Source organism: Magnolia sinica, chromosome 3 (assembly GCF_029962835.1).
Source record: "Magnolia sinica isolate HGM2019 chromosome 3, MsV1, whole genome shotgun sequence".
Taxonomy (NCBI): Eukaryota; Viridiplantae; Streptophyta; class Magnoliopsida; order Magnoliales; family Magnoliaceae; genus Magnolia; species Magnolia sinica.
Genome location: NC_080575.1, coordinates 90,135,286 through 90,259,691, shown reverse-complemented (window position 1 = coordinate 90,259,691; position 124,406 = coordinate 90,135,286). Strand labels below are relative to the sequence as shown.

The window sequence follows — 124,406 nt, the reverse complement described above, 5'->3', positions numbered from 1 at the left end:
ATCCATCTTCCGCTAAACTGCTAACTCTGAGAAAAGAAAAGAAAAAAATAAATATACATGGAATTTGGTTATCTTTAAAGATTAACACTTAGGTTTTTGGAAAATGAGTCATATACTCGGGTTTAAAAAATCGGGGCGTTATACCTTAACAACCTTATACAGTTATTTCAATTTTTACGGGCTATCACAATCAAACCCACTTTGTGATTTTACGGGATCACCACAAACAAGCCCGCTTTGTGATTTTACGGGGTCACCACAAATAAACCCATTGAGATTTTCGGGCTATCTCAGAAAAACCCAAAACTGAAGTAATTAAAATAAACAGTACTTATCTTCGATTTGGCGAGTCAAAGTCGTAGCTGTAGCTTGAGTGCAGCAATCTTCTTCTTGGGATATTGATGAAGTTAATGTATGAGTTCAACCCAAAAAGATGCAAAGGGATCTAATAGATTTTTTAATGAAATGAATGAAACCCTATTGCTAAAGATTCGATTCTCCTTTTTCTCAAAGTAGAGTATGAATTACTCTTATCAAAACAATTAAAACTAACTTTGAAAAAGAGAATAGAATAAGCTAATAATAAAATATGAATTATAATACAAATAGCTTTAAAAGGCTTGAAGGATCTTTCTCTACAACACAATAAAAGAATATGAATTTTCATGATTTAGAATATCAGAGAAAGCCTCTATTTATAGCTAAGGATCTATGTAGTTCGACTGACCTAACTTCAAATATTACGTTCCAATCAGAATTTAGAAATCGCGGGATAAAATCTTTCAAAACTTCGGCTGGCCTAAGCTTAAGTTCGGTTGGCCTAAATAGTTTGGATTCTGAAATCGTTCCATTGTTAGAAACTTGACCGAACTTCCTTGGGCTGGCTGAACCATACCTTGGGTTGGCCGAACCTACCACAAAAGAAGATCTTATGTGATCTGAATTTTGTTCGAATTTTGCATGGTTGGTCCAAGTAATTAGGCTGGCCGAATCGAACATCGGGCTAGCCTAACTTGAGTGTATTTAATATATAATGTGATTCAAGATATGCATGAGTAAAATACACCTAACCTACGATCAAATTAAGTTTATACCACCTGTAGGTTGACTCATATGAAATGTTCTGAACTTCGAACCACTGCTTGCTTTGAGATGTTGAATCTTCTTTTCGGGTGCTTGATCGAGTTAATAGCTTGTCTTCGGTCGAGCTTGCGATCGTAACCGGGCTACGAAATTTGACAAACTAATATGTGCTTTAAGTATAAGCACTTACAATCTCCCCCTTTGTCAATTTCGTGACAAAACTCATTTAGATAACAATATAACTCAACATAACATATTACAACATCTCAAACAATACAAATCTTTTGAGTCGACACTATTAATCTTGTTACTCCCCCTGAGATCATGCAACTGTATCACTCGCCCTGAGCACTTAGTCCTAGCTGCAAAAATATAGTTCATAGAGTGCATGCAAATATGTGTGTGCTCATATTTGTAAAAGAAATGATGATCTCATACCCATATCACAAAAATAGACAATATTTCTCCCCCTTTTTGTCAGAAGTTGACAAAGGAATAAACAATCCATGAAACACAATGGATATAAGGAGTAAATAACATGAGAATTTAGTAGCATAAAATAGCATAGCATAGTGTCATATACAGGTGTATGTCAATAAAAGTAAAAATATATCATGTTAGAGTTTAAGAAAATCAGTCAGAACTGGAGGAGGATGGAGCCGGCATGTTAGGATCATTAATCCCCAGACTCCTATTGAAGCGATAAAAGAACCTTTTCATGTACTTCATCTGTTGTTTCTGAGTCTGAATTAATGTTTCTTAAGAAACATGTAGGTCATCCAACTTCTTCTTTAAACTCACCAACCTCTCTGAGAACTTTAAGGGCTGGAAATCAGAGTCATCGGTATCATCGGTTTCTTCCAGATATGCAAAGATATCATCCATGTTCACATCTTCTTCAAGAACACCTTCTTGATGTCCTCGCTACTCAGGTCTTTGTTCAAGTTGCATCATGCTGATATTAGCATTACTAAATGGGAGTGAGACTCCAGTGCTTCAGTTGCAGGAATTTGAACATTATAGTGCAATGCAATACAAGTCATGAGATATGCAAAAGGAATATAGCCATGACGAGGATGAAGACGGTAATCAATAATCTGATAAGTGATCAAAGATGGAAGACAGATATGGATACTAGAAACGACTGAATGAAGAATACGCATCATATAGGGAGTAAGATCAGTCTTATTCCCACCATGAGGATAAACATTCGACGTAAAAATACAATGCAAGACACAATATTTTGGAAGAAGATTGAAGGTGGGAGAGAGTTATGGTTACGCCAGGTTGCATTAAAACCGCATAACTCCCTAGTGAGAGATTCTCTTTCCATTTGGTACATATCTTCAAAGATCGATGAAATAGAGATTCCCTCTTCCGTCATATCAATACCTAAGATTGATGATATAATGGAAGGGTTAATGGTAACTGTCTTCCACAAACTGAATGGAAAATAATAATTGATCTAAAGACGCAGTATTTATAGATGCATACAACCCTCCGGCGATAGACCGATATGTCGCACCACCCCACGCAAAATTTTTATCCCATCTTACCGCGGATAGAATATCTACAAGACCGAATCAGGCAATATAATTTGTATTAACGGTGCGCTCAATGACAATGTTACAGGTACGAAAATCCCGCATATTTTCTCGATCATTTTCAGGTAAACGGATAGAGCACACAACCCGATTAGTAGATCGAGATGAAGAACTAGTTTTAAGGCCTCATACAGTACGCTTAGAACGAGATGCCATGATAGAAAATAACTAGATTTGCAAAAGAAATATCAACAATTGGAATGAAAAGATCTAGATCATATTTCTATAAAAAAAATCCAACAAAATAAACTTCTAGATTCAAGAAATGTGATGAAATCTACAATAATGCATAACAAGGAACTTAAATTTAGGAGGAAATTCAAAGATAATCACTTACTAGGACACTAGAGTAATGGGTTGGCCGAAGGAATACATGGGTTGACCGAAGAAGATGAGAATGGAATGAGAGTTTTGAAAAAAATACCCAATATAACCCATTCACGCATGGTTCGGCTAACCCGAGCACGTCTTCGGCTGGCCGAACCAAGCGGTCAGCTCAGGGTTGGCTGAAAATATTAAAAAAATACTTTATATAAAAATTTTTAAAAATTGACATGAATGCACATTATTATATTAAAGCAATAACATAAACCAACAAATTGCAATATAAAATAATTCATTAAGAAACACTGCATAAACCAATATCATTTTTTAAATTCAAAAAACTGACACTATCAAGAGGTTTTGTCAGAATATCTGCAAGCTGTTTTTCAGTATTAATATATTCAAGTATAACGGACTTGCTTTCAACTAATTCTTTGATATAGTGAAAATGAATATCAATGTGCTTAGTGCAAGAATGTTGAATAAGATTTTTGGATATATTTATTGCACTGATATTATCACAGTATAAATGCATTGTTTCTTGATCAATACCATAGTCCACTAACATCCTTTTCATCCACATTAATTGCGTGCATGCATTTCCTGCCGCAATATATTCAGCATCAACAGTAGATAAAGATACTGAGTTTTTCTTCTTACTCATCTAAGAAACAAGACAATTTCTGATGTAAAAACATCTACCACTTATGAATTTTCTATCGTCCACATTACCTACCCAATCAGCATCAATATATTCGGCAACTTGTAAAGATGTATTATGAGGATACCATAAACCTAAATTAACCGTACTGACAATATATCTAATTATTCTTTTACTACAACCAGATGAGATTCTTTAGGGTTATATTGATATTTGTGGCACATACGCCTACGCTGAAAGAGATATCAGGCTTGCTAGCTGTTAAATATAAGAGACTACCAATCATACTACGGTAAAGATGAAGATCAATGCTTTTACCTGTGTCATCTTTAGATAATTTGAGTGTTGTAGCCATGAGAGTAGCAAAGTAACCATTCTCAAACCCAAATTTCTTAACTAAGTTTATAGCATACTTGGTTTGAGATATGAAAATTTCATCTTCAAGTTGTTTCACTTGAAGTACAAGAAAATAGTTCAGTTCTCCCACCATGCCCATCTTAAATTCTGATTTCATAGATTCTGCAAACTTAGAAGAAAGGTTAGCATTTGTTGATTCATAAATAATATCATCTACATATATTTGAACAAGTAACAGTTCTTCATTAATTCTTTTGATGAATAGAGTTTTATCAACACTACCCATTTTAAAATTTTGACTGAGAAGAAATTTTGTTAATTTTTCATACCACGCTCTAGGAGCTTGTTTTAATCCATACAGGGCCTTTTCAAGATGGTATACATTGTTAGGAAGTTTAGGATCTTCGAATCCTTTAGGTTGTTCTATAAAAACTTCTTCATTTAGATCACCGTTTAAGAAAATACTTTTAGCATCCATTTGATGAATTTTAAAGTTTTTATGACATGGAGATAAATAGTCTGATGGATTCAAGATGAGAGATTGGAGCAAAAGTTTCATCATAGTCAACTCCTTCAATTTGGGTGTACCCTTATACAATTAATCTCGCTTTATTTCTTAAGATAATCCCAAATTCATCAGATTTACTTTTAAATATCCATTAAGTTCCAATCACATGTTTGTTAGATGGTATAGGTACTAGATACCAAACATCATTCCTGACAAATTGATTTAATTCATCTTGCATAGCTAAAATTCAATTTCCATCAACTGAGGCTTCATTTACATTTGATGGTTCTATCTGGGAAGTGAAGCATACATGATTACAAATGTTTTCAACTTGTCTTTTGGTTTGAACGCCAATGTGAGGGTTACTAAGAATTTGATTAGTTGGATGGTCTTTAACTAGTCTATTCTCAGTTGTATCTGATTTTGATGAAGGTGCTGATTGATTGAATATAATAACCTCATCATCATGTTTATCAGCTGGAGTGATAATTTGATCATCAATTACAACATTTATGGATTCTTGTATCACTCCGGTCCTTTTCTTTAGGACACAATATGCTTTACTGTTCAGAGCATACCCTAGAAAAATACCTTCATCACTTTTTACTTCAAATTTTTTCAAATGTTCCGAATCTCGTAAAACGAAACATTAGCTTCCGAAAGTACGAAAATATTTTACTGATGGTTTTTTATTAGACCAAAGTTCATAAGCCATTTTATTTAAACATGCTCTTACATATACTCGATAAATAATATAACAAGCAGTGTTAACAGCTTTAGCTCATAATTTTTTTGCTATTAAGCATAACAGTACTCATTTCTTGTACAACTCTGTTTTTCCTTTTAGCTATACCATTTTGTTGAGGGGTTTTAGGAGCAGAAAATTCATGTAATATTCCATGGTCATCACAAAACTTCTCAAAATTGCTATTTTGAAATTCTGTTTCATGATCACTTCTTATCTTTTTCACAGGCAGTTCTTTTTCTGTCTGGATGCGTTTAAATAACTTTTTGACTTTATCAAAAGCATTTGACTTTTCTCTTAAGAAGGCTACCCACGAATATCTAGTGTAGTCATCAACTACAACTAGAAAGTATTTTTTACCTCCTCTAATCTCTGTTCGGGTTGGTCCAACAAGGTCTATATGGAGTAATTCGAGGGGTCTAGATGTGGCTAAGGAGTTCACCTTTTTGTGACTACTAATTTGTTTGCCTATTTGATAGGCACCACATACTTTCTTTTCCAACTTTATCAACTTGGGTAAGCCTCGAAGATTATCTTTCTTGCTAAGTTTGAATAGATCTCTAAAGTTCACATGTTTAAGATGTTGATGCCACAATTCAGTTTCGTCTGTTTGGACTATATAGTAAGAGTGACTTGTGGAACATGATACATCAATAATATAGCAAATTTCAGAGGTTCTTGGACCATTTAATATTATATGACCTTGATTATTAAGTATTTCACATCCGTGATAATAAAAAAAGAAATTTAACACTATAATTATTATCACAGATTTGAGATATACTTAGCAGATTGTGTTTCAAACCTTCAACATATAAAACATCTTTAAAAACAGGAAGATTGAGAGGTTTTACATTACCTCTTTTGTTGATTTTGCAATTGTTGTCAGCTCCAAATGTTACTGAGCCTCGATCAATGTGATTGATGTCTGAAAGTATCGCCTTATCACTTGTCATATGTTCAGAGCATCCACTGTCCAGGTACCATCTTAAATGGCTACTAGCTTTAAAAACTGTGTGGATAACAAGACATTTATTTTTTGGAACTCATTTCAATATGGTTTAGGGTTTAGGAGGATCTCTGATCATATGATTTGTTTGAGAGTAATAATTTTTCTTATTCTTACTTACTCTCATAGTTCTAGAGTTGGATTTCAAAAGCTCCTTGAGTAAGTCCACTATCTTATCGGCAAGAGAATGATTATAATTTTTCTTTTGATAATTGGACTTAGTTTTAGGATAAAAAGATTTTTGACAAGGTTTTTTCTTTATTTCCTTTGTAGTTTCTTCTTTGGATTTTGAAGATTCACCTTTAACAAATATAGGAGCAATATTTTTAGATTTTTTTAAACGACTCTTAATATAACCCAAACCAGATTTGTTGTTACTTCGTCGAGACGCAGATAATAGCTTTTCAAGTCTCGGGTCACCTTGGGTATATATCCAAGTCTCATTAGAATTTTTTAGAGATGTAATTTCTAATCGCAAGTTTTTATTTTCAGTTTTGAGATCTTCAATTTTAGAATTTTTTAGATTAAGTTGGAGGTATAGTTTGACATCCAAGTTAGAGGTATTTTATCGGATTATCTTTAATTGTGTGACGTGTGCTCGGCTTTTCCCCGCTGCCGCCTTCGATAACTTAACAGCTTCTTCATTTCGGGCTCTCCTTGCTAAGATGTATGATGTGACCAATATTTAGGCCTGGACTTGTTTATGCACCAAACAGTGGGTTCAGGAGTGTTCGGACTAGGTGGTTGTCCTAACCTTGGCTCAAACTTATCATTTTACTAGGCTTGTTTACTCTAAAGAGTTACTCAGACTCACTGTTTATTTTAAACAACTAGTCCATTCTTATTTATTCCAGGTAGTTGTCCAGATTTATGATTGTGTTGGGCAGCTCAGCCTTGGTTGAGCTGAATAGTTCATCCAGACTCGTTTGTTTATATTGGACATATGGTTTATTTTTATTTTCCGGATAGTTGTCTAGACTTATGATTGTGTTGGGCAGTTGGCCTAGCCTTGGTTGAAATAGATAGTTAATCTAGACTAGTTTGTACCAGATGGTTATTCTAATGGCTCACATCACTGAAGTTGCAGAAGTGCTTGTTTGCCTGAAGTTATTGGTCACCTCATCACCTCCATTTCTCATTTGCTCGCTCGCCTCTTGTCTCAGCCAACACTACTCATTTCCATAGCCACACTACTTTTTTTTTCTTTTTTTTTTTTTGCTTTCAAGAAATCTTTTGTGACTCTCCGAACTTAAGTTTCTCTTTTCAAAGCACCTTGAGTTTGAGAGGAATGTTAGAGAAGAATTTCTTTCTTTCTTTAAGTTTAATTATGTTAGCCCCTATTCCAAGTTGAACTTCATTAGGATGCTCTAGCTCGTTGTTGTCAAATGCGATCGCACATTTCAAGTATATCCCAAGCTTGTTTTGTTGTATTACATGAGATGATTCTTTTGAACTCGTCTGGTGATAGAGCACAAGTGATAGCATTAAGTGCTTTGGCATTAGCACTACTTTCACTTTTCTGAACTGGAGCCCAAAGATTATAAACTTATATTTTCAAGGACTTGGTTCCATCTGCACCCACTACTTCCAACATTGGAGGGACCCATTGGGTCATGGTAGCTTGCCACACACTTTCATCAATAGATTTGAGGAAGATCCTCATTCTAGCTTTCCAGTAGGAATAGTTCGAGCTATCAAAGGGCGGTGGCCTGGAAATGGATAGACTATCAAAATTCGACATTCCAATAGCTCTGGATCTAGCTCTAGGAAATTAATCCTAAAAAGAGCAACCTCGCTCTGATACCACTTGAAAGGACGAGGTATAGATGTCCTAGAGGGGGGTGAATAGGACAATGCCAAATGATTCGATACAATGTGAAATAATAAATCAATTAAATATAATATTGCAAAGTATTGAATCCTTGATACCAAATAATTCGTAGGACAACCTTACACCTAAAAGATTTAGGTAGGACAATTTTATTTCACGATGTCTTTGAAATCAAAGTATCAAACTAATTGCAATGAATAAATAAAACACAATAACACAAATAATCAAATCCAATCACCACAATGCATAAAAGAATTATAGTCGTTTAGTGCCTCAATGCAACCTACTCCACTCCTAAAATTACTACCCTCGCAATTTTGGTTTTCACTATTTCAAGGTTTTCCAGGATCACCTTAACAACCTTATACAGTTATTGCGATTTTCACGGGCTATCACAATTAAACCCACTTTATGATTTACAGGGTCAATAAAAACAAACCCGCTGAGATTTTTGGGCTATCTAAGAAAAACTCAAAACTGAAGTAATTAAAATAAATAATACTTATCTTCGATTTGGCGAGTCGAAGTCGTAGCTGTAGCTTGAGTGCAGTGATCTTCTTCTTGAGATATTGATGAAGTCGATGTATGAGTTCAACTCAAAAAGATGCAAAAGGATCTAATAGATTTTTCAATGAAATGAATGAAACCATATTGCTACAGATTCGATTCTCCCTCTTCTCAAAGTAGAGTATGGATTACTCTTATCAAAACAATTAAAACTAAGTTTGAAAAGGAGAATAGAATAAGCTAATAATAAAATATGAATTACAATACAAATAGCTTAAAGAGGCTTGAAAGATCTTTCTCTACAACACAATAAAAGAATATGAATTTTCATGATTTGGAATGTAAGAGAAAGCCTCTATTTATAGCCAAGGATCTGTGTAGTTCGACTAGCCGAACTTTAAAGATTACGTTCCAATCAGAATCTGAAAATTGCGGGATAAAATCTTTCAAAACTTCGGTTGGCCTAAGCCCAGGTTCGACTGAACGAACACCCAGTTTGACTGGCCTAAGTACTCTAGATTTCGAAATCGTTCCATTGCTGGAAACTTTACCGAACTTCCTTGGGCTGGCCGAAGTTAGGTTTGGTTGGCCAAACTTACCGCAAAAGAAGATCTTATGTGATCTAATTTTTTTTCAAATTTTGCATGGTTGGTCCAAGTAGTTAGGCTAGCTGAACCAGACGTTAGGCTGGCCTAACTTGAGTGTATTTAACATAAAATGTTATTCAAGATATGCATGAGTAAAATATACCTAACCTATGGTCAAACTAGGTTTATACCACCTATAGGTTGACTCATACGAAATGTTCTAAACTTCGAACTATTGCTTAGATCTTGCTTTGAGATATTGAATCTTCTTTCTAGGTGCTTGATCGAGTTGATAGCTTGTCTTCGGTCGAGCTTGTGATCGTAACCAGACTACAAAATTTGACAAACTAATATGTGCTTTAAGTATAAGCACTTACAACCTTCATAACATTTGTATCCCTTAACTCCTGTATGCAGTAACTTTTGAATTGAACCTATCAGGAAGTGATCGCAGTATTTTTGTGCAAACTTTGCTTTCAAGGATTCTATCTACAAGACCCCACATGGAATTTACTATGTCATTCAGTTTTGTATAAAAGTCCATAAAAGACTCATTTTCTTCCATATGAATCTCCTCAAATTTGGTTTTGAGGATTTGAATTTTAAATTTGTTGACTATAGTAGTTTTCCATGTGTCATTTCGAGAATATTCCATGCTTGTTTAAGCTATATCGCAAGAAATAATTTTTTTAAATTCATCAGGTGATAAAGCACAAGTTATAACATTTAAGGCTTTTGCATTAGCACTACTTTTATTTTTCTCAACCGTGGTCCAAAAAGTAAATACAGTTTCTTTCATTGATTTGGTTCCATCATCAGCAGTTACTTCTATCATAAGAGGGATCCATTTAGTCAAAGTGGCTTCCCACACATTTTTATCTAAGGATTTGAGAAAAATCCACATTCTAGCTTTCCAATATGAATAGTTATAGCCATCAAAAGGAGGTGGCCCGGTAATGGACAAGCTGTCGAAATTTGACATAATAAAGCTCTAGATCTAGCTCAAGGAGGTGAATCCAAAAAAAATAGAGCAACCTTCTCTGATACCACTTGAAAATGACAACTTAAGATGTCCTAGAGGGGGAGTGAATAGGACTATGCCAAATAATTGAAATAAGTGTTGAATATGTAAATAAATCAGATATCTCAATTGCCTAAGTATTAAAACGTTGATTTCAAATAATTCGTAAGACAACTTTCACCTTAAGTTTTAGGCAGGACAACCTTATTTCATGAATTTCATTAAAATCAAAACCTCAAACTTGCAAGAGTAAATAAAAATAAAATATTACAGCATTCACTACTCAATTTGAAATTAAATACAACCATTCACCACATAAAAAAATAAAGGCATTCACCATATAACACAGAGTATTATAATGGTTTGGTGCTTTAAAAACAGCTGCACCTACTCCACTCTCAAAATTACTTCCCTCGTAATTTGGGCTTTCACTATGAAAAAGTTTTTCCAAGTTCACCTTAACAACCTTGTACAATTCTTGTGATTTTCACGGGCTATCACAATCAAACCTACACTGAGATTTTCAGGCTATCTTAGACAAAACCTAAACTGAGATTTTAACTGGCTATCTCAGAACAACCAAACAGAATTTAGAAGGTATACTTATCTTCACCGTAGAAGATGTATCAGAAGCTTGTAGCCGAAGAATCACTTTCTTGAATATAGATTATTCCATGTTCAGTCATATAGAAAGGGTCCAGGGTTCTATTGATTTTAATTAAGTTCAAACCAATGGCTACTTGAATCAAATCTCTTAAATCTCAAAAGAAGAGTATAATTTACTCTTTTTAGAATCAAACTAGAAATATCTGAGATTAAGGGAATTGAACAAAAGCTATATAAATTAAATTATAAATACCATTCAAATAGCTTACTAATAACTTGAGCTTCTCTCTCTCTTGCAGAAGGACTTTGATGATTAGCTTGTGTAATTTAGAATGAGAGAGAAACTCAATTTATAGGCAAAGAAGTTGAATCTTCAGCTAGCCCGAGCAAACTGGATTCAGTTCAACAGACTTTGAATCACGCGGGATAAGATTTATCCAAAATTCGACTGGTCCGAGGTCATCTTCGGCTGGCTAAACACCCCATGTTCCGAATTTGCCCTCCGGCTGGCCGAATTCATCCGAATTCTGAAAGATGTAGTTGATGGAATTTGACCCAAAATTTCTCTTGCTTGCCGAATTTGTAACAAAAAATTAGTTTTGCTTCGGGCTTGAACTTGGGCTGGCCGAGAAAACTTATGCTAGCCGAACTAAAAGTTGGGCTGGCCAAATTCCAAGTAAAATAAGTAGAAAAACCTAATTTTAAACATTTTTGAAAACACCTAGTCCTAAGGTCTTTCTAGGGTTTTATACTACCTGAGATATATCAAATATATGTTCTTCTTTGACTTGAACTAAGTCTCGGAGTTCATTTTGACTTTTGAGCTTGATTTTTTCTTAAACTTGAGCTTGATCTTCTCTTGATCTTAAACTTGATCTTCTCTTGATCTTGAAGATCTACTATCAGGTTGTTTTGGTTATAAGAAATTTGAAAACTAAAGTGTGCTAAAAACCAATTTAGCACTTATAGTTGTTTATGGCATTTGATTGCTCATTCAATATATCTTAAAAAGCAGGGATTGTTGGGCAATTTTCAATTGTTTGTATGTTACATGCACAAATACCACAAACAACTTCTGCAACCTCTTTGGGTTTTGCCTTCTTAAGTTCCATGGCCTTGACTTTTCTTGTGAGATTGGCCACTCTTGCATTTATATTATCTTCCTCTTTTAAAACATAAATTCCTCCCCTTTCCTTTGATTGAATAGACTTAGAAGTGGTGGTTCTGGAGGAGGTATCCCATGATTGCGCGTTTTCAGCGAGTTTATCAAAATAATCCCACACATCATTAGCTTCCTTGTTCATGAATTTTCCATTACACATCATCTCTACAAATTGGCATATGGATGAGGTCAATCCTTCATAGAAAAAGCTCGTTATTCGCCATGTTTCGTAGCCATGTTGTGGACATGAATTTATGAGATCCTTAAATCGCTCCTAACATTGGAAGAAGGTCTCATCCTCTTTTTGCGCAAAATTCATTATTGTTTTCCTTAAGGTATTCGCTTTATGATATGGGAAAAACTTTTTAAGGAACTCCCTTGTCTTCTCGGCCCATGTGCCATTGGACCGTGTTCTTAAGGAATGCAATCACAACTTAGCCTTTTCTTTCAAAGAGAAAGGAAACAATTTCAGTCTTACTGTATCCTTAGAAATGTTTGGGAAGTGTAGTGTAGATATTATCTCATCGAACTCTTTCATATGCAAGTATGGACTTTCAGATTCTAGTCCTTAAAACTTAGGAAGGAGTTGAATCACCCCTGGTTTAACATCCACATTTACTTCATTCAATGGGAATATCATGTAGGAAGTTGTACTCACCCCCGCCAATTGTAAATAATATCGTAAAGTACGAGGCGAGGGCGCATGATGCACCTCATTCTCATCCTATGCCTCATCAACTGGGTGTTGAGGTTGATGTGTAGCCATTACTTCTACTAACTTAGAGGATCTTAAGTGGTGTCTAATCCGGTGATGGATAGGCAACCCTTCAACTAATCCTCCCTCACTTAAGAGACGGAGTGTTATCACGAACCTACTTGGGCATGAAACACTCATAGCCTTCAAACAACTAAACAAAATTAAACCTAAGAAAAAGAAAACTTAAATATAAGTAAATAAGAAATCTAGAAAAGATAAGAGAGAGTTGGAGAGAAGTTACCCGATTAGGATTACTATGTTAGGGTCCTACAAAATAGAAAATAAAGTTAGTTTTTAAAAACAATTTCAGAAAAAAAAATCCTAAACAAAGCAAAAAGTTAACCTTAATCTTAACCTAATTCTAATACCAATTAATTCCAGAAAAATATAGTCGTAGTCCCCGACAACAGCAGCAAAAACTTGTTCACAACCCCAAGTGTAGGTTCGCGATGTAGTAATAACTCGGTGAGACCGAGGTCGAATCCACAGGGACTAAACTTGTATGTATTCTGAAAGTAATTAGAACTAGAACTAGAAGAAAATCTAAATTGAAATCTGGAATAGTTGAGAGTAATTGTGAATAAAGTATCAATGATCAAAAGGAAACTAGAGTGTCAAGGATCCACTTGTAGCTATCAAGATACTACTTTACTTGATTCAAGAAACACAATTGGAATTAGAGTCATATCCTATTCAATTGGAAGATGAAGTAATTAAACCAAATCTGAACTTTTCATTGACCTAGTCACACATGAAGGAGTATTATGATGATTGGAAGGGATTCCATTATCCTACCATGCCCAGGAGACGATGGTGAATAACAGGATTTACCAATCTCATAATCTCAAAATAGCAAAAGAAGATCTTCAAAGCCATCACAGCATCTATTGTAATTTGAGTCACAAGAAATCATAGAAACTGAAAATATTCCTTAAAATCAAAGTAGAAATCAATGAGATTCAAGAAAAACAAGAATCAAAGCAAGAAAATCATCCCAACACGCTACAAGCTTCACCTCTTAGCTCTAACTAAAAGGTTCAACCAACTATAGGCATGATTGAAACTAAATCTCCTAAAGAAAACATTAAAATTAAATAAGGAAGAAAAACTCTTGGGAGGCTGCTCCACCCTTTGGCTCTGCTTTTGAAAACCTAATTCATGTTTAGAACTCCTTAAATAACCTATATTCATAGCCTTTATCTGACCGTCTTTGAAAACCATCTCAAATTTACGCACTCTGCATGACACCTTCAATGTCATCGAACGTAACTTAAATCCGGAAGTCATGCCTTTTTGTACTGCATTATGCCTTTCGCACTGCATAACTCTTCATGTTATCGAACATACCTTTGATGTCATCGAATAGTCCTTCAATGTCATTGAAGGGTGTTCAAGTAATCGAGAATGTGTCCTGAGTGTTCCAACGAGTTGCTTTTGAAATCCGTAAAAATCTTGATGTCATTGATAAGGTCTTTGAGCAATCAAACAAGGCTTCGATGTCATCGAGAATTGCATCCAATTTGTCCAGCAACCAAACTTGATTTTCATGTAATTCTTCGATGTCATCGACTGGCAATCGATGTCATCGAATACTGGCTTCGATGTTATCAACCAGTGGTCGATGACATAGACAGTGAAGTTCATATTCACTAAATTTCTGCGCTTTTCACTTTTGACTTCTTTCCTTCTCCACTTGGTTTCCTCGAATCTTGGGGTCTTGAAATCTTCAATATTGGTCTCCTAAGATCTATCCCTAGCCTTGGTGATTCTTGAGCATCAAATTCATACTTTTAACATTCTTTTTAATCCAAGCTCTTCAACTCACCTCGCAATATAAACATGTATAAAATATACCCATTAAGCGTTATCATGTTCATAAAACCATGATATAAACAGGGGGAAATATGCAATATTTAACACTCAACAACAGTCTTGCCTCTGGAAATCATGGTACCTTCAATGCAAGTTTCCCATTAATCTCAGTTAAGCCCACCCGAGTTTATAGAAGCAATGTTGGCCGAGGTTGAAGGTTGGATGAGACTTACATCAAAGCATTGAATTCTATTGTGGCCAACAAAGTGGCCGTGGCCCGAGCATATAACAAAAGAATTAAAGGAAAAGCCTTTAAGGAGACACAAATTGGGAAATGGTCATTCTTATTAGTCAGAAAGACCGAGCATTAGAAAAATGGTCACACACATGTAAACAGCAGATTTATGATGCAATACTTCCCTCCGTTATGGGATATCATTAGAAATCGAGCCGAATCAGTTTAGTAAAAAGAATAGAATTGCAATTAAATAAAAGCCCTAAATGAGGGGCCTAGTTAATCCAGTGAAATAAAGGCCCGAAGAACATGAGTTTTACTCGCACTGGGATAGGAAATGTCTTAATTAGAGAGAGAGAAAGAGAGAGAGAGAGAGAGAGAGAGAGAGAGAGAGGAGGGTCACATGGCTAAGTCACCCCCTATCTCACTTGCATGAGCAAAGGCTCGGGCAGCAACAAGCCTTGCATCTCTCGTCCGATTCTTCCTTTCATTCCAGGACGCTTGTTGACTCATGAGCTCAACCAAGGAGTGCTTCATGTAGTCCAGGCAACTGTCCAAGGCCACTTTCTCCATCTTGGCCGATCTTTCTTCAGCTTCACTGATAGTGGCACGACCTCGATAGAGTTCCAGTTGAGCCTCCACAAAAGTGACAAGCTCAGTGCTTTCTAGCCGATCATGATCGGGATGTAGCTGATTAGTCTCGGCCAAGTTGTGAAGTATGCGGTCGTGAGAACGAGTCAGTACCCGTAACATTTTTTGGTTGAATTCGTGCTCACGAGTCCAATGCAGTTGTTTCTTCCAATTCACCTCATAACGAGCTAGCAAAGTACGACATTCTCTGACGAGAGCCGATAAGCGTCCTAAGGCGTTCATGCAACGATCAAGTTCAGCGTATGGTTTAACAAATACATGTCCAAGACGCTACAATTTTAAGAAGATATTAAAAACTTCTCGGGAAGGCCACTCCTGCTCAGGAACTTCACTGATGTCCCAGAGAAATAAAAATCATTCATCAGTAGAGGAAGAATGCAAGAAAGTCTCTATACCCACATCGACAATGTCGTCCAAAAACTTAAAATAATCCATTGAAGATATAATCTCTCTTACAAAGGCATCGATTAAGGTTAGTCTATTTGATGCTTAAGTCTTTCTTTTATAGACCTAGTTTAAAAGCGGTAGTTGATGTGTACAATTAATCGAGTGACGATTGGGGTCTTGGTAATAAAGGAGTGATTCCCGGAGTTGTGGAAGGTAGTTGAATAGGTGGACCCTTATTCAAAAATAATGGCTCAAGTTCTGAAATATTTTAGTGTTATACTAGTACCAAACAAATAGGGCAACACCGACGGCTAAAAACCGTCGGCATAAAAGCCGTCGGACAAACCGTTGGGAAAGGGGGCGTCGGCGTTGCTCGGCATGCTCGACGGTCAAAGCCGTTGATATTTTCGACGGATTAAAGCCGTCAGTGTTTCTCATTTACCTATGATGAAAATGGATTGCCTATTCAATGCATACATCCAAAACTAGCTTAACAACCATTTCTCCGTGGCCCCAAACCATCCAACCTATTTGAAAAGGTAAGCCTATACAAACGAAAGGAAGAAATCAAAATCAAATCTACCTTCTAAATCTCAAATATATAAAATTTGTATTTCAATAAAAGTTGACGGTATATATGATACCCAATCCCATGTTGCCACCTGGCCATGACAGATCATGAGAACTACATCTAAAAGCAATCTTGAGAAGAACGTTGTTACAATAATTAAATCTATGCCAACATAATATATATATATATATATATATATATATATATATATATATATATATATATATATATATATATATATATTTAAATATATCTCAATTCTCACGAATCATGAGGTAAATCTTTAAAATTATAAGCTAATTCTCACTTCTTAGTAAAGATAATGATTACATTCAGAGTAACGTATAAACCAAAGTTTGGATTAAACTGCCTAAAATGATTACTGTAGTTAAATCCCAAGCTTTAAAATCAGCCAGTAAACCTCCGCTCTGCGTTCTCAATGAATTACCTGGAATAAGATTTGGATTTAATCTCCAAAACAATATCAATGACGAGTTGAGAGGAAAGAAAAAATCAAATACAACAAATAAAGCACTTAATATGCAGGCACACGGAAAGTTTTGGCCATATATCAAAACTATAGGTCCCACCTAATACACACGTTGAAAGTCCACATTTCTTGGCAGGTCTGTCTGTCTGCAAAGGTGCATGGGAACCAGCAAATCTCCTTGTTAAACGCTGATTTTTTTATGGCTGAAAATAAAAAGATGAAAATTTTGATTTGCTTAGCAAGTTAGACCTATGACGTCCCAAAGCATCAAACAACTACCATTCCTCAAAAGACAAGGCATACTATAGCTTCGCATGTAAGATGAATGCTATGATGGTTTAAGCAATAAGAGATTGAATGAGTAACTGTACACATGCCGACTTGGCACATTGGTGCAAGATCCAAGCCATTCATCAGATGAGGCCCATGACAAACATACTGCAGCTCTGAAATCAAACCGTGCCCTTATCATCAAGAGGACTGCGCTTGTTCGGGAAATTGGACAGTTCAAAGAAATTATGAATCATCTTATTACATCTAACCCACCTGATGAGTTGACCAACCAGATATGGCATGTTCAAAGCTCGCTTGGTGAATGGCCAAGAGATGAAGCTCGCTTGGTGAATGGCCAAGATCTCATCTCTTCAATCTATCTGCAAATCATCTTGGCATCTCTAGTCCAAATGTCTCTATATATGTTACAAAGAACTACCAATAAACCGTATCCACAGCCACGTGGTAAGAAAACTGGATCCATTTCAACTCAGGGGTTGAGCAGCTACTCATGCTTTGAAAATGTGAAACACTAATACAACAAATTCCAAAGCTTTGAAGATGAACATTTCTTTGAAAGAGTCATGAACAGAAAAGTTGCAATGACAGCCAATGGAACATGAAACAGAAAAGGTTGCACATGTTCTTGTACAAAATACAATAGGATGATTCAAGTAAATGCATGGTATATCAACAAGAATCCCTTCAAACAATGCCTACAAGAACAGATAAAAAGAAATGAAGGTCAATAACAAAGAGCATTTAGAAAAAAGTTGAGATTATGCACACCAACACTTTTGAGGACATTCTGAAATAATGACAAAAGATAGAAATGATCAATTAAGAGCACCATGTGAACTGTGAAGGCCAGCAGCAAGGATGGGATTTCAGATCTTACTCGACCCAAACGTGTTAATGGCACCCACCATGTACCTTGGCCAAAAAATCAGGCTACTCTGGCTATCAGGCAGAACTTCACCAACATCCTCCACAAACATTAAATCTTTATTATGAAGTTTCAGAAGAGTTGCAATATTGTAAAAGCCAAATAACACATGTTTATCTCATGCATCTCATGCATCCATATTTTTCTGCCTCGCCGTCAAAATCAAAGTGAGAATCAATTCTAGGAAACAATGCTTTTTGAAAGGGAAAGTGAGTTCCTGGTAATATTTGATGATAATGCTCCTATGCTCTAGTATAGCGACATATACCTGCATCTGTACAAGAAGTTTTGTTTTGATCCATCGAGAAGTTTCACTCTCATTGCCTTCTCCACGCTGGTGGCTGATGGCCTCACTGGTTGTCTTCCAGAGCTAACCGTCATTTGCGCCAGCTTCTCGGCTACATTAGCAAAACAATATCAAGCCAAAGTAAACAAATATGGTTGATGATGTAAGAAAGAGAAGTTGGGTACCAATCAGAATTTATAAAGATGATAGCAATAGCTTTTTTCTACAGAATTTATAAAGATGATGAGATGAACCTGAATTTCTGCAACAAGTAGTTCAACTAGCTTCTAGAACTGAGGAAAATATCATAAAGGAACATTAAGAACTTGTTCTCATTTTAGCACTTGGGCAGGTTCTCCTATACTCCTATCAACGTTTTGCACGTGCCAGACCAACCCATAAACCATAACCAGTACAAATATACTCCTATCAAAGTAACCTCAACTTTCTTCAGTTGCTACTCCAGTTCAGAAAGCTTCTCCTTTTGCTCTGCCATTGAACACAAGCTTAGGCATTAAGAGAGAGAGAGAGAGAGAGAGAGAGAGAGAGAGAGAGAGAGAGAGAGGAATGCTTTCCTGCCAAAAGAATATTTTGCTAATCTCAAACCCTCCAAAAGAGTTACTCCAGCTCAAACCAGTGAAGTTTCTTCTTCTTTGAAAACTATGGAAGAAAAGCTACACAACAACACCAATCATGGAATACTTCTTTCCAATTGTTGTCCCACCAAAACAAAAATAAGAACAACATCAATTGAATAAAATTCCTACCAATGCAATGCAGCTAAAACATGAAGAGGAATTCTACTACAAAGTGAACACTTCATTAATTTCCATGAAGTGACAACACCAAATGATCTCCACCGTCCATGCTTATACAAATAAAGACAATTTGGCAGGCCATTTCTAGATCCAATTTGGCAAAACTAACAAAACTAACAAACCTTATGATACTATGATGCTAGCTAATCATACTCACTCATATCTAAACCATTCCAATGCATGTTTCCACAGAAAGCAATAAAGCATAACACATCTAAATTTCAATAAAATTCGAAAGTAATAAACCAAATCATGAATATATGTTGAAACAAGTAAATTCAAGCAAACATCACATCCAAGCTCAAATGTCTACAGCTATAATATGAGCTATTAAGTGGACCTCACAGTAGGATAAAAAACCAACAGTCGAAAACTTCTTTGGGGGGCCACAAAAGTTATGGTCCTTCTTCCATGTCTATGTAACCTTATGAACAGGTTGGATAGCAATCAACCATCACAATGGGTCGTAGGAAGGTTTCAACGTGATTGTCATTATGAATTTTGTTGTAGTGTTTACCATGTACAATGGCAGTCAGAACAACGTGAAATTTAAGGGCTGTAGATCTGTTTTATGAATTTTGAGGGTTACTGTACACAAGTACTAGATACCTATAATATGACCATGTCAAGACCCTGTTTGGTTGCCACCTAAAAATGGGTTAATCTCATTTAACCCAAATTATTTTCTAGAGATGTTAACAAGGATTGAAAATAATCTCAATAACCCATAATCCATAAAACTATGTTCTCTAGTACATAATAACTACTGTTAGCAAAACTTAGATGAAATCAATTTTATCTGGCAAGATGAATTAGCCCTTTGATTGCACCCTTTTTTTCTTTAGTTTATACTGTCACAAGTGAATCAAGTATCAATTTTGTGCCATAATCTTGGAAGTTTAATCATAGTGAATCAAGTATCAATTTTTGTGGCATAATCTTGGAAGTTTAAACATCAAACTGATAATTATATTCTCTTTTTTTAAAGCTAACCTAAATTGGTTGAAAGAAAGGAGAGTAAAAAGACATTCTCGTAGTTTAACTCTAATTGTTCCACATCAATATGCCTTTTGAGATGTCATAGAGAGGCTTAGGTTGGTTTTGGGCAAGATCTTGAACTAACCGTGCTGGCCATGTTCAAAAGTTTAATTTCTCTTGGCGTTAGACTAACCATCAGAAAAGTTGAGGGTTTAAAGAATTATCCTATCTACCAATACAATTGAAAAATGCAGAAAATATCTAGGAAAGTTAAGGGGTTTGAAGAATTGTCCTATCTATTATCATCTATTAAGTACAAGATCTCATACGAGATTGAAAGTATTTATAGGGCATGAGGTAATTGTTTACTCATCTCTTTCACCTAAAGAAACTGGGTGAAGATACCTCGTTTCAACACTGAGGTCTTGGTATCGATTCCCTAGTGGGGGTGGCTAACAGTGGAGTGTGTACTGACAGTAGGTGTGTACTAACAAGCTAACAAAAAAAAATAATCTAAGAGTTAACACCCATGACATAAGGATTACAGAGTATTATTTCAGCTTTCAGTTTGTACAAATGGGCCCATTGTTCATACTAGGAAGTAAAAATGGCTATGATTAGTAAGACAAAAAAAAAAAGAAAAAAAGAGAGGCAATGGCCACTTGAACTTGTTTGAACAGATCCATACTTGATGGACCCCCAAAACCTGTGAAGTATCAAAACGTAGAACTGTCAGCTCAGTTGGACCTAACCAATTAAAGGATAGTAAATTGACAATATTGGAATGTAGACTAAAAGAACATACCACATTGGCATTAGCTATAGACTGCCCATGTCCCACATGCTGCAAACTTAGTTATGATGTCATTTATCAATGGAAAAGAAGAAGATGTCAGGTGATTAAAATGCCAGATTACTGCAATGGGAGCATGATGCATCTGCATATGAAACCTCTACAGTTTTTAGTCCTAATATACTACTAAAAATTGATTTAGATCCAACTACATACTTGCATTTAACATTTTAAAACAAGATAGTCAAATTTTTCAAGACCTAAAGGTTCATACTCAATCAATGTGTAAAACTGTCAATGATGGGTCTGATGAAGTTGTCCAGGCTTATTTGCAGTTATGTTATATTGCCACATGAGCTTCTGTATAAATGGGCAAGTTGTACAATCCATGTGGGCTGAACATATCTCAGCATATACATCACAGATTGTCCAAGTATTCCCCACAGTAGGAAGCATCAAAATGTACTACCAGGAAAATGTCATAACAATTTGGTGGTGATGTGTACCAACCATTGGACAGGTCCCACCATGAATGGTCTACATCCAACCACTTGTCCCATCAGTGAACATTTTCCCAATCAATTGACCGCGGCCAATAACCGACTGAATGTTTAAGATTATTTGTTCATGACATTTTCCTACCATGGCCAATTCAAAGTGGACCCCACCAGACATTTCAGATCACAACTATTGAGCATTGCCATGATCCATCAATTCAAACTAAGAACCATCACAGATCGCAACAACTCACCGCCTCCAAGCTTTCAAAACATTCCCCAACCAAACCCTAGTTAGAAAATCACATCGAGACAATGCAAAACCGAGGAATAGTAATCCCAAATACTCCATTTTCAAAACCGTGTCAGATCTGAAGCATTCACGCAACAGCCACATGAGAAATGCCCCTCAGCCTGAAAATCTACTGGCACACCTGCACGTCCCTAAAAGAAAATCGCAACCAACGACCCACACTCAACATGCACACATCATTCACATGATGAACGGTCCATCCCAATTTACACACCACAGGACCACTCAATCGGCATCCTAGATCACTCATACGTGTGCCAAGGCAGCATTTGCAGCACAGCCTGGAATAATCCAAAGAGGATCGAGGGTTATAGATGGAATTACCGTATATAAGAATCATTGTTGCCCGCTGTGAAACTTCTGTTGTGGGTAGAAATGGAGGTGGCGTAGAGGCATTCGCTGCCTCCATGGACGACGAAAGTGTTGCACTGCTCATGAATCTTAGGCCCGAGGAGTGTGTATGAAGGCATCAGTGGGAATGAGAGAGAAGGACAGAGCGAGAGAATGAAGGGAATGGAATGGATCTTCCATGCCATTTTCTCCCTCTTTTCATTGCAAGAAGAGAGAGAGAGAGAGAGAGAGAGAGAGAGAGAGAGAGAGAAGAGGGGGACTTGGGGGTTAGGGTTTCCTTCTGAACAGAGGTACGAGAATTGGGGTTGTTTTTTTGGCACGGGGATTTGTACTTTTTTCCTGCGCGTGACGGAACTAGAGATGGACTGTCCAGTCGTGCGCTCCATGGGGCCCATCGTGATGCATGTGGTTTATCCGCAACGTCCATTCATCTTGAAATGTAATTTTACAGCATAACCCCGAAGAGAAGGCAGATCGAAGGTCCAAGTGGACCACACCATAAATTAACAGTAGGCACTTAATCTCCGATGTTTCCTACAATGTGGTCCATTTAATCCTTCGACCTCCCTAAAATGAGTTGCCAAAATGGATGGATAGCGTACATAAAACACATATATTGCAGTGGGTCCTAGGAAGTTTTTAATGGTAATCATTCAATCCCCACTATTTCTTAGTGTGGTCCACCTAAGATTTGGATCTGCCTAATTTTTTTAGTTCACATTCTAAAATGGGGTGGAAAAAAATATAGACGGCTTAGATATATATCAAGTCATCAAGGTGGGCCCAAGGTAAGGGTAACACCTAAAATATGTGTGAATTGGTTTATTGTGATTCGCCGACGGCTAAAAGCCGTCGGGGAAGCTAGCCTATGACCGTCAACTTTAGTTGGTTTTTTTGGTGGTGCACCCACGACTTGAATTACCAAATGTGCGTGTTGCGAAGTGGGTGGTTGTGTAATTTTTTAATTAAAAATAGATACATCTATCATAGCAGTGGCCAATTTTTTATTAATCCGGCTAAGATAAGATTATCAGGCATAGCCATTCCATTCTCATGGCTGCAAGGCAAACACATAAAAGAGAGGTTTTCGACCGGTCGGGATCGTTTTATTTCATTACTATGCTGGTTTTAAACTGCATAATTACATGATCACAACCCCAAGTGTAGGGCTGCACTATAGTAATAACTCAATAAGACCGAGGTTGAATCCACAAAGACTTGTACATAATCTAAAATAAACTAGAATAAGAATGTAAGCTAAAATCTGGAATAAGAGAAATTAATTATGAATAAACTATCAATAAGAAAAGGAACACTAGAGCGCCAAGGATCCACTTGTAGCCATTAAGATGCTACCTTAATCTAACAAACATAACTGGAATTGAAGTCTTATCCTATCTAGTTGGATGATAGAGCAGTTAAATCAAATCTAAACTATTCATTGAATTAGTTCCCAAATGAAGCACCAATGTGATGATAGTAGGGAATTCAACCATCGACCATGCCCAAGAGATAATGGTGGATTACGAATTTTACAGATTTCACAATTACGAAACAAGATAAGAATATATCAAAAGCTTTCCAAGCATTTACTGTAATTAAAGTCACAATAAACTACGGAAAACTAAAAATATTCCTTCATTCAAACCATAAATCAATAGAAGTTCAATATAAATGTGAATCAAACTAAGATAATCATCTAAACAAACTACAAGCTTCACCTCTTAGCTCTAGCTAAGAGATTAACCAATATAATTAAAGACATTATTAAAACCAAAACTCTTAGAGAAAAGATAAAAACTAATTAGAAGAAGAAGATTGGGGAAAAAGGAAGGACTCCTTGAAGTTCTTCAACACTTTGCTCCACTCTTCCAAACCTAATTCGTGCTTAGAAACAATTAAGAGACCTATATTTATAGAATTTGCTTAGACTGACTTTGAAACCGCCTCAAATTTGTGTAAAAAGTTACGCTTCAGTCGTACTAAAGTTGGGTTCGGTTTGACCGAAATCAAGGCTTAAAATCGCACTTTTTCACTAGACAATTCTATGCGATTTCGGTTGGACCGAAGTTGGCTTCGATCGGATTAAATTAAGACTGAAAATTCTGCTTATCGCTAGATTGTTTTGTGCAATTTCGGTCAGACCGAAGGTGTGTTTTAGGACTTTTTTTTTTTCAGACTCAGAATTTTAGAATATGTTTTTTTAGGCCAATTTTCGGGATTCCTTTTCTTCACCTTAAATATTCGATTCTCTTCGTACCTCACTTAGTTTTCTTAGATCTTTGGCATGTGAATTCTTTATTAATGACCTTCAAATCTTTAAATCTTCATTTAGTAATCTTTTAAGCATAAATCTTCCTTTTGTCATCAATTTCACCTTAAGCTTTTGAAATCACCTCACACATGAAATCATGCATAATTAGATCGATTAAGCACTATCATGTTTATGAAATCAAGGCATAAATAGGGAGAAATGTGCAATATTTCACACTCAACACATCCCCCAACCAAAATTTTGCTAGTCCCGAACAAAATATGCATGAAGAAATCCTCAATTCTTAATTTTTAAATCACTTTCAAAAAATAATCTTTTATGCAATCAAGTATGAATGAGTAGAAATCAAAGAAGAGAGTGAAAATTTGAAAACCTAGAGTCGAATCTCATGTGTAATCAATTAAATCAAGTCTTCATAATTCAATTAACTGAGAGTATAAGTTCAAATATCAAGTTTCTAATGTGCTCAATGAATCCCAACTCATTTTCTATAGAAATAACTATTGTTTCATAATGTTTGCTATGCTCATCACTTCGAGGCGAATGAATAAACACGAACTGATTCCAAAGTTGTCCCCCTTTCTTCTTTTTCCATCTTTAGATTTTGTATCGACGACCTTTTTCACATTATTTTCAGTATTTTCCTTCTTTTCCAGTGAAATTCCCTTGGATGCATTGCCTTTTAGTCGATTTAACTATTTTTTAGCTCGTTCTTTTCATGTCTTAAGGTGGATAGAGTTCTCTAAACTTAGTTCTCAATACCCATAAGTGATGTACATACTATAATCAGAAACTCTAGTATTTCACATAAAATAAGTTAAGTGTGAACTGTGATTTAGATTAAAGTGATATTCGAACTTCCTCTTAACCAATTAATTTGAAGAACTTTAGAAATATACTACTCAGTTGATCAAACTCCAACAATTCAAAATATTCAACTTTCTATCATATCATAATATGTAAAACATTCTTAACTACACAAACTTTCACTTTCCAAACGAGTTTTGAAATTGAAATTTTTGAATTTCAAAAAATTTGCTCAAAGACTAAGAAAACACTGATTAGTTTACCTAGTCCAAACCCCCAACCTAAAATCTACATTACCCTCAATATAAAAGATATAAGCATGTAATGCATGCGAGACAACGAAAAGAAATGGTAAGTGAAGGTTAGATAGTACCTAAAGAAGGAGAATTGAAGTTTTTCCAAAGTTTCTCAACATGTAAATCGGTTGGCATGAAAACTAAACAAATTGAAATCAAACTATCATAATTCTAAATCTTATGAAAACAATAAGCCTAACTGCACCTCCATCAGACTAGGAGGTCAATCCTGATACATAGGATCAATCAGAGGCATGGACATATCCTTTGAATCAAACTTCTCAATGAATGACTTGAGACGATGACCGTTCACTTTAAAAATGTTGTCATTTATTGGATTCTTTATCTCAACGGCCCCATGAGGATAAACAGTAGTAATAATAAAAGGGTCGGTCCAACGAGATTAAAACTTACCCGGAAAAATGTGTAATTGAGAATTATATAAAAAGACTTTTTGACTTGAAGTGAATGATTTCCGAAAATGTTCAGGTCATGGAACACCATTTTGTCCTTATAAATTCTCGAATTCTCATAAGCGTCATTTCGGATTTCTTCGAATTCATTCAATTAAAGCTTGCACAGTGAGCCAGCGTTGTCTAGATTAAAGTTCAGATTTTTAATTGCCCAGTAGGCCTTATGTTCCAACTCTAAAGGCAAGTGGCAAGTCTTCTCATACACAAGTCTAAAGTGAGACATTCCAATGGGGGTCTTATAAGATGTACGGTAAGCCCATAAAGCATCAGACAATCTGATTGACCAATCTTTATGATCAGGGTTAACCATTTTTTCCAGAATTTATTTGATTTTCCTATTGAAAATTTCAGCTTGACCGCTTGTATGAGGGTGATAGGGGTACTGACTTTATGAGAGATGCATATTTCTTCATTAAGTTCTCAAATGACCTATTGCAAAAGTGTAAACCTCTATCACTTATGATGGCTCGAGGTGTTCCGAACCAAGAAATGATGTTTTTTTTAAAGAATAGAATGACCGTTTGATAATCACTGTTCCGACACGGGATCGCCTCGACCCATTTAGTAACAGAATCTACTGCTAACAAGATGTAAATGTTTCCAAAGGATTGGGGGAATGGTCTCATGAAATCAATGCCCCAGCAATCGAATGGTTCAATAATTAGAATGGGGTTTAATTGCATCATATTTCGACATGACAATCCTCCCAATTTTTTACAACACTCACAAGCTTTGTAAAACTCATGAGTATCTTTGAACATAGTAGGCTAATAAAAACCGCACTGCAGAATTTTGGTCATGGTCTTTTTAGCCGAAAAGTGACCACCATAGGCCTGAGAATGACAAAAGGAGATTATGCTTTGATGTTCATTATGGGCACACATCTCCTTAAAATATGATATGTGCAATATTTAAACAAGTAGGGGTCATCCCAGATAAATTTGTACACCTCAGTGTAGAATTTTTTCTTATCTTGCGCAGTCCAATGGATTAACGTGAAACCTGTGGCAAGATAATTCGTGATATCAGTGAACCAAGATAATTAAGAAATTTTAACTAATTGTTCGTTAAGGAACATACCGTTTATTAGTGTCATCTCAAGGGAATCGGATAGGTCAAGTCTAGAGAGATGGTCAACCACTGCATTCTCTACTCCCTTCTTATCGTGTATTTCAATGTCAAACTCTTAGAGTAGAAGGATCCATCTTATCAAGCGGGGCTTAGCATCCTTCTTAGAGAGAAGGTACTTCAGTGCCGCATGATCGGTGTAGATAATGATCTTAGATCCGATCAAGTAGGACCTAAATTTGTCCAAGGTGAACACTACGGCTAAGAGTTCCTTCTCCATAATAAAGTATTTCACTTGGGCAAAATTTAGAGTTCTACTCACATAATGAATTAGGTAGGGCTTCTTCTCATTTATCTGGCCCAACACTACCCTAATAGCATCATAATAGCATTATAGATCTCTTCAACACACATTTAAGATTTTCAAGGCATTCACTGAAGGATGGATCGAAAATAAAGAAATCGTCCATGAAGACCTCTAGATATTGCTCCACCATGTCAGAAAATATGTTCAACATGCATCACTGAAAAGTAGCAGGGGCATTACACGGTCCGAATGACATGATTCGGTAAGCAAAGGTGCCAAAGGGACATGTGAACGTCGTTTTTTCTTGATCTTCAAGGGCTATCTCTATCTAATTGTAGCCCGAATACTTGTCCAAGAAACAGTAGTAAGAATGACCAGCTAGCCTTTCTAAAATTTGATCAATGAAAGGTTAGGGAAAGTGGTTCTTACTTGTGATGGTATTCAACTTTCGATAGTCAATGCACATCCTCCAATAAGAAATAACTCTACTTGGCATGAGTTCATTATCGACATTGGCTACGATAGTGACTCCGAACTTCTTAGGAACCACCTATGTTGGACTCACCCATTGGTTGTCGGGTATAGGGTATATGATACCCTCATCCAACAATTTAAGTACCTCAACCTTAACCATTTCTTTCGTGTTAGGATTTAAATGGTGTTGTGGTTGTCAGGAGGTTTTCGTATTTTCTTATAAGTGAATGCAGTAAGTACGAATCAAAGGGTTAATTCCCTTGAGGTCTGCAATCATCCATTCAAGGGTTCCCTTATGTTCCCTGAGAGTAGAAATGAGCATAATCTCTTATTTTTCATCAAGGTGGGTAAAAATTACCACCGGGTATGTCTCGTCTTGACCTAAATATACATATTTAAGATCGACGGGCAAAGGTTTTAGGTCAAGCTTCGATACCTTGAGACTAGATGGTAGAGGCACTATATCGGTTTTGGGGTAAAGTCTTAAATTGTGGCCTCCACTGGTTAATTTCAAGTGTCGGTGTAGCATCAAGTAAGGCATCTATCTCCCTAATCATGTCATCATCTAAATTAAGGGAGTGGTCCAAGCACTTCTCCAAAATGTAGTGTGTTCACATAGAGCAAGTGACGACAGATCCAAAGCAACAGGAAAGTTGTGTGCTACTCTTAATTGACTAGCTCACTGAGGTTATGATAGGCCTGCATGAAGTGAGTATACGCCTTGATAGCCTTGTTCGAGAAGCACTTGACATCTTTATGTGCAAAACTTGGATAAACGGTTTCACTGAAGGGGAGAAGTTGGGTTAAAGCAGTAATGTCAAAAATAGTTGAACTCATAGGGCGCAATTGAAGAAAAAGGAATTGGTCGATGAACTCTAAAAGGTCGAAGTTGCGAGGAAAAGAGATGGATCTGATGGATAAGCATAGACGGAGAGCTTAACACATTCGTAAATTCCCGATGCTTTCCATGTTGTCTCGTGTTGAGATGAGACACACGTGATCCAAGCATCCCATTTCGGAAGGGACTTTGGCCAGGATTGATGATTCTTCAAGGCATTGACGGAATTAGGAATATACTTGAATTAGATCAGCAAAGTGTAACGCCCTGAAATTCGAGGGTCGAGCAAAGCTCAACTCCCGAGTTCCAACGCATCACTTATGCAACATGGATAATGATGTTTAGATGTAGTACATTAGCAATGCAGTAAATATGAGTAAGATTATACTAAAACAGCATATCATACTCCAGAGTTAATGTGATTTGGCAAGCGAAAGACTGAAATATATGCATTTAATTATGAAAACATTTCACAAATTTCAGAGTATGAGTATGAAACCAGGCTAAATGTATACATGTGTTGTTTCTAACCATATAAATGCGGAAAGTAAATGTGTTCAACTAAACAAGTATCCTAGTAGTCCCTGCGCATCGGTATGAGATCTACATAGATCCGCCCGATAGTTGAACATAGGAGAACTCTTCCTCCTCGCCTACAAAGTCCAACTCTATCGTATAAACCTCGCCATCACCTGCATATAATTTAGAGTCTGGGTGGTGTTTAAAACACCGTCCTAGGTGAGAATGAGTAGCTAATTCAGTGGAACTATAAAGTAAAGGTTAACATGTTATCAATTCAGTCAAACAGTAATGATAAAGCAATACAATAATCATGTCCTAAGTACTCTTGTTAATGCAAGGATGATATGCTATAATGATGCATGCCTTCGCCTATACTCCCTCAGCGACATCATCTCACTGTCGCACATGCAACACTCCCACTGTGCTCAACTCCAACGCCAAAGGCATATGCAATGTGGTGCATGTGCGTGTTAGCCAAGTTCTTAATTAGACCTATTCATACAACAGGTTTGGGAAGCTAAGGTACCTCCTTTTATAGCATTTACCCAAACAGTGATCCATCTAGGGTCGTCAATCCTAGTTAATCACATACGATAGGTAAATTCGAGAGTTTACACTCTAAGTCACTACGAGATGCTCGTCATCATCAGCGTAGGCCTATTCTGTACTCGAGGTCACACCACCAACGCCCTACCAACTGGCAGTCTATTTTCAAAGGCTCGTCACCAACCCGACTGGGGACCACAGCCAGGCTGCAACGGGGTAGGCCGATAGCTCGAATACAGTGTCCCATACCACCGTATTCGGATCATGAGTTTTGAGTTGCTTACTGGTCACTACGGGGAGGCTCGTCACTCCAGCGTAAGCCGACAGCTTGACCACAGTGTCCCATACCACCATGCCTGGTTCATGAGTCTTAGTGGATCATGGTACCATGGTTGAAACGGGCTTTTACATTAGTAAGTGGTACCTTAGATTCAAGCAGTAGCGTTCATACATGGTAAACACACAATAGGCCCATCAGTTTATTAGACAAGTTCGACTGGTACGAGTGTACGCTAAATTAATCAACATGGTACCACTGTCTACAATCATCGTACGTCTCGGATTTACCGAACGCATCAAATGTGGCGAGACTAATTCGGCCACTCAAACAGGAATTGTTACCGATTCCCTGGACTACGTAGTAGTCCCAATCATACTCAAATGCAGCATGTGGAGACGTGATAATCATATAGACATTTAACAAATAATCCAAGTACAACACTCATTTAAGCATTTTATCGTTATATTGAACATGCTACCGAACATTTCAATTCATCCATAAATTGCATAGTTGAAATTAAGATTACGTGAAGGAAATTATACATATAGATAAGGTAATTGAAAATTCTATCTCAACACCCTTATTAAATACAATTCATCAAACAATATCTCATTCAGGCATTTTATCAAACACTTAGCCTACACATTACCAAATACATGAACTAGATTAGTTATGTCGTGAACTATAACAATTTCCTACACAACATAGGCTATAACACATATAACAAACATGGACCTTAGGTTTAAAATCATGACAAGCACAATTCACCATTTCAAGTTCAGTCAAGCATTTTAACAAACACATGGAATGCATTTTGTATTATACATAAACTAAATTAGTTACGGCATACATTATGGCAAGTCTTGTCATAAGGGGATTGTCATACATACAACAAACATGACTCCTAGGTTAATAGTCATGGCAAGCTCAAATCGTGATTTCATATTCATTCAAACATTTCAACAAACACATGGAATGCATTTTGTATACAACCTAGTTTACATATATATGATATATTGAAAACGTCGTAACTAAGATCATATGGCAGTAATCAAGTTAGACATAAATCATTAGCTGACATTGAAAGCCTTGAAAACTATAACCTAAACGTTTATAGTCCGCACCTTTCGCCAATTACGAACTCGGTTAGAACCCTACGTCTTTGTCTATGGCACAACGGCTATCTAAATCACGAAAGAGGTTAGCTATTTTGTTGATTCTTCTACTTGGATTCCTAAAACGAGATTAGGGTTAGGATTCCTTACCCAAATCGAAGTTGGAGACGATCGTGAAGCGATGTGGAAGGGTGAATCGAGGCGTGGAGTTGTGGGAGAATCCCAGCAACAATCTCCCACTCTTTCTCTTCTCTCTTCACACTTTTCTCCTCTTTTCTCTCTTCTCTCTCCTAGGGTTTGGAGCAAATTCGTATGTGAGAGAGAAGGGGTAGGTTAAGGGTCTTATATAAGCCCAGAACTGGTTCAAATGGCCTCAGGGCCTTGGTATACTTAGGTTATAGCCAAAGGGAGTCTGTTTCTGATAAACGGGGCCCATCTGAAGGTCCATTACTCACCTACGGCGTAGGGTAGGTTCCCTGGCAATGGATCTAGGCCAAGTTAAGATTTTGGTCCGATCGGATTTGTGGATCGACTGTGGAGGACCAGTTTCAGTTCAACGGCTATCGTCGCTTGATTAGGGCCACAAGTACACTGACCTGTGTAGAGAAATTTTCCTGATCCACGGGTGTAGTTGGGTCAGAATCTGACGGTCTCAAACCTTAAATTTGGCCCGCAAGTGAACGACCCAAATCACTCAAATCTGAGTTCATTTTCTAAAGATATTTGCGTTTCCCACACACTTCGCTCTGGGCTCAAGTTGTGCGTTTCTAGATACTATTTAGATTCGATTCTGGCGATGGTTGTCAAGCCTAGTAAGATAGTCATAACCTTATAGTTTCGCGATCATCGGACTTTTAACACGCGGTCCAGGTCCAATACAAAGTTCTAATGTGCTCCTATGAGCAACTGGGTTTTGAGATTGCTCATAGGTTTTTAAGTAATGCTGAGTTAGTGATTTAATGGTTTTGAGTCATGTAGTTTATATAGAAAGTGGTTCAAGCCAAATCCATCAATTGTTTAGTTTAGTACTTAATTATGTGTTGCCCAATTAAGACAGACTAGGTTGCTCTATCAAAATTACCTATTTATTTTTGTCAGATTCCATAAGACTAATGACCCAAAATCCATTTTTATTTATATATTTACTATTATAGTACATTTAAGTTTAAGTATTGTTCTCCATCATTTAAATGTTAGGATTAGCGTCTACTATGAAAGTACTTAGAAAAATGTGAAGAATAAGGTAGTGAAAGGTGAGATTTGTGAAGGAAATGGGTTGAAAAAAGGATTTTAAACTTTGAGATTGAGTTCCGAAAAGTCAATAAGGTGTTATTATCGACCCATTGCCTACGGACGTCTAACTCCAGGTTGGCAGAAATCCGGGACGTTACACAAAGTTTCGCAAGGACAAATGGGAAACAAAGGATCCATCATGTTCACTTCTTCAACTCCTGTTGTCGGAGTGAATGTTAGACCCAAGCAATAGTAATTGCCAATGGGCGATTGAAAAATTGTCTTATCGATGCACTTATTAGTAAGAGGATCCATCACTATAACTAGATCGTTTTGCTAAAACGATGGGGTGGAAGATGAGGAGGTAGCCATTGCTCGAGAGAAAGTTAAAATTCGAAGTTGCTTATAGAAGAATAAGGAATGAAAGCGTAGAATGAAAAGGATTCGAAACGACTCTTATATCGGCCAATAGCAGAGAGCATTTATTAGAGCATCATAGTGATTGTGTGGGAAACGATGTAAGAATACGCGTCAACATGGGCTTTGACTCTTACTTCGATAAAGTGCAATCGTCGTTGACATGTTACGCTAAATCGATCGAAGACGGTTATCGGCTCACTGACTCATGTAAGTAATAAATGCCACATTAATGAGGAGTCACATGTCACTTTCACCTTTTTCTAAAGGATGAAGTGATGTGGGGGGCAATGTTAATCCCCATTATTATCATTCCTCTTAGGAGCTAATCAGAGTAAATTACGTGTGGTTATATAAAATCTGCATGGTGTATTCGGAGATTTGAATAGAATGCTTAGCAAACAACAACTGAAATGTATTAGACGGTGCCATGTTAATATCTAAGCGGCCAATGAAGAAGTAAATGTGAAGAAACGGTTACATGACATGTGTCAAAGAGAAACAAATGAATTAAAGTAGTGACGAACGGTTATGGCAACCATCGGAACATAAAAAGGATCCAGATGGCTGGATCAAAACTATAAATAGAAAATGAATGCAAAAAGAAAAATCGTCTCATACTAACCCAATCAAACCAAATCTATCTTTCAATTATCAAGTCAATATTACATTTCATGGTGTAATCATTTACTATTCCTGTCAAGCAAATTATATTTCTTAGTGTAATCTTTTACTTTTTAGCATGTTGTTTACATTCCTAATGTAATCCATAGTGTTAACTAAGTAATTGGTAAACTTTAGCTGTAATTCGAGCCTATGCTCACATGCTGGATTCAGTTCTTTACTCGGAAAGATGTTCCGTACTTGTTTTTTGACCAACTGTAAGACTCTCTTTTCTCATTTACATTTATTTATATTGAAAAGTTTTTTCGCATGGAAGGCAAAAGTACAACCCATCATCAGAGGATGAACTTCACCCTCTGAATATTGCATGATTTTGTTTATATATTAAGCGAGTGATTGAATATGCAATTAGTCTCATCGGATCTTAATTATACACTATGTTTTCCGATATTAACACTGAGGGTTATAGTTGTTCGTTTGAATTGAAGTCACAATTTCAACAATGTCATGCCCACACAGCCAAAAACAAAACCACTCAAAACTTTCAATCCTCGTCCTTTTTAGGAAGGTACCTTCGTTGTTATATTTCGTCAAATCAAGCATGACACAGGATCCAACGGTTATATTTCAAACATTTTGGATAATTTCAATGAAGGATATGTAATAACTATATACTCATTTGTGTTTTTTTTTTTTTGGTGAATGTCTATTTTACATGTCTTAGGATATTTATATACTATACCACATGCATAAGATTCTGTTTTGGGTGATACTAAACTGCCATTTATATGCTTTCATATTATGAATTGTATAAGATGCTTTTTTTAGTATCTCGGTTATGTTTATGTGAATGCAGATGAGTTCAAGTAAATAATACGTCGAATTCAATGATCATCGACCTGAGATATATATGTCTTGGGATGAGGCACGGTTGCATGTAGAAGGATATAATGGTGCCAGACATCGATCCTTCAAATCATTCCAAGATGCGACTGCATGATGGAATTCTAACCATGCAAGTACGAATAGTGGGTTAATGTTTTGTGGTGAGGTTGATTCACCTACCTATGCCACCAATTCGATCCAAGAAATTTCGAGATCTATGGTGTGCAAGAGTACCCAAACAAATGATACTCCCACAAATGACGGGGAAACGGTGGCTGCAATAGTAATTGCCATCTTGGTTACATTCTTCATATTATATATAATCATTAAGTTCTAGTTTCAGTGTTCCAGTACTTATTCTCACACTGATTTTGGTAGACATCAGATATTTGAATCCCGTACCCTTTTTCAATGGCACGTATAACTGTAGGATACGAATATGTTTTAATTATCTCTAAATCTGTATGTATTTAATTGTATCTGATCTATTTCAGGTGAATGTTAATGTAACATGTGTTTTAATTTCCTACATGCATTCCATTCTTTTAACAATCGTCCCATATTCTCCATGAGAATGGAGTTCACGACATTCCGTCCAGGTACCTGAACACAAGTTCCCAAGAGCCAGGTATGATATGTTGAAATCATGATCAGATTAATGTACAAGTATATAAATTATGTGAATGCATGTGTAGGCAAGAGTTGTTTGCATGGAGGGTAACTTTCGGATCAACGGAGGATCGTGTGTTAAATTGGTATGAAAATCCATTTCCTTTTTACATTATAAGTCATCACATACTGACATCACCCGTATTTCGAATAGGTAGTACTCAGACCTGGTAGAAGAATATGCATTACATTTGTTTGGGTTGATGTTGTATACTTTTCATCCATCACCAAATTTCTCCTTCTTGAGGTATGATATGCGTTCCTGCAAATTTCTCCTTCTTGAGGTGTGATATGCATTCCAACAAATTTCTTTTATTCGTAGTCGGGTCATTATTGATTTACTAAACAGTTTATCCATGAATGCCCTTCTTCTCAACCTCCTCCTATAGTAAGGTCATGCACCAAACAATCGCACAGGCCAGACTCCAACTTTGGGACTTGATTCTCTCGACTTGTGTAAGTTCTAGAGAATAGCCCGGAACATCTCATTCAATTTTTTTGCAGAGTTTTTACAGGGTGCATAAAAATGAGATAAAATTTCAATTTTAATTTCATATAACTTTTGTAGACAATAATTCATGTCCCTGGTTCACGATCCGTGAGGTGGCTCCATCTTTCTGATCTATCACACAACAAACATTATGGTTGTCTTGTAGGAGAGATAGGAGCAACGTGACAGAAGTGACAGAATTTTATGTGATGTTTATTCTGAATTGATATGATTGTTGCATGTAACTTAATCCTTGAGTGTGGCTTATGTCTGATGTGGTAGCGTCAATTGCTTTTAATGTAGCATATCAGCTAATTTTAGACAGATGTTAACCTCCATTTCCGGGCTGTAATCCACTCAATGTACCCAATAGCTACTGGTCGGTGCTCTGGACCCTACCATGATGTATAGCTTCCATCTATGCCGTCCATCTATTTTTCTACATCTTTTCATGGTATGAGACCAAAATACGAAAATATCAAAATCTCAAGTGGACCATGTTACAGGAAACCGTGTTCAATAAGCGTCAGTGGTTAAAACTCTTTTGTAAGCCATGAAAGCTTTTGATCTTTCTGTAGTTGATTTTTATGAATCTTTGCCTTTTTTACCTAATCAACATGTTGTATAACAAATAAAAGGAGGCAGACATGGATTTTAATATGTGATATCCATGCGCGATGGTTTTTCCTGTATTGGGTTCCACAGTGCATAGACCACCAGCCACCCAGCTGATGGCATTGGGACCCCACCGATCCATTTCCGTAATTACAGAATTGTACGGTGTGGGGCCCACCTTGATGTACCACTCTCCACGTTCTTCTCAACGTTATACGAACAGTAGGTGAGGTCGCAGGGTGTGACGTTGTTTTCGATGTTCAGTTGAATCCAAACAACCCCACTCAGATGGCCCATGGATGGTTGCAATCCCACAACCGACAATCCACTGCAAGTTATAAATGATGGGATGTCCATCATTCCATCCCATCCCGTGTAATCCACTTCAATTCACGTGGCCAAACATGTCCCACCAGTAGGTCCGGATGTACTGAAGCAAGCCTCCACGGTCGAAACCCGATTGACGCAGACAGCCGAACTACTTTCCTTGCAATGATGCTGAGCGGCCGACTAATCTCTTGAGCAGGGATCCAGGAGACGATGTGCTGCATGCTCACCAACTGGCCCAGGTGTGCATGATCCAGCCCACTCATTACGTGGTCCACCGCCAGAAACCAGTCCCGCTCACTCATCATCGATGCCAAACAAGTCTGTCAAAGTTAGACAGTTAATCCAGTTTTGCTAACCATCCATTTCCTCACGCACACGTGTCCCACTTTAGATGACCGGCCCGACATTTACGCCAGCCCATTTTAACTTTGACGATTGGTCCAATTGACACGGGTGCCATGTTCGCACGTGTGCCACTTCAATCCGTCCGTCCACTTCACACAGTAACAGTAGAAACCGACTAGAAAAAACGCATTGTATTCGTCGAGTTCGGTGGTGATATTTATTACGGCCAAAAGAGTGTTGAAGATAACAACGCCGCGTGTTCCTCCGAACCTGACACCTGTTGTCTGTAAGCTACTGGATAAAGTTTTGATACTCTGGTAGAATGGGGTAGTTGATACACAGGCACTAAACTATTGTAGACATGAGATGAAGTACCTCAAATTAACTAGTCCAAATGGTGATTCCCACTCCTGGATGGATCATAGACTGAAAGTTAAAACTAATTTGGTCACCTAACTAGTCAATTGGTGGACATTTATTGGACGGTCGAGATGAAAATAGGCAAGCCCAATGTGGAGTCAGAGGCTAAGATTCTTCAGCCAATCAGATTTGGGACAATGATGTATCTACACTGGGTCCCACAATCTGAACAGTTCAATTGCAGGGATGTCTATACAAAAAGTGCATGCATATCAACCATTTCGCTGTGTCAGGGTATGCAGTAACTCCCCCATCCCGAATTCCCAATTGCTCTTTCTACAGCCAAACCGCGCTTTAATAGAGTGTCAGTTATTAAAAAAGCGATTTGAAAAGTAGAGAGATCTCAACTGCAAGCAAACGCTCCAAAATTCCCTACTCCCAGAGCGCGCTCTCTCTCTCTCTCTCTCTCTCTGTGTATAAAATCTCTCCTCTTCGGGCGCGGATTAGATATTGACAAGGTGACGTCACCAAGCCCCGTGGACTCCACCATGATGCATGTGTTGTATCCATACCGTCCATCCATTGGGAGAGATCATTTTATGTCAGGAGAAAAAGAACAAGATAGATTTAAAATTTAAGTGTACCCCACCATAGAAAACAGTGGAGACAGTGACATCCACCGTTCAAAGCTCCTTAGGGGCCACGGAAGGTCTCGATCAAGCTTATATTTTTGTTTTCACTTCATCTATCTCTATGTTAACTTATTAATAAGTTGGATCTAAAAAATACATCATGGTGGGCCCTATAAATGTTTCAACAGTGAGTGTGACTGAACTCACGGTTTCCTGTGATAGGTCCACTTGAACTTTAGATGCATCTCTTTCTTTTTCTACTGCCATGAATTTATCTATACAAATGGTTGGATTGGATACAACACATGTATCATGGTGGGTCCACGTAGCGGTGATGTCACTTGAGTAGCAATTTGGCTACTCGGCGGATTAGATACTGCCAAGTTCAGTAACAAAATTGCTACAGAAGTAATGTCACCAAGCTCTATGGACCCCACTATGATGCATGGGTTGTATCCATGCCGTCCAACCATTTGTAGAGATCATTTTATAGTAAGAGAAAACGAATGAGTTCTAAAGTTCAAGTGGACCCACCATAGAAAACCGTGAGATCAGTCACACCTATTGTTAAAACATTTATGAGGCCCACCATGATTTATTTTTTAAATCCTACCTATTCATAAGTTAACACGGAGATAGGGATGAATAGAGTGAAAACAAAGATATAATCTTTATTGAAAACTTGTGGCTCCTGTGAAGTTTTGAACGGAGAAGTCACTGTCCCCACTGTTTTCTATGGTGGAGTCCAATCGAACTTTAGATCTATCTCATTATTTTTCTCCGACAAAAAACGATCTCTCCAAATGGATGGACGGTATGGATACAACACATGCATCCTGGTGGGGTCCACAGAGCTTGGTGATAGCGATTTGGCTACTGACCTTGTCGCTAGCTAATCCGCGCCCCATCCGCGCCCCACAAAATCCATCACGTTCTTGTCTCCTACATTCTTGTCTCCTACCATGGAAAACCCACCGCCACAAGAATCCAATGGCTCAGATGAGTCCATCCTCCTCCACGGCGATCTCGACGTTGGGATTATTGAGGCCCGGCGCCTTCCCAACATGGACATGTTCTCCGAGCGCCTACGCCGCGTCTTCATCCCCTGCCGTGCCGCCATCGACACTGCGTTCCGCTCCAAGGAGCCAAAGCAGCAGCAGCACCACCACCGCAAGATCATCACCAGCGATCCCTACGTCAAGGTCTGCCTCGCCGGGGCTACCGTGGCCTGCACCCGTGTCCGCTCTAACTCCCAGGACCCCATCTGGAACGAGCACTTCGATATCGCCGTGGCCCACCCTGTCAGCTGCATCGAGTTCCACGTGAAGGACAATGACACCTTTGGCGCGCAGCTGATCGGCATCGTTTCGATCTCCGCTAAGCGGGTCCGGACAGGGGAGAGGATTGAGGGCTGGTTCGACATCATTGGTCCAAGTGGAAGCGTACCCAAACCTGGCTCAGCTCTGAACCTCTCTATGCAATTCAAGCCATTCGATGAAAATCCCCTGTACAAACGGGGCATCGCGGCGGACCCTGAACGGAAGGGGGTCCCAGGTACGTACTCCCCACTGCGGAAGGGAGGGAAGGTGACGCTCTATCAGGACGCGCATGTCCCAGAGGAAGATAAGCTTCCGACCATTGAATTGGAGAACGGGAAGGTGTTTCAGCATGAGAAGTGTTGGGAGGATATCTGCGATGCGATATTGGGAGCACACCATCTGATTTACATTGTGGGGTGGTCCATCTATCACAAGGTGAGGCTGGTTAGAGAGTCGAAGAGGGAATGGCGGACGGGTGAGAATTGTGGGAATCTCACGCTTGGGGAATTGCTAAAGTACAAGTCACAGGAGGGAGTTCGGGTGTGCTTGTTGGTTTGGGATGACAAAACTTCCCACAGCAAGTTCTTTGTCAATACGGTAAGAAGTTAAGGGTGTACTTGGATGTCTGCCTCAATTTGATTTGGATGGATCAGTGCTTTTTTCCAACTAGAATTTGGAAAGAAAATTTGTATTTTTGACTAACCCCAAATCATGAGAACTTGAAAAGGAAAAGAAAAAAAAGAAGAAGAAGTTTTGGGTGGCCCACATTTCTGTAATTTGAAACTGGAAAAAAGGCCCATTTTCTATGGGAAGAAAGTGTTAGTTATGCCCCTCAGTTTGAGTCCATAAAAAATGGGTGTGAAAGAATATTCTTGCATTTTGAATTATAATTGTGCAGGTAAGTGTAGATAATTGCGATGGACTATCTTATTGAGTTAAACAAAATTTGAATTCAATTCTTCCCTGGATTTGAATTTATTAAGGCGGGATTTGGGTGTACTCCAAACTGCATGCAAAAGATATATTCTGGTGTAACAGGTGGTTATCTGTTCTACCGTGTTTTTGCTGTAGCGAGGCAAAAAATGAAGCTGCATTGTATAGGAACGGTTTATCGTGTTTTTTTTTTTTTTTTTAAACACAAATCAAGATCCATTGCGTTTCATCTAGGACCTGAAATGTAATGGACATTGATTCGTGTCGGGAAAAAATCTTTCTGCTCCATCTAACATTCAAATGTATGCTTATGTAGAAAGGTATTGAGTAGGGGGTGGCAATAGGTGGGCCGGATTTGAGTTGGGCCTGAATTTTGAACTGCTGAGAAGCCTAAGAAAAACTTTGCCTTTGTTGCCAGCCCTAATGTCAAATGGGTGATTTTATAGAGACATTTTGTATCTGAAATGGGTTTACATGAATTTCTTTCAGTTTGTCTGGGCCTTTGGTCCTGTCTATTCCCATCCTCTGCTAATGGGTTTTCTTTGATGCTAGAAGAGTAGAGCTAATGTGACATGGTACTGGATGCAGGGAGGAATGATGCAAACCCATGATGAAGAAACGCGGAAGTTTTTCAAGCATTCATCAGTTATGTGTGTATTAACCCCTCGTTATGGCAGCCGTAAGCTTAGCATCGTCAAGCAATCGGTAGGTGTTCATGCCTGAAGTTTTTTCTTTTATATTTCCCTAGTGCCCTTGTTATTGTACATTCATGGGGTCTGCTTAATCATAGTTCCAAAACTCACTGACTCGACTCGAAACACAGCTGAGTCAACTCAACTTGGTGAGGTTTCCACCAAACCTCACCGAGCCTCTCGCAAGTCGCAACTCAGTTCTGGGTCTGATTTGATCACAACTCAGGAAGACTCGAGTCAACTTGAAACAACTCATTGAGTTCAGTGTTATTATTAATAAAAAGATTACGGAGAGGGTGGGAATCAAACCCACAACCTCAGCCACAGGAAGTAAAGCTCTAAACCAGAGCACAACCAACAATTTGATGACATCATGCCTATTTTATATTACTCATACACAGTTTTAACTATTTTTGAGATCTATTTGTACACCTTGTATTTTGAATTGTAATTTTTGAATATTGAGTAGAGTCTTCGAGTAGAACGATCTGGCTAAACATTGAATTGAGACGATTTTTTGGGTTTTCAAATTATGTGCTTAATACAGTAGATATGCAGTCTGTATTATATGAAAGTTGTTTGAAGTAATATCTTGCATCTAAAATGGTTCTGTTTGTTACTTCACTAGACTTGGGGACAAATGAGTATCTAATAGATGCGATTAATAAAACTACCTTTGATTTCTTAGCTTATTTAGATCCTTTTTTTTTCTTTTTTTTTTCCTCACTTTCTTCCTGCAAATTTATTTAATTGGAAAAGAAAGCTTATTTGATAGGTGTTTGAGTCTCATTGAGATTTTTGGTATCATGTTCTAATGGACAAAGGTCACAAATCCCTTTCAGATTTTTGGTTTCATGTTCTACTGATGAACGGTGTCACACACTTGTTGATATACCATGAAAATATGACCTAATGTAGTGCATAGTGAGTTCTAAATGTCTTAGACTAAGCTAGGAAGCTGATGCAAATATACAATGCCAACCATGTTGTCAGATCATCGCACTCGGTTGTATGAATATCATGCAACAGTTGTCTATCAATATTTTTTGAGCAGACCCATGTTTTTGATAAGTTATTTTCATCAAATTTGACGGTTCATGGCTTTCAAGCTTCAAAATTTTTCTGGAGTTCAGTTTTAGTAGTGAAATTGGGATTTTAGGTATTTTCCTTTTTATGGTTAGTTTGTGTGTAAGTTGTAGAGATTCTGGGTGTTGAAACTAGTGTTAGGGATTGATATAGGTATGTATGTCGATTCTTGGTGGCTGATTATTATATCTTGTTGGAGAATTGAGCTGTGCTCGTTTCAATATATCTGGAACCTAGAAATGCTTGAGAACCTGTACTCAATTGTTCATGGTGTTTTTGGGCTATTTTAATTTCTGTGCTGTTTTTTTTTTTTAAATTGTGGTACTGCAATTCGGTGACTAATACAATGTTTTTGTTTTCATTATTTTGGAAACTTAGAAATGCTTGAGAACCTATACTCTATGTTCATTGTGGTTGTGGCCTAGTTTGATTTCTGTGCCAATTTTTTATTGTGTTGCTGCAATTGGTGAATGGTACAATGGTTTATTATCATTATTTATTCTACACGGATAAGAAATGAACCATGCAATCAGCATGGCTTAATATGCAGATAAATCTTACATTTAAATAAATCCACATGGATGTCATGATCATGAATAAACGCATGGATATAAATAGAGATATTGTGCAATGTTCAGAACGAATATTTGTACAGTACTATTTGGGCATTCCATATGTTCACATGAGGCCCATGGTTGGTCTTTCAAACTGTTGATAGGATAGACCTCACCATGGACAGCTCAAGAACCAAAAAAAGTCCCCCATATTGGAGAAGTTGTAAGTCTCTTCAATAACCTGCCAAGAAATAGATGGTTAAGAAAGAAAAGAAAAGGAAAAAAAAAAAAAAACCAGCAGTGGTTCACACTCAGTCAAGAAAGGGCTAAATGTTCCATTGCTAGAATCTTTCAGTCTGCGAAGTTTGATGCATCTGCCATCTGCTGTGATATCCACCATACAAACCATTTGGGTCACTGAATGATGGGTCCTGCTTTTACAAACTGAAAGCCTCTAACTTACTGTACAAACCTTCTGCCCCATCAATGTGTAATCTCATATAAATAACCCTCCCCCATATTACAGTGCCTACAACGCTTCACAATAGCCAAATGTCTTACACTTGGCCTAGAAGTAAATCATGCACCACTCTTTCCCATGATCTGGCTAACATATCATTGCAAGTTTTTTGTAGTACCCACAGTAATGCAGGGGCATTTTCACACCGGGCTCGAGTGGGGTTGCCTGTGGGATGCAAGGGCACACTCGGGGTGGGTGGCCTGTGTAAGGCGGGCCCCACCCATATGAGGCAGGTGGCTCGTGTGAGGCAGTATCCATGTGATTTGGGGCCTACGAGGGGGGTTCGGCCGAGGTCCTAACCCATGAGATGTGGGGCCTGGGCTATGAGATAAAGGGATTAATTCGCTATGCTCTATCAGTTCAAGCTTTTAGAGCAAGTGGTTAATTGTTCTGCATCACACAGCTTAATCAATTTAATCCTATCTTGCATTGCAGTTAATAATTTGTTTAGAGACCAGTATGAAAAAATGCTTCTTTGGTCGTAGCTTAAGCTGTATATGGGAATTTTTTCCTTGCTAAATATCTTTTAAAATATAAAGCTTACCTGATGATATTGTTTTTGTTAATCACTGCATTCAGGTTGTAGGAACACTCTTTACCCACCATCAAAAATGTGTACTTGTTGATACACAAGCTTCTGGAAATAACCGAAAGATTACTGCTTTTATTGGAGGTCTTGATCTTTGTGATGGGCGCTACGATACTCCTGAGCATAGACTATATCGCGATCTTGATACTGTATTTGGGGATGATTACCACAATCCTACATTTCCAGTGAGTATTTTGTTCCTAGTGTTTTGTCCTTCAACTTTTTGTTGTCCTCTTTTTTTTTTTTTTTTTCCTAAATATACGTCCACGACTTATGTTTGTGTCAGAGACTCTATCAGACGATATGGGCCCATGTTTGATGAAACTTTTTTCACCTAATTTTTTTTGAAAAATTATTGCTAAAGTAGGAAAAAAATGCAAAGCAATAGAATTTGTCTTTTTCTTTTCTGTGTGTATGTGTTTTTTTTTTTTTTTTTATAAACATGAATTCAATGGTGCATTAGACCATTCATTGGTATGAATGTTGTATACTTGTATGTCGGCTTGAATTTCTTTGTCAATCAAATAGGCCCCAATCGATCACAAAATCAATCATGATTTGGTGTATCAGGCCCATTGCATCGAAATTTGAAATGCAATAAAAACAAGAAAAAAAAGAAGAGAAAAGTGATGGTTTACCTCCTCTTTCAAAATTTCTCAAAATGGTCCGTTACACTTTGTTTCATCAAATCCCATTCAAATCTTGTGTTTTAATCCCCAAAATAGGGTTGGATCTAGTCTAAAATGAGTTTTTATGTTTGTTTCATGGTTGAAATGAAGAAGTGGAAAAATGAGAAAAAAATTAAAAAAATAAAAGATAAAGAAAAAAGGAAGGGGGCCTTTAATGACCATATCTGCCTTTTTTGGCTCCATGATGACATTGATATGGTCCATATTGGCAATATTGGCCGATACTACCCATATCGTTTAGAAGACTAATTTATCCCTGTTCATGTAATATGGGTGGCCAATACGGTTGTGAGTTACAATACGACCGATGTAGTCATTTTGTAACAATATTTTAATACCATGTTTATGAGGTCATTTCCCATAATAACAATTATTGCACCCAACAATCTTAGCCCTACATTGCCTTCATTGTGCCACATTGCCACTTCAATTGCATTGACCGTAGTTTTGAAAACAGGACTAGGCTCATGAGTCGCTTAGACACTACTTAAGTCAACTTGGCGAGTCCGAGTCAACTAAGCAAGTCAAGATTTTTTTTTTTTCATAAAAAATTAATTTTAGGAGCCTCCATTTCTAAAAGGTTTTTGGTTGTCGACGGTGAGACCCATCTCAAGATTTTGGATTACGATCCTCTAATCTAGAAGGTATTTCAGTCATCCATCATCCACGGTGAGACCCATCATCTTCAGAGCCGCCGTTGTCGCCACCTCCTCTTCCTTCTTCTTCTTCTTCTCTAAAATTACCGAAATGCACTCCCAACTTGATTCACTTGTTGAAACCAAGCTAAGTGAACCAAGTACCTAGTTGACCCTAAAACTGTTGTTTTTGATGTCTTAAGTTAATTAAAAATAGGGCCCGTCGATGCCATCGAACAACTGCTTGATCCCATAGAGAATTTCAAAATTTCTTCAATTGGTTACTGGACTATTTGGGTACCTGTTCGATGCCATTGAGCTCAGTTTCGATGCCATCGAGACCCATCGAAGTGCAATTGAGAAAATCTGATTTTTTATGTTTTGTCTTTGGACTATTTTGGTGTTATTTCGATGCCATCAAAGTGGGTTTGATGCCATCGATGGTCTGTTAATGACATCGAAGTCCCATCGAAGGTATCATCGAACGTATCGCAGAGTTGCGTATCTGCGGGATTTGTTTCCGATTTCGATTGTGATTCTTCCTAAGGCTATATATAGGGGTGTAATCGGGATTGGGGCATATCTTAGAGCTTTCCAAATCGTTCCTAGGGTTTCAAGGGTGTAGCTTGAGGTGAGTCGAGGTTGTTCGGATCGGGTATTCTCTAAACTCTTGTAATTTTTTGCTTTCATAGTGATTATCTGTCGCTTTGTGACGTGGTTTTTTTTTCCTGAAAGGGGTTTTCCTCGTAAAAATCGAAGTGTTTGTGTTTGTGCTTGATTGGTGTGATTGGAATACTTCACTTGATTCATCTCTATGTGCTTTCGTGGTCCCCAACAAGTGGTATCAGAGTTAATGTTGGGGTGCAGGCTTGAATCTGAAAGTGAGTATCAATGGCTGCCAATCCTAACCATGATGTTGAGAAGTACTTCAGCAAAAATAATTTTGAATTATGAAAGGTCAAGATGATTGGCCTATTAGTTCAGCAAAGGATTGGACGAGGTAATAAAATTCATCCTCCAAAAGTAGGGTTTTCATTTTAACAACAACAACAACCCCCCCCACAAACACACACACACAAAAAAAAAAGAAACATAGTCGTTTGCTTCATTCTCCCAATCCACTCAACCATTTGGGAAAAAATATTGGGAATTTTACAAAGTACTACCTCATTAATTTGGTATTTATAACTCGGTACCTTAATAAGCTGCCCCATTAATTCAAGTAATTATCATATGAGTACCTTCCGTTAGATTTTCTTAATGGAAGTTGGAGTTCGGCAGAGCTAGCGAGGGGTGGGTGGCTTGGGTGAGCACCACCATGATATTTATATGAGATCCACTCCAACCACCATGTGTGTCACCCCATGTTAGGCCCAGGGTTCAAAAAGCTCCATTCGTGATCCAGGTGGACCACAAGATTGGAAATAGTATACAAGACAATGTTCACCCTCAACACTATTTCCCTTGGTGTAGCTCATCTGAATCACGGATAGGTCTGATTTTTGGGCCATAGGCCTAAATTTTGGTTTGGAATCTAATGGTTGGAGTGGATTTCATATAATCGTTACGGTAGGCCCTATCAAAATCAAAGTTGAATGTCTTTCTCTCAAATGATTCCTTTGTTGTGCCACCTGAATCAAATGTTAGCCTAATTTTTATCCTTGAAGGAATTACACGTCTAATTGTCAACATGGATCTCTCGTGCACATGTAGGTGGCCCCATCGAAAAGCAAGGGTTAGCCTTCGTAAATGGTTTTTTTTTTTAAGGGAATGTGTCAAGTTTGTTGGACCAAGAGTTATGGTCCACCCATTGGATAACTTCCAACCTATCAATAGAATCAACATCCCTCCCTTTCAATAGGTTGGCTCCACAATAAGGATCACCTAATGAAAAATCAGCCCCATCTAATCATCTGGTTGGCCAGATCATGGAAAACAATTTTAACCATTGATAAATAGCAAAATACAAGCGAGGTCCAGTAAATGAGTAGATGTGACTGATTTTTGCATCAAAAAAATCATGGTGATTCCAACCTATTAGACGGGTTGCATGTTGCACACATATGAAAGGGTGGAAGGTATCTTTTGGATGGACTGTAATTTGTGGTTGAACTAGCTAGATGTATGACCTTCTCTTTTTCCAACCTACCATGGAAATTTAGGAACCATTGACAAATGTCTCTCACCATTGACATTTGAAGGGGCCCACCATGATGTATATGGGAAATCCACTCCGACCATTAGATGTATAATCCCACTTTAGGCTTAGGATAAAAATAAAATAAAATCAGGTTGACCTATGATTTCAGGTGGGACACACCAGAAGAGATAGCTGGGAGAGAGAGACTTCCACCCTTGATTTTCACAGGGCCTGCCGTGACAATTATATGAAATCCACCCCAACCATTAGATTTCAAACCAAAATTTAGGCCTTAGGCTAAAAAATCGGACCTATTCGTGATTTAGGTGGGCTACATAAAGGGAAACAGTGTGAAGGGTGAGCTTTGTCTTGTACAGTTTTTACAATTGTGTGGTCCACTTGAATCATGCATGGGGCTTATTTTTAAGCCCTGGGCCTAACATGATGTGACACACTTGGTGATCATATGGATTTCATATAAACATCACGGTGGGGCCCACCCAAGCTGTTGACCCCTTGCTCGCATGACCAAACCCAATGCCCATTAAGAAATATAAGTACTGGGATGATAGTAAACTGAATTAATGGGGTAGCTTATTAAAACCTTTTTGAAATAGATGTAGGGATGTAAATACCTAATTAATGAGGTAGTAATTTGTAAAATTCCCAAAAAGAATTCAAGGGTTTGATCAAACCTGCGAGAGGATTGCCTGGCTAGAATTTCACTGGTAGTGGACCCCAAACAAAGGAGAAATAGGAATTCTCTCATTTCATGTCCGTACTTTTGTGGAGCTTGAGATTTTTTTTATTTTTTCTTGATTTCGAAGAGAAATAAAGGTACATTTCTAACTCTTAACCCCAATCAGTGTTTTTAGTAGCGTTGTAGCGTAGCGTAAGCTACAGGGTATGTAGCGTAAGCTACTGTGCATGTAGCGTATGCTACATGTAGCATAGCGTAGTGTGTAGGGTGGATAGCGTAAGCTTCCTAAAATCTCATTTTTAAGTGTTTTTTCTATGTTAGTTTAACACCTATTTTAAAATGGTGATGGCTTATACCTATGACTACATTAAATTAATTCGGACCATCCAAATTGTGGTCCACTGCATAGATAGAGCACTTAGATCAATCCGGACCATCCAAATTGTGGTCCATATAATGAATGTGATGTTTCAATAATAATAAAAAGTCATACTGAGAGAGAGAGAGAGAGAGAGAGAGAGAGAGAGAGAGAGAGAGATTTTGCATGGAAATAAGTGGTTGATGATCCAGATTCGTGCCAAATGCCACGCTATATGCTACACGCTATTTAAAACACCGACCTCAATTAATCATTTTATTTTATTTTGATTAATTAAATGATTGATTTAGATATATTTTGTCAGTTATTTTCTCTTTGGGATGCCATTTTGTTTTTGTTTTTGTTTTTGTTTCTTTTTCATTTTTTCCCTCTTTAGAATGTTGGTTCTATGTTTTGTTGTAGTATAAGCTTGTTTCACAAGCATTTGTTATGTGTAGCCTACTTTATTGTGTGTGTGACATGGCATCCAAATTGTGTGGCCCAGCTATTGACCTTTGTATGCAGCCTATTTTCTTTCTTTCCTTCTTTTTTTTTTCTTTTCTTTTCTTTTCTTTTTGCTATATATATTGATTATTTATCATTTTTTTTATATCATTTTAATTAAAAATTGGAATTTTTACAAAATAGTACCTCATTATATGGTATTTACATCTCAGTACCTTTTTAAATTAAGTTTTCATTAAGCTGCCTCATTAATCAAGTTATTGTCAAAGGGGTATCTTCCGTTAGTTTTTCATGAGGGGTTGTTTATTTACCTCTTAATGTGTCACTGAAATCTTAAAAACAGATTTCAACCACTTGATATGTTATTTTGGGTGTTTGTTTAACACACTTAAAAATAGTCCTTAATTAAAATTAATCACAGAATTAATTCAGGGGTGGTGTATGTGCCGAAAGTGGTAAGTGATGCGGCTGGAATGCGGCAAGTGGCTTTGGGTTATTTTTTTTTTCTAAAAATGACAACCTTGCCCCTTCTATATGTGATTTGATTCTGGAACTGACTCCATGTTGACATGGCGAAGTCCTATGGGCTCCACTATGATGTATTTGTTATATCCACATCATCCATCTAATTTTCCAAATCATCTTAGGGCATGACCCGAAAAATGAGGCAGATCCAAAACTCAAGTGGACCACACCACAGAAAGCAATGGGGGCGTAGATATACAACACATACATCAAGGTGGGCCCCACGATCAAGGTAATATCCACTAACATGTTAACAGGGTAACACCCCATCAACCACCAGTCTTGACGGACTTGGATGGGGGTAGCGTAGAACACAGCACCAAGGTAGGTGCCATGTTGACGTGGCAAAGTTAAGTGGGCCCTACCATGATGTGTGTTAAATCCACATGCTCCATCCATTTTGTCATATCATTTAGGGCATGAGCCCAAAAATGAGACAAATCCAAAGCTTAAGTGGACCACACCACAAAAAATAGTGGGGATTGAACACCACGATTGGAAACTTCTTTGGGGCCATAAAAGTTTTAGATCAAGTTGATATTTGTGTTTTCCCTTCATTGAGATCTCACCTAATCCCATCTAAGCCCACGTACCAAATAGGCCCTTAACGAGGTGTTATTGTAAAAACAAATAAAATAAAATAAAATCTAAAATTGGAAAAAAATCAAGAGTTTTCTTTGACGGAGATTGCATAAGGACGTGGCTATCAGTCATTCCTATGTGGGCTCCACCATGATGTTGTGTTTTATCCTCGTCGTCCATCTAATTCTCCATATCATTTTAGGGCATGAGCCCAAAAATGAAGCAGATCCAAATCTCAAGTGGACCACATCATAGGAGACAACGGTGATTGAATACCCACTATTAAAAACTTTTTAGTGCCCACCGTAATGACCATCATAATGTTTATTTTCCATCCAACCTGTTGATTAGATCACAGAGACCTAGATGAAGGGAAAACACAAATATCAGCTTCATCTAAGGCATTCAAACACTACTGTTTCTTATGGTGTGGTCTATCTGAGATTTGGATTTACCTCATTTTTGGGCTCATGCCATAAGATGATCCAGAAAAATTGATGGGCGACGTGGATAAAACACACACATCATGGTGGGGCCCACTGCACTGTATGCAATCCTCATTAAGGTTAAAGGCTTTGCTTTGGTGAGTTAAAAGGCTTTCCGGATTAGGCGTGCCTTAGCCTCACCCAACATGGTGTGGCCCTAATTGTGGGGCCCACGTTGATACATGTATTATATATCTACGCCGTCCATCTGTTTTGCCGGTTCATTTTAGGGTACGGTCCAAAAAACGAAGCAGATCCAAATCTGAAGTGGACTACACTAGAAACGATGCTGATTGAATGCTCACCAGTAAAAACTTCCTCGGGCCCACCATGATGTTTATTTACCATCCAACCCGTTGAGAAGGACACATACCTAGATGAAGGGAAAAAAGCAAATATCTGCTTGATCCAATACATTTGTATCCCATGAGAAGCTTTTAACGATGGACATTCAATCACCACTGTTTCCTGCGGTGTGGTCTACTTGACATTTGGATCTACCTAAATTTTGGGTCCATGCCCTAAAACGAGCCAGAGAAATGGATGTATGGCACAGATTAAGTATATACATCATGGTGGGGCCTACAGAGCATTGACTAGTAGCGACTCGCTGAAGGCAGGGTCAGTAGCCAATCCACATCCGTTTTCTCTTTTCCGCCTCTCTGTCTCTCTCAACCGACTAGTCGTCTTGCTATTGGTCGGTGATTTGTGAGCCCAACCATGATGCATGTGTTTAATCCACAACATCCATTTGTTTCTCCAACTCCTGTTAGGGCATGATGCAGGACATGAAATTTAAGTATGAGATGCAAGAATTTAGGCTTAAATCATACCAATTCAGAAATAGTTACAAAAATTCCACATCCCACATGACAATCCAAATCATTCAATTAAAAGGGGAATCTATGCGGGTCCAAGCCTACACAGGTTAAGACTGGACCAATAAAAATTATAAACCAAACGATGCTCAAAGGAAAATAGAAATCAACCACACATGCATAGCAAACAGTCTCTAATCCAAGGGATTCTCCTATCTCAATTCAAGGAATCCTAGGGTGAAAAAAGGAGCAAATAAATTAGGGCTAATGCAAACTAAGGCTAGGGTTTATGAAATAGGAATGAAAAGAGGAAAACCAGAAGAAAACCTGACCTGGAGAAACCTCCTGCGTGCAAATGGTGGCCTGGGGCTGACGCACGTGCCCGGGTGGGCTGGCCGCACGTGTGATGGAAGCCCGCCTCCCCAAAGTGATACCTAGGCCTTGGTTGGCCAGGAGAGACCTCCAATCCTTCCAAGTTTGACGACGATCCGACGTAAGGTCGAGGCGTAGTGCTCCGCCAAAGTTTCAACCTTCTTACAGGTCCAGATTTTGAAAACTGGCTGTAGGGGGATGAAAAGCTGCAAAAGCTGAGAAATTCAAAGCAATAATGATGATAGAAGATGAGAGATATGGATGGAAGAGGGTAGGGCGGATGGGGATAGATGTGGCTTCGCATCACGGTAGTTGGCCCTTCGAAAAAGGAGGGCTTCGCAACCACTTTTGAATTCTTCCACAACTCACTAAGAGAGCAGAAAAATAAAGTAGGAATTTTTATTAAGTTTCAATGAATGAAAAGAACTACAAGGGGTGCCTATTTATAGGGAAAATCCTATACCCAAAAACTCGCACTATGTGCGCAACTTATTACTTGGTGTTGAAGTAAACTAAAATAAAAGCCAAACAAAGAAATCTAAATAATAACAATAAGTAAAACCTAAAATATGAAATCAATCCGACAAGTGGGCCACGATCATGAGATCCCATGATGGGCTTTTCTTGACTATCGGGCCCACCCTTTTGAAACAAAACTTCATCTTCTAGCAGGAGGCCCTCCCTGGATTTCGTCATCGAGCCAAATCAACGGTAGGACCCTTCTTCTGCGTATGTACGTGCGTAGGGGGGTGGTGTGCGTGTGCGTGTGCGCATGATGTCCCCATCAATTCTCCCCGGCTGCGAAGATTTCGCAACTGGCGAAATAAAACTCCTGAACCGATTCAGGATGTCAGGATCAAGTCTTTGAAGTTCCTCCTCAGTGAGCCACGTGCTGTCTGAAGCTGAGCGTGACTTCCATTTAACCATGTACTTCTGAAACCCGCCTCCGACATGGATATTATCTGATGGTTCAAAATATCCTCTATTTCCTTTGTAGGTGTGGGAAGGGTAGATATGTGAGGTAGAGGCTGAGAAAATGGGTCGGGAAGGGTATGTATGAGACATAGTAGCTGGGAAGATGGGTCAGGACAGGTAGGTATGAGAGGTAGAGGCTGGAAAAATGGGTCGGGACGGGTAGGTATGAGAGGTAGAGGTTGGAAAAATGAGTCGGGAGGGGTAGGTATGGGACGTATTAGCTGGGAAGATGGGTCGGGACGGATAGGTATGGGAGGTAGAGGCTAGAAAAATGGGTTGGGAGGGGGCCATAGATCAATGGAAAGGTCTGATGAATCAGGATGGTTAGGCGAAAGGCATCAATGGTCCCTTGAAATGCAACTAGATCCTCCACATTGAATGTGGAACTAATTCTCATGAAGGGTGGAAGATTTGCCACATATGCATTGAGATCGTTTCGTTTTATAATTTTGACGGGTCTAGCGCTATGCGCGTGTAACTTACAAACGACCCTCGGAGGATACCGCTTGGGCCTGATGCGGACCATCACAGAGTCCCTTACATTGAATTCTTTGAAACGTTTATGCTGGTCTGTAGAAAATTTGTAATGTTCATTACTAGTAGTGATCTTCTGCCTGATTTCTTGATGCCATGAATGAATGTGATGCACAAAAGACTTTGTAGGCTCTGATGGCCTATGGGACAGTGACATAGGGACAAGATCAATAGGTTTCTCAGGTTTATAACCAGTAACGACTTCATAAGGACGGAGACCTGTGGACCTATCGACAGAACTATTAAACGCAAACTTGGCTGTAGGTATTACGGTGTCCCATGTTCTGGTGTGTTCTATATCCCTCTTAGGGGGAGACTCATCCGATAGATCATCAGGAAAGACATTATGAAACTCATCCACTACTGGAATGGCCTCAGTAGGTAACTCTACACTAGCCTCTGGTGCACTCTCTCTAGCCACGAGGCCGCACATATTGTACTCCTCAAAATAATGATCTTGATGTCCCTCATGGGGTGGGGGTACGGGTGCATGCCCATTACTGATTCCTTGACCACCTCCATTCATTGGTCTATCCTCCTGGCCACCTGCCTGAGATTGGCCATCTTCCCTAATGGTGGGGTTTGTCCTGAGGGAAGCCTCTATTTGGTCAAGGCGTTGATCTATGTCTTGTTCCAAGCGCTTACCCCAAGACTCGATCTGTTGGGACAACTTGTTTAGTGACTATAACAGTTGCTCCATATTTAGTGTAGGGTGCTAGCCAAAACCATAACTCGTACGTGTAGGCGTACAACTTGCAACTCCACCTAAGGACTTTCTACGACAACTATATGGGACTAAACGATCCTATGAGACTCTATATGAGGGAAACTATGCAGTGCTACTAAAATCCAGCAATATAGTTATCAAAATAAAGGAATAACAGAAAGTTACAGCAATGTAAATTGCTAACTTCCTGCTAACAGAAATTTCAGCAACTAATATCAGGGACTATGGACTCCTAAAAGCTACATATGATGAACTGAATGCATGATGGACTCAAACAAACCCTAAACATGTTATGTATTTCCCCATAAGAACCCTAAGCTCTGATACCAAATTTGATGCAGGACATGAAATTTAAGTATGAGATGTAAGAATTCAGGCTTAGATCATATCAATTCAGAAACAGTTACACAAATTCCACATCCCACATGACAATCCAAATCATTCAATTAAAAGGGGAATCTATGCGGGTCTAGGCCTACACAGGCTAAGACTGGACCAATAAAAATTATAAACCAAACAATGCTCAAAGGGAAATAGAAATCAACCACACATGCATAGCAAACAGTCACTAATCCAAGGGATTCCTCAATCTCAATTTAAGGAACCCTAGGGTGAAAAAAGGGGCAAATAAATTAGGGCTAATGCAAACTAAGGCTAGGGTTTAGGAAATAGGAATGAAAAGAGGAAAACTAGAGGAAAACCCGACCTGGAGAAAGCTCCTGCGTGCAAATGGGGGCTCGGGGCTGATGCACGTGCGTGGGTGGGTTGGCCGCACGTGTGATGAAAGCCCACCTCCCCAAAGTGATACCTAGGCCTCGGTCGGCCATGGAAGACCTCCAATCCCTCCAAGTTTGACGACAATTCGACGTAAGGTCGAGGCGTAGTGCTCCGCCGAAGTTTCAGCCCTCTTATAGGTCCAGATTCTGAAAACTGGTTGTAGGGGATGAAAAGCTGCAAAAGCTGGGAAATTCAAAGCAATAATGATGATAGAAGATGAGAGATATGGATGGAAGAGGGTAGGGGCGGATGGGGATAGATGTGGCTTCGCACCACGGTAGTTAGCCCTTCGAAAAGGGTGGGCGTCGCACCCACTTTTGAATCCTTCCACAACTCACTAAGAGAGCAGAAAAATAAAGCAGGAATTTTTATTAAGCTTCAATGAATGAAAAGAACTACAAGGGGTGCCTATTTATAGGGAAAACCGTATACCCAAAAACTCGCACCATGTGCGCAACCTATTACTTGGCAATGAAGTAAACTAAAATAAAAACCAAACAAAGAAATTTAAAGCGTTCACGATGTTCTAAATAATAATAATAAGCAAAACCTAAAATATGAAATTAATTCGACAAGTGAGCCACGATAATGAGATCCCATGATAGGCTTTTCTTGACTATCGGGCCCACCATTTTGAAACAAAACTTCGTCTTGTAACCAGGAGGCCTTCCCTGGACGTCGTCATCGAGCCAAATCGATGGTGGGGCCCTCCTTCTGCGTACGTATGTGCATAGGGGGGGTGGTGTGCGTGTGCGTGTGCGCATGATGTCCCCATTAGGGCATGAGCCCAAAAATGAGGCAGATCCAAATCTCAGGGGGACTACACCATTGGAAACAATGGTCATCGAATGCCCAATGTTAAAAACTTGTGGGCTACAAATGTTTTGGATCAAGTGGATATTTGTTTTTTCCATTCATCCAGGTCAGTGTGTCCTTATCAATAGGTTGGATGGCAAATAAACATTATGGTGGGCGTTACGATGGGCCCTAGGAAGTTTTTAATGGTAGGCGTTCAACCAGCACCACTTCCAGTGGTGTGGTCCACCTAAGAGTTGGATTTGCTTCATTTTTGGTCCACCTCCTGAAAGCCTTTTAGTTGTGGTAGTGGAGCCTTTAAATCTAGCGGATTGCTTACAATACTGTGGGTCCCACCATGATGTATGTGTTTTATCCACACCATCCATCCATTTTGCCAGATCATCTTATGGTATGATACCAAAAATGAGGCCAATCCAAATCTTAGGTGGACCGCACCATAAGAAATAGTGGTGATTGAACGCCCACCATTAAAAATTTCTTGGGGGGCCATGAAAGTTTTGGATGAAGCTTATATTTGTGTTTTCCATTCATCTATGTTTATGTGACCTAATCAACAGATTGGATGGAAAATAAACATTATGGTGGGCCCTAGGATGTTTTTAATGGTGGGTGTTCAATCACCACTGTTTCCTATGGTGTGTTTCACCCGAGATTTGGATCTGCCTCATTTTGGGCTCATGTGCTACAATGATATGGAAAAATGGATGGACGGCGTGGATAAAACACATATCTCATGATGGGGCCACAGAGGACCCACCAGTAGCCACGTTCCTATGCAATCAACATCAAAGAAAACTCTTGGATTTTTTAGAAGGAATTTTTTGATAATAACACCTCATTATTGGTATTTACATCTAGGTAACTTTCTAATTCTTCTTAACAACCTCATTAATTAGTAGGCTTTTTTGTCATTTTAAGAAAAAATATACTTTAAATTGACTAAAGTTGCGGAAAACTAACGGAATGTACCCCTTTTACAATAATTTGATAAAGAGGTGGCTTAGTGAAAACTTAATTTATAAAGGTACTGGGATATATTTACCGTATGAATCAGGTACTATTTTGTAAAAATCCCTACAAGATATTAACTTTCGTGTAGCTTACACTACATGCTATAGAGGTCGAATGCTTACGCTATATGTTGCATGCTATTTAAATTCCTGATTGCATGTGATTGTGAATGCAACCATTGTACATGTATTCCAACCTTAAAGCGTCGAATTTGAACAAAAAAAAAAAAAAACCTAGTTTTCCTTTCTTTCTTTAAATTTTTTTTTTTCCAATTTCATTAAAAAATTCATCCAAAAATAAAAAATAGAAAATTGCATTGTTGGAACTGATCTACTGCATGAGATTGTAGATGTGACTATTATACATGTATTCCAACCATTAAACATCGGGATCCTTACTCTTTCTCTGATGGTACTCTCAGGAGTTTCAACACCCGATCAAGGGTTCGAGTATACATAGGTGGTGAAATCCCACTAAGGCGTGAGTGTGTGGGGTTTGTGTGCGTGTGTAAAAAAAAAAACCATCAAACATCGAATTTGAATAATAAAAAAAACCTATTTTTCATCATTTTTTTGAAAATTTCAATATTTCATTAAAAAGATTCATCCGAGAATTAAAGAAAAAAGAAGAAAAATGCGTTCTTCCAACTCACTATTGGATATGATTGTAGAAGCAAACCCTTATACATGTATTCCAACCTCAAAGCATCGAATTTGAACCAAAAAAAAAAAAAAAAAACCTGTACTTTCTCTAATTTTTTAGAACTTTTCAACATTCAATAAAAAATCATATGTAAATAAAAAATAAAAAATTCCATTCTTCCAACTCATCTAGAGCATGTGATTGTAGATGCAACCATTTTACATGTATTCCAACCATAAAACATCAAATTCGAACAAAAAATACCTGCTTCTTCTCTTTCTTGTTTTTTTTTTTTTTTGGAAATTTTTAATATTCATTAAAGTTCATTTGAAAATAAACAAAAGGAAATTTGTATACTTACTACTCATCTTTTGCATATGATTGTAGATGCGACCATTGTACAGGTATTCCAACAGTAAAGCATTGAATTCGAACAAAAAAAACCTACTTTTTCTCTCCTTTTGAAAATTTCAATATTTATTAAAAAATTGATCTGAAAAAAGAAAAGAAAAATAAAATTGCATTCTTCCAACTGATCTAGTGCATGTGATTGTAGATGCAACCATTGTTCATGTATTCCAATTATAAATTATAAAGCATCGAACTCGAACAAAAAACCCCTACTTATTCTTTTCTTTTTAAAAAAAAGTATATTTCTAAATATATATATATATATATATATATATATATATCTCTCTTTTCTTTTTTTAAAAAAGTATATTTCTCAATATATATATATATATATATATATATATATATATATATATATATATATATCTTTTCTTTTAAAAAAAAAGTATATTTCTCAAAATATATATATATATAGTGTTCGAAATATCGATACTATCGGCCGATATATCGGCCGATATTATCGTTATCGCACCCATGCGAGACGATACAACCCCGATAACCCCCGGAAGATACCAAAAAATCCCAATTTCAAATGTCGGCCGATATATCGTCGATATCGCACGATATTTCGACGATATCGCGCGAGTTCCTCGAAAAAATCGAAACTATAATTATCCGAAAAAATCGAAAAAAAAAAAAATAAGAAACTGGATTTCGGTACTTGTACAAGAGATCGTCATCATCGAAAACTTCCATTTGGTGGGCCATTCCAATCGAAGCTTCTTTCGTAGGTTAGTGCAAGCAAAATCTTCGATTTGGGAGAGAAATCCGTCAAAATCCGAAGAAATCCGGGTATTTGGGCGATATCGGGGGAAATCCTTGTCAAAATCTGGAAAATCTTCGCCGGAATCCGAAGATTTGGGAGATTTGGGGGTCGGAATCTGAAGATTTGGGAGATTTTGGGGCCGGAACCCCCTCTGCTTAGAAAAAAAAGGGCGTTCGGCCCTGGTTTTTGAATAGGGTGGCGTCCGCATGAAATCGGATTGCGTACTGAGTTACTCGGTGCACTCTTATCGTACTGAGTAAACTCAGTTGGGCCCACCTTGAATGTATGTGGTCTATCCACGCCGTCCATACGTTTTTCCGGATCATTTTAGGGGTTGATCCCAAAACCGAAGTATATCAAAAGCTCAAGTAGAACATACCAAAGGAAACAGTGGAAATATTGATTTCCACCGTTGAAACATTTCAAAGGCCCCCAGTGATGTTTATTTGTCATCCAAACTGTTCATAAGATCACATAGACATGGATGAATGGAAAAAACAAAAATCATCTTGATCTAAAACTTCTGTGGGCCCCCAAGAACTTTTCAACGGTAGACTTCAATTCACATCATTTCAAGTGGTGTGGTCCACTTAAACTTTGGATATGATTAAATTTTGGTTGAAAGCCCTAAATTTATATAATAAGGCGGATGTACGGAGTTGATACAATGCATGAATGGCAGTGGGCCCCACAGAATTTGAGTTGATACAATGCATGAATGACAGTGGGCCCCACAAAATTTACTCAGTACACTTAGCGTACAGAGTTACTCAGTACGCAATCCGCTTCCGTACCGCACACCATCGACTGGTGTGTTGACGTCGTCACCCAATTTTGTGGGTCCCATCATGAGGTATGCGTTATATCCAAACCGTTCGTCCATTTGGTGAGCTTGTCCTAAGACTTGAGCCACAAAATAAGACAGATCCAAAGATCAAGTGGACCACACTGAAAAAAGCAGTGGAAGATTAAAGGTCTACCATTGAAACCCTTTTGGGGTCACAAAATTTTTGATCGATATGATATTTGTTTTTCCTCATTATCTAGATTTGTGTGACCTAATGAATGGATTGGATGAAAAATAAACGTTATGGTGGGTGTTATGGTGGGCCCTACAAATGTTTTAACGGTGAGAATCAGTCCCCACAACTATTTGTGGTGTGGTCCACTTGAGCTTTGGATATTACTCATTTGATCTAAAATGATCTCTCCAGATGCATGAACAATATAGATATAATAAATACATTACTGTGGGGCCCATTTCACTTTGAATCGTTTAGACAACCTGAGCGGGAGGAGCGCCTTCGACGGATTCACATTTCCTGCAAAAGACTTTCGCATTAAGTTCCTGTGCTGGGAACTTAGGTGGGACCCATTGTGATGCTTGTGAGAAATCCTATCCGTTCATCCGTTTTGTGAGTTTATATTAGGACATGATGTCAAAAATGAACCGTTTCCAAAGCTCAAGTGGGCCGAAAACATGATAATTGAATGTCCATAGTTGAAATATTCATGGGCTATGAAAGTTTTGAATCATGCTAATATTTGTGATTTCATTTCATCCCTGTTGGAATGAAGTTATTAATGTTATGGATTGCACGTAAACATCACTGTCGAACTCAGGTAAGTTTCAACGTTAGGAACTTCCCTAACCACATTTTCCTTTAGCACGGCCCACTCAAGCTTGGTTCATTTTTGGCATATTGTCTTGAAATGAACTCACAAAACTGATGGAAGGGGAGGATTTCTCACGAACATCACAGTGGGCCCCATCTGGGTTCCCAGCGCAGGAACTCCATGCGAAAGGCTTTCGCAGGAAATCCACGTGTGTGGGGTGGGAACGACGTAGTGAGTAAACTTTGTGGGGCCACTATAATTCACGTATTTTATCCGCTCCATCCATCCATTTTACCATATAATTTTATGATTTTAGCCCAAAAAGTGAAGCATATCCAAAGTTCAAGTGGCCCACTAATGGTCAATCACCATTGTTTCCTATGATATGGTCTACCTGATTATTGGATCTGCTTAATTTTTTGCATAATGTCCTAAAATGATATAGAAAAATAGATAGACGGGGTGGATACTGGATATAGTTGTCTTAGTTCAATTGGACAGCGCAGAGCTTAGGACCCTCTACAAAGGAAACCTATTATGTGCCATTCTTTTTTGAGATTTTATGATTTAAAAGTGTGTATGGAGGTCTTTTTTAACAATCCCCAAAGTTTCATTAAAAAATTCAACCATTTTCCCAATGTTTCCCCATATTTCCCAAAAAGTGCGATAAACTATGCGATACAAACGATATATCCCGTGCGATAACCGATACGTATCTGTATCCCAAGGGTGCGATACATTGTGCGATACCGATATTTCGAACATTGTATATATATATATATATATATATATATATTTGAAGGATTATATTTCCGAAAATAATGAAAAACCAAATCAACAAAAAATCTAGCAAGATAATGTTAATTTGGTGTTTTCATCTTTGATTTCATTATCTCCAACAACAAATCACAAAAAAAGATACTAAGGTACCTCTTATTTTCAAAATTTCCAAAATGGCCCACTCGAGCTTCGATTTGATGTTTTAATCCTCAAGGAATGCACACAAACAATTGGATTTGCCTTAGGAATAATCTAAGGAAAAAAAAAAAAAAAACCCAAGAAATGTGGATTTTTGAAGCAAAAGAATTAAATTAAAAAAAGAAGCCATTTTTGGACTGTTATGGGGGGAATCTGACCATTATGCCTCGTGAAGGCTGTTATGACACCTTTTTCTAAGAGTACTCGTTATGATCCGGTATCGTGTAACAGGCATCGCCATTACTGTTACGGCCGTTACGTTAACTGTTTTTGAATACCTTGCTTGAGAGTGATTTTTGGCTTGTTTGATTCTTGTATGAGCAGTCTACTGAGCACCCATTCATCATATATACACTCAGCTCCATGCATGATTACACTTCTCCATTCCTTTGCACAAACACAATAAACATGAACAATACCAATATACTTCAAAATGTCAAATGATCCCATGTGTGCACTTTCACTTATAAGCCCATCTTTCCTGCTAATGCATCTCATGTTCAGGAAACCCAAAATGTGCAAAAGGTGGGCCCCACCATGAACATCAGCTGGCATGAAAATCAAGCTGATCCTCTGATTCCACTAGCAGCTTAGTGAACTCTTGAAATAGCCAAAACTAACTTGAGTAGAGCTGAAGGCAAGAGACAAGCATTTTGGGCGAATTTAGCTCACAGACAAAGTTAAGACACCATGGTGCAACTCGGTCATCTAGTCAATGAGATCTCAACACCCTATTTGTAAAGAAATCGACAAGAGTGCACCATGGTGTCTTAACTTTGTCTTGGAGCTTAATAATCCTCAAAATCTGTAATCACATCTTCAAATTAATCCCTATATCTTCAATCACACCTTCTCATACTTCAATCACATCTTTAAATCCATCCTCGTATTTTTCACAAATAATAAATTGCAAATCTTTATATTTAGGCCCCAAAATCTATAAATAAACAGTCCAAAGTACATGTTAGGCCCTATGGTGGGTCGTGGGCTTGCATCAATTCTCCTTGACTTTGAAAGAACTCGTCCGTTGGAAACAAACTCAACCTTTTGACTTTTACTACCTCTAGACGATTCTTCTTTTTCTTTGGTAGAAGCTAGTAGTGCAACCCTAAGTGTCGGCTTGACACAACCTTTGTTGGAGTCCACTAGATATCTCTTTCGCTTGCGCTTTTGTGGGTGCCAACTTGTCTGTTGTAACTATAAAGTTCTTCGTGGATCCTGAAACATGTCCTGTTTTTCGTGCTCAATCATCTTTTACAAAGGTGTTTCAATTTTGAGAGTTGAGACCTATTTGCATATCTATCAATGTGACTGCCACTATTAGCGATTTCATTAATTTATCTACTAGTAAATTCAAGTTAGGTCCAACATCAATGCACCGAGCACTTCATATGTCAACTTTTCCTTTGACTTTGTGGATCTCTTCATCATTTTCAAAATTTCTACTTTATTTTTGGGTTCTTTGTTATATTCAAACAATTAAAAGATTCTATCATTGGTGTCTTCGTAAGCCGAAGCTACCTGCTATTGGTTAGGACCTTGGTGGGGACCTTCCCCTACGTGTTAACATGTTCCAACTTCAGTCTCTAGATTCTCTCAACACCAGAGCTCCCTTGATTATTGAGATTGCCTACTGCATGCGTGAGTTGATCTACTCGTTCTATAAGTGTGTGGGTCAATTAGATTACTTGAACAAACTTTTCTTGTGTCACTCCCTTCGAAGTCATTAGGAGATGATGTAGAGCCGATAGTTCCCCAACAAGAACTCGCTCTGATACCAAAATGGTGTAACCTAGTTATCGAGTCAATGAGATATTGACACCCGAATTATAAAAAAAATGCGCAAGAGTGCACCCACAAGAACTTTTGAGTAGAGAGGGAGAAATACTTTATTGATATCAAATTTCTTCTTACAATACTTGAGAATCCCCCAATTGAGAGATTGACTTCAAATCAATGTAATCTATCTAAGATGGTAAAAGCCTAATAAGAAAATTTAGGAAATAATCCTCCAAATCTTTAATCACATCTTCAAATTAGCTCTTATATCTTCAATCACATCTCCCCATATTTTCAATTTCATCTTTAAATCAGCCCCCATATGATGCAGGACATGAAAATTTAGATATGTTATGCAAGAGTTCAGGGTTTAGATCATACTAGTTCAGAAACAATCACACAAAATTCCACATCCCACAAAAAGTCCAGCATTCAACAAGGGGAATCTATGCGGGTCCAGGCCTGCTTACACATGCTAGGGCTGTATCAATTAAAAGTATAGACCAAACAATGATCAAAGGCATGTAGATTCGTCCACACATGCAAAGGATTATTTCCCCAATCCAAGGGATTCACATGTTTTAATTCAGGAAAACCTAGGGTTTAAAAAAAGGGCACAGAAATTGGGATTTGGGACAATATAGGTTTAGGGTTAGGGAAATCGAGTGAGAGAGGAGTGAAGGAGAGGAGAGAGACCACCTGTGATCGGCCCGCACGAGTGGACAACAAATCGGCTTGACGCACGTGCGTGGATGGTGGCCCGCACGTGTGTGGGGCCCATGAATCTGGGATCGGCCAGCTAGGGCCTGGTAGGCTAGGGATGGACCACCTTCCCTCCAAATTTCAGGCCAAATGGATGATCGGTTTGAACATAGTGCTCCGCTGAAGTTTCAGCCCTCTGTAGGGCCAGATTCTGAAAATTTGCTGTAAGGGAAATATTAGTTGTAAATGTGGGTGGATTTGATGAAGGGATGACTGTAGGAGATGAGGAATATGGATGGTAGGAGATGGGGGCGATTTGGGATGGATGTGGTTTTGCATCACGGTAGTTAGCCCTTCGAAGAAGGGAGGGTTTCGCACCCAATTAGGCTTCACAACTCCCAGAGGAGCAGGAAAGGGCAGAAATTTTATTCAATCTTCAATGAGAAACAAGACTACAAAGGGTGCCTATTTATAATAAAATCCTATACCCCAAAACTCGTGCCATGTGCGCAACCTATTACTTAGAAATGAAGTAACCACAAATAACAACTAATCAAAGTAATCTAAACTGCTTATGATATTTCTAATAACAATAATAACCAAAACTCAAAATACTAGATCGTTTGGAATAGTGGGCCACGATCATGAGAACCCATGGTGGGATTCACATGACGATCGAGTCCACTCCAAGGAACCAAACAAAATCCTCTAGCTAGGAGGTTCTCTCGGGATGTTGTCATCGATCCAGATCAATGGTGGGGCCCTCCTTGTGTACGTGCATAGGGGGGCGTGCATGTGCACGAGATATCCCTATCAATTCTCCCCAGTTGTGAAGGTTTCGTTATTGGCGAAACAAAACTCCTGAACCGCTCCAAGATGTCAGGATCGGGTCTCTGAAACTCCTTCTCAGTGAGCTATGTACTGTCTGAAGCTGGGCGTGACTTCTACTTGACTAAGAATTTTTGATATCCGCCGTCCGACGTCGATACTATGTGATGGTCTAGGATATCCTATTTCTTCTCTGGGTGTGGGAAGGGTAGGTATGGTAGGTAGAGGCTGGGAAGAGGAGTCGGGAGGAGGCCATGGATCAAGGGAAAGGTCTGGGGGATCAGGATGGTTAGGTGAAAGGCCGGACAATGTATCAATGGTCCCCAGAAATGCAACTAGATCCTCCATATTGAATGTGGAACTAATTCCCATGGAAGGTGGAAGATCTACTGCATACGCATTGAGACCGTTTTGTTTTATAATTTTGAATAGTCCAACGCTATGCACGTGTAATTTATGAACGACTTCCTGAGGGTACTGCTCTAGCCTGATGCAGACCATCAAAGAGTCCCCTACATTGAATTCCTTGAATCGTTTATGTTGGTCTGCGGAAATTTTGTAATGTTCATTACTAGTAGTAATCTTTCGCCTAATTTCTTGATGCAAGGAGTGAATGTAATGCGCAAAAGACTCTGCAGACTCTGATGGCCTATGAGACAGTGACATAGGGACAAGATCAATAGGTTTTCTAGGTTTATAATCAGTAACTACTTCAAAAGGACTTAGACCTGTGGACCTATCGACAAAACTATTAAACGCAAACTTGGCTATAGGTAGTACGGTGTCCCACGTCCCGGTGTGCTGTATATCCCTCATAGGAGGAAACTCATCCGGTAGATCATCAGGAAAGACATCACGAAACTCATCCACTACCGGAATGGCCTCAGTCGGTAACTCTACACTAGCCTCTGGTGCACTCTCTTTAGCCACAAGGCCGTACATGTCGTACAAGTCAAAATAGTGGTCCATATCTGCCAACCAATATAGAAAAGCTTTAGAGTCCAAGTGGCCATTAAAAGTAGGGGCATCTACTCTAACTCCCTTGAGGAGTTGCGCATCGAGGTCATAATGGTCTTGATGTTCCTCGTGGGGTGGATGCATGGGTGCATGCCCATGACTGTTTCCTTGGCCACCTCCATTCCTTGGTCTATCGTCCTGACCACCTGCCTAAGATTGGGCATCTTCCCCAATGGTGGGATTTGCCTAGGTGGAGGTCTGTAGTTGGGTAACATGCACAGTAAGCTGATCCAAGCATTGGTCAATACGTTGTTCCAAGCGCTTACCCAAAGACTCAAACTGTCGGGTTATTTTGTTCGTTGATTCTTGCAATTGCTTTATGTTTAGTGTAGGGTGTAAGCCAAAGCCACGACCCTTACGTGTGGGCATACAACCACTAACTCAACTAAAAGATCTTCTAATATGACTATATGCGTCTAAATGGCACTAAATGATCATATGAGACTCTATATGAGGGAAACTACACAACGCTACCAAAATTCAACAATATAACTGTCAAAATAAAGGGATAACAGAAAATTTCAGCAACGTGAATTGCTAACTTTCTGATAACAGAAATTTTAGCAGCTTATATCAGGAATTATGGACCTCTAAACAGCTCTATATGATGAGACTTGATGCATCATGGACAAAATAAACCAAACCCTAAACATGCAATGCATTCCCCTATAAAAAAACCTTGTGCTCTGACACCAAATTTGATGCAAGACATGAAAATTTAGATATGTTATATGAGAGTTCAGGCTTTAGATCATACTAGTTCAGAAACAATCACATAAAATTCCACATCCCATAAAAGTCAAGCGTTCAACAAGGGGAATCTATGCGGGTCCAGGCTTACACATGCTAGGGTTGGATCAATTAAAAGTATAGACCAAACAATGATCAAAGGTGAGTAGATTCATCCACATATGCAAAGGATTATTTCCCCAATCCAAAGGTTTCACATGTTTCAATTTGGGAAAACCTAGGGTTAAAAAAAGGGCATAGAAATTGGAATTTAGGACAATTTAGGGTTAGGGTTAGGGAAATCAGGTGAGAGAGGAGTGAAGGAGAGGAGAGAGAGCACCTGTGATCGGCCTGCGAGTGGACAACAAATCGGCCTGACGCACGTGCATGGATGGTGGCCCGCACGTGTGTGGGGCCCACGAATCTGGGATCGGCCAGCTAGGGCCTGGTCGGCCAGGGATGGGCCACCTTCCCTCCAAATTTCAGGCCAAACGGATGATCGGTTTGAACATGGTGCTCCGCTTAAGTTTCAGCCCTCCTATAGGACCAGATTTTTGAAATTTGCTGAAGGGGAAAGATTAGCTGCAAATGTAGGTGGATTTGATGAAGGAATGACTGCAGGAGATGAGGAATATGGATGATAGGAGATGAGGGCGATTTGGGATGGATGTGGCTTTACGCCAGGGTAGTTAGCCCTTCGAAGAAGGGAGGGTTTCACACCTAATTAGGCTTCACAACTCAGAGAGGAGTAGAAAAACTCTGAAAATTTATTCAATTTTTAATGAGAAAAAAGACTACAAGGGGTGCCTATTTATAATAAAATCCTATACCCTAAAACTCGCGCCATGTGCGCAACCTATTACTTAAAGACGAAGTAACCATAAATAACAACTAATCAAAGTAATCTAAACTGTCCATGATGTTTCTATTAACAATAATAACCAAAAATCAAAGTACGAGATCATTTGGAATAGTGGGCCACGATCATGAGAACCCATGGTGGGATTCACATGACGATCGGGTCCACTCCAAGGAACCAAACGCAATCCTCTAACTAAGAGGTCCTCCCCGGATGTCGTCATCGATCTAGATCGATGGTGGGGCCCTCCTTGCATACGTGCGTAGGGGGGCGTGCATGTGCGCGAAATGTCCCCATCACCATATTTTTCACAAACAATAAATTGCAAAACTTGATATTTAGGCATCAAATCCAGTGTTTCAAATAGCGCCCGTAGCATACGCTACGTAGCGTAGCGTAGCTGTAGCACTACGTAGCGTCCGAAATAGTGTAAATCCCCTGTAGCGTACGTAGCGTAAGCTACAATGTAATTTTTTACTATTTTATTTTTTATATTACTTTTTTCATGTTTTCTTTGTATCTAATGTCGAGGAATGTGACACTTGTATTGTCCTTGATACTTTTAACCTATGTGATTTTTATTTCTTTTCATAATTGTGACTTATGGTTTCAATTAGATATTATTAATTAAAGTGGTTTGCTTAGAAAATTGTTGATGTGATAATTATTTGATTTGGCTTATATATGTGGATTGACTTTTGATAAATGATAACTAATAAATCATTTGAACATGCTGATAATTGATAAAATGAATAATCTTTTAGGCATTTTTATATTTTTCTTTTCCTTTTTTCCACATTTATTATATTTGTCCTATTTTTAAATTAAAAAATAGAAGTATTGTATAGCTTATGCTACACGCTACGTATTTACGCTACACGCTAAAGAGGGTTGAGTGCTACGCATCATGCTACCGCTATTCAAAACACTGATCAAATCTATAAATAAATAGTCCAAAATCAGCAAATGTTGGGCCCTAGTGGGTCTTGGGCTTGCATCACTCACGTATGGGTTATCTATGTTATTCCATACTAGTCGTTGCATCAGAACAATCAAAAGAAGTTCCGTTTATCCACCATATTTGGATTCCACCAATTGGATACAATCAGTTGTAATCTTTTAAAAAAAGGAACAAATATTAGTGATGGGAGGATAATAGGGAAAATATACAAAATCAATATTTAATAGGGCACACCTGTGTGTTGAGTCAAAACATTGACTTTCCATTGATTTTGACAGTGTGGCTTGTGTGTTGCCTGGCTGTTGACCATAGCATCCTGATTTTCATGCCAAGTGATTGTCATTGTGTAGCCCAGCTTTTTGCACCTCTTGGAATTCAACATTAGTGATACGTTGGCAGGAAGGACGGGGCTGTATTTGAAGGTTTACAGACAATGCCCATGTCATTGTTTTCCCTTCACAATGGGTATCGTATTTTATCATGTCTATGTTTCAATTTATATGTATAATCTGTTCTCATGCTCTATTGATGCTGCAAATGTGCCATATCTGGGTACCAAAGCATGTAATTGCATATAAAGAATACATTAGGAAAATTGTGCATAATAATTATACTTCTTGCAAGAAAAAATTAATTATGAAAATTATTTCAAAAAAAAAAAAACAGATGAGCAAGATAGGAAATGAAAAAAATAAGGTGCAGATACTATGCTTATAACAAAATGATATAGTTGCTCATAATGGTATATAAAAATAAACATTAAGGCGGCACAGATGGTTTTCCATGTCATTCATCCAAAATCCTAGGTGTATTGTACGTGGAGAGTTGTGGATTGCCTGACATTGGATAACTGGCTCAGCCAACATCGAAGTTGTATGCCATTTTATCAAAGCTGTATATGAAGTGCCAATCTAGGTTGCCCTAATACCTACCAAATACAGTCAGTTGGCTAGGAGTCTCCCTCATCTTATGTGTGTCTGACCAATCTGCACCTTCACGGTATGCCACGGATACTTCTTGTCACCCGGTACTGATACCTTGCAACTCAACAGTCGTATTGTACCACTTTTTGCAAAAATACATGATCATCTAGGTATGGTGGTGCTTGAGAAGCCAATCCAGTGCTGAAAAGTTTTAAACACTTGATATTCTGAAGCTGTTCATGTGATGCCAAGTACTCTTATCAGCTCCATTTTCTTCTATGATTATGTGTTTAGACAGAAGGCAAAGGCCCAAGACAACCATGGCATGATTTACACTGTAAAATTGAAGGGCCTGCTGCATATGATGTGCTTGAAAACTTCGAGCAACGGTGGAGAAAAGTAACAAAATGGCGGGAATTTGGACGGTGGTTTAAAAGAGAACGTCATTGGCATGATGATCACTTGATAAAACTAGAACGTATCTCATGGATACTCAGTCCTTCCCCAACTGTACCTGATGATCATCCTAGCCTGTGGGTTTCCAATGAGCAGGATCCTGAAAACTGGCATGTGGAGGTTAGAGTATGCTTTTGCACCAGAGTGCAACTTGCTTTATTTGATTACATTGCGTACTGTTCTTGAATCTGATTGGGTTTCTCTAACTTTTTAGATTTTTCGATCTATCGACTCTGGATCAGTAACAGGATTTCCAAAGAATACTACAGAAGCTGAGGCTCAGGTTTATAAATTGAAAAAGTTTTGTTTCTTAGATTGTCTTAGTTCATTTATTGATGCCATGTTGTGCATCTAGATTTATCCATGCTCACATTCATGTTGAATTTGTGTTTGATTTCCATGGTAAACATGGATAAATATTTTCAGGAGATCTAAATCAAATTTTTTGTAACAATTTTCTATTGCAGAACCTTGTTTGCAGAAAGAACCTGGTAATAGATAAGAGCATACACACGGCATATGTAAAGGCAATCAGATCTGCCCAACGCTTCATATATATTGAAAATCAGTATTTTGTTGGTTCTTCATATGGGTGGCCATCTTACAAAAATGCAGGTCAAGGATAATTGTCTTCTGTATCTGTATTCTGTATACATACATACAAACAATATATATATATATATATATATATATATATATATATATATATATATATATATATTTGTTTGTTTATTCTGTAAAGAATTCTTTTCATTTGGAATTTTTCTTCATTGCTAAAACTCATAATTTGACTATTGTCCCGTAACAACTGTACTTAAAATTTCATCTATGGGTTTGATAAGGATGCTTTCTGTGTTCCAAGGAATTAAATGAATCTATGGGAAATCACATAAATAAAGGAAGAAAAGGATAGAGAAACAAGAGAGTAGACGAGGGGAGAAAGATGAAGAGGCATGGAATAGGTCCCTATTGAAGCCCAAACTGTTTTATTAGTTGAGTACTTGCAGCTGGGTATTCAATGCCAGATCCAACAAAAGGGAAAGCCTAGTTCAGAGAGTGGGGCAAATCCCAGAAGCTTCCATCTCCAGGTTAGGGGAATAACACATTGACAAAATACCTTTATTACAAACAATCAACTAGCTGTTGTCCACAATCTGATCCTGACATAGACCCTTTGCCAGCATTGTGCAGTTCAGATCGTCCCCCTTCTTCTCCTACGATCTTGCCACGTGTTTCTAATCCAGACCCTTCCACACGTTTCTAGCTCAGCCGAGACATGTTTCCAGAGTGAGTTCCCCCTCGAGGCATCTGCCACAGTTGCTGGAGAGACTTCGCTGAGGGAAGTTGGCATCTATCTTGCTTTGGGCAGTGAAAACTGCCATCCCCTGCTATGTGGAGAAAGGAGAGTCCCTTCTGGAGTCGTTGAGGACGCTCCTCCACAGGAGCGTGCTACGCTTTTGTCAGCTAATCCAGAAACCGAAGTCGTGCCCCGTTAAATGCTTCCTTTGTCGAAGCCAGGTAGATGGTGCCACAACCTGCCACTGCCGTCCCCCAATCCGTCCATCTCTTCTTTTTATGACACGAATAACTACGTCAGCGATGACGACACCTGAAGTTACGTGTCCTCATTGTGTGGTTGCTTTATGCAGTCTTTAGATACATGCGTCGATCATCCTCTCACCCTTGCTGACACCTCTCCATCCATCTGTCTAACTCTGAACCCTTATGAGGCAATTGGCCTTCTTGAGCCCCGATTTTGTTGTCGTGTCAGAAGAGATTTCTTTCCAAGGCATGTGGTTTGGCTCAGTCGACCTTTTCGTCAGCTTCATACGAGTGCATTGATTTCATTGTACCCTCTCACTCTCTCACCTTGCGACCTGGAAAGCCTGACTTTAGTGTGTTTCTTGAGGACCTTGTGAGTACTCCCTCTTCCTCCCTGCAGCTCCTACATTCCCCAAGACTTTCTTATCTCTCATCCCTCGCATCCTATCCTAGTAGAGTTCCCTTTAGTTTCTTCTATCCCCCTCTCTACTTCAGTCTCCCCTTTCTTTGGACATCCACTCCTTTCCTACTTCATTCCGCCATCTCCCTGCCTCCATCCCCTCCTCCTCTCTTTCCCTTTTGAAAGTCCTAGAGTGGGTTCCCGTGTTTGCTAATCACGGGGCTTGTTCTCTTCTTTCGCCCCCTTTTCATTCTTTCCCTCTTCTTCCAGATGATTTTTCCTCCTTTAATCTAGCTTCAAGGACCCCCATAGGATTAAAGAGGCATTTATAGAATTTGGGAGAACAATGGGAATGTCTTTTGGGGATAAGGAGGAATATTATATTATTCTTTTCTAGTTCATTGAGGAAAATGGTGCTCATGTAGCTTTGACTGTCAGAAAAGGCTCCTAAATCTCCTAGAGGATGGAGGGAGTTAGCCAGTCTTGAGTCCTCAGTCCACTACGAGGCCGGTTCTAACTCAAGTCCTCGAAAAAAGGTAGAAGGGGTGCACTAGTTTGCTAATAAAGATCATCTTCTGGAACGTTTGTGATCTTGGTTGTGGGAGAAAAAAGCCCATGTCAAGGACATCCTTCGCAAATTCAAAGCGCAAATCATAACCATATATGAAACAAAGCTTCAATCTATAAGCCGCCCTGACCTTGATGTTATATGGGGAGTTTGTCATACGGATTGGGTCTCTCTTGCCACAGAAGGCTCTTTAAGGGGGATCAGTGGCCTAGGATTCCAACTCCTGGGTTGAGGACTCCCTAGTAGTAGCCTTCTTGGTCTCCTTGGTTTTTAAAAATCCTTCTATGGATCTTTTCCTCTATTTACGGCCCTTGCAATGCCTTCTTGAGACACCTTCTTTGGGACGACCTCAATGTGATTAGGCATAAATGGTCCCTTGGTGTCTCAAAGGAGACTTCAATGTCAATCATTTCTCTTTAAAAAAAAAATCAAGTGGTAGTCGTATTACCAAAAGTATGAAGATGTTCTTAGATTGCATAGGCATAAATGGTCCCTTCCCTGGTGTCTCAGAGGAGACTTCAATGTCAATCATTTCTCTTTTAAAAAATCAAGTGGTAGTCGTTTCACCAAAAGTATGGAGATGTTCTCAGATTGGGTGGGTGGTAATGACGTTATTGGCCTTCCCCTCTTGGAGTGAAGTTCACAAGTCTCTCGGGATTGGCTAGAAGCCTTCCCTGTGGTCTCTCAGTGTGGTCTCCTCTGCCTTGTTTTGGACCACTGTCCCATCTTACTGGACTCTATGGAGGAGAGCTTGGGTCCTAAGCCCTTCTTATTTGAGCTATGGTCCCTAGAAGTGGAAGGGTTTCCCTCCCTGATTCTAACTAGTGGTCAATGGTCATCGTTCTTGGGATCGGGTAGTACGGGTTTCGTCTGAAGTTGAAAGCTCAGAATTCTAAAACTTGATTAATTGGCGGAAGGAGACTCAGGATGATCTCGAGGCAACAACAACAAACTCCCTCTCAACTATTCATCTTTTTGATGTGTAGGAAGAATCAGGTCCCCTATCTAATGAGGACAACTCTTAGGGACTCTCTCCGGGCTTATTATTGTAGAATAGTTCAGCTAGAAGAGATTACATGGAGATAGAGGTTAGACACTCTTTGGCTTAAAGTCGAGGACAAGAATACTCACTACTTTCACTCAATTGCAAATGCGAGATCTTGTTCTAACAATATGGTAGTGTTTCAATAAACAGTTCTAAAATTAGGACAAGCAACAAGCATATGACCACATAGTTTTCTTCTACTCTAACTTGCTTTCCGTTGAAAGCTGGTTGAGGCCTAGGTTGGACAATCTAGACTCTCCCTAGATCTCTACCATGGAAGCTTATGCTCTCAAAGCTCGTTTCTTTTCGACGAAGAAATGAAAGTGACTACTTTTTCCTCGGCAAGGACAAGTCCCCAGGTTTGTGGGATTCCTTTAGCTTTCTTTCATTCCTCCGGGACATTTTGAAAAAGGACTTAGTAGATCTCCTTATGGAAAATTTCTCCTCGGGCAACTTCTCTTGTGCCATGGGACTTTCTTTCGTTATTGTGCTTCCCAAGATTGATAGAGCGGCAAAGCTCAGTTACGGGGTGTAACGGCCGTAACGGGCCGTTACGGGCCCGTAACGGTAACTTTTTTTTTTTTCATTTTTAGCTCATTTTTTGCTGTTTTTTTGAAACCTTTTGCTTCCAAACTGTTTTTCACTCCTTCTACTACTAATTTCGACCAACCTTAGCTAGGTATTTGAGATAAAAACACATTATATCACAGATTTTTTTGAATCAAAGCTCGGTGGGCCATTTTCAGAAATTCGTCAAAAATAGGTATTTATACTTTTTTTAATATGTTTTGCTGTTTTAATCATGTCATATGATGTGTTAATCATAGTAGAACATGTTAATGTACATTTTACAGATTTGGGGTACCATTTAATAATTTTTTAATATTTTTTTCTATTTACGCATGAATTTTGGCCCCTTTTTTTTAAATTCGAAAAATCAAATTTTAATGGTTGTTTTGCTGTTTTAATCATGCCATTTGATGTGTTAATCATAGTAGAACATGTTAATGTGCATTTTACAGATTTGGGGTGCCATTTTATATTTTTTTAATATTTTTTTCTATTTACGCATTTATTTTGGCCCTTTTTTTGAAAATTCGAAAAATCATTTTTTAATGATTCTTTTGCTGTTTTAATGACATCATATGATGTGTTAATCATAGTAGAACATGTTAATGTGCATTTTACAGATTTGGGGTGCCATTTTATATTTTTTTAATATTTTTTTCTATTTACGCATTTATTTTGGCCCTTTTTTGAAAATTCGAAAAATCATTTTTAATGATTCTTTTGCTGTTTTAATGACATCATATGATGTGTTAATCATAGTAGAACATGTTAATGTGCATTTTACAGATTTGGGGTGCCATTTTATATATTTTTTTATATTTTTTTATATTTAAGAATTTATTTCGGCCCTTTTTTGAAAATTCAAAAAATCATTTTTAATGATTCTTTTGCTGTTTTAATGATGTCATATGATGTGTTAATCATAGTAGAACATGTTAATGTGCAATTTACATATTTGGGGTGCCATTTTATATTTTTTTATATTTTTTTCTATTTACGCATTTATTTCAGCCCTTTTTTGGAAATTCGAAAAATCATTTTTTAATGATTCTTTTGCTGTTTTAATGATGTCATATGATGTGTTAATCATAGTAGAACATGTTAATGTGCAATTTACATATTTGGGGTGCCATTTTATATTTTTTTTATATTTTTTTCTATTTACGCATTTATTTCAGCCCTTTTTTTGAAAATTCGAAAAATCATTTTTTAATGATTCTTTTGCTGTTTTAATGATGTCATATGATGTGTTAATCATAGTAGAACATGTTAATGTGCATTTTACATATTTGGGGTGCCATTTTATATTTTTTATATATATTTTTTTCTATTTACGCATGAATTTTGGCCCTCAAAAATAATTGCAAACACCTAAATGTAAGATATTTTCATATTACATTCATTCTAATATATCTATCATTGATAGTAGATGGTTAGAAAATTAAATATATGAATTTTGTAGTCAAATTCGGGTTATCTGGTTCATAAATTCATCAGATAGTCCGATACAACTTCTCACCAAAGAGTGGACCGTTACACCACCATAAACATGTTCCAATTTATAAATGAATGCATATTTGGAATGCTTAGAATATTCCGGATTTAATCCATATTTTTTTCATATTTTTTTGGCAAAATTTTTTTTTTGTGCCATTACGGCCCCGTATCGCCGTTACGCCCCCGTATCCGTATCGGTTTTGGAGGTCACCGTTACGCCAACCGATACCGATACGGGACACCTTGCTCCTCGGGCAACTTCTCTTGTGCCATGGGACTTTCTTTAGTTATTGTGCTTCCCAAGATTGATAGAGCGGCAAAGCTCAAGGATTTTCTTCCCACCCTATACGATCCTAGGGAAAATTATAGCTTTCGGACTAAGGCTTGTTCTCTTTAAGCTTATCTCTGAAGCTCAATGGGACTTTTTGGCTGATAGTGAAATCCTTGACTATGCTCTGTTAGCTCATGAATGTATTGACTCCCACTATAGAGAAGGAAAGAGTGGCTTAGTCTGTAAGTTGGACATAGAAAAAACCTTTGATCATGTTGATTGAGATTATTTAGATTATATTCTGGGTCGTCTTGGCTTTGGCTTGAGATGGTGTAGTTAGATTCAAACTTGCATTTCCTCGCCTTCCTTATCTATGCTTGTCAAAAAGGTTTTTCCCTCCTCCAGGGGCCTCAGGAAGGGAGAATTGCTTTCACCTTTCCTCTTCATGATTGCTTCCAAAGGTCTTAGTCGAATGTTGAGGAAAGGAGAATTGATTGGTCTATTCAGTGGCTTCAAAATGGCTCCTTCTAGCCCTTTTGTCACCCATATTCAATTTGTAGATGATATGCTTCTGTTTTGAGAAGCTTCTGAGGTCGCTATTGATAACTTGAGAAAAGTTCTTTTCATTGTTTTGAGGCCATCTCAGATCTCAAGATTAATCTCCTCAAAAGCGAAAGGCTACACATTAACCTCTTCGCTTCTTGTTTCTCTAGGCTTGTGTAGGTGTTCGGTTGTAAGGCTAGATAATTCCGGACTTTATAACTTAGTTTCCTCTTTTGCATTGGTAAGCCCACCAATCATCTTTATGACATGGTCATTGAGAGAGTAGAGCGGAAATGATCCCCTTGGAAAAGTCGCTATATGTCCCTCGGGGGATGTCTTACCCTTATCAAAGCAGCTCTGTCTAATCTCCCCACTCATTTCTCTCTCTCTCTCTCTCTCTCTCTCTCTCTCTCTCTATCACTGCCTAAGGAGAGATTTTTGGAGTGGAAACTTTGATAGTCACAAGTTTCATTTGCTCAGTTGGTATGACGTTTGTAAGCCCTATTTGAGGGGGGCATCAGTTTTCTGGCAGATGTTAACTAAGCTCTTCTAAATAAATGGTTCTCATGCTTTGGCACAGAGGTGGGTAAATGGTGAAGAGAAATTATAGCTTGCAAATATGGTTATGATGAGGAGGGTGGTTTTCTAAATCCTCCTCCCTCTATAAAATGTCGACAGTTTGGAAAGTCATTGCTGCCATTAAGCCTCTCTTTTCTCGGAAGGGATCTCTTTTGTCTTGGTAGATGGGAGTCAAATCAGATTTTGGTTAGACCGGTAGAATATTAGATAGACCCTCTTGTTTTTGTCTTCCCCATTTTGGCCAAGGCATGCAGTTTTGCTGGCATGGAGGTGGTGTTGGTAAAGAATTTAAAGCTCTTTGGTGTTTGGTTGTGCTGGTGACTCTTTGGGCCTTACAGAGAGAAAGGAACAACCGCTGCTTCCGAGACATCTCTCCGACAACTAGGGCATCAGATCTGATTCTTCGGACTTGGGAGACTAGTCTCTTGGTCTTTACCTTTCAGACAATAGTCTCATTTCTTCCCTTGGTTAGTTATGGTGTTGGTTTGCTTTGTTAGCTTTGGGTGTTCTTTCTGTCTTGAGTAGTATAGTTGGTATTGTAGGTTTTATTTTATTGTGTTTCCCTTTGTTTTTGGGTTGTGTTGTATAGCTGGTTTTGCTGTTTTTTTTTTTTTTTTAAATTTTAATTTCTTGGGTTGCCTTTGGCTCCCTTTATATATATATATATATTGTTTTGTGACTTGGTTATGCTTGTGGTTCTGCTCCTTTATATATATATATATATATATATATATATATATATATATATATATATATATATATATAGGCATGCTCACCTACGCACGTGCACACCTTTGCACACGTGTCATGGGTATCGAATCCAAACGGTCCATAAGATGCAGAATCCCATGAAACCTCAGGGGGTGAATTTTCACCCTGATCTAAGATTCTGGTGGGCCATAGCAAAGAGAAATTCAAATCAAGGGAAGAAACCGTTTGAATTTTTCATGGCCCACCGAAGTTTTGGTTCAAAGTAAAAATTGGTACCAGGGGGTTTCATGAGGTTCTGCTTCATGTGGACCGTTTAGATTTTCGAGACTCATTAGATATGATGAGTTCTCAAAAAAGTTCGTATGTAGTCCGTGCGAACTGGTTCGCAGGTGAGCGTTCCGCTATATATATATATATATATCTATAGAGAGAGAGAGAGAGAGAGAGAGAGAGAGAGAGAGGAATGCTCACCTGCGCACAGTCTTATGTGAGCACCTGTGCGCACCTCTGCACTCGTGTCATGGACACAGAATCTGAACGGTCTGCGTGCTTTGGCGCCCCTTGAAACTCCATGGACCCAACTTTCAGCCTGATAGAAAACTCTAATGGGCCATGGCAAAAGGAAATAGTTTCCTCCCTTGATTTGCATTTCTCTTTGCCATGGCCCACTAGAGTTTTGGATTGGGTTGAAAGTTGGGCTCATAGAGTTTCAAGGGGTGCCACATCAAGTGGGCCGTTTAGATTCTGTGTCCATGACACGTGTGCAAAGGTGCACATGGGTGCTTACGTAAGAAGGTGTGCAGGTTAGCATTCTCCCCCCCCCCCCTCTCTCTCTCTCTCTCTCTCTACAGTCTACACACACACACACACCCAACTTTCCACCCGATCCAAAACTCTGGTGGGCCGTAGCAAAGAGAGAGGCAAATCAAAGGAATGAAACTGTTTCCTTTTGCCATGGCCCACGAAAGTTTTGGATCAGGGTAAAAGTTGGGCCCTGGGGGTTTGATGGGGTGCTGCATCGCGTGGACCGTTCAGATTTTGGGTTCATATCAGGTGAGATGAGTTCTCTTTGCGACTGCTTTATTCAACACATCTCCTAGTTGCCTTCACAAATGGAAAATTTTCTAGAGGTGACTTTTTCTCTAGTGAAATGGCAATCAACTTCAATGCTTTTTTTTCTCTAGTGAAATGGTGATCAACTTCAATGGCTACCATGTTAAACTGGATTATGAGCTATATTGACAGCCAGTTTGTTGTCACGATATAAATTAATTGGGCCTTGCACAGGAAGACCCAGTTCTGACATCAATATTTTCAACCATAATAGCTTTCATGCCCCAGTTCCATAGACATGTACTCTGCTTCCACACTAGATCTTGAGATAACAGATCAAGTTTTGTTACCTCACTAAAGGCTTGCTTGTCCTCTGGGGTGTGCATTTATTAGTTGGGCTGTGGGTTAGAACTAGGTGGGACTGTTTGGCATGTGATTGTTGGCCTTTCTGGGGCCAGTTTTAGTGCTCAGGTGAAAGAGGAAGGTTGATGTCTGATTGTAACTTTTGCCAATTCACCATTTAAAAGCTGAACCCAGTTTCTGGGGAAAAGGTTGAGATGATGATGATGATGTGATTACCATCCTATGGTTTTTTTTTTCACAAGGCATAGTTCATCCTACAATGACTTTTGGAATTCCCACTTTCCTTCAGTTATACCTTCCCTCTTCATGTGCATATTTGAATTTAATCTAGAGTAGTTGCACATCTTATGTTATTCCATGCATTCATAGCTTTTGTAGTGCCAAGTCTTATGCTTTTCCTGGCATTATCACAAATTGACATAACAGTGTTTCTTGCTCTTTCTATGTTTTACATTTTTTTTTTGCCCTTTTTTCTAAAGTTCAGCTTTGTTGGTATGAGCAGGTGCCGATAATCTGGTCCCAATGGAATTGGCCTTAAAGATTGCTAGTAAAATTAGAGCAGAGGAGAGATTTGCAGTGTACATAGTCATTCCAATGTGGCCTGAAGGTGTTCCTACAAGTGCATCTGTGCAAGAAATCCTTTTTTGGCAGGTGTTATTTTCTTACTAATTTTTGAACTGCCTGAATTGTACAAGTTTAAAACATTTCAAGAGGGGTGCTAGTTTTATATTGGATGATTGAATTATTAAAAATTGTAAATTCACATCTAATGTTCATTTGTTGAGCCTCTCAACTAGTATTTGACATAAGAACCCAGGTATGGCTCCTTGCTAGAGTAGGATTCCTACTCGTCCTTGTGCACATGCAATGTATTGTTTTTGTGTGAGATGCAGGCCATTCAGCAGGTGGACCCCAGTGTATGCATGTGGCAAAAAAAATCTGGCCTCTCTGGTCATCAGGGGCACCACATCTGCAAACTGTCCATTTTTCATACATGTGTATAACCCACCACAAGACTGGACCAGCCTTATTTTTAGGCCACAAAACATAAGTGGTGGGGACCACCTGTGGAACAACTCCATGCCTGTATATGTGCCACATTGGACATCTGTGAAAAGTAGGATTCAAATTACTCTCAGGCATGGCCATCACATTTCTCCTCGATACAAGTAGAAATCATGCATCATCATGTTTTGATAACTGATACTTTGTGGCTTCTTGATGATCCTAGGTAATTGAAGTGTATTCTAGCTTCATCACTTGCGGGACGTCAAGCCAAAAATATAATATAACCCTGCTAAAAACATTTTAATATTTTGAAGGCGTTTTGGAATTTTGAATGCAAGACCTTTCTTATTTTAACGTACTCCGAAAAGAAGAGATATTTTTCATCGTCGTATGGAATCCATATCAAGGTATTCAATAACAGTAATGGCCGGCTGTATGACTGTTGCAATACAAACCGTAACAGCCATTATAGCCCTATAACGGTCTTATTTTTTATTATTTATTTTTATTTTTATTTTTTTATTTTTTAAGGGGAAAAAATATCTCAGCCCCTTATTGACCCTTTGCAGGCCTTTTTTATTTTCTTCAGATCAGGCGTTGCAGCCCTCTTTCGTGTAATGGGTCCCACCATTACTGTCACGTAATGGCCGTAACATGGTTTGCTTCAGAATTTTAGTTGATTCGTCTCATTGAGTGAATGGGTTTGGGTCAGTGGAAAAAACTTGATACAGAAATCTCAATGAAACCAGCTCTTTGGTCCAAAGGCCTCTCATGTTTTAATAAATTAATTGTAGTATACATTTGTCTCTATTTGCGTTTTTAGGTCTTTAAACTATGAAGTGCTGATCGTCTTTCCATGGGCTCACATAAAATTTACTGACATTGTCGTTTCCACTGTGGCATGCCGTCATTTTGCAGGGTCAGACGATGCAGATGATGTATGATATTGTTGCAAAGGAGCTAAGATCCATGGGCTCAAATTCCCATCCACAAGAGTACTTGAATTTCTATTGCCTCGGAAATCGGGAAGAATTGCCCGAGGAAATGAAACAATCAACTAGTCAGCTTTCTCATAATACTGATGTGGTAACATACATGAAACCGACTTGTTCAATCACTAGTTCATTATGTATGAAACTGTAACTGACATTGAAATGGGTGGTGTTCAATTGACACAAGGAAATGTTACTGATTCATGCATCAGCATAACTATGGATTCTCTCATCAAGTTATAATCAACTTCTTTAATCTCACCCATTACAATTGCAAACGAAGCCACCATATCTCAGAAATTCCTATCAGTTTCCAAGTGCCACGAGAAATGTGGAAGTATTCCTCACAATGCTAATTGTCTAGCTCCAAGAGGACTACCTAACCAACCGATCGCCAAGTTGGCTTTTTCAATAGTTTTTTTTTGGTAAGCCAATAATACTAAAAAAAAAAAAAATGTTAGATAGGTACTTTGGCCTACCCCACTACTCATCTTCGACATATTCACTAACTAAAGCTCCCTATTTTTTAAGAAGATCACATGTTAGATTTCTGTCCATTATAGCTGTTAAGCATAAAAAGCTTTCGACCTAGGAGGAATGGAGCATTCCCCACCTTTACACAAGGCAAAGGATCACCAATCACCCATCCCTAGACAATGCACAAAAGGAGTTGGAGGAGAAACTCCCATGAAAGTCCCACGGCAAACTTGAATGTCAAGCTGCACACAAAGGAATATAGTAATGTCCTCTTACCCACTTAATAGTTCTTCAAAACGAGCTCTCTCTGAATCAGATAGATGTCTTATGAAAACTAAGATATTGACTTTCTTTTTTTGGTAGGGCGTTAGTGCCATTGCCTTACACGTGATAAAATGGAGACTTGATCCCGGGCCACGGCTCAGGAGAGCGGGTACACACCAACTCGGCTAATGAGCTACACTGTGGATACAAAACTATTTTAACCAAACTGTAACTTGACCTAAAATCAATTTTGCTCAGTAAAATCCCAATTCAACCTTTCTAAAAGATTTCCATACACTCGTTGATGCAGGACATGCAATGATGTGCAAGTTTTTCAGGCTTTAGATCACACTAGTTCAGAAACAATTACACAAAATTCCATATCCCACACAAAAGTTCAAGCACTCAATCAAGGGGAATCTATGCAAGTACAGGCCTACACAAGCTAGGGCTGGATCAATCAAAATAATAGACCAAACAATAATCAGAGGAGGGTAAATTCATCAACACATGCACAAAAATAATTTCCCAATTCAAGGGATTCACAGATTTCTATTTGGGGAACCCTAAAGTGGAAGAAAGGGCATAAAATTGGGGATTTGAATAATTTAGGATTAGATTTAGGGATTTTGGGTGAAAGAGGAGTGAAAGAGAGGAGAGAGACGAACCAGAGAAGCACCGTATGTGCAGACAGCAGCAATGGCCCAGACGCATGTGCGTGTGATTCCGCTCACACATGTGTTGGGCCCACAAATCAGAAAAAGGCCAGCTTGACCCTAGTCGGCCAGGGTGGACCACAAAACCCTCAAGTTTGCGATGATCCGACGATCGGTCTGTGCGTGGTGCTCCGCCGAAGTTTCAGCCCTCTTGCAGGGCCAGGTTCCAGAACTCTGCTGTAGAAAAGAAAAGTCTGTAAAATATTGATGGATTTGCAGGGGAGATGGTTGTAGGAAAAGAGAAATATGGATGGTAGAAGGTTGGGGCGAATCGGGACGAGTGTGGCTTCACACCACGATAGTCAGCCGTTCGAGGAAGGGAGGGTTTCACACCCAATTTGATTTCCACAACTTAGAAACTCAGAGAAGCAGAAAAACAAACACAAATTTTATTAATCTTCAATGAGAAAAAAAAAGACTAGGAGGGGTGCCTATTTATAATAAAACCTATACCCCAAAACTCGCGCCATGTGCACAACCTATTACTTGGAGACAAAGTAATAAAAAATAACAAGTAATGAAAGCAATCTAAACCGTCCATGATATTCCTAATAGCAATAATAAGCAAAACCCAAAGTACTAGATTAATTAGAATATTGGGCCACGATCATGAGAACCCATGGTGGGATTAACATGACTATCGGGTCCACTCCAACGAACCAAAACGCAGTCCCCTAACTAGGAGGCCCTCTCTGGACGTCATTATCGATCTAGATCGATGGTGGGGCCCTCCTCCTTGCATACGTGCGTTAGGGGGGGCGTGCGTATGCGCATGATGTCCCCATCACTTGTACTCCTGCCTCTATTGCTATACTTGTGACAAAGTATATGAAACTTGAGTTTCATAAAAATAAAAACGAAAGGAGAAGAAAAAAGGTTGACTTAACTTGGATCTTAAATGCCTCCTCATCCTTGTAGGGTCCTTGGATCTTGCTATGGTTGCTACTATTAGGAGCTTCTTCTAGAAATTATGTATATGTTCAAAAGATTGGTTTGTTGACTTCCAAGCCACTGATCCTTTGGGCTCGTTTGGCAGCATGGATTTTAAATCCTTTGGAATCCAATGGATTTTGAAACATGTGGATTTGAGTGGATTTTGCGAATCAACTTTGAGGTGGGAATGTGAGGGATTGTGATTCCTCTAAAACAAGGTATCCAATATTGGTAATGGTGGCACAATTATGGCCACATTAATTACCATTGCAGTACGGGCCATGACGGCCATTTTTTCTAAAATTATATCGGTCTCGTAATAGGCCATTTTTTTTCCGTAACCATTATGACCCCATAACACATAATGGTTCCCACCGTTACATAATGGCCTTTACATAACTATTTTTCAATACCTAGATCTAAAATCCCAAGTGTCCCACTCCCCCCCCCCCAAAAAAAAAAAAAGAAAAGAAAAGTTTGAAGCTCTCCTAGTGCTTAGAATTTTACCTTTCCAAAAAAAAGAAGGACCTAAAAAATGAAATCCCTCTAAATCCATGTTGCCAAACAAGCCCTTTGTATCACTTGTTTCTAGGATCTAACTTACATAATTCTTCTATTATGACCATCGATGGGCTACCTTTGTGCTTCTAATGTAGGATCTTTCTTCATGTTGGACCGAGTTCATCATCATCACATGGACAAATACATTACATAAAAATACTAACTCGAGATGTAAAAAAAAAAAAATTGGCCCTGTGGCTCTTCACGTACAAACCCTAAATATGACGCTTTAGGAACCACTAGTATCACCTCCTAATTCTAGTAATTGAAAATTCACTCTCATTCTCTCTATCTATCATTTGCATCTCTTTAGCTGTACTATTTTATTACTAGGTTGTCTACTTGTATCCTATGCAATTATGGATAATACATCTAACTTTTACACATGTTCATCATCATCATCATCATCATCATCTAAGCCTTATCTCAATCAATGTTCGAAATATCGGTATCGCGCAATGTATCACACCCTTGGGATACAGATACATATCTGTTATCGCACGGGATATATCGTTTGTATCACATAATTTATCATACTTTTTGGGAAACATGGGGAAATGTTGGTAAAATGGTTGAATTTTTCAATAAAACTTTAGGGATTGTTAAAAAAGACCTTAATACACACTTTTAAATCATAACATCTAAGAAAAAGGTGCACATAATATGTTTCCTTTATATAAGGTTCTAAGCTATGTGTTGTCTGACTAAATTAATGCAACTATATTCAAATTGAATGCATAGCATTTATAAATATATCAAGACATGTATGAAACATCATGGTGGGCCCCACCACGAGCCTAGAAACAATGGTATTTGAATGCCTACCATTACAGACTTCTCGGGGCCACAAAAGTTTTGGATGAAGTAGATATTTGTGTTTTCACTTCATTTAGGTCTTTGTGACTTGATCAACAGGTTGGATGGCAAATAAACATTACAGTGGGCCCTAGGAAGTTTTTAACGACGGTCGTTCAATCACAATTGTTTCCTTGTTGTGTGGTCCACTGGAGATTTGGATTTGCCTCAATTTCGTGATCATGCCCGAAAATAATATGAAAAAAATAGATTTGTGGCATGGATATAACACATGTATCATGGTGGGGCCCGCAAACAGAGCGCCGTCCAATAACACCTCAAGTTAGTAGGCAATTCATGTTTAGGCGTGGTTTTGGGTGGATCCCTGGATCCATTGGAGTTGGTGGATCCATAATTGTGGGGCCCACTTTGATGTATGTGTATTACGTCCACACTGTCCATACATTTTTACAGATCGTTTTAGGGCTTGATCCCAAAAATGAAGCAAGTCTAAGTCTTAGGTGGACCATACCACAAGAAATAGTCATGATTATAAACTTCATGGGGACCAACGGAATGTTTATTTGCCATCCAAACTGTTGATAAGGTCACAAAATCCTAGATAAAGAGACCACACAAATATCAGCTTGATCCAAAACTTTTTTAGCCCATGAGAAGTTTTTAGTGGTTGATTACCAACTGTTTCATATATTACGACCCACTTGAGATTTGAATCTTCGTCATTTTTGGGATGATGCCCTAAAATGAGTTTTCAAAATGGATGGATGACGTGGATATAAGGAGCATACATCAAGGTGAGTCCCACGGTCAAGGCTCGCACGCACATTGGTGGATATGGGGATCCACCGAAGTCACGCTCGTCCTGGTGGGGGTAGTGCCCAATCTGCAGTCTACATGGAACATCCACGTGGGCGGGACCCTGCCATCATGGTCCCACCTTGATGTATGTGTTGTATCCACACCGTTCAACCATTTGGAGAGATGATTTTAGGGCATGATTCAAATAATGACGCCGATCCAAAGCTCAAGTGGACCCCACCACAGAAAACAGTGGAGACAGTTATGCCCACTGTTGAAACTATTTTTGGGGGCCCACCATGATGTTTATTTGAGATCCAACCTGTTCATAAGGTCAGACAGATATGGACGAAGGGAAAACACGAATATCAGCTTGATCGAAAACTTCTATGGCCCCATGAAGTTTTTAATGGTAGACGTTCAATCCGCATTGTTTTCTTTGGAGGGGTCCACTTGAGCTTTCGATTTGCCTCATTCTGTCTCATAACCTAAAATGATCTATCCAAATGGATGGACGGAATGGATATACAAAACATAATCAGGGTAGGCCCCACTGTAAGGGCTACACCATCTTTAGTGCAACTGAGTCGCACTGAATCCAAGAGCACAGATTAGGTGTTACTCGAGTAACAACTCAGTCGATGTTACCCTTACTATAGGGCCCATCTTGATTATATGTTGTATATCCAATCTGTCCATTCGTTTTTCTAGCCCATTTTAGGTTGTGGTCCAAAACATTAAGCACATCCAAATCTCAGGTGGACCACACCACATGAAACAATGATAATTGAATGCTCACCATTAAAAACTTCCCAAGGCCTACCGCAAGCAGATCCGTAATGTTTATTTGTCATCTAACCCATTGATAAGATCAACTAGAACTGAGCGAAGGGAAAATTCAAAGATTAGATTGGCCTACAAAATGCTTTTATTGGTCATTCACAACTTCTTCCAATGGTGTGGTCCACTCAAGATTTGGATCTTCTCAAGTCTTGGCATAGCATCCTTAAATGATCCGAGAAAACGGATGGGCAGCATGGTTATCAAACACATTCATCAAGATGGGCCCCACACGGTGAGCTTAACACCCACTGAACTGTTACCCGTGTAACAGCTAATCCGCTCCCTAACTTAAAATGTTGTGAGAGAGAGAGAGAGAGAGAGAGAGAGAGAGACTCTTCTCCGTCAAAGACGGCTGCAAGTACGCAACCCTAATCGAATCTGAGAGAGTTCCGAGGGGTTTCGTATTGTTGGCCCGCGATAACGATAATATCGGCTAATAGTATCGATATTACGAACACTGATCCTAAATAATCGAGGTTGGTTACATGAATCCTATTCTGCCATTCCACTCTATCAAGGGCCAAAGCTTTAGCTAGACCATAAGTAAAATAAGTTATGGCACTTGATAGAGTGGAACTTTTAGGCACGTTACTAAAATAAATTATCAAATTGACTATGGACTAAAAGTGATTAATTGTGAGATCTGTTCAATGCATTTTTTTTTTTCCCTTTGTACTTTGCTAGAAAATCTATGATGATGTTTCACCAATAAAAGTATTCCTGCAGGCTGTGTCCAAAAGGATCCCACGGTTCATGATTTATGTTCATGCCAAGGGGATGATAGTAGATGATGAATACATCATTTTGGGGTCTGCCAACATTAACCAAAGATCTTTGGATGGTTCAAGAGACACAGAGATTGCTATGGGTTCATATCAACCCCATCACTCATGGGATGAGAAGAGAAGAAAACATCCACGTGGCCAGGTTGGTATTCTTTTTATTTTATTTTATTGAATCTAGAAGCATCATATGTTCCCTCCCTTCCACCCTCTCCCCTGCAACAATGTTTTTAAAATCCAGACCAGATAAGCTGGTCAGACCAGTTTGGACGTGAACTAGTTTCCTACCTAGGGTAGATATCTATTAGAACCATTTTTGGATTTGGACCACCCGGGTAACACAGGTTTTGTGGTCCAACTGTTTGACGCATTCAACCCAGGCAGTTCAAGTTGGAATTGTCAGCCTCTTTTTTTTTTTCCTGATTTTGTTGGTAATTTTAATCAACTTAGTAGCATCATGGTGATGCCACAGGTTCACCCAGTTGGACTGGTTGTCTGACTGGTTTTGGACTGAACTGACCATGAAAATGAGTGGGTATCTAGTTTGGGTTTTAAAAGATTCATCATCATTGTCATCATCATATAAGACTGATCCCAACTAATTGGGGTCGGCTACATGAATCCTTTTCCGCCATTCCCCTCTATCAAGGGCTATAGCTTCAGTTAGGCTTGGACCATACGCCATCAAGTCTTTGCCTGCTACTTTCACTCATATCCTTTTGGGCCTTCCCCTTGCCCTTTTAGACCCTTCAAACTGTACCCACTCCTAACCAGCACAGTTCTTGGTCTCCATTGCACATGACCAAACTATCTAAGTTTTCTTTCCCTCATCTTGTTACCTATTGGTGCTACTCCTAAATTCCCTCGAATACGTTCATTTCTAATTCTATCCTTGTCTTGTCACTCATCCATCTCAACATGCTCATTTCAGCTACACTCATCTCATGGACATGTTGTTCCTTAACCGTTTGACATTGTCCCATAAAGATGGCTGGTCTTATAACCAAGGTATTCCAAAATGGTTATGTAACGGCTATATAATGCAGGGACATTTTCATACCGGGCTCGAGTGGGGTAGCTCGTGGGATGCGGGGACACACTCAGGGTGGGTGACCCATGTGATTTGGGGCCCATGGGGGAAGTCTCGTGTTTGAGACTACTCACCAGGGATGATTAATGCGCATTTCACATCGGGCTCGAGTGGGGTAGCTTGTGGGATGCGAGGACACACTTGGGGTGGGCGGCCCGTGTGAGGCGGTACCTATGTGATTTGGGGCCCACGAGGGGGGTTCGGCCGAGGTCCTAGCCCATGCGATGTGGGGCCTGGGCTATGAGATAAAAGGATTAATTCGCCATGCTCTAAAAGTTAGAGCTTTTAGAGCAAATGATTAATTGTCCTGCATCACTATAATGGAAAAAATGCCCTGTAACAATCTGTTACAAGGCCCAAACATGTGTTTGTTTTTTTTGGAATGGTAATAGCCATTATGGCTCATATTGTAATGGTAATGGCATAGCCCGTTACGGGCACTGTTACCATTATGGAATACCTTACTTATAGCCATCCAATAAAATTTAGCTTTTAGTTTGAGTGGTACATGATGATCACATAAAACCCCTAGGCATGTTTCCATTTCTACCACCCTGCATGAAACATTATATTGGGTAGTTAAGCTTTACAATCCTTTTGAGGTGTATTTACACAATGCTCGGCCCAAGAGTTTCTATTGTCCACTCGAGTTCACATTTTGTACAATTAGAGCATGGTTTAATGATTCAAGCCATTGATGTGATGGCCCCCACCATGAATGGTCCATTTTCTAAAAATTCCCAAGATTAAAGATACCATCGGTAAAATCTTTGCCCTTTTTTTGGTTGAATGTGGACCCATGCTACATTTAACCATTTATTTGTTGGACACATGAATTGTTAGAATTTTTCCTTCCAAGAGATTTTGGTGCTTCCACTATCCAATGTGTGCCTGATCATATCAACGGATTGGATCATTGAATCATGGGCTCCACTAGTAAAATCTAAAACTCAAGGGTTATAGAAACTATCTGTTCGAGAATTGAATAGTGCCTTTTTTACTTTGCGCTTATTGGTGAGATGTTAGTAATAGGTTGGCGTGATAAGCATCGTCGAGGGCCTGTGAATTCTTCTGCAATTCCATGTTTACTAGAAACTAGTGGCACCTCAATATCACATATGAAAAGTGCTCAAAGTTTCCTTTGAAAGTGGAAGCACCGTAAAATATGCACCAACTAAAAAAAATTTCTAGGGACAAAATTACCTCAAATGTGTAACCATGATTGTCTTATTTGTTGCACAGAGATGAAGGAAAGCCCACAAAAGATGTCGATTCTCAACCACACGAGGGAAGAGAATCTCTATATTTCTCTAGGGCTTAGGGCTTGAGAGAAGATAGAAATCTCTCTAATCAAAGCCTATACCCTTATTTACAGGCCTCCATTATTGAGAGATCCTAATTAAAGACAAACTCCAATATCTTTTAGGTTATGGTGGTAATGAGGTGTACAAAATTACCACATTATCTCTTAATAAGGAAAGCCAATCTATAACCTCCAATCAAGTAGTTCCAATACGAAATCTTTAAGACTATAATCCTCCCTAGAGGATGACATCGCACCAAATCTAAAAGTGGACCATAAATGATTCGTCCCAATCTCCAATCACTTATCCTAAAACTTTGATATGATCATACTCAATCAGGCACATTTGATTCCATATGTATACGCACAAATCCCCATGCTTCGATCATGATGCACACTATCTACTTTTGAGATCGAGCGGATTTCATCTTTGCAAATTTGATCAATCAAAGCTTGTTAAAAATAGTAATATATAACATATGCATATTTTTCTAAAACCATTCACAATAAAATTTGACTGTCCATTCAATCTGGCGCCTTAGATAAGTCTCATGTGCATTATCACCGTTGTGTGATCATCCGTGGTGGTCCTCTCTAACCCATTTGCATGACCCGATCTTGACTTAGCCCCACTTTCCTAGTGTGCTTCTGACACAACTAAAATATGCATTGAGAATGCACAACAAAGTAGTGTAACCTTATCACGACCTTGCCACGTAATGTAGAGTAATAAGGACACTAAAGCACCTGCGACACTAGCATGTTGCTTGACAACTGGATTGGAATTGATCCATTGCTTGTAGGTAATTGGTCTCGTAGCTTGTGTGGCTCAATTCTTACATGGTGAATGATCAACGTTCGTTGTCTACGCGATCGTCATGCGAGATCCATCCAATCAACCAACTATCCATCTTCGCTGCAATACATAAGCTTATATGATTTGATTGGGCACAGAGCCGATCATGCCAATCTCTATGGCCCGCATGAATCTCACTATGCCTCCTATCGTGCATACATGCATGATAGTTTACACCGTGCAAGAAGTAGACCAAGTCTTTAATTGACGAGCATTGGCTACATCTCATCATGATAGCCAATTGGAATGTTTGTCATGAACAATCATCCACACACAATAACAAACATAAGAAAATCTTAATATGATTCAATGAATAAATATGTGCACATGTCAATATTAGTTTGATGGGTTGCACAAAGTCTAACAATCTCTCACTTGGCTTGAAGACTACTGAGACTAATCATTTGTAATCCCTTAACCCTGACATTAGCGACAAAAGAATCATGCAAAAGTGGCTAATCAATGGGTTGGCCAACATCTCCTGTGTAGAGATATGACTAATGGTGATTCCATTCTCAGCTACCCACTATTTAATAGAGTGATACCTCTTCTTGATAAGTTTTGACCTTTAACGAAACTTCAGATGTTTTGATATCATTATAGCCAAAGTATTGTCACAATAAAAATGTATGGGCTTTCTAGCCCTTATGACAATCTCCAAACTGGTACAAAATTCTCTTAACAATATGGTTTCATCTATTGCATTGCTACAAGTGATATACACTGACTTCGTCAATGAGTGTAGTAAATGTTTACTTCTTGCTTCAGCAGGAACTAGCTTTCCCATTAGGCAAGAAAATAGATCCGGATGTTGACTTAAACAATCGAATCGATGTACTCCTTAGTTGCCTCTGTGATAGCTTAACATGGAATCTATGTTGCTCACCAGATAATGAAAAATTCTCTTGAAGACATGTCAATATGTAAACCTTGAGTTTGACTGGAAGCGACTGACTAAACAGGATGGGTACATAACAGAGCATACATGAGACTGTTGACTGTTAATATAAGAAACCTAATGCATTTTTCTCCTTTTCTAAATCATTCTTAGGACATACTCCAATTCAATTTGAGACTCTTCTCTGTTGGTGTAGCTATGGGTACAACCTGACATTCCAAAACAATTGAGAATACTTTGTAAGTTTGTTAAGACAGGTCGAGGAACCTTTCAGAAGGATTTCATTCAATTTCAACTCCCAATATGTCGAATGTTGCACTAATGTCTTTCATCTCAAAATTCAGAGATAACCAATACTTGGTAGCATTTTCCATATCCAAATTGTTGCCAATAAGAAGAATATCGTCTACATTCAAGGATATAATTAAGAACTTTCTAGATGTCTTCACATAAACACAATGGTCTTCCTTGTTCATGACAAGTCCAAAGGCAGTCACTGATAGATGAAACTTCATGTACTTTTGGCGTGAAGACTATTTCAGCCTTATATCGATTCATTCAATCAATGTACTTTATCCTCGTGACCTTTCACCTAATAAACCACGTGCTGAGACGTAAATTTCTTGATCCAGGTCACCCTTCAAGAATGCAGTCTACACATCCATTTGGAAGAATTTTAAATCCTGTGTGACAATGCTAAGATCATCTTGATGAAAGAGAACTTTGTTACATGAGGGTAGGTCTCCTCGTAATCTAAGTTTTCAATTTGAGTAACTCCTTTCACAACTAGTCTGGCTTTGAACTTGTAAATGCTCCTATCAGATTTCCTTTTAATTTCCATATCCATTTGCTACAAATAACATTTTTCTCTGGTTGGAGGTTGACTAGTTCCCAAACTTTTTTTCATCATCAAGTTGAATTCTTCATCCATAGCTTCCTCCAAGTTAACCTACAAATAATGACTAAGCGCTTCCTAGTAGAGGATGCAGGTTCATTTTATCAACCAAGATGTAAGTATGGTGTTTCCCCTTAGTTTTGAAAAAATCTCTAAGGAATTCCATCTTACGCAGTCCTCATAAGTGTAGATTTCTTAGACACTGAGCTCTGACTATCAATAACAACCGATGGGTGGAGTTATCCGATTTAACATAGGATTTTCATGAAGCTTTTCTAGCTCAATTGTCATCCTTTGCCTTTTATTTTTATGATCAATCTTCAAAGAAGTCAAATCTCGAAATTCAGTCTTCACGATGGCTCCATTTACATCTTAGTCCATTATGTAGTAGAGAGACTTCGGGATAGCGAGTAAACATATACTCAATTGTCTTCGACTCCAATTTGTCTCTATGATGCAAAGGGATTATTACATTGTCCCATTGGTCCCTATGATCTCATATGAGATAGGTGAGGCTCATAGCTTTTCCATAATTGATACGGAGTAACAGGGACTAATTTAGTAGGGACCCTATTTAGGATATACACCATGGTGGAAAGTGCATCCTCCTAGAATGATATAGACTACTTGGCATGCAACATTACAAACCTCACCATATTCATTAGTCCTATTTATCCTCTTAGCAACTCCATTTTGTTGGGGAGAATAAGGCATAGTCAATTGTTTATTATTATTTATTATTATTATTATTTTAAATTACAAGTTCCTCACAAAAGCTTTTGAAGAAAGTAGTGGTTTACTCTCCTCTGTTTATTCTAAGGACTCTAGTCCTTCGATTGAGCTAGTTCTCAACCAAGGTTTTATTTTTCTTAAAATAGTCCAGAGGCTCGAATTTATGTGGGATTAGGTTGATGACACCATATCTTAAATAGTCATCAATGTGTGTCACTAATGCAAGGGCATTTTAACATCGGGCTCGAGCGGGGTGGCCTGTGGGATGCAGGGGCACACTCGGGGTAGGCGGCTCGTGTGAGGCAGGCCCCACCTGTGTGAGGTTGGTGGCTTGTGTGAAGCGGAACCCATGAGAAGTGGGGCTCATGAGGGGGGTTCGGTTGAGGTCCTAACCCATGGGATGTGGGCCTGGGCTATGAGATAAAGGGATTGATTCGTCATGCTCTATTAGTTCGAGCTTTTAGATCAAGTGGTTAATTGTCCTGCATCAAAGTGGTATCATAGCAGGAGGTCTCGTGTTCCAAACTCCTCACTGAGGGTGATTAATGCAGGGGCATTTTCACATCGAGCTCGAGTGGGGTAGCCTGTAGGATGCAGGGGCACACTCGGGGTGGGCGGCCCGTGTGAGGCGGACGCCAATCATGTGAGGCACGTGGCTCGTGTGAAGCGGAACCCATGTGAAGTCGGGCCCATGAGGGGGGTTCGGGCGAGGTCCTTACCCATGGGATGTGGGGCCTAGGCTATGAGATCAAGGGATTGATTCGCCATGCTCTATCAGTTCGAGCTTTTATAGCAAGTGTTTAATTGTCTTGCATTGATCACTCAATAAGAGATCTCTTGACAACTAATGACATTCATCGGACCACATGTATCCGAATAGAATAGACTGAACAGTCCATCTGATCTTGTTTCCTTGGATAACGCCTTTTGAGTTGCCTTACTCAATACTCAATAATCACATAAAACCATGAATATAAGCGACTCATTGTCAAAGTAAAGAAATTGACCAAGCCTAAAAAACCATGCTAAAACCAACCTTACGAAAGTAGTGGATCGACGGTGCATTCCTCGTGCTAGGAGAGAGTTATTTACAACGAAGGATCATCTGTCCACCTCGTTCTCAAAGATGATATCTCCTCACACCTTGGATTTCTTCAAATGCTTCATTCCCAATGTATACGCTTCCTAGCTTCGTCAAATGCCTCTTGTCAAAAGAACACTTCTTTTTTATCGTATGCTTGGTGTTGTCACCTATTGGTTTCAACTGATCATGGCCATTCCCAGACGAAGAGTAGTGCTTTGTACCCCTGCTTTGTCTTCACCTTACTTTGTGATGTTTAGTTATGGCTATAGTGGTCGAAGCTTTGATAGCAATTCTTTTTGCCGCTATCTCCAAATGGCACGTAACGCGTTATATCTGTAAGGGTCTTTACCCAAATGTTTCGCAAGAGTATAACATTCATGGACTTCCACGAATCTGATAAAGTCCTTATTGTAGCTTAAATCTTTTGTTCGTCAATGAACAACTACCCTACTTTAACTAGATTAGAGATCATTTAGGTGACTTTGATTCAGTGGTCTTTCATAGAGGCAACATGCTGATGATATGCCTCCAATTGCATCCTGAGGACTTGAAGCAGACACACTTATGAATTTCTTTGTGAGGACATCCATTAACACTCTTGTGGTAGCATATGATATGTAGGCAATTGCACCCATGTCTTTCTTTTAAAAATTCAGAGATATCCAATGCTTGGTAGCATCTATTATCTCTAGATCACTGCTAGTAAGAAGAAGATTGTCCACTTGCAAGGATAGGATCTTCACATAAACACAATGGTTTTCATCGTTCATGACAAACCCAAATGATGCAGGACATGAAAATTAACTATGATATGTAAGATCTCAGGCTTTAGATCAAACTAATTCAGAAACATTCACGTAAACTTTCCACATCCCACACAAAAGTTCAAACATTCGAGCAAGGGGAATCTGTGCGGGTCCAGGCCTACACATGTTAGGGCTGGATCAATAAAAATTATAAGTCAAACAATACTCAAAGGGAAGTAAAACTCATCCACACATGCATAACAATCAGTCCCTAATCCAAGGGATTTACCAGTTTCAATTCAGAGAACCCTAGGACTAGAAAAAAAAGGCAAACAAATTGAAATAACACAATCTTGGTTTAGGGTTATGGAAAAGAGGTATGGGAGAGATAAAATAGGCGAAAATTCTAAACTTGACGATAGTCCACGCACGCAGATAGCGGGGGGGTCCTAAATACGGAAAACGCCTCCTTGTCTCTGGTCGCCCGGGGGAGGGCTTCAAAACCCCCTGAGTTTCGTGTCGATCGGATGCGCGGTCTGTGCGTGATGCTCCGCCGAAGTTTCAGCCCTCATGCAGGGCCAGATTCTGGAGTTCTGCTGAAGAGAGGAAAATTGCTGCAATAACGAATAGATTTGAAGTGCGGATGGTTGTAGGAGATGAGAAGTAGAGATGGTAGTGGATGGGGGCGAATCAAGATAGATGTGGCTTCGCACCACAACAGTAACCCCTTCGATGAAGGGAGGGCTTCGCACCCAATTGGATTTCCACAACTCAAGAATTCAAAGGAGTAGAAAAAACGTAGAATTTTTATTAATATTCAATGAGAAAATAAACCTACAAGGGTGCTTATTTATAAGAAAACCCTATACCTCAAAACTCGCGCCATGTGCGCAACGTATTACTTGCCGATGAAGTAATAAAAAATAATAACTAATCAAAGTAATCTAAACCATCCATGATATTCTAAATAACATTTATAAGCAAGACCTAAAATATGAGATTAATCAGACTAGTGGGTCACGATCATGAGAACCCATGATGAGCTTTATTTGACTATCGGGCACACTCAAACGAACCAAAACTCAGTCTTCTAACTAGGAGGCCCTCCTTGAACGTCGTCATCGATCTAGATTGACGGTGGGGCCCTCCTTGCATACGTACGTAGGGGGCGGCGTGCGTGTGCGCGTGATGCCCACATCAATTCTCCCCGGTTGAGAAGATTTCGCCACTGGCGTAACAAAACTCCTGAACCTTTCCAAGATGTCAAGATTAAGTCTCTGAAGCTCCTCCTCAGTGAGCCACGTACTGTCTGAAGCTGAGCGTGACTTTCACTTAACCAGGTACTTCTGAAATCCGCCGTCCGACGTTTATACTATCTGATGGTCCAGAATATCCTCTATTTCCTCTCTAGGTGTGGGAATGTTAGGTATGGGAGGTAGAGGCTGGGAAGAGGCCATGGGTCAAGGGACAGATCTGGGGAATCAGGATGGGTGGGTGAAGGGTTGGACAAGGTATCAGTAGTCCCCTGAAAAGTAACTAGATCCTCCACATTGAATGTGGAACTAATCCCTATGGAAGGTGGAAGATCTACCACATACGCATTGAGACCGTTTTGTTTTATAAATTTGAAAGGTCCAGCGCTACGCGCGTGTAATTTACGAGCGGTTCCCTGAGGATACTGCTTGGGCCTAATGCGGACCATCACAGAGTCCCCTACATTATATTCTTTGAAACGTTTATGCTGGTCTGCAGAAAATTTGTAATGTTCATTACTAGTAGTGATCTTTCGCCTGATTTCTTGATGCAATGAATGAACGTGATGCGCAAAAGACTCTGTAGACTCTGACGGCCTATGGGACAGTGACATAGGGACAAGGTCAATAAGCTTCCTAGGCTTATAACCAGTAATGACCTCAAAAGGACTTAGACCTGTGGACCTATTGACAGAACTATTGAATGCAAACTCGGCTATAGGTAGTACGGTGTCCCACGTCTTGGTGTGCTCCCCCACTAAACATCTGAGCAAACTGCCTAGGCTTCTATTGACCACCCAGTCTGACCATCAGTCTAAGGGTGGTAAGCATAAGAAAATTGGAGCCTAGTGTTCATCATGTGCCATAGTGTCTTCTAAAAGTAACTCATGAATCGCACGTTTCGGTCAGACACTGGTTTTTGGTAACCCATGCAGTTTAACGACCTCACTAAAGAACAACTTGGCAACGTGAGATGTGTCGGAGGTCTTAGAGTAAGGAATGAAGTGGGCCATTTTAGAAAGACGGTCCATGACAACAAATATGGAATCGTGTTTCCGAAGTCTTGGGAAGTCCAAGCACGAAGTCCACACTGATGTCCTGCCAAGGGATGAATGGAACTGGCAAAGGTGTGTATAATCCTGCGTTTTGTTTTCTTTGCTTTGCCAGTTGACAAGTACGACATTGCCCTATAATTTTGACCATGTCTCGCTTGAGGCTTGGCCAATGAAACCTATCCTCTATTAGGGCAATGGTCTTTTCTCGACCGAAATGACCCGCGACCCCTCCTGAATGTAACTCCCAGATAAGAAAATCGCGGAGGGAGGTGCGCGGTATGCACAAGCGGTCACTTCTAAACAAATATCCGTCTAAAATCAAGTACTCACTGTTAGCTCCTGACGGACTCTCTAACAACGACGCGTACACAACTCCAAAATTCGGACACTTGGAATACTCTTCTTTGATGTGCTCGAGGCTCATGACTTCGATAATCATGGAATTGAGTAACGCGACTCGACGACTCAACGCGTCGGTGGGCTTATTCTCTACACCAGCTTTGTACTTAAGCACAAAAGTGTACTTTTGAAGGAATTGAACCCACTTGGCATGCCTAAGGTTTAATTTCTTCTAAGAGTTCAGATATCTCAAGGCCTCGTGATCTGAGAATAAGACGAATTCTTACGGCAATAGGTAATGACGCCAATGGCGCAGTGATTGCACTACCGCATAGAACTCTTTGTCATAGGTGGAATACTTTTGTTTCGCCTCATTCAGTTTCTCACTAAAAAAGGCGACAGGGTGCCCTTCCTGACTAAGTACTCCTATTCCGGCTCCTGACGTGTCACGTGCGACTTCAAAAGCTTTTGAAAAATCCGGAAGTCGTGTGACTGGAGCTTCAGTCATTTTGACCTTTGTCTCCTTGAAGGCCTTTGAGGCTGCCTTTGTCCATTAAAATTCTTCCTTTTTTATGCAATCCGTGATGAGAGCCATAATGGAATTGAAACCTCGAATGAATCGCCTATAGAAGGTGGCTAAGCTGTGAAAGCTGCGCACCTCATGAATATTGCAGGGTTCAGGCCAATTGACGATGACCTTGACCTTCTCAGGATCCGCCGATATGCCTTCAGCTGACACAATAAAACCTAAGAAGATAACACTACTAGACAAAAACGCACACTTCTTTAGGTTGGCATACAATTTCTTGGCTCTAAGGATCACACAAACCTGCCTCAAATGGTTGAGGTGTTGTTCCTTGGTTATGCTATAAATCAAAATATCATCAAAGTAAACGACCAGGAACTTTCCCATGAAGGGCCTCAACACTTGGGTCATCACATGCATGAATGTACTTGGGGTGTTAGTTAACCCAAAAGGCATAACTAGTCACTTGTATAGCTCATCCTTCGTTAGCTCATCCTTTGAAGGCTGTCTTCCACTTATCACCAGGGTGTACACGGATTTGGTGATAACCACTTTTGAGGTTAATTTTCAAGAAGATAGTAGCATTGGCCATCATATCTAACATATTGTCAAGACGCGGTATGGGAAACCGATACTTGACTGTAATTTTATTGACGGCCCTACTATCAACGCACATCATCCATTTGCCATCCTTCTGAGGTGTAAGAAGGGCAGACATGACACACGAGCTCATGCTCTCTCGAATGAAACCCTCCTCTAGGAGTTCATCAATTTGCCTCTTTAACTCAGCGTGCTCCTTTGGGTTCATTCTGTAACGCGGGAGGTTTGGTAGAGTCGCCCTAGGGATTAAATCAATGGCATGTTGTATATCCCTCATAGGGGGAAGCTCATTCGGTAGATCACCAGGAAAGACATCGTGAAACTCATGCAATACTTGAATGATCTCAGTGGGCAACTCTACACTAGCCTTTGGTACACTCTCCCTAGCCACAAGGGTGTATACTATTGAGTTCGCCTGCGTTTCTCGCTCAAAGTTTTTGACATTTAGAATATGGAGAGACTTGGACTTGGACTTCGACTCCTTCAATTTTTTTGAGCTGCTCACACCACTCTGCGTGGTGGATTCCTTTCCAGTTGTGTTCTTGGGTGGCAGTGGATTTAGCTTGACCTTCTTGCCTTCAAACCAGAATGTACACACATTTGAACGACCAAATATGGTAACATCCCTATCATAGAGCCATGGTTTATCCAGAATGATATGGCCAACATCCATGGGAACAACATCATGCCAAAGTGTCTTTATCTGATCAAAACTGAATAAGAACAAGACAACGGTGTAAGACTGGAATGAAAGTTTCATCAACTCAGGAGACTCTATAGGGTTGAGGATGGGCTTCCAGCTTTAAGCCCAAAAGGCTCATAGTGCTAGTCGATGTCACGTTGGCTCAACTACCACTATCCACGATCATCTTACAACTCTCTTTTCCCCATACTTGGCATAAGTATAGAAGATCGTGTTGCGGCACCAATCGTCAGTATTCCTGGCTTGAGCAAAGGCGCAACGCATAACTGTGAGGGTCGCAGACTCTTGCGCTCCCTCTTCCTCATCACTGATCATTTGTTGAATCATGTCAGGGGTCACGGGTTGGACTGAAACGGGAGCAGGAGCAGGAGCACTTTGTGTTGTATTCACCAAACTACCCGCACTAGAAGAGCCAACTGAGACAGTATATGCTGTCTCCGATTTCTTGGGGGGTCGAGTTGGGCCTTCCTTGATGATATGGCCATCCTTTTTGCAATAGTTGCAAAATTTTCGGGGACAGTTTGCAGCATAATGACCAAATCCCTTACAACAGAAGCACTGAACAGTGCTCATATCCCTGCTTCGTGGCCTGCCTTGTGCTGCATAGGCTACAGGAACAGATGTAGATCGTCGTTGTTCCATGGTGGTTTGAGTGAGAAGGCGCTGTTCCTCGCGAAGAAGATCATTTAGGCATGTATCCAAGGAGGGGACAGATTCTCGGTTCATAAGATTGGATCTGGTGCCTTCAAATTCAGTCCTTAGTTTCATTAGAAATTGATCCCTCTGAGTAGTTTCCTGGACAGATTGAACAGAACTAAGACCTTCTGATGGTAAGTCAGCATAAACTATATCAGTGTATTCAGCCCAAAGATTAGTGAATCTAGAGTAAAAATCAGAGATAGAAAGACTATCCTGTTGGAGAGTGGCCAATTCATGTTCAAGATGGAAACGACGAGCAGTGTTTTGTTGACTGTAGACCTTCTTCAGGTATGTCCACATCTGAGCTGCAGTCTGAGAAGATCGAAGGTTCAAGATGATGTTGGGTTCAACGGATCCCAAAATCCATGCCATAACTTGTGCGTCCTTGACTTCCCACTTGGCGTGTCGGTCTTTGTCTTTGTCTTTGTCAGGAGCTAGGTTACTGCCATCAACATGTCCCCACAGCTCCTTACCTTTGACGAAAATCCTGAAATGAAACGCCCAAGCAGAGTAGTTCTTGCCATTGAAACGAATCAAAGAAACATCAGACTTATCGGAAGACATGAGGTCAACAGAACTAGAACAAGAATAACCGAGACTAAGAAACTTGAGAGCACGAGACAAATGGAAATTTAGGGCTATATCTCTGATACCATGACAGTTTAGAGTCCTTTTGAAAAAGTCTGCCTTTCTTCATTGACAATTGCCCATTATATAGGTAGATTACAAGCTATTTAGGGAAGAAATACAAGCTGATCTTCAGCCCCTACCATATATACATCTATCTAAATATACTGTACAGCTAATATATCCTAATTAAGGAAGGAATAAATCTGTATAACTGTCATATCAGTCAAAGCTGTAGATATTAGCTGTAAATCTGCTGTAAATCTGTAAATCTGTAAATCTGTAAAGCTGTAAATCTGTAAATCTGTAAAGCTGTAAATCTGCTGTGTAGATTGATATTTCCTTTGACATAAATCTGCTGTGTAGATTGATATTTCCTTTGACATCTACTGGCTCATATTCTTCCTCATTACCTTCGCTCTCTGTGGACACTACTTCTACTTGCCCATCAATAAGGAATACTTTGGTGCCCTCTCTCGTGCCGCACTAGTGGGAAAAGTGACCAAAACCTTGACACGTAAAACACCTAGTTGCCCCACTTCCATGTGAGCTAGACCTGACAATTTCTTTACCTTTATCATCCTTGGGCCTGAACTGAGAACTGTTGGAAGGTTTGTTTTGGTATCTAGTGTGAGGTTTAGCCCCAGAGGGGTTGGCCTTAGCACTAGAATCGCTAAAGTCAAACCGCCTTCCTATAGATGCTTTGAGGTATTGCTCGACGTCTAACACTACTTGATATAACTGTTCAATAGTGTCTATGTTTTTGGCGAGCAATTCTTTTCTAATGTCAGGACGGATGCCCGTTTTAAAGCTAGCAAAGGTGAGTGCGGGATCCTCATTAACCTCTCAATGGGTCAAGTATTCTTCGAATTTCTCAATATATTCAGCAACACTCATGGAACCCTGTTAAAGAGACTGTCATTCATCAACGAACCGTAAGTGATAAGAGAAAGGGAGATGCTTCTCTTCAAGTGTTCCTTTCATTTCTCCCCAATGGACTATTGGGAGCTCCCTTGCTCTTTCTTTCTTTCGTTCTACTGTCGCCCAAAACCTCTTTGCTTGGCCCACAAGCTTCATCTTGGCGAATCGGACTTGACGAGTATCCGACATGTCATACCACTCAAAATAGTGGTCCATATCCGCCAACCAATCTAAAAAGGCTTTAGGGTCCAAGTGGCCATCAAACGTAGGGGTGTCTACTCTAACTCCCTTGAGGAGTTGCGCATATGGGTCATATTGATCATGATGTCCCTCGCGGTGTGGGTGCACAGGTGTGCGCCCATGACTAATTCTTTGGCCACCTCTATTCCTTGGTCTAACCTCATGACTACCTGCCTAAGATTGGACATCTTCCCCAATGGTGGGGTTTACTCCGAGGGAGGTTTCTAGTTGGGTAACGTGTTCATTAAATTGATCAAGTTGTTGGTCCATACGTTGTTCTAAGCGCTTACTCAAAGACTCAACCTGCTGGGCTAACTTGTTCACTGATTCTTGCAGTTGCTCCATGTTTAGTGTAGGACGCAAATCAAAACTACGACCCGTACGTGTGTGCATACAATTACTAACTCAACCTAAGGACCTTCTACTGCGACTATATACGTCTAAATGAAACTAAATGACTTTATGGGACTATATGAGGGCAATTACACAACGTCACTAAAACTCAGCAAAATAGCTGTCACACTAAACGGCTAACAAAAAATTATAGCAATGTGAATTGCTGATTTTCTGATAAAAGAAATTCTAACAGCTTATATCAGGATTTATAGACATCTAAACAGCTATATATGATGAGAGTGGATGCATAATGGAAATAAACAACCTAAACCCTACACATGTAATGCATTCCCCTATAAGAACCCTAAGTTTTGATACCAAATTTGATGCAGGACATGAAAATTAACTATGATATGCAAGATCTCAGGCAACTAATTCAGAAACATTCACATAAACTTTCCACATCCCACACAAAAGTTCAAACATTTAAGCAAGGAGAATCTATGTGGGTCCAGGCCTACACATGTTAGGGCTGGATCAATAAAAATTACGAGCCAAACGATACTCAAAGGGAAGTAAAACTCATCCACACATGCACAACAATCAATCCCTAATCCAAGGCATTCACCAGTTTCAATTCAGAGAACCCTAGGATTAGAAAAAAAAAGGTAAACAAATTGAAATAACGCAATCTAGGGTTAGGGTTTTGGAAAAGAGGTATGGGAGAGATAAAATAGGCGAAAATTCTGAACCTGACGATAGTCCACGTGCGCAGATAGCAGGTCAGGCCTGACGCACGTGCGCAGGGGCCTGGCTGCACGTGCGAGGGGGTTCCGAATGCGGAAAACGCCTCCTTAGCTCTGGTCGGCCAGGGGAGGGCTTCAAAACCCATGAGTTTCGTGTTGATCGGATGCGCTGTCTGTACGTGGTGCTCCGCCGAAGTTTCATCCCTCCTGTAGGGCCAGATTTTGGAGTTCTGCTGAAGAGAAGAAAATTGCTGCAATAACGGACAGATTTGAAGTGCAGATGGTTGTAGGAGATGAGAAGCAGAGATGGTAGTAGATGGGGGCGAATTGGGATAGATGTGGCTTCGCACCACGGTAGTCAGCCCTTTGATGAAGGGAGGGCTTCGCACCTAATTGGATTTCCACAACTCAAGAATTCAGAGTAGAAAAAAAACGCAGAATTTTTATTAATATTCAATGAGAAAATAAACCTACAAGGGTGCCTATTTATAAGAAAACCTTATATCCCAAAACTCGCGCCATGTGCGCAACCTATTACTTGGCGACGAAGTAATAAAAAATAATAACTAATCAAAGTAATCTAAACCGTCCATGATATTCTAAATAACATTAATAAGCAAGACCTAAAATATGAGATTAATCAGACTAGTGGGCCACGATCACGAGAACCCATGATGGGCTTTATTTGACTATCGGGCCCACTCAAACGAACCAAAACTCAGTCTTCTAACTTAGAGGCCCTCCCTGGACGTCGTCATTGATCCAGATTGACGGTGGGGCCCTCCTCCTTGCGTATGTACGTAGGGGTGGGGGGGCGTGTGTGTGCGTGATGTTCCCATCACCAAAGGCAGTCACTAACGGATGGAACTTCATGTACCATTGGTGCAAAGAATGTTTCAGCCCATATTGATTCTTCAATCAACATACTTTATTCTCATAACTGTTCACCTAATAACCTACTTGCTGAGACATGCAGATTTCTTGATCCAGGTCGGCCTTCAAGACTACAGTCCTCAATCCCTTTGGAAGAATTTTAAATCCACATGTGACAATGCTAAGATCATGCTAATGAAAGAGAACTTTATAACATGAGAGGAAGTCTCCTTGTAAACGCGTCAGACTCATTCAGGTCTTAAAACCATGGTGCATGTTCATAGCGCGACACCTAATGAATGGTCGAATTGTTGCACACATGCCACTGTTGCATGTTTTATGTCATGCGAATGTGCTTGAAAATTCTGTTTACAGCAACAATTTCAGTCATTGTGGGGACCAGGGAGGACAACGGAGGTTCTGCTTAGAATCTATGGTCTTTTTTTTTGGGTCTGTAAGTCTTGGTATTCACAACTAGGGGACAACAATCTTTCAATTTCTTGATTAAAACTAGTTGACCAAAAGAAAGGAAACAAGCCCATCACCTGTCTTCAGCGTACCCTCAAATTAGAATGCAACTCCCCTCCAGTAATTGAATTCTTCAGTCCTTTCGAATAAAGGATGCAGACATTATCTGATTTAATAAAATTATTTCTGTTCATTATTTATTTATTATTATTTTTTTAAAAACCTGATTAACGGCAGAAGCATGGACGGTTTCTACTGCAGGTATATGGATTCAGGACATCATTGTGGGCAGAGCATCTAGGCAAACTAGATGATTGCTTCAAAGAGCCCTACAACCTGGATTGCGTGACAGCTGTGAATGACATAGCTGATGGTAACTGGAAGAGGTATGTATCTGAGGAGGAAACAACATTGCAAGGACACCTTCTCAAGTACCCCATCAAGGTGGAGGCTGACGGGAAGGTGGGGTCCTTGCCTGGGTATGAGAATTTCCCAGACATGGATGGTAAGGTACTTGGACAACCCTCCACACTTCCTGATGCTTTGACAGTGTAGCCTCCAGCCTAACCATCTTACTGTCTGTAAAGGCTTTATACAGCATCGGAATTTGATTGTTTTGCCTAAAAAATGTCCACTAATTGAATGCTTCCAAAGAATGCGAAAGGGTTGGTTTCCTGGCAGTTTGTAAAATTGTACTACAGATGTTGTTTCAAGTATTTCAAAAGAATAAAAAGCTTTTGTTCTAAAAGTGGGTTCCAAGTTGTAAGCATTCCAAAAACTAGTACACAATAGCACAATTTCTGTTTTCAGAGTAATTTGCTACTCTGGCAGAATGTGATGGTTGATATGCAGGAAATTGGAAAATGCATCTATATCATACATCAACTAAAAAATACACTGTCTAAATTGCTGGACCCAAAGTCGATAGGTCCTCATCCAAGATTGATTGAATAATCCTAACATCTGATTGATGGGCATTTCTTTGATGAATATGGGCAGTCTTAACTAATTTTCATTACCTCTGTCAGTTGGGATTATATCAGATCACTGTAATATCCAGTCTATGAACCATCTATATCAGACTCATGATTTGGAAGGTCTGGTTTTAAGTTAGCTGTATGCTGAGACAGTCCTTCCTCGAAGAGCCGGGATGAGTGCTAAATCTGCTTCAAGGATTTTTCCCTCGGGCACCAAGACACTGAATTGTTTGTGAGAATTGACTTGCTGTTTCCCTTATTCATCAACTCAATATGATACATAGATGAGTACAAGATCAATCTAAGATCATCCCAACTCGCAAGCAAAATCTTGATAATTCCTAAATAGTAACAGAATAACGAACTAGTTCCTGTCCAATTGGAATCGGATTTTTATTCAGAGGATTTTATCATCTGGCTACTTTTCAATTTCTGACTGCATGTCATCATCCACCCGGACCAAAGTTAACTTCTAACCAACCTTTTTCTGTACTCTCCTGGCAATGAGCATTTGGGTGTTAGATCCAGGTCGAACTCATAGGCCCTAGCCTTGACATGGGCTTGCATCCAAATGCCCAGTAGCCCGGGCTAGCTGTTGATTGTTGAGACTACCTCGGCTTGAATGTGTTCGAGGTTTGAATGGGCTCGTTGTAGACTGGTCATTAGCTCATGGGTGATGGTTTGGACCTGTGTCAGCTAATTGCTTAAATTAAATTAATATGCAAATTAAGTAAAACAATTTAACACTAAAGCTTCCAAGCTATCAGTGGGTCTAATCACATACACTACAAATGATATACTAATGAAGTAACAAGTTTATAAATATGATAGTGTACATTTGTGTGCGGGATGTACTAGATGTCAACTTCTATAATTCATCTAGTTATGCATACATATAATTAAACATCAAATCACATAAACATAACTAAATAAGTACTCAAAAATAATCCCAAACCTAAACATGTATAGTAGTTCGGTTTTCTTACTCTACTCTCAGCGGATGTACTCAACTCATGAGTATACCAGATTTCACTATTGGATGTTTTAAATCAGGTTGGCCTCTAACCTTTACAATCCTACATAAGGACCGACTCTGGCAAAAGACTCTACATGGTTTTCTATTGGCTCGCCATGAACCTCAGTCCTGCATAAGAATTTACTATTTAGAATTTGTTTTAGAGATGCAACCTCCGTCCTAGCTGAATTTGAGTTTATCATTCCAAGCAGCTATGGTACACAAGAACTAGGTGTCCCAGTCATCGACGTCCAACACTTAGAGAAGGACATTACTAACCACGATTTCAAGATCGAGATTGCGAATACAATCACCAATCCATCGCCAATGAGTGCCGAGTATTTCTTCTCACTGGAAGAACGACAAAGCTTCAAGTACTGTACAAAGAATCACTTCAGGGCCGTGATAGTGGAGACGACCTACAACAAAAGGAAGTGGGGACTAGGATACATGCCTGCTCTCAAAGAGAAATGGAGAAAGAGGAAATTTCGACGCATGCCAATAAACTTTGTCAGACCTGGGGCTCCTTGCAAGGAGGAAACAACAGAAGGATTGACTGCACTACCTAAACGCCTTCCTTTATGCATGATCGAGGCTCTGTGGCCTCCTATCCAGTGGGAAACAATCCTAGGACTAGTGGGGGGAGGAATTGGCTACAATGGAAGAAGAAGAAGCATCAGACCAATAACGAGACCAAGTGCAACACCTCGAGGATCGTCGGGATGCCTTGATACCCATCATCACAGCCACTCTAGCAATCAACCAGGGGCACACCCTACTTGTCTCAGCATCAATCAATCGAGGGGATAACCTCCCCTCTTCGACAATCAACCGGGGGCACACCCTTGTTGTCTCAACATCAATCAATCGAGGGGACATCCTCCTCGCTTCAGCAATTAACTAGGGGCACACCCTGCCTTTCTCAGCATAAATCAATCAAGGGCACAACCTCCCTGCTTTTGCAATCAATCAACGACACACCTTACCTGTCTCAGCATTGATCAATCAAGGGGACAACCTCCCCACTTCAGCAATCAACCAAGAGCATACCATGCTCATCTTTGCTTCAGTCAATCAACCAGGGGCATACCTTACTTGTCCTAGCATTGATCAATCAAGGGGACAACCTCCCCACTTCAGCAATTAACCAAGAGCATACCATGCCCGTCTCTGCTTCAGTCAATCAAGGGGACAACCTCCCCTCTCCAACAGTCAACCAGGGGCATAACTTGCCCATCCTACCATCAGTCAACCACAGGTGTGCCTTGCCCACGCCACTTACACCAACAACAACACGAACGTCATCCACCAACAACTAGGGGTAGAAACCCCCATCGTCCAGTCACAATCACGTCAATCAGAATCCATTTGGCCAAGAGGGGGAAATGGCCATCCCTGGATTGGTTTAATGTGCAAATGCCAAAGTAATACCAGATGGCAGAGCCGGAAGAGCTTCAATGCATGTTAAGAGATCTGGGAGGGATTGAGTACAACTTGGATCTTGAACCTGACCTTGAGAAAATCATGGTCATCAGGCCAGACCATGACTCCCCATTTAATACATCAACTCTCGCCTTTCAGGGGAGGGAGCATGAGGTCTCAATTGGACAACTACTCCCCTAACCATCAAATCTGCCATTTAGCCATCCAAGGGCACCGATCTCTAAAAAAAACACCAATTTAAATAGCACTAGGCATCCTGAACCAGGCTAGGATTAGTCATGGTTCGTAATGTCGGCTTGCTCAGGATCCATTGGAGTAAAATAAATAAATAAATAAATAAATCAAGAATATTCAAAAACTAAAAACATCCAACATTCTTTTTTTTCTTTTTTTTTTTAAATATTTTAAAAATAAGAAAGCTTTTCAATTCCAAGTTCGATAATGTGCCTAGTTTGTCTGAAGTGCCACATGAATTCAAAGTTGACACATTATTTCGACATTGAGTTGGACTTCGAACTCATGGGTCTCAATGAAGTCCAGTGTGGGGAAGATGATGATTCGACTCCCAAACTTGAGGATATCCTAAAAAATTTTGAAACCAAAGCCAATGTCGTAGCTAATGACTTCCAGGTAGTAAACTTTGGAACTCCCAAAGTCCCCATGGAAGTACGCATCGGAAAATCCTTTCCGCCATATTGAAGAACTCGTTGTACACTATCTGCTGACAAAGCCAGAGATGAAGCCAGTAAAGCAAAAGTTTGAAGAATGAAGCTAGAATGGGCCCTCAAAGTTTGCGATGAAATCATCAAACAATACAACGTAGGATTCTTGGTAGTCTCTAACTACCTTAAATGGCTCACTAACATCTTGCTAGTGCTAAAGAAGGATGGAAAAGTCTGGATGTTCATCAACTTTCGAGATCTTAACAAGGCTAGTCCTAAAGATGACTTCCCCCTCCGCACATAGACACTTTGATCAATAATACTGTAGGGCACAAGATCTTCTTATTCATGGACGGTTTCTCGTGCTACAATCAAATCAAGATGGTCGTCGAAGATTGCAAGAAGACGTCATTTATTACGTCATGGGAAATATTTTGCTATAGGGTTATGCCGTTCGGTCTAAAGAACATAAGGGCTACATACTAACAAGCGATGACTGCCTTGTTCCAGGACATGATGAACAAGGAGATGAAAGTGTATGTGGATGACATGATCATCAAATCTCGCACGATTGAAGGACACTTTGAAGACCTGAAGAAACTTTTCGACAAGTTAGAGAAGTACAAGCTCTGACTTAAGCCTCAAAAATACATCTTCAGTGCAATTGGAGGAAAACTTCTCAGCTTCGTGTTAGTGAGGAAGGCATCAAGGTTGATGAAATGAAGATAAGAGCTATCATCAAAATACCACCTCCGAGGATAGAAAAATTCAGTATATCAACCACTTCATTGCACCACTCACTCTTATCTTTGAGCAATATTCAAGCTCATTCAAAAGAATTCCCCTAAGGAATGGAATGACGATTGTCAAGCCGCTTTCGATTGAATTAGAAGATATCTCATGAATCCACTAGTTCTAGTGCCACCAGCTCCCAGATAACCTCTATTATTATATATCTCAGTAACAGTAGATGCCATTAGTTGTGTCCTCGCCAATACAACGAAACAGGAAAGAATGAACAAACAATATATTATCTAAGTAGCAAGTTTACTGATTATGAGACTAGATACTCAACACTCGAGAAGACATGCTTGGCCTTTGTTTGGGCAACTCAGCGACTGCAACAATACATGATCGCATATCCTATCCTCCTCACTCACATGGATCCACTTAAATACCTTTTTGAGAAGTCGGTACCTACTAGAAGGATAACCACATGGCAGCTACTTCTGTCTAAGTTTGACATTACCTATGTCACTCAGAAGGCAAGCAAGGGACAAGCCCTAGCTAATCATCTCGCTACCCGCTCATTACCCGATTATCAGCCACTGAAGACCTTCTTCCCTAATGAAGATCTCTTACTCATTGAGGAATAAGAAGAAAGAAAGGCAGACAGTGGACGTTATTCTTCGACGGCGTAGTAAACTCTAAGGGAAGTGGGATAAGAGCCATCCTTTACTCTCCCGACGATGTTGTAATTCCTATCTCCAAGCGAATAGCATTCGAGTGCACCAACAACATGGCAGAGTATGAAGCTTGCATTGCTGGTCTAAAAGAAGCTATAATCTTGAGTGTAAAGAAGCTACGTGTATTTGAAGACTCACAACTTATCATCAACCAGACTAATGGTGACTGGAAGACTAAAGAACAGAAGTTGGTACCACACCACATATACCTCAAGAATTTGATCGAAGAATTCAAAGAATCAACCTTTGTTAGTGCATTGATTTGTCCATCTTGTTTGTCAATTGCATGAATCCATGTGTCATGTAGTCATTTAAGCCCCTGGAAGCTGAAGAATGAAGACACAAAGAACATAGGCATCAAAGGAATAAAGAATAGGTAAATGAGGTAGCTTGGTGACCCTAACCCTTGACCTAAAACAACCCCTTGAATCTCTTTATGATCATGACTTAATAGGTAAACCTTATTAATCATTTCTTAGCCTTAGGAGCCTAATTGGAGCATGATAAGTAAGGCTAGTAGAGGTGAAAAGCATCTGTGAAATCATATGCCCAAAACAACAGTTTCCAAGTGCACTTCAATTCCATCGACAGTCTGTCGATGGATTTCGATTAGGTCGAAGCTCCACTCGATTAAATTGAAGAAAGAATCCAACAACTACACAGAGATAATTCTAAATTTTCTCAATGGGATTGACATAGGGTTTGATCTATTGAAGGACCTTCGATCCCATCGAAGGGTCTTTCAATCCTATTGAAGGAGTTATTAACTAGCCATTGCAAATCGGTTTCTTATAAAAGGATATTTAGTTCTTAGGCATTTCGATGAGTTTTTTATGCAATAAAAGCCAAGTGATTCCATGATCATGTCCCTCATCCTAAGCCTCTAAACTAATGAGTTCTATGTCATCTTCCAAGCTTTGTATTTGGCTTTATATTCCTTGAGATTAACACTAATGAGGATTCCAACCTCTACATTTAAGATGAGCTTGAACTTGATTTTCTAGAGATTTAGACCCAACCATCACTACACTAGAATCCATATTTAAGAACGGTTGAAAACCGTTCCTAAACGATTTTAGGAACAGTTTACAATTAGGAACGGTTTAAAACCGTCGCAAAATTTCAATTTAGGGACGATTGAAAACCGTCGTAAATTTTCAATTTAAAAATGATTCTAAACCGTTCACAATTTTGAAAAGGTATTTTAGGAACGGTTTTGAACCCTTCCAGCCAGTAAAAGCCGTGCATCCACTTGCAAAAGGCATTAATTGTTTTTTCCAATTGGAACATGTATTTTTCTTAATATTTGAAACCAATAGAATGATGCAGTGCAATTAAAAATGAATGTTAGGCAAATATTGTACGACTTCACAATAAAAGATACATAATATTTACAACAATAAGTTGAAAATTGTCCTAATACATTAAAAAAAATCCTCCATGTGGTCCACTCCTAGCTTGGCCAATACAACTATCTACAACCTCTATCCACACATCATTTCAACCAAGCAATGTTGGTACCCATCTGCAATAGTCACTGCCAAAGTCTTCATATGCAAGTTTAAGAGAACAAATATGTCAAGAAGTCAAACAAGGCAAATTAGAGAACTCTAGGAAAATAGGTACACTAAATAGATTGGTTGACATTTGCAATAATTGATGTTTTTGAATTTCCACCAACCCGATGCATATAACACATAAAGAACAGAAGACCAAGTAATCAACACTGGTTAAATGGTTGAGGTCACAAGTTATACATGTAGCCGAGCCCAGGTCATCCATGCTCATTTACTAAATTGCCATCTATTTTAATTGTTCATATTGGAGTTCATATCCAAGCAAAATGCACCAGTACATGCTTCAAAATTAAAAGATAATAAAACGTAGAAATATGGAAAACTTTAGACACTCACTATATCTTGTGAAACTAGAGCAATGTGTCGCCTTAGACTTTCCAATCTTATGTCTTGAATATCGTGATTATCCAAAAGTATACACCAAGGGCACAATTCATGAGAATAGATTTTCAAAAATTTCTCATTGGCCATGAAGGGAAGATTTCCAGAGTAGGCTATCCTTAGGTGTTTTCTAGGAATAAAAAAGAAAAGAACCCAAGTTTTCAAATTCAAAAAAGTTGTTGGTTTCTCTTTCTCTCTGAGAGAGAGGATAGGTTCCTATGTTTGGAACATCACACCATTAAAGTTTCTACGTGTGAGAATGATAGTTGTGATGGAAAAGGCAAAGCTGTCTGGTGTAGTGTAGGAAACTTGAAGTCTAGATTGAATGATGTGTTGTTCAATATTCATGAACATGTTTTCAATATTTATCACGGGAAATTGAATTGAATGATGTGTTGTTCTTTTTTGAATTCAAGAGAAATGATTACTGGTCCGAGAAAAAACTCTTTTTATTGATGAAATATCTACGAGACTTGATAGCTCAACAACATTTCAAATTGTTAAGTGCATCATACACAATCACATATAAATGGCATATGTGACATGTATTCACATATAAATGGTATATGTGACATGTATTAACTCAAATAAACTGACTAGATTGTGGAACCCACCATTTCTGACTTCCAATCCAAGAATCAGATTGGTTGAACAAATCTGTCCTCTGATCCGTAGATGTTTTTCTTTTCTCTAACACACCCACACACCACACACACACACACACACACACACACACACACACACACACACCCACACTACATTGGTACTCGATCTTAGGATATGAGAATTGAAACAGAGTCAGTTTACCATATGGTTTCTTGTTTTTAAATGTATTTCATTTTTAAATGTCCACCAAGTTTTTCCCATGACAAGAAATAAATAGAAGCTCCACTCATCACATAGGCCTTTATCCCACCGAGTTGGGGTCGGCCTTTAAATGTAGATGGTAAAAGTTCTATGATTGGCTACCTGCCATCCACCAACCTTCCCAAACAAAATAGGATGAAGTATTTAATAGGAAGCGAAGAAAATGAAGATACCATATCCATACCTTTACATCTTTACATGTATCTCTTGCTTTGAAGCTTTCTTATTCCGACTCGAATAGCTCTTCTTCCTCTTTTTCTTCCTTTCCAAGCAAAGGAAGATTATATAGCCATCTGCCTTCCATTTGCCTTCCATCATGGAGTTGCAGACCTAAAACGGTCAGGATAGGCACACCAAATGTTAGTTTTTGCGTGAAAAACCTCTGAATGACGGATAGGGATTCGAGGTGGATGGAGGTCCGCCATAAGAAACCTCCTTTCACCCCATTCTCTCTGTTCGTGGCTAACATCTCCTCGGGAACAACCATCAAGGATCTTCAGAGAGTCTTTGGTAAGTATGGGAGGATCATCGACATCTACCAGCCGTGGGATCATATTCTTCGTAGACCAAGAAGATTCGCATTCATCCGGTTCGCCAATGAGAAGGAAGCGTCGGATGCGAAGGTGGGTTTGAACGGTAAGATGGTGGATGCAAAAACCCTGATAGTGGAAATGGCCAGGGAGCGACCACAGGATACGGCTAGAGAACGCCTGGTCATGAGAACCACTCAAAGGCAACTTTCTCAGTTCCTCCCCATCGGAGCTACCTCATCAGGTTATTCCTCCAGATCTCGGCGCAGATGAAATCGACCTATCATTTTTTGAGGTAGCTAGGGGAGGGGGACAGATTCGCCCTCTTAATGTTCGTAGAGATGTCCCACTCCAGAACAGGGTTATATTTAATAGCTCTAGCACCCCACATGTTCGAGGAAATGCTGCTAACAAATTTCGGATCCAGGCCAACCCTAGACAAGTTGCTGAACAGGTCAAACGACTTACTCTTGCATTGGTGGGCCAGGCAAACTCAACAGGCGTTACTGTGATACGCCTAATCCGAACCATGGCTAAATCCAAGTATATTTCCTCAGACATAGATATTTCCTGTTTGGATCAAGACCATTTCCTTCTTGTCTTCAGGACAAAGGATGGAAATGGTATGTTTCTTCTCTGATGAATCTCTGTAAAGGGACATGGGTCTTTCTTCTGTTAAGGCCTGGCTGAAGGAACTTGGTGCTCTTGGGCAGGGTGTATGGTTTCGTCTTTACAGCATCCTAGCCCATGCATGGTTTGAATCAGTGTTTCGGGCGCTAGGTAGCTCAATCGGCCAGGTGATTGAGGTCGACAAGTGCTCCTTACTGGGGCTTGATCAAGAATACGCTAGACTGAAAATTTCCCTGCAACAAGATTCAGACATTCACAGTTGCAGGATATTGGAAGTTGTAGGTAAAGATTTTTTGGTTAGACCGTTGCTGGAACTCCACGGGAATGAAATGCTCACAACTTGTGCTGGTAATTCTGTCTGAGCTGGGGACAGCCTCGCAGCCCTCGATGGGGGATACCACTCGTCAATGGGTGGAGTAAGTGTTCTATCCTCAAGACCCCAACTTGGTGATCTCGAACAGGCCCAACAATATACAACTCCCACCTAGATCTATTCCCCCCACTGCAGCTTCCCCCATTGTAGCTTGGCCTATTACCCAGCCAATGCCCACCCTTACCATCTAACCAACCCCCAGAGCAATGGAACCAACCACATTCCCAGAATCCCTCCATTTAGTTTCCCCCAACCCAATTTAGGCCTCAATCCTGCCCACATCCATGTTTCCCCTATTACCTCGTCAACCCAATCCTGCCCCCATATCTCCCTTGTTAGCTGGTCAATCGAGCCCTGCCCTCATATGTCCCTCTAAACACCTTTCTGTAGGGTGTAGTAGTCCTAAATACCCTACGACAACCTTCCCTTCCCTACCAGCCTCGCTTCTAGATCCTCCCTTCAGAGGCCAGTTTCCTCCATCTAGAAAAGCTCTCTTGGAAGGCCACACCCCCCTAAGACTTGATTCCAACTCGGTCCAGGGCTCGGATGATTCCCAAGATGAGTGTTGGGACGTTTATTCTCAGCCCAGCAATAGCAAAAGGCAGTCTTTTGAGGGGGGTGAGATTGAGGTGGATCTATCCCCCTATTTCATTCCAGCCACCATCTCTCCTCCTCCCCACAAGTCATTGTCGAGATGCACCTCCCCCAGATCAACCCGCAAACTCCCAACATCCCTGCTTCTGTCATCCCAGACCTCGTCTCCTCCTCAGGATGTTCCCTGTCATCACCAAAACCATGATCATGATGGGACAGACAGCGTGCAAGATCAGCCAGCGGGAGATATGGCCTCTCCAGCTGAAGAGACAAGGTGGTTGGAAGCTATGTTCATCGATCCCCCGGAGACGTTTCAAATCCCAGCATAGCAGGTGGTTTCCAGGAAAAGCATTGATAAACTGGCACCTAAGGGACGTAAAGGAATGGTATCTGGTAGAAGGCCAGCTAACGTTAAAGCCAGACGGAGCAGGAAGAGCCGGGAACTTCTGTCGAAGGTCAATTGGTTCGAGAGGCTAAGGAAATTAGAATGTCGTGGCGAGAAACCAACTACCAAATCCCATGGATAACATTCTTATATGGAAAGCGTGCGGGGTGGGAAATGCTCCCACAATTCGTACTCTAAAGAGTATTGTAAGACAGTATAAACCTGTCATGGTTGCCATCCTAGAACCGATGCTTAGGGATGAGAAGAGGATCCATACTGGCCTAAAATTGGGCTTTCATTCTTCTTTCTTGAATGTGGAACAGGGTGGTAAGGTTTGGGTGTTCGTTTCATTGTTCCTATCCATTGAAGTAGTGAGGGCTTTAGACCAAATGCTGTCCATGGCTGTGGGAATTCGTGGGAACAGTTTGAAGGTGCAGATTTCCTTCATTTATGCGAAATGCTCAAGACTGCTAAGAAGAAACCTGTGGAATGACTTGGCTATGCTAGGGGATCAGATGGATGCCCCTTGGGCTATGTGTGGGGATTTCAACACCCTCCTATCCCCATTAGAAAGGCATGGCTCTTCCAATTTTGATACTCATAGTGCAGAGGATTTAACTGAGGCTTTGAATAGGGCGGGTCTCCAAGACTCGGTCTTCACAGGGAATAGATTCACGTGGGTGAATAGCCAAGTGGGGCAGCCTCACCGGTGGGCTAGATTGGATAGAGCATGTTGTAATTCGCTGTGGTTTTAGCAGTTCCAGGATTGCCACGTCAAACACCTTCCCAGGCGGAATTTAGATCACGCCCCCCTTCTCCTGGTGTTTCCCCAGCCGAGACCTTTTACCCCAAAAGCCTTCAGGTTCCAGCGTATGTGGACCAAAGACGATAGTTTCAGAGGCCTAATCAGCAGGACGTGGGCCTTTAATGTCAAGGGAGATCCTTTTTAGACTCTCATCAGCAAACTCAAAAATGTAAAGAGGGACCTGAAATTCTGGAATGCGAATGTGTTTGACAATATTTTCAAGAATCTTAAATCAGTTGTAGAAGATTTGAGCAAGGAGGAATTGGAAGCGCAAGACTCGGATGATCCATCCCAGCTGGCCTCTATCAGAGCAGCGTCTAACAGGTTGACGTAGCTGGAACTGTGTGAGGAGATTTCTGGAAACAGAAATCCCGAACACACTGGTTGTGGGAAGGAGATCGTAACACTAAATTCTTTCATACGTCGGCCATGGGACGAGCTAGAAGAGCTTCTATTATGGAAATCAAGAGAGATGATGGGGTTCGGTTATTTCACAACAATGAGATTAAATTGGAGGCTGTCGAGTTCTTCCGTAAGCTTATGCAAGATGAAGGTGACATTCAAGGGGGAGACCCTGCTTTTGCTATCCCTTCCTTGGTTTCTGAAGAGGACAACATGTCTTTGATGATGGAACCGTCTTGGGAGGAAGTTAGAGATGCGGTCCGTTCGATTCCCCCTGATGGTGCCCCGGGTTCGGACGATTTTTCAGGGGCTTTCTTCCAAGAGTGTTGGGACACAGTGGGCGAAGACATTGTTTTGGCGACTCGTTTCTTCTTCCAAGGAGGAAACCTTCCTAGAGTTCTAACTTCTTCCCTCATTTGTCTCATCCCCAAGATAAGTTCCCCTTTTAAAATTTCTGATTTCAGGCCGATCAGCCTATGTAATTGTATTTACAAGATATTCTCTAAAGTTATGGCTTTTAGGCTGGGCAAAATTCTGCCAAAAATCATTTCCCCCTAGCAATGTAGGGAAGATCGATAGTTGAAGGCGGAGCGCTTGTTCAGGAAATCTTTCGGGACATCAACAAAGCGTCAAGAGGAGACGACATCTTGTTGAAGCTAGACATGGAAAAAGTTCATGACAGGCTTAACTAGAACTTCTTGAAGAAAGTCCTAGCCAGGTTTGGGTTCGTTCCAGGTTGGATTGGCTTAGTGGAAAGATGTTGGACCAATAGTTGGTTTTCCATCCTGATAACGGAGAAGTGACTGACTTCTTCAAATCAGCTAGAGGCCTTCGTCAGGGTGACCTGATCTCCCCAGGCCTATTCATCATAGCGGCGGAGGTGCTGAGCAGGGGTGTCAATAGGCTGATGTTTGGAGGAACGTGCCTGCCATTCAAGACCCGTACAGATTGCCCTCCAGTTTCTCACCTCCTATTTTATAACACCCCGTTCAAAAAAAGGAACAGTGTCCTGAGGCGCACGTGCGAATCGACGCAGGATCGGATAATTCAGTCGCATGTGTGGGCCTACTATGGACTAATTAATGAAAAACTTAACCACTAATGGAATTAAATCAAATCGTGTTCGTGTTGAGCATGGGCCGCAGAATCAGGTAGCCCCTTTAAATTCGGCGATTATCCGTATGGGCCGTGAATCGCCCGAGGAAGGTCCAAAAATCCCGAAACTTTGTCAGACCTTTGGGCTCTCTAGGCTTGTGGTCCTACGCGGACGCCAGGCCTCGAAAATACCCAGAAACTATCAAACAGTGCTGCGTTGCTGGCACTTGTAAACTGCAAGTCGCCTGGCCAAAAATGACAAAATTCTGAAATTTACCCAAATAACCTTGCTACTTGATATGTAAATCCGGGTGTTCCAACCAATGGATCTCTTTTAAATTCACACTGAAGGTTGAAAATAAGTCCAGGCCCGCGCCTACAAAATCTGGCTGTTGATCGTGGAATGGTGACTGTTAATCTCGAATCGGGCCGCTGCGGTAAAACCCCGAATCCGTTTGTGATCAAACTTCGCTCGACCCTTCATCGAGTCATGGGGCACCTATCCCATGTATCAAATGGGCTAGGGGGGCATCAGGGCAGCCCTAACAGCCAGATTTGGGGTCCAAGAGGGCCATTGGAAGTATTTCTTGAAACTTGGGGTCAATAGACATAATTCTGGGCATATATAAAGTTGCCCTCTCTCTCTCAAACCCCGTTTCCAGCAGCCGAGAGAGAGAGAGAGATTTGGGGCACCTCACTTACAAGTGACCCCGGTGGCCGAAATTCGTAAATTTCCGCATCCTCTCCCCTCCTCCGCCAGAAATCCTGATTGTCCTTCGCTGTTGGAGGAGAAATTTCAGCCCATCTAAGTTAATATAGGGATTCTCACACTATTTTCATAATTTCTGCAACATGCATGTGATCTTTGCCCATCCAATGCAATGTAGGGCCTCGACATCTCGAGCTTGCGGACCCAGCATCGCTAGGATCGTCTCAGCAATCCCTAGCTAATTTAGGTGAGGACCATTACCTCTAGGTAGTCGATTATCGCGCTTAGTATAGGTTTAGTGAATGTGTGTAGTGCATTGTTAGTGCATGTTGCTGAATTTTTATTTGGGCTCCATAATTAGAACAATGGACTAGAAATTGCTGAAATTATGGAAGGGGATTAGACCCCAATGCCCCAAATCTGTGACTTATACGTTTACTTGCTCATGTAGGGTGCAAATATCTAACTTTTCTCAAATTTATGCTAGTTGATTGTTGATTTCTTGATTTGGTGTTAACTATGCTTTAACAATGACATGAATTGCTGTAAATTGCTGATTGTCGATTAAATTATTGTTACATGTCAATTGTGCTAGGAGTAAAGGCATAAAATGTTATCACATTGCTGACTTGTTGAACTACTTGCTTGATTTCCTTGATTTATAGCTGAATTATGTGATTTATGTTAACTCATGGAAAATTAGTTATTATATATTGGTGCATGGCTACCCTTATGGTTGTATTTGTTGGAACATGGTGAACATGACTCCCATGGGTTAGAGGAACTTGATATATTGCTGTCCATGTACTTAAATTACTGATTTATGCCTGCCATGAGTGAACTATCTCTGACTTTGATAATACATGCTGTGTATTATTGTATAAACGCTTATGGATGGGCTGATTACCTAGAATTACTTGGGCGACCCCTTTCATTGGACCTGCCTGGGAGTAATCTAGCCTGAATAGTTGAACTATAGGTTGTTGGCCGTAGTTGGACTCGTAGGACTACGTTCTCAGGCCGGTTAGTTATGGTTCAGCCTGTCGGGGCACATTCACTAATGATGGACCATCCTTGTATGTTAACCTTGTTTGATCATGCCTGTATGAGCCCGAAGTACCCTAAGACCGTTGCGCCCATTGATAACTATGATTTATGGCCTACAAAGTCTCATGAGCCGGGGATGGTGGAATGGGACACTATACCCGTGTTGTCAGCCTACGCTGGGGTGACGAGCCTCCCCTTAGTGTCCATCGAGCATTTGGACTCGTGAGCCGAGAACAGTGGTATGAGACACTGTACCCATGCTATCGGCCTGTGTTGGGGTGACGAGCTCCCTATAGTGACCGCGAGTAAGACATTTAAGTCCCAACCTGTTTCGGCTATGTTTATAGTACTTTTCAGGATTGATGACCCCAAGATAAGGCTAAGGGTCGCGAGAGCCACATAACCACAACCCTTGATCTGCGCGATCAGGTTAAGGCAATAACTCCACTAAGGGTATTTCGATTTTTCCAACCTGCTGGACAAATGAACTTAACTAATCAACTAGGCTAACATATTTCATGACATTGTATTATATTTGTGGCGATTATGCAGTCAAGGTTGCTTTTGAGGGAGTGTTGTTTCATCACGAACGTCAGATGTCGTCGCTTGAGGGAGTGTTGGTTTCTTTGTGAGGAGCATGCATCATATCATAACCATGCATTTACATTAACAACAGTGTTTAAGATTCCATGCTACTTGATGTTCATTAAATGTATCCTATGCATGATAATTTGTATGCCTATTGCTAATGGTACCACTGAGTTAATCACTCACTCCCACTCTGGGATGGCGTTCTAAAACACCAACCAGAACCTGATATAGATGCAGGTGCCCTGGAGCAGCATGCATTAGACGATGTCGGTGTCGACGATGGCGAGGAGCAAGCGTACTATCAGAAGTTTGGCAAGGCATATTAGCGAGGTGGATGTCGGCGGGACTGGGCCAGAGCCCAGATCATTTTGGGATGTGATGAGTGTATGGGATTGGATCCTTGGATGACTGTTATTTGAATCTATTAAGTTGCAATGTTAGATATGAATTTACGATGGAACTTTACTTGGTTAGTAGCACTTGAAACTTAATTATCTGATTAGCAATTAAGCATGCTTAGTCTAATTCGTCATTGCTTGCTAATACCTGATTAACTGTATGCATTTGTGGCTCATTGTTGCACACGTGGCACTCGGGAATTCGGGAGCCAAGTAGCTACTCGGTCCTTGAATTTCGGGGCGCTACATATTTACAGACGATACGATCTTGTTTGTTAATGGTAGTGGGGCCTCCTTGAAGGCGATGGCTAATTTCCTCAGGGACTATGAGAGGGAATCAGGCCAAAAAATCAACAAAGCTAAGAGCTTCTTCATCCCTTCATCGTTGATGTCTGAGGCGTGCATCAGATCGTCCTGTCGTATCCTTGTCTTTCGTATGGTTGTAGCCCCCATCACGTATCTCAGCATCCTGATTTTCCAAGGTAGAGCAAAGAAAGTGTTCTTTTAAAGCTTGGTGGAGAAAATTCAGCAAAAGATCGTTGGTTGGAAGAGCAGAATTCTTTCTCAGGCTGGGAGGCTAACTTTAATTAATCATGTCCTAGCTAGTGTGCTAGTTCACACCTTAGCTGCTATGGATGTTCTGGCCAACATCCTCAGCAACTTGGAGAAGGCATTTTTGAATTTCTTCTAGCGATGGGAAGGCAACAGGAATAAATGCCACTGGATCGGCTGGAAAAATATGGCCCTGTTGAAATCAGAAGGGGGGCTGGGTATTCGAACTCTAAAATTTGTTATGCAGGCCTTCCGCATGAAGTTTGGTTAGATGGTCATATTTCGGGGCCCTCAAAGCTGGTGGTGTCATTTGTGAGAGCCAAGTACTATGTGGACAATAGCTCTTCCTCAGTGTCTTCCAGTCTGTCAGTCTCAGCGTCACCTTTCTGGAGGCAAGTGGTCAAACTAGTTCCTGTGGTGGAGGAGCGTACAAGGTGGCTGATTAGCAGAGGCAATATCAAATTCTGGGCTGATGATTGGTTAGGGCTGGGCCCCCTTAGCGCGTATAGTCTTCATCCGCTGGGCCCCCTTAGCGCGTATAGTCTTCATCCAATTCCTCCAGGGCAGGAAGCCGCGCCTGTCAATGAATTCATTGGGCCGTCAGGTTGGAAGACCTCAGATTTTGCCACCTCTATTCCACCGCAGCAGGTGGTGGATCTCGTTAGGAAGGGAGGCTTCTGCACCTCTCCAGCAGATGACAGGTGCGTCTAGGTTAATTCAGATAATGGGGAGCTAGTTGTGGGTAAGGCATGACAGTCTATTAGGCCTAGAGCTGAGAGGAGGAGCTGGGCCAAATGGGTGTGGCATGCCAAACTTCTGCCTAAAGTTTCACTGCTAACCTGGAGGATCCTCCAAGGAGCTGTTCCGGTTGAGGTGGCCATTCAGAGGAAAGGGGTCAGCTTGGCTTCAAGGTGTGTTTGTTGCCCTCTTTCGCCACATCAGGAATCGGTGGATCATCTCTTTGTGAATAGTCAGGCAGCGAGCCAAGTGTGGGGCTTCTTCAATAGGGCCCACAACGTTCCAGCCTCAGGTGCAACCGCTGCCACCTCCATTACCACTAGATGGTGGGTGTCCTCACTGAGATCACAGTCCCTTCCCTTGCTTAAAGGTCTCATCCCCCCTTCATTTTCTGGGAGTTGTGGATTGCGAGGAACAAAGTGATTTTCGACAACCAAGCGATGCGGGGGTCTTCGATTATTGAGAATGTCCTGCGCTGGGTCAGGCTGGTAGCTAAAGGCCTCCTGACGCCCAATTCCCTGCCTCTTCCCACGTAAGTGTCGCTTGAGACCCTTGGAATTAACATTCCCCTACCCAAACAGCCAGTGCCAGTTATCGTGAAGTGGTTAAGGTGATTGCTTGCCTCCAAATGCAGAGGTTCATAAGTAATATCCCGTGAATACAGGGTTGATCCCATAGAGAGATGAATTGCGAGAATGAGAAAATCAAATGCAAAACAAACTAAGTAATAAAAACTAAACTGATGATTTAATTTTTGGGATTTTTGAATGGATGTAATTCAACTGAATTAAAATAACACCTAAGCTTCAAAGTTCCACACATAGGTTAATGTTCCAAAATCATGATGACTTGGATAACACAACTAGGATCTGAGCACTATGGTCTGCCTAGTCGGAAAATAAAACAGTTTAAATATTTTAATAAATGATATAAAAGATTAAAAAACCATGGATTTGCACCATTGATATATATTATTAAGCGCCAGTGATTTTAGGCATTTAATATCCATGATATAATAAATCAAAGAAATGTAACAGGTTAAGAACCTCTCCTATCTAGAAAATCTAATTGATTCAGGGTAAGCCCATCCACCAATGTGGATCTCATATAATGGAAACATATAAATCTCACATGAGGATCAAAAACCTAAACCTAAACAATAGATAACATGCATGTATCATTCTTCTCATCATTAAAATAATCAATCATCATAACTATGAAAACATTAAACCAATGTGCTTCTCTTCTAGCTTAGGCTAGAGGGAACTTAGAAAAATATAATTAAATTGCATAAATAAAAAGCTACAAGAAACAAATAAATGCAAATAAAAAAATCGAAAAGGAAAAAATAACTTATAAAACAAAATTGAAAATTCTTTAAAAACCCTAAATCTTGCTCTTAAATGCTTTGAATGATGCTTAGGAATGCCCTGGGAAGCCCTATTTATAAATAGAGAACTCCAACTTTCGTACAAAGTTGGAAAAATCTAGAAACCACCTCAAATATACGTAATTTTTTAAAATAGACTTCACACTGTGCAGTTTGTTTAAAATAGATTTTACGCTGTGCAGTTTTCCAAAATAGACTTTAGAGTTTAGAATACACTTTTTAGGACGATTTTAGGATTCTTCACTTCAAATCTTCAATTCTCTTCATTCCTCACTTAGCTTTCTTAGATCTTTAGCATGTAAATTCTTCATTTTTTATCTCCTAAGATCCATCTATTGTCTTGGTGATTCTTGAGCATCAAATTCAGACTTTTAGCACCCTTTTCCAATCCAAGCTCTTACATTCACCTTGCAACACATACATGAGTAAAATAAAACATTAAGCTAATTCATGTTCATAAAACCAATATATAAATGAGGAAAATTATGCAATATTTGAGTCTCAACACACCCCCCAACCAACTTTTTGCTAGTCTCGATCAAAATAAGCGAAGAAAAATAAAAATAAGAATAAAAGCTAATTCTAGAAACAAAATTAAAATAAAAAAAATTAACTATACCACTTTCGCAGGTAATCTCAATTACATTTAGCATATGTAATAAGCCTTTAAACCCCTATGTTTTTCCTAGTGGACGAGTTATAGTCTCGTGAGGGTTTTCAGAAAGGTTACCCACAAATATTGAAAACATGAAAAATAGTTCAACACCCAGAAATTTACACAATTATGCCTCCATTCATCATATGAGTTCCAAAACAAAACAATACTTACCCTAAGTATAAAGTTAGTTAAAATATCAATTTCCTAATCCATTACATCCTTGAGTTCAGAGACCTAATCAAAATTTAGAACAGTTATGATTCAATATCTTTAGGTGCTTCGTAACACTAGCCTAACTTTGAAAAATATACATGTTCCCTATCCTAACTCATTTCAATCATTCCATGAATATGAAATCTCTAGTTATCTCATTTCCTTCATGCCATTTCTTCTTTTATCATCATATCATATTATAGACCACCCATAGTGAAGATTCCCACTGGGTTTACTTCATAACCTAAGGTATCGTACTTGTAATGGTAATAGTAATGGATACTTAAGTATCCTTACTTCAGATTACTGACATGATTATTATGGTTATTGCATTCATGCTCTATAATAAAATTTTCTTTTTTTCAATCATTTTTTTTCTTCAATATTATCTCTTTTAAGTATATATCAATGGTACTAGTTCATTCAACCTTGTTTGAATTAAAATTTGTTATTCTAGTTCGCATATCATATTCCTCACTTAGCTAAAGTGTATTGTGAATTCAGTACATCAAATTGCAACTCACTTTAAACTAGTGATTAGATAATCGAACTCAAGTCTATAATTTTCAGTTATCAGAATTCTGATTACTATTAACCTAGAGTAAGTATTAACTTTGCCTTTGGAATTCGCATAATATTATGTTCACATTCTTGTATCTCAAAATATTATTTTGAAAATGTTGAAAAAAATTCTCCATAAACCTAAAAAAATAAACTTAAACCTAACTGAAACCTTAAAAAATGAAAATAAAAAAATAAATTGAAACCTAAAAAAAAACTCACATGGATGACTATCCACACCCCCCAACCTAAAATCTACATTATCTCCAATGTAATGTAGAGAATAATAAAAATAAAAGAAAGGGTAGATAGTACCTACCATGAAGAACTCACCTACTAGGTGACACTAAAAAAAAAAATTGAATATGATATAAATCCTACACAAATGCTCCAACAGACTAGGAGCATCAATCTGAATATTCTGGCTCATGAAGAGGGACAGATTCCTCTCCCAAATGAAAGTTTTCCACATAAGGCTTCAATCTCTAACCATTAACCTTGTACACATTGTCATTACATTGATTCTCAATTTCAACAGCCCCATGAGTATAAACATTCTTCATAATGAAGGGGCCCGTCCATCTTGATATTAACTTTTCCAAAAAGAACTGGAGACGGGAATTGTACGATAGGACCTTTTACTGAGGTTCAAAATTCTTCCTCATGATGTTTTTGTCATGAAAAGCTTTGGTCATCTCTTTGTAGATTTTAAAATTTTCATAGGAGTCTCTCCTCAACTCCTCTAATTCATTTAACTCTAATTTCCTTTGTCCACTTGCTTGGTCTATATCAAAGTTTAATTTCTTTATTGCCCAGTAGGCTCTATGTTCCAATTACACATGTAAGTGACAAGCCTTCCCATACACCAATCTGTATGGGGACATTCTAATCTAGGTCTTATAAGCAGTCATTTAAGCCCATAAAACGTCGGATAGTCTGAGGAACCAATCCTTCCTATCTGGCCTTATAGTTTTCTCTAAAATGTGTTTGATTTCTTGATTAGAAATCTCAGTTTTTCCACTCATTTGTGGGTGGTATGGGGTGCTCACTTTATGCTTGATGCCATATTTCTTCATCAAAGCCTCAAATGTCCTATTACAAAAGTGAGACCCGCCATCACTAATGATGGCCTTTGGAGTTCTAAATCTAGAAAAATATTTTTCTTGAGGAATCGTATGACCACTTTGTTGTCATTGGTCCTACTTGGAACTGCCTCAATCCACTTTGAAAATAGTCCACACCAACCAATATATAAAGAAATCTAAAAGAAGATCGAAATGGGCCCATA

The 124,406-nt window shown here is 39.5% G+C and overlaps 1 protein-coding gene, 2 long non-coding RNA genes and 1 other non-coding gene across 5 annotated transcripts; 3 read left to right on the top strand and 1 right to left on the bottom strand.

The window, feature by feature from the left end:
* Nucleotides 1–12,235: 12,235 nt before the first annotated feature.
* LOC131241717 (small nucleolar RNA R71) lies at nucleotides 12,236–12,343 on the top strand. Its single transcript, XR_009169274.1, has one exon. It is a non-coding gene; the product is annotated as a small nucleolar RNA R71 (small nucleolar RNA).
* Nucleotides 12,344–18,251: 5,908 nt separating this feature from the next.
* Nucleotides 18,252–19,498, bottom strand: LOC131238624 (uncharacterized). The gene is made up of 2 exons (XR_009167985.1): nucleotides 18,668–19,498; nucleotides 18,252–18,525 (listed from the first exon to the last, which is right to left on the bottom strand). It is a non-coding gene; the product is annotated as an uncharacterized LOC131238624 (long non-coding RNA).
* Nucleotides 19,499–33,905: 14,407 nt separating this feature from the next.
* Nucleotides 33,906–35,694, top strand: LOC131238623 (uncharacterized). The gene is made up of 3 exons (XR_009167984.1): nucleotides 33,906–34,951; nucleotides 35,147–35,448; nucleotides 35,561–35,694. It is a non-coding gene; the product is annotated as an uncharacterized LOC131238623 (long non-coding RNA).
* Nucleotides 35,695–38,674: 2,980 nt separating this feature from the next.
* On the top strand, nucleotides 38,675–103,874 carry LOC131240202 (phospholipase D delta-like). Of its 2 annotated transcripts, XM_058238311.1 has the most exons (10): nucleotides 38,676–39,680; nucleotides 40,605–40,721; nucleotides 43,448–43,642; nucleotides 68,576–68,857; nucleotides 68,952–69,020; nucleotides 69,205–69,352; nucleotides 78,382–78,530; nucleotides 79,806–79,973; nucleotides 86,014–86,214; nucleotides 103,321–103,874. In XM_058238311.1, the coding sequence occupies exons 1-10, from the start codon at nucleotides 38,727–38,729 to the stop codon at nucleotides 103,612–103,614; spliced, it is 2,577 nt and encodes an 858-aa protein (XP_058094294.1). In that variant the 5' UTR covers nucleotides 38,676–38,726; the 3' UTR covers nucleotides 103,615–103,874. The 2 variants fall into 2 exon arrangements, with proteins under 2 accessions (XP_058094295.1, XP_058094294.1); XM_058238312.1 differs by lacking the exon at nucleotides 86,014–86,214 and having other exon boundaries at nucleotides 38,675–39,680.
* The last annotated feature ends 20,532 nt before the right edge of the window (nucleotides 103,875–124,406 follow it).

Coding starts and splice junctions, on each gene's coding strand:
- LOC131240202 (XM_058238311.1), top strand. CDS start 38,727: ATGGAAAACCCACCGCCACAAGAATCCAATGGCTCAGATGAGTCCATC. Junction 43,643..68,575: donor ACCACAATCCTACATTTCCA/GTGAGTATTTTG, acceptor TTATGTGTTTAG/ACAGAAGGCAAAGGCCCAAG. Junction 86,215..103,320: donor GAAAACATCCACGTGGCCAG/GTTGGTATTCTT, acceptor TTTCTACTGCAG/GTATATGGATTCAGGACATC.